Source organism: Gambusia affinis, linkage group LG15, assembly GCF_019740435.1.
Source record: "Gambusia affinis linkage group LG15, SWU_Gaff_1.0, whole genome shotgun sequence".
In the NCBI taxonomy this organism is placed as follows: Eukaryota; Metazoa; Chordata; class Actinopteri; order Cyprinodontiformes; family Poeciliidae; genus Gambusia; species Gambusia affinis.
In genome coordinates, this window is record NC_057882.1 from 24,815,390 (window position 1) to 24,954,038 (window position 138,649).

Here is a 138,649-nt window from a genome sequence, read left to right on the forward strand (position 1 = left end):
GGTCTTTAATCAGTCAGCACTGATACAGGGTGAGGGTTGGGAACGGAGCCTGGGGGGTTTGGAACAACACACAGAACCAGATCCACACAGAACCAGATCCACACAGAACCAGATCCACACAGAACCAGATCCACACAGAACCAGATCCACACAGAACCAGATCCACACACCACAGTTAGCCAATACCAAGAAAATAAACACTGAAACAAAATAAATACGGAAACAAAATAACAAAACACTAAAAAAACAACAAACACTAAAAAAATAAACACTGAAACAAAATAAATATTGAAACAAAATAAATGCTGACACATTTCCACTGATAAAAGTAAAAACGGGAATTAATGGCGAAAAACTATTTATAATAAGAACGACATTGTGCCTTTAAAAAGCTAACGAAAACAAACTGAAAATATAGATTACAACTTTCTTTATTTTAACTGACAGCCATCTTGGAAGACAGTTGCTATGACAACAATAAACAAGCCACAACAATACTAGTACAACTATTGCTCAGTCTTAAGCCTGATAATAAAAACAAGGCTTAATCAATCTGACCCAACTTTCAACAAGATTTAGAAATCAATAGTTATAGTTTTTATCTTTTACTTTTTGATATTGTTGTAAATAAATAACCCCAAAAATCAACAAATACCCACATTTTTTCTGAGTTATCAACATTTTTTCTCAAAATTGGCCAAAAACATTTGGTGACCGCTGTCTCAGCCTTACTTGATGTCAAGTTACAGTGCATGACCGATAGAGCAATTAATGAAAGATCACATTTAACATCATTTATTAACTCAAATATCATAAAAATTCCTTACAAATATTTCTAAATCAGCACCACAAAATCTGTGATGATTGCAGAAAACCACAAAAACAATCCTGGACGGACTGATTAGTGTGAAAAGATGTTCAATATTATGTTATTTTAAGAATTTTGAATGCTGAAACACCTATATATTGATATTTTAACAACTGGATTGTTTTTTATCAGTACGATCTGGAGCAACAGGCCATTTATGAACATTCAGATTTTTGATCTGGCCCAAAATGGAAATGAGTTTGATGCCCTGATATCTGGGATAAAAACAAGAGAATCATGGACTATTTTGAATGTAAACAAAAATAAAGAGTGAGATATTTGGTGGTGGAATCATGTCACACCACCAGCAAAGGAAGACTCTAATGTCACTGTCACAGGCTGTGATGTCATCAACTGCAGAATTGTATGTAACACAATTCTGCATATTTTTCATTGCTTGCAATAACACTGACCAGTTCAGAGCTCTTTCAAGAAGCCTACCAATCGACGATTTTAGTGATAGTAGTTAGGAGAAAATGTCTCATCATTCACCGAGATTCCACAGTGGGACGATGGGATTCCACGGGAGAAGGGGAGGCCAGCAAAGCCCCCACGAAAGGTTCCCTCCTGCACACCCGAATGTCTTCCACGGGGAAATCCAGAGACTCAGCTACCTCCTGGAAATGGAGAGAGCTGGAAGGTTTGAAGAAAACCAAAAACTGTCCCACCTGGAGGCCGAGCTGGAAGAGACAAAACTCCAGTTAAAGAAGCAGAAAGCTCTCAAAGAAACGTTTATCAACCAGGCCAAAGATGCAAAGAGGGAACTTGAGAGAGTAGAGAAGTTCAGTGACCCAGCAGTCCTTAACGCTGCGGTCATTGCTTCCAAGGTTCACAGCGATGTGAAGTATATGAAGAAGAAGTCCTTGCAACAAGACTTTGAGGACTTAAAGGTGGCCCACCTCCTCAGCCGGGAAGCTTTTGTAGCTGAAATACAGGCTGAGAGAAAGAAAAGTCTGGCCCTCCGAGAAGAACTGAACGACCGTCTCCTCTGGTCCCGTCCCTCTGGCGGCAACCAAGCTCTTCCAACGTCGCCCTAATTTCCTCCTCCGTACTTTTGTCCAGTTTTTAACTCCTTTGAGTGTTTCCTTCACTTCCTGTCCGCTCGTCTCACTCTCGGTTCTCTACCGTCACGGTTGGTCTGTCCTTCTTCCTCCCTCCTCCTCCTCTCTCAACCAATCACGAGTCACGCACCAGACGGACTGTCTGAGCTGTTGCTGGCTCCGTTGCTATGGTAATTAATTGTCCGCCATCAACTGGCAGCTGTGATGACTCATCCAGTCTGTCCCCATACACAACAATGGAGCAGCTGGTGAGGTCCTGAGTGCAAAAAGCGTTTTTTGCTTTTTTTGTCACCATATTAAGTCGGAATCCCACGAGAAATAATAGCTCCAATGCCGGGATCAAGCCGCACGTTTTGATACCACTTTTGTAGGTTCGAGCCACATTAAGGGTAATAGGTGCATAACAACAGGTTCCTGCCATTGCTTTGCATGGCAGGCCCCAACAAGTTTATGCAAAAACTATTTTGAAGCTTAAAATCATCACATTTACATTGGACTGTTAAACTGAAAAGATAATCACTTATTTTTATGTTCTATAAAAATACATTGACATTTGCACATTGCTCCTACTTTAATCTTCTGTCTTAATTATTGGCTTCACTTTAAATAACGGTCCAATGCAAACATGACATTAGTTTAAAGGTTCAATAATTTGTGATTTGAGATTGGCATTGTGCCAGGGGAACATTTTTTGAAAAAGTTTAGGTTATTGGATGCACACTGTGATCTACTTTAGGAAGAATCCTGACTCAAACCCTCAGAACCCTGCATAAAAAAAATGTGTCTCCCTTTTGCGTTTTATTCACATCTGATCCCCTCTGATACTTTGGTCTATAAGAAAGTACAAGTACTTAAAAATATAAACAAGATTTAAAAACTTCTATTGAATGAAACTATAATATTGAATAACTGTAGGGAATTGATTTCCTTCCAGAAGCATTGAATAAAAAGAACAAATCAGCACTTACATTTTTTTTTTCTTTTTTTAAAAAAGGATTTTATTGAGTTATTTACACCAGTGGTTCCATCTCATAATTTCCATATATACTCACAACCCCTTTCATACAAATAACATTATGTAAACCAAGAAATACATAGATGAAGCAACAGAAATCATCAATTTTAATTAAAGAGAGAGCAGTTAAGCTGTACCTGATTCAGTGCAACTCTGCAGACCAAATTCTGTTTTTGCACTCATTTGTCTTTTTTTTGCAAAAGACTGGAAAATCTAATTTAGGAATTTACATTTTTATATTATTCCTCCTCTTAGTGCAAAGAAGAAAAAAAAAATACTCTAAACTTAGCGACATCCATACAGTATTGCACATTGGTTAGACGCAGTTCATTAACTGCACTAGATATAATTGCACACCTAACATTTAAATCACCCATGCAAAATAATAATAAAAAACATATTTTACTTTGGTTTTGTCAGTTCCCATCCAGTGTAGCTAGTTATACAGTAAAAAAAAAGAAGATAAGCATCACTATCTGATAGATATTATGTCTTCCCTTGTTTGATAAAACTGAGCTAAATAATAATCTGTTCTTTATTAAAAGAAAAAAATGGTTCAATTCAAAAGACTTTGAATTTCCCCTCATATCCCACTTAAGAATTTAAATCCCTCTTTCAAATCATAGTTGTTAAACAGAAATAATACAAAAAGCTTTCAACTTACAGTATTAATTAAGATCATGACCTTTATCAGTAGAAAAATAAATAAGGCGTTGGCAGCTATGTGACAAAAACGAGAGGTTAATGTTAGAACAGTCAAAACAGCTGGGAAGAATTATATATGTAAAAAAACATAGTTAGACTGAAAATAATTTTGATTAGTTACTGATTTGCCAGGACTGAATGCATTCTTTCCACTCATGCAAACTTCCCTGGCTGGGGAACATTAAACATGAAGGGTGCTTTTTATTCTGCTCTGTTTTTTAGATGCAGTTAAAAACTGAAAATTTGGCATCATACCATTCAATTATATGTATATATATAAAAAAAACTAAAGATAAAATAAAAATGTAGCTACAACATAAATATTTACTAAAGCAACATAGAAATCCAAGGAAAGTTTTGGGTTTTGTCATTCCTAATAAAGCAAATGAAACCAGAAGCAGCAGGCATCTGGAACACACACCTGTGCAGTGTGTTCCACACTCCTGGAACACACTGCACAGGTGCATCTACCTGTTGAACTCAGGTAGATGCAACGTCACCGCAACACTGTTCATATGGTGGACGAGTCCAAGTAAGGCACAAACTTGGAGAGTTTGTGGGGAGAGCTGGGGTTTGAATTATCTGTGCTCTCTTTCATCATGAAGAAAGCTTCCTGGTCCCTCTTCTTTGCACTCAGCTCATCCTCAATTTCCTACAAAGTCCAGAGAATATTTTGTCAGAATGTCTCCAAAAACTGAAAACATTTTAACAACTCAAACATTCTGCTTTTTAGAGCTACAAAGATGACTTTATGATGAAATAAAATGGGAAACACTTGCCTTCTTCCTGAGTCTCAGCTGCTCTCTCCACTCCTTCATCTGCAGTGCATGTTGCTCATCCAGATGCTTCAACCTCTGAGTCTCATTCTCTATCAGCATGTGGCACTTTTCATTCTGAAAGACAGAAAAGATTGTTAGTTTGTAATAGGCACACAATTGAAACTGGAATAAAAATACCCTTGACAGATCCCAAAAGATCTGCATGAAAAAAAAAGAAACAATGAGAGGAGAGGGAGCCCTTATCCACCTGCAGCTGCTGCAGCTCCCTGATGTTGCTTTCGCACTGGCCCATCATCTCCTTCAGCTGGTTCTCGTGTTTTTGCTGCTGATGCTGCCTCTCTGCCTTCTGCCGCTTCTGCTCCTGCTGAGAAAACTGAACAGCCACGCGAGTGGGAAGGGAGTGAGTCACTAACAATCCAACTCGTGAATGTTCTGTTGGGCAGAAAGGCCGGCAGAGGCAGACCAACCTGCTTGATCTTTTCTCTTTCCTCTGAGGCGCTGCCCGTCGAATTGATTCGCAGACTCTTCTTGAACATTGTCATGCGAGTCTTTGCCTCGTTACGCTGGATTTTTGGCAGCCGGGTTTTCTCCTGCTGCTGCCTGTTCTTCAGCAGCTCAATCATGCGTTGGTTGTAGGACTGCATATGTTCTTGCTCCTGTAGACAGAAAACATTTACCCAGACTTGAAAAATGTATCAAAAATTGAGCCCCCCTGACTTAATTTGGTTCATTAACAGTAGATGGGATGGTAGGTGGAAATACATCCAGTCCACTAACCTTTTCGTGTTTCTTTAGGAGTAGATGCCTCTGAAGGAAGTACTGGTCTTTCATTTGCTGCTTCAATAGCTGGTGTTTGTCTAAGAGGTTTTTCTCCTCCATGTCCCATAATGTAGCCTCTCGCTCTAATCATGAAATAATCATCATGCTAATTTGTCTAAAATGCACAGGACTTTGGCTTCACTAGTGTTAGCAGCTTACTGTACCTCTGATGAGTTCTTGCTTCTTGTTGAGACATTCTCTCTCAGTTTCTGCGATCTCCCTCTTGTTGTTGGAGAGAATCATTTTCAGTGTTGTATCTAGGAAGTTCTTCTGATCTGCCACAAATTTCTCCTCCTAAAAAAAACAAACATCAAAAAGGTAAGTTTGACAGTTATGAAGTCCTTAAAAAGATTGAGCAAACATGTTGGGATCCTTCAGCTTACCTGTTTCATCTTCGTTTCCTGGAAGAAGCTCATGCGCTGCTTTAAGGTGTCTTTACGCTCACTCCGAGGCATCTTGTCAACTGAATGTTTAACCTAAGCAATACATATTTCAGTTCAGAAATCATCCGGCTGCTCAGTGCTCCAGGTTTTATGTATTTCACTGCTCCATGTTAAATCCTGAATTTTATACAGTGAAATAACTAAAAACAGGGATGTGCAGTTGAATCATACCTCCTTCCTCTTCTGTTTTAGCTGATCCATGAATTTGTGGTATTCTCGGTCTTGCTCTGTTTTGATGCGTTTGGTTTCTTCCTTGAGTTTAACGACGTGTTGTGTCTCTATCTTCTCAATAGTTTGCTTCTGATGTTTCTCCAGATTCTCCAGCTCTGTATCAAAATGCTTCTTCTTGGCCTGAGATGTACCAGAAGGAGACAAACACTTAAAAAATACTGACAGAGCTACAGCACCCAGGAAGAATTCATTCTGTCTGAGCTTTTCAACTTTTTTTTACATTAAAAAGTCATAATCCATGGATTTTTTTCTGTCATAGACCCACAAGCAGATATAAACTATAACAAGTATTTCCACTCAGTGCCTGAGAGTTACCATGATGCTCTATAGAATCACCTATTTGTGTGACTTCATCCATCTAGACATCAAAATCTTGCTTTATGAAAATAGTTTAAAGTCCAACAGATGAAGAGGGAAGTACCTGGGAACTTTAGTTTTATTTTTTTTCTTTACTTTCATTTTTAAGTCTCACAATAGATTAGTATCTGACATGTTTTCCACAACTCTGAAGGTTTCTTATAAGGTGGTCCAGTATTTTACTCCATTTATGTACAACTCTAACCAGCCTGTCCCTCCTCAGGAAGAGTGTTTCCTAAGCATGATGCTGCCACCACCACGCTCTGTTCAAGGGGTCAGTGGTTTGTCTGTCAGCCTAAAGCCAGGTTTGCACCCTCAACTCTTTCCATTTTCAGAAGATGGACTGCACAGTGATCTATGAGATTCCCAAAACTGGGAATATTTTAAAATGGAATGCTTCTCTAAACTTCGGTTTTCACTTTTCAGATTTTTATTTGTAAAATCATTAGAAAACCATGTATCATTTTCCATCTATGTTACATTTATGCTAAATGGTGTTACTTTCTGACATAGATGTTCAATAAAACACCAAATTTTGTTGCTATAGCAACAAAATGCTTTTATAAGGCCCTGTATGCCAAGTCAAACCTTTTACAGTTGATTTCTGTTAATAAACTAATTTAATATGAGGGTTTCAAAATGATTTCCAGAGAAGATTCTGTGTCAGGTTGTAGTTTAGCTCACATGTATTTCCTGGTCAAAGCGTTTCTGAATTTGTTCCTTCTGGGAGTCCAGCTTTCCGTTGAGAACAGCCAGAGCGCGTTGCTCTTCCTTCTGCAGAAAACGGAGCTCACGCAGCTCCTGACGCCTAAACACACACACACACACACACACACGCAAACAGGATATGTATTTTTACAGGTCAAAATGAAAATACAAAAATTTAAATAAACCTTTGAGACCAAGTTGAAAAAATTAAGACAAACAAAACATGACAATGCATTGTCTTTATGTGATTTGTTTCTCCTTTTTTAAAAGTCCTAAACCGATCATAGACTACACTCAGATGCACTTTTGTGTAATGAACACTAGATGGCACTACTGCGTCAAAGATTCATTAACCAGAACATCCACAAAGCTTTATCCAGAGGTGAATACATGCTCAAATTTCAGACTAAAAATGTCTTCAAACTGAAAACAAAGTAAGAAGCAACATTTAAAGTCACTTATCAAAGAGCGATGTGCTTGCTCAAAAATGAATGTACTCAAAATATATTTACAGAAGACCACAGAGCAGCAGGACCTGGATCATCTCATTCATATGATAAGACCTGAACATGGACACATAAAAATGTGTTTACCTCAGAAATCTCATCTCTTCATCTTTCTTCTCATCGTCCCGGATGATCTTTGAGGTGGTCACCTCCAGCTCCACGCCATCCACAACAAACTTTCTGGTTCGCTTCAGGGTCTTGCTGGAAAAGTCCTGATGGTGGATAGACATGGAGGATTTATAGACCCGAGTATGCTAGATGATTTTTAATTTCTACATGCTGTTTCTTAGTGATGACAATAATTCTGGCAGATCCAGAAAATATTTTTGCAACTTTCTTTTTAAATCTAGCACCCACGTAACTCATGAGCTGTGATTTTGTATCATTCATGACCAGATTTGCTTTGGTATGAAACTCAGTTTGAGGTCACATTTACAATGATCTGGCTGCGTTTGTGTGAATTGTGTGAATTTTTTTTAAAGAACCAATAGTGAATCAAATACCAACAGATTTTGAATAAAACTATGGAGAACCACCAGTAAACAGAAAATGGAGTCATCACTGAGTTTTTTTTTTTAAACAGAACTTGACAATTCCATAATTTCCTGAAAAACCAGCCTCTTTTGTTATTTAAATTTTTTACCTGAAACATTTCTGAAATACTGACAGGTCTTAACTTAAACTGTTTTCTCAACTTAAGACACTAAAACACACATTTTATTTAAAATAACGTGTGTGTGTGTGTAATCTTAACATTATCTTTAAAAACAATGCATTGTGTGTCTTAATGGTGAAAAAGGCCTGTGAAAAAAGTCAAAGTGAGGAGGATTCCTATGAGTGATGCTTAAACCAATAAATCTGATATAATTTTCTTCAAGCTAATTAAAAACAACAAACACAAACTTCTTTCAGATCAATGTAATCTTCTGAATGAGTCTAAAGTGTTTACTGTGTGTGTGTTCGGTGTGTGTGCGACAACAAAAGCGTTGTTAAAGTTCCTGTTGGTCGGGTTCTTCTACAACAAGCAGCCAGACTCAATCTGTCAACAATGCAGGAAGAAAGTAAAGCTAAAAAGGTCTCATCTACTGAATGCAATTTGTTTTCTTAGTTTGTGTTTAAATGGAAATGTGGAGCCTCTTGTTAAAAACTAAATACCCTTAATAAAAGACATAAGAGAACAACAATATTAATCAAATGATGTTGTTTAACATTTTTGAAAAACAATCTGAGTTTCGGTTCAACCACACCTCAACACTTGATAGAAAAGTTGTTATGGCAAAACTAAGAATGTGTTGCTTATGATGAATCTCACTGAGACTCTACAGACATATATTAAATGATTAAAATAGATTAATATTTCAGGGTGCAATAAAATCTTGTACACTGTTACAGAACTTTTTGTGAAAGTCACTTCTGTCTGAAGTGACTTTGAGACAGACGTGACTGTCTGAAGTGAAGTCGCTGGACAGTTTTCCAGTCTTCACGGTGACTGTCCAGTCAGATGACCATTGGTTATTTTTATAGGCAATTGATATAAATGAAAGTGTTTAAAGCTCGATATCCTGCTGTATCTGTTAAGGACTCTTATTTTCAATCAGTGAAGGAAGTAGAATTGTTTTGCTTTGTTAACAGAGTCAGATCACAAATTGTTTGGCTCACTGTTAAAATGCAGTACTAATTGCTTTTTGTAATAAAGGTTAATATTTTAGGTTTGTTTTGTGTAAAAAAGTCAAATACATGAGGAAAAAACAAGCAAGAACAACAGTATGTCAGAGGCTCTGTGGTGCCGTTGGAACCTCATTAGATGAGGTATAATCACAAACTCTTTGGAAAACAATGAGGTGAATAAACATACTTAATGCTACTGAAATATAACATCAAGTTATTTTAAGGGTTTTTACACGTTACAATCCAGCAGAGCAAATCCACGTCCAACTGTTCTTCTTATTTTGGTTAATTTGACTTTCGATTTGGACTCCGCCATCACTGTATGACATCAAGTCTCAGCATTCAAAAAACTAAAGGCCTTAAGAAATGAGCAACAACTTAAGTTTTTCTTGCACAATACTTTCAGGGGAACAGTTTAAAACTCTAACCAGAGTCACACAGTCCAGAAGGAAAGCTTTGTTACATCTACAGTGCACTGGCAGCTGAGCCTCCATCAACAAATGACAGCTACTAAACCTCACTTTGTATCCATCTCTTGAGTTTATTCCTTTTCTATTGAGAATTAATTCCATATTATAAAAAGCAAAAGATAAAAGAATAATAATCAGCTAATGTGCAGAGCATATTTTCTCTACATTTCAATCACTGTTGATTTTTTCCATTTCCAAAATATGAACGCCTCCAGATGTCACTACCTCTATAGCATCAATATTCTGTTCTGGAAAATAAATTATGCAGACAGTAGACTTTGAATCTGTGTCTGTCAGTTAGCCTCCAGAAACAACTATGTGACAATGAGCTCCATAGAAACTTCCATTCACAATAGTGAATGTGGGACTGTGCCTACACAAAGGGCACCATTGGTTCCTGATGACTGTGAATGAATGTGTTATATAGATACTTGGCTTCACCAGCTTCTAGTTTAGTAGCTTCCATCTCTTTGGACTGTCAGTGGCTCATTGTTGAGATGAAATCACTTCACTTTTGACAGACTGTAAATGAAGCTTTAATCTGGACCCATGTTGGTGAGGTGTAACATGTGATGTAAACCCGATGGGAGACAGACTATCTTCTGTGTCAGACAGTTAACACCCTCGCCCCAAAACACAACGCAGCACTGTTTCAGTTCCTGGTGAGATGCAGAGAAGAAGTTTTTCCAAGGTGGAGTTTTCCTACAGAGGCACTGAGATCCTTCTGTAAGCCTTTGACTCCTAAATACAGGTCAGAGTAAACACACAGCTCTAAAGCAGGTTGTGTTTTATTGCATCTATTACTATTATGTCTACAGTTTAACGTAAAAGGTTCTCTGGGAAATCAGCTGGTTTGGAATTGATTTTAGTGATGCAGACAATCAGTCTTGCTAATAAAAGTTGCTTCCCAGATAAGATATATGTTAAACATGTTATTGTTTATGTTTTAATTTTTACTCACCCTTACAGGTATGGTGAAGTTCTCCTGTTTACTCAACTTGTTGTCCAGTCCCATGCTGCCCATTAACGAGTTCCGTTGGTGATTCCTTCCGTTGGCTTGTGGCGAGGCCGGCTCCGCGTTCCTTCCTATCGGCAGACGATCTGACATTCCTTTGCTTATTGTGTCGTTGAGGGCATCGTGAGGCTGTGGTACCGGGGAAGAAGCAAAGGATGGGGTGGGAGTGGACCCAGGAGTCATGTTGGGACTCGAGCTTGGAGTGGGTGAGTCTGTGCTGCCAGTCATCCCTTCCTCAGATATATGGAGCCTCGGTAAGTGCTGGTTGATCATAACATCAACTTTTTCTGTAGTCGTCTCAGATGGAGGTGGCTGTTCATTCTCTGGTGTCTCTAAAGCCGCCTGGGGAATTAACAGATGTTATTAATACAAACTTCATCTTAAAATGCTTGAACAAACTACAGGAAATGAAACGGATTTTGCTGAGCACCTTCTCCTCCTCCATTGTGGGGGTAATCTTTCCATCCTCAATGCCAGAGTCTGAGCTGGAGGTCTTTGTTGAGGCCTCGCTCTCAGCTTTGTCAGACTCCAGTGCCTCATCAGCCAGCCGGCGCCCCACCTCCTCTGGATCTTTGTGAGAAATGGCAAATCGTGGCAAGGGGACAGGCACTGAGGTTTGGTGCTCCTCTGCTGGCATGCCAGGCCGAGTCAGTCTCCTGGGTAAAGGTACAGGTGAGGGTGTGGTGGGGCTTGGAGTGTCCGCCGACTGATCTTCATCCAAACTGGTCTGACTCGTCTGGCATGGCTCCTTTTCTGGTGGCTGAAGGAAACAGAGAGGCATTGTTATACATCCGTGAGACGAATCATTCGTGTTTTTTAGGATTTAAGTTCCTAAATGTTAATGTTTTTAACCTTTGCTTCTAGTCCAAATGCTAATGGATGAAGTTATTCATACTTCCTACATCTAGTCAATTCAACTGAACCTTTGACTAAAAGGAATGCTGGCTTTCCTCCTTCATGCTCACTTTCCCTGCGATGGAGATGGCCATCTAATCTCTCCTGAATGCACTAACTGGAAAAAGAGTTCTTACAGTAATTGTTACTCAAGAAGTGATCCTAGATAATCACCTTCTTTGTTTTGGATGAAGCAGAATATAAATTAAAATGAACGGTATTTGAAATTTAGGGTAATTATAAGATCATTGAATATTTTGACTAAGCATTTTATTAATGCCTATTACTGTTTATTAAATTATTTAATCTAGATTTATGAAATATCTTCATATTTCTAGGATCAAGTTATGGCTCTTCTGTGTTTTTGTAATTGGGCAAAAAAAAATGTTCTTGCTTAAAGAGGAGATCAGCAGTACAATAAATATTTATTATATTATTTGTAGAGATACATTGAGAAATCAGCAAATCGTCAGAATCAGATGGTTTTCTTCTCAAAATGTCCTGATTAAAATTCCAACTTTTTTCCCCAGTCAGTCAATTCTCCACAAGAAACCAAAAACAGTTCAGTTAACCAAAACCCATCTTCAGGGTGGAAGTTGTTACAGAAGGAAGTGTAAGTTTCACAGAGATGACTAAACATTCAGAGGAAGGTGTGAGGCACCATTTCAAACTCTTTTCTGTCTGCGTTTATCTAAGCAGCTACTTTTAAAACAGGAGGTGGGGAATGAGCAGAAATCCAGAAGAATACAGCCAAGAGGCCATGTTTTTCCTCTTGAGCTTTCACCTCATCCGTCATGGAACATGCTGGAATTGGAAATGTTGGCACCATTTTTGGAAATCTAAAATAGGCAAAGGTTATCCATTTTCTAAAGGAGGTACATGCAGACATTGATTTTTTTCTGGAACAAATATTTTCAATGCTTGAAACGTTTGAAGATAAAGGAGAATCAAGTAATACTGATATCAGTAGACTTCAGTCATGTGTCTGTAATTGTTAGTTTTTCTACGCTTCAACACATTAACATTGATATAATCCTGTTTGACACAAAGATGATCAGCTGTGTGAAGTCAGAAGTGATCATAATGCAAAACAACTTTTGTAAGCATTTAACTTTAGTAGTGCAAAAAACATCTAAAAAAGGAAAACATTTGTTCCCTGGAGACAAACTGGCCAATGGACTCTTTAGAGGCCTGGGAACTGGTTGATTTAAAGGTCAGTATGGCATCAAAACAATGAGAACCCTTACATAAGTTCACTTCATCTGGAGTGGTGAGACAACAGTCTTTTCCACACAGAAGCAAGGTTAAAAGCAGGCGCCTATATTTAAACACATCTGGGTGTGAGGGAATGCCAGTATTCCGGCTTCTGTTCCTTTGTTTGTGCTGACTGCCCTCTCGTACTCTAACTTTCTAATCTTATGTCCTCTGTGGATCTGTGAACGGTCTCAGAAAAACTAAACAAAACCCATCAGCGTCGGGAATGTTTACCAGGAGAAAAAAATGCAGCTTGACTGGAATAACCAGTAAAATAAAACAACAAGCAGGTCTGAAGCACAACTTCTGGGCTTTCGGGGGGAGGTAAGCATGTTCACTTTGTGTCAACATAAGCCTAAACGTCAGCATGAAGACAAAACAATAGCTGTGTTGTTGCAGAAAATTTTACCAAATCTCATTTATACACTATTGGATAAATGCTTTTTACCTTCGAGGAAACACTCCTCACTTCTTGTTTTGGAAATAAAACACTGGCAAAGACTAAACTGACAGAACAGAAGTATGGTACCTCAATAAGATCCATTGTGTCGTCGTCCTCTCCTTCCTCTCTATTGTCTTCGATTTCCTCCATGACCTCAGCTTTGGCCTCGGCCACCAGCTCCATCAGTGGACGGTTGGAGGTCACCGTCTTCACAAAAGGGTGCTGTGGACAGAGAGCAATGATGAGCTCTTTAAAGTGATAATTCATTGAAGACATTTCTGACAAACAAGCACACTTATGCTGTAAATGCCAGTTCAAAGTGACAGAACTCACAAGGCTCACAGTCACCACAACAAAGAACAGGACAGTTCTCCTCGCAGAAGCTGGATGAGTTATCCAAGGAAATGCTCTCAAAAAGGTCCACTGGGACAATTTTTAAATTCAATAGCCTTTCCTTTTAGGTCCTAAGTCTTTTAAGTAAACATTTATTGAGTTGAACTACAGTTTTATAATAAAGAGTGTCAGAGTACTGCCTCATGCTGTATGCACAAAAATATTTTACATTAAAAGTAATTTAAGTTATTTGAAGTTTTCCACATAATTTCTTCATGTTGAGAAAACAGATTGGTTAATTCAGATGAGTTTAATATATTAGAATTTTCCTTTATCCGTTTCCTAACTTTTGAAGATCAATATACATCAATCCATCTGACACCACATGGTTTGTGCTCTGGTCTCAGTCACTTTGAAGAGTGGTCAACAGAAATGTGTTTCATCATAATCACAACCAGGGTCAAAAGAAAATGCATGAATTACTAAGTAAAGATTCTTATGCAGTTTGATGAATCTAAAAAACATGTAAAGTGGAAATAATTAAATACTGTGATACTCTCAGAAGAATTAGTGATTTAGATTTCCACCCTGTGACTTCAGGCAAATTATTTTTCAGTTATTCAGCCTGAGATCATGCATGTTGATTTTTAAGGCATGTTTTGGAGGGCAATGCATGATACTCATACATATCGTACTCATAGGTTTATGTTACAGCTGAATTATGCATAATCAAAAAACTAAAATCAAAAAAGGTAAAACTTTAATTGTCTTTACTTGATAGTGATTCTGGTGCATCCTGGCAGACTTTAAAATGTGTTCTGTAAATTAGATTAAATCATTTCTTTTTCACTCTTTCAAAGATTTAGAACCTGTTTTGAAAAATAAGTTCAGTCTTTGAGTTTATCATGTGATCATTAAAAATCAACACTTATTTAACTGAAAACATAACGAAAAATGTGAATCATTCTGGAAAAAGAATAGAATGAATAGAAAAATACTTTTACTAGGACGCCACTGCTAAAGGAAGGCTGCACAACCAACAGCCAGCACACACCAGGCAAAGCAACAGAAAACTCTTTCTGTAGTTGAAAAGCTTTACTCCCTGAAAGTTTTATTGTGATGCTGCTGCTGATGCAGCATCACAATAAAACTCTCTCTGATGCTATTGTTCAGAACAGAATACAGCTTAATTGCAGTGCAAAGAAGATAAAAAGTTAAATTAGAAAGGTAAATGCTGCAGTCATTCATTATTCAGTGACTTTGTACTTGAGGGTAATTTAATTGGAACAGCTGACAAAGGGGGAAAAGGCTGCAGGCGGTGCTGGACCATGCAGTGTGTAGACGCTTGGTTTTCACGCGCTGTTGTGCACCATCACACTTGTTTATGTGCAGGCTTTGTCCTCAAGAAGTGCATTGGGCTCCGGCTCAAATGACAAACAGCAGTCAGCTCCTGTCTAATGGCCAGCACACACACTGAGTGTCGTTCTGTTCTAAAGCTGCCACTGCACATTTGAACTGGCTGCCTCAAGTTGAAAAGTTTTATTTAAGAACAAAATGTAAGAAAATCATATGCAATCATTCTTACTTTATACATCTTGGTTATGCAATATATATGCTTTTGACACACTCACAGGAAGATTATCTTTATGAGCAATAAACTGTTGCATTACCTAAAGCAGGTTTATGCATTCAAGAGGCATTTCATGACTGGCAGGTTCCACATGTCAGGACAAAAAGACCTCCACGTTTGGAGAGCCTTGTCCAAACTTTAAAACAGACCAAGTTTAAAGTATTCTACACCTAATAATCTACAGAACTAAATATTAGCAATATTTGAGTCTAATAGTTCGACATGCATGGCTTGAGAAATGATAAGTATCAGGTGTTTCTAACAAATACCTGCTGTCTATCTGTGATTCTGTCACTGTATGCTAGAAAATTTTTATCCAAAACAACGAGTTTATGTTCCTCACTGCTCTCTTCAGCTTCTGTGAACAACATGCAATCTGTCAGTGTACACCTTCCACCATGCTGTTCCCAAGTTTATAACTACTGTCAAAGTGTAAATTGTATTTTTCTCTCCAACTTACAGTTCTGCACCTACCAGTTGTCTGCCAATACATGATGACCAAAAACTCTTCAGAAAAAAATAAATTTCTTCAACTTTTAATAATAAAGTAATGCAGAACTGATAGGCCAAGACTAGCCTTTCTTTTTTTAAAATACTGCACTATAATTTACTTTCCATCTACTCCTTTTCACTGTGCCTGACTCAAAGCGGATGGAGCTTGACATGCATGGAGTGAGAAGGTCCAACATGAACAATATGGCCCATTGGGTTATATGCATGCAGTTACCTTTGAATTATTCAGGGAAAAAAAACGAGTTTCTAGTAGCAGTAGGTCACTCCTCTGGTTTTTGCAGGGTGGCTCAGCTATTTTCTGGTCTGAGGTTATAATCAGGTTTAGATTGGGGTCAGGGAAATTTTTTATTTTAGCCTAAGTAACCTAAAGTAAAAAGAAAAAGGTCTGGAATTTCTGTCAGAGTAGACTGCTTCATTTCTTACTACTCTACATAATCAACATTGACTACTTTTCTTTAGGGATTGTTGTATCTACAATAAAAACACATTATAAAATTTAAAAAGATTATGCACACTATATAAAATGAGAAACTCTGAGGGAGGAGGAGCTGCTTGCATCGTAGGGAACACCAGTCATCCAGATGGTCTGCAGCCAGCCACAGAGTCAAAGTGACGGATAATGTTTCATGATGTTTTACATACATTCTTTACAAGAAAACATGTGGGATAGTTAAAACAAGACCAGAGTTAAACTGATGATTTATTCCCATTTCCCATGAAAAGCTTCATGACGCTGACTTGTAACCTTTCATTTATTTCATAATCAAGTATCTTTATAGTTCAATCTGCACTCCAGACGCCGTTATCTATGATTCATCCCAATTTCCATGAAATCACTCCAAATCTCTTCTGTTTATCAAAGATGTGGGTATCTGAATTGGAGAACGTAACCTAAAACTTGTCTTAAACTACCATAATTCCCAATGGAGTGACATCACCGGACAATACCACCTTCACCATGTAAGCATCCTAAAGCGTTGGGAGCAGAAGGCCCGATAAACATCTAAGACGTCCAGCAGTGGACCAAAAAGCTGCACCACACCCGTCTCTTTCCCCTTGCAGGAGAACAGACAGAATTCCCGTCGGGCCTGGGTCTTGGATTTTTCATCTCTTCCTCCCACTAATTGACATACAGAAGGTGGTCCTGCCCTACTGCTGGCTCACAGTGGGCCTGTAAATAGCTGGCATTCCCCTCCTCAGCTGTGGGGTGCAGCTGAGGAGGGGAATGAATCTCAACTGATGCTACCCTCCTTTAATCCACACCCATCTTTATGTTTCTCTGATTTTCTCTACTTATGATTTTGAAAACAGGAACTTTGACTAACAGAGAGAATCTGAGTTTGTTTCATAGGAAAAGTATTTCCAACCCGTTCTAATTATTAATACAGGCACATTTATTTGAGTTGCCATTCACTACAAGTAATTGGTTTTGTAAAGATTTAATCTTAAAATTAGTACAACCATTTTTAGCACATAAATAGTATTAATCCGGGACGCGCTCCAGTGGCGTAGCGGGTAGCGCGCCCCACGCCTGGAGGCCCTCAGTCCTCGACGCGGCCGTCGCGGGCTCGATTCCCGGACCCGACGACATTTGCCGCATGTCTTCCCTCCTCTCCTTCCCCCTTTCCTGTCAGCCCACTGCTGTATAAGGGACACTAGAGCCCACAAAAAGACCCCCTGGTGGGGAAAAAATTAAAAATAAAAATAAAAAAAATAAATAGTATTAATCCTCTCTTTTAAGCAGTCATATTTGTTGGCACCGCTGATAAACACATGCCCTAAAAAGGGATTTTTCTTTATAAATGCAACATTTAATTATCTTTGTTCAGTTAGAAAAATAGAAACAATCATCAGTTTATTGGATATTTTTATCATTGCATTTATATTACTGAACTTGACTCTGTTCAGTCAGGATAAGAAAAGAACAAGGGCAAAATTATGGCATATGCTTAAGTGCAACCTTGCATAATCTTTACTAGATTGTAACTTTGCACACTTTTATTGCTCCTTACCTCTAACAGCTGTGCTGCACTGGGGCGACTCTCTGGGTTCTTATCCAAAGCTTTCCTCAAAAAGTCATTAAAATCCCTCGACCTAGAGCAAAAACATAGAAACAGCTTCGGTTAGTAAGAAGAGGGGAGATAAACGGCAGAAGAAAGGTGGTTGCAACACAACAAAAATCTGAAGAAGATGCATGATGTTGACCCAAGCAAATCATTCCTTCACAGATATCCACTAAGTGTGATGACTCAGCAACTTGTCACTGATAACTGCAATAAACTTAGATACAACAGAACATTAAGACTCATAAAACTGACAGGAATAGATACGGCTTGGCATCTGTGTAAGCCCCGCCTCTTCGGGACGTTGTTGTTGTACTTTCCACTGTAGGTGGAGATTTCAGAGATTTCGAAACAAAAACAAGCAGGAAGCTTTTTACTGTTAAAAAATACAATCACATATATTTCTGGTTCCTCCTCCAGGCTGTTTACTTCCTTAACACTGGAAGATTAAAACAATTTTGAGGTTTTATATTCAGACTTTCCAGATTTGCTATCATTACCATTTACTAGGCTGATCCAGGGTTGGGGGTTCTGACTTGGCGACCTTCAGCAGGACCCTCATTGGGTTGAGCTCATGGTGAGGGGGTTCGATTTGTGCAAGCTCGATCAACGTGATTCCCAGAGACCAGATGTCTGCCTTGTAGTCATAAGGAGCGTCCTTCATCGTCTCGCACATCACCACCTCTGGAGCCATCCTGGAGCAAGCAAATCAAACATTCATCACTGGTTTCCTTTCATAGCGCAGCAACGTCTAAAAACATAATTCCACCTGGCAAAAAAAGAAGCAATTCTGCAACCAAGCAGCAGATTTGATTAAACTTAATTTAGAAATGAAATAAAACTGAAGAGTGAAACGTTTCTCTTCTTAGACAAAGTAAGAACCAAAATTCATTTTAAACAGCACCAATGTACAACATGGATTTCCAACTACGTCTTAATATGAACTGCGCTGGTTCTCTTATCAGCCATCATCAATGGATCATAACCTGCACTAGTCATTGATTAACAGCTGCAACAAATATTCACTTAGAGGATCACACCGTAGAACAAGGTTCATGCAGAAACTGTTCCTGGTTCTCAAACAGAGAACTGCAGCAGCTCAAAGAGAACTACTGAGATGATTCATTTTCCAATCAATATTAAAGAAGTGCTAAAATTTAAGCATTTTTTATTTCATCTATCTTGACTGATTTAAAGTTTACCTCAAAAAGGAAGAAAAAAAAGATATTTCAAAAGTTATTTGAGTTGAAAAGTTGGTCATTTTTAAAAATGATCCACCTAGGCTTTTTTTTTTTTTTTTGGTCATTTGCTGTCAACCAAAAATGATTCTTGACATAAGAAGATTATTGACAAACTATTAATTCATACTTTATTTCCTTTAAAGCTCAAACATTTGCATGCACTGTGTAAGTACAATGCAATGCACTTTTCAATACATACATCTCATGGTGAAGAGAGCAGCAAAATGATCACAGTAACAGGTTTTAAAGAGGATAATAAACCCTAAAATATAAAACTATGAGATCTACTAATATTTTTTTCTGTTTTGTTGTTGCTGGTTAGACGTTGAACCCTGAATTTTATGAGCTAGTCGTTTAAAATTTGGATTCATTACTCTGACTGTGGACATGAGTATGGTTAGGAGAGAAGCTACTCTGGTGTCAAAACTTCCTGACTCAAAAGCATCAACACACATCTGGTCTATAAACACAAATGTCTAAGTCACTTCCATGAAATTAAAAGATAACATCATCAGTTACATTTCAAAGGAATTTTTTGAGGTGTTATAATTTTAGTGCCTATAACTCTTCTCAAATATTTGTTTCTCTTTTTTTAAGAAATGGTGAAATATATACTGTACTTCTAGGATTAAAGAATTTCTCTTGTACATCTTTCCTAGGGATTTGTGGAACTTTGTTAGAAGAGGCTGTTTTAAAGAACTAAGTTTTAACATGTTTGCAAAGCATTTAACATAATGTATGAAACAAGAGCACACAAGCTTCTCAAATGATATTTGATATTCAGAGTTCCTCTGCTCTGTTAAGATGCTGAGTGTCTTACCAGTATGGCGTCCCAATGAAAGAATCTCTCCTCTGCAAGGTTTTTGTATTTTTAGCAGAGACGCCAAAATCCGCTGCAAAAAGAGAAGAATGAAGGAACAAATGAACATAGCTATAGACAAATAGTAAATCTAAAGTTGTCATGAATTCCTTGGAGGAGAGAGAAAATCATATGATTGAATTTATAGTCTGTTTTCCATACAAAACCACCCCAATTCCCTGAAAAACCCTAAGATTACAGGGCTACTATGTTCCCTGATTATTACTGCTTTTCTTCTATTTTTTTGAGTTTATTCACAAGAATGTGGCACAGTCAGAGAACAGAAATGTTTGGCAGAGGCCTTCAGAGTCTGCACAACAGGGTTTCTCCTTTAATTACTCACATGTTCTATTATAGGGCCTGAAAAGGCTCACAGCATTTTACACATTGCAGTTTAAAGAGCCATGGACCTTCCTGTCCTGCCAAACAAATACTCTGAAGTGCTGTATTTTCACACTCTTTCATGTTTCACAATACTACTGATATAATTGTTGGGTATGTTCTTTTTGTTTTTAAAATATCTTTTTGTGATAGACATGCATATCATGGTGATTGATTGATGTAAATATGTATAGTTTTACTAATTCTGACATACAAGCCTTCATAATGATCTAGCAAATAAAATCTCAATCAAATCCAACAAAGATGGTGATTGTTACAAAACATGAATAGTTTCAACAGGTATAAATATTTTTGAAAGCGACTATAGATGCAGATTAATTACTGAGATCTGCTGCATAAGTTTAATGTTGTGTTCCACTGGTACATTTTGATGCACTCAGTTGACCTCAGAAACTCTTAATTGCTGGCTTGTTTGAATTAACATGTAGCTAGATAAGTATGGAGACTGTAAATGTGTCTATGTCATGACATAATGAGCCTGAAGAGGCAACTCCCAGTGATTAAATCTAACTGTGGCTGCACTGGGGAGGAATGTTGGGCACTGAGTTTGGCTCAGTGAGACCAGCATGACTGACAAAATGATTCACTGGTAAGATTTTTTTTTTTTAAATCAAAACAAAACCAATACTAAAGCTGGTTCCAGGAGGAAATGACACACATTATGAGTTCTCACAGCTCCACTTCTTCACTCAGTCCTGCAAAAATAAATCCTGGTATTTAAAACAACAAGTAAATCTGTTGTGAAGTTGGATGCAAATGCTGACCTCCTGAACTCTTACAGCTTTTTGATGCAGCATTTTGTTCTTTTCTGAAAAATCATGTTTTAATCCAAAACACACTAGCCTTTGGGTTGGGTCAACAACCTCTGCTGTGCGATGTGGAGAATGTGAAGAACTCTTCAAAGAGTCAATATAGGAAACATTCTCAGAATGCAGTTTTCCCACACAATGCTCTCTTATGATTTTCTGGCAGTGCTGCAGGAGGGGTTGCAGCTCTGTATGTGTGTGTGTATGGGCGTGTGCATGTGTGTGTGGGGAGGGCGGGAATCTGAAGATAATAGTCCATGTGTAGCAAGAATTTGGGGTTTCTGTAGGAATTCCTCTCACACTTGTGTAACTTTGCAAGAGTTCAGCATAAAATGTAGCAAAGAAAAGAATCTTTTTCTAAATAAACTATTAATATCAAAATACATTTTTGACATCTTTGCCATGTTACAAAAACAAACTTCAATGTATTTAATTCGGATTTTATCTGATGGAATAACACACATAATATGAGAAAGAAGCAGCCGAGAGGCCCGGATAACTCTGAAGGAGCTGCAGGGATCCACAGCTCAGGTGGGAGAATCGTAACAGTGCAGCACTCCACAAATCTGAGCTTTATTTATGTTATGTGCCATTTGCCAGAAGACATGCAGAGAACAAGACAAATGTGTAGACAAATGCGATACAAGCAAATCTGAACTTCCTGCCCTGTATGGTGGGAAACTGACATTGCACATAATCCCTGATTACACCATCCCCACCATAGAAGTGTTGGTGGCAGCATGGTGCTATGGGAATTGCCATCTTCTGCAGGGAAAGACATATTTCTTAGAATTGGTGGGAAGGAAAGGAGGAGCTAAATACATAATCTAACACCAGGCTAAGGATCCATGCAGAAAAACAGCCTGAAATATGTAACTGTTGCTTGAAACACAAAACCAAAACCCAGATCTAAATCTACTCAGCAAAACTTGAAAACTGACATTCACAGACATCCTCCATTTAATCTGATGGAACTAGAGCTTTTTTCTCAAAAAAGAATGGGCAACACTTTTTAGTTTCTTTAAAATTACACCTTAGCCTAATTTGTGTTGGTGTGTTTTAAAAATGTCTGATAAGTTTGAGGTTGTAATGTGACAAAAAGTAGAAAATATACCAACATTTTGCTTGCAATGGGCATCAAAACGTTGCCACTTGGCAAAACAGTGAAAAACATATTGATTTCTAGTATTACGCAAATGACCAAACTAACATTGAAAGGAGCAACAATGGAACCCTTACCCAGTTTGATGTCCCCTTCCAGGGTGAGGAGGACGTTGCCAGCCTTCAGGTCTCTGTGGATGATCTTCATATGGTGGAGGTAGTTTAGAGCCTCTAACATCTGCCGACAGACGACTCTGATCTGTGGCTCAGTTAGTCCACGATCCAACTCTAACAAACGGCAAAGGAGAAGAGATACACAGCTTCACTATAGAGCAAAGACCAGAAGTAAAAATAAAATGAAGCAGCTTTCAGACCTGCAGGGAGACCTTCAAAGTGTATATGTAACCTGTGAACTATCATGATTAAATTAAATCGTGAGGACTGAGCTACTGTGCTACCATGGGAGAAAACATCACAAGGTAAACCTGTGATTTCAGATCAGATGGTGTTGCTGGATAAGTAATGCTAGATTAGAAAAAAAAAATAAAGATGTCACACATTGAAGTCAGTGGAGGCCCACAGACTTTATTCTGCTTTGTCTGTGTTTGGTTAGCCTCACAGAGCTGCACACTGGGTTATTAGGAGGGGAATTATCCAATGAAAACAGGCAGAGGGGGTTTCCCACACTCAATGACCCCCAATAAGTCTGACTGTGTTGAGCTATGCAGTGCCAGAGATTAATTTAAATATTATTATTAATACAAGAATAAACATGAAGAGTAGCTACAATAAAACGTTTCTACTGAGAGATCAGCACAGGTGAGAAAGGTGGAGCCTTAAAAAGAACACAGAGGGTTTACCTAGCATGTTAGCATCCACAGCACCTCCAGCGCAGAATTCAATCATAATCTGTGAGAGGAGAGATAAAGTTTGACTAGATGCACACAAACAGATTTCATACAGCAAAACTAAGAGGAACATTTTAGTCAAGCATTTCCATTGGCCTGTGACTGAGTGACAGAGGAAACTGGACCAGGAGGGACATCCAGACACCCCTGAGACATGACCCATGACCCATTTAAACATAAATTTGTTTAAATGTTGAGAATATGTCAGGACACGGTGCTCAAACAGGGAATTAAAATTTTATACAAAAAACATGACATGAATAAGTCCAGGCTTCTGTTTGTCTGACCTCCTCCAGTGTAGAGGCTTTTGCTTCAGTGTAGTTTGAATTTTTTGCTGCTTTAATTCCAGTTTCTTTTTTGTTTCATTTCAATTCTTTAATAACTACATTGATTTCATTTGTGTTTTAAATTATTTTTTTATTTTTTCATTTTACACTAGCACATTTAAAGCACATTTGAAAAAATGTGCTTTAAATGTGCTAGTTTTTTCAAATGTGCTTTAGAAATTTTATCTTATCATCTAGGGACAAAATATAAATTATGAAACACTTTGGATTAATTTTACAGCCGTATTGTTGCATTTAGACTCAAGTGTGTGATGAAGGTTTTTATAAGAAGCTCATGTTTTAACCAAAAAGCAAATAAACTAATATTGTTTTGCAAAGTATATCTATCATATATGTACCTATGTACATATATGTTGGTGTGTAAGTATAGAATATAACTTTGATTTCCAGTGCCCAGAGATCAAACCTAGGTAAATATGGTACATACCTGTGAAGTGATCTACATGCTATGGAAACACTGTCAAAGCATCAGTGTGGCACAAGGAGTGGCGTTTCAGCCAAGCCTAATAAAAGCAACAAAAGTATGTGTGATTCGCTGAGATACACCAAAACCAGAAACGGGATCCAGAATCATCACTGCTCACACTTGTCACGTGCAAAAACAAATTTGAAGGTAGTCAATGTAAGTCAAACACAACAACTGGTAGAAACTACACTAAGATATAGCCTATATGTTTTAAAAGGAAGCTCCTATGTATTACAAAAAAGGTAAATTACTAAAACTAATAATAATAATAATGTACATGTGAAAGTTCCAGTCTATTGGGTCTTTTTGGATTCCCATCGTTTCATCTTGAACCACCTTCAGTGGAACTTCAAAGGAAGTTTTGATATTTATTCACAAGGTGAAATGTATGAACTGTAAGGAGATGAATGATGGTGAACTAGGAGAGATGGACTTTTTCTGGATTCCAGTTACCTCTAAAGTTTTACTTCAAGGGATGTTTTTTCTCTCAACCTCAAATTTTGAAGTGTCAACTTCTAAATAAAATGAAATTAATATTTACATTGTGTCATTAAGATGCTGTACCACCGGATTTTTCCTTTAAACCTTTTGTGTTTGTGAGGAAGCGTGACACAATCAAAGTTATAAAAAGCATGAGAACAACTGTGGTAGAAAATTTTTTAAATTCTTAGCTTGCCATACCACCCAAGCTTTAAATCTTCTGTTTCTTCAATGCAAGGAGCAGGAAGAAAGATTGCTACACATATAATTTTTATTTTGGTCGTCCCCACCCAGAGGAATTCAGGGTGACGTGCTGCTCTCTGGACAAGAATGTGTCCCAACTGGTCAAGCTGCTTGCAAAGCATACCCACTGTGGGTGGAACAGCAACTAAACCTTTCTCTGAGATTTACAGGAAAACCTAAAGTTGAGCAAATGGGAGATTGTATGTAAATTGTTAACCGCTAGTAGGATCCATTTAATGTGCAGGATCCATTTTTTATTTGATATCTGCTACATGCAACAAGTCACAGTTACACTAAAAGGTCGGTAGAATTTAATGTTTCGCTAAATTTCTATTTCTTCTTTTTATTTGTAAATGTCTCTTTTTATGGTTTATGTTTTAAGGCATCTCTGCAGGGTTACAGACATTTAGAGCAGTAAAATAAAAAGGGCAGACTTTGCTAACTCTGCATTGTCCACAATTTCACCACTTAACAGCTTCACAGTGATTTCCCACCTAATTTCTTCTGAGGTGAAAGAAACAAAGAAAGGCCATTGACCAACAAAGACCTTCTTTAAAACTTGCAATCAAGAATAAAAAAATATGACAACACAGCACAAAGTAAATCCAGAGACTCACAGTAACAAAGTAATCCTTTGCTGCAATGCTGACACTGTTCAGTGAACTGTGTTTTCTCAAAAGGTCTGAAGCTAAATGTTTCTAAAAGTGCAGAAATTGGAGCCAACTATCCACCAATTTGTACTGAGACCTTCTAAGATCACACAAATTAAAGAGAAAGTGCCAAATTGCAATACTGATACTCAATAACTCTGTTCCATCTGTACATGACAGCTAACTAAACCAACTTTAAGGATTTGGTAAAAAGCTAATGATTTTGTTCTGTGTTCTGACCCCAACCTCTGGTTGTGATATACCAAGGGTTTTTCTCTTTGACTCAAGCTTTTCTCTATCATGCCAGACCAGAGCATCATCCACATGAGTGCAAGCAGAGCCCCAATCTCTCCAGCTAAACATTACTAATACACAAAGTTAATTAACTCCTTCAGTCAGGGCAGAGACTGACCCTTGACCTACAGGGTGCAAATCACCTTTTTAATCTTGAGAATTGGTGTTTGGTACAACAACTCTTTCTGTAGTAACAGATTATATAGAAGCAACTTTTAACAATACTTTAAGTATTGACAACTTTTTGCATTGTAAACATATATATTAAAACATTTCTCAAAAGGCTTGAATTCAACAGTGAAGGCAACAAGAGTTAGGCTGTGAGGCTGGACTTCATCTTACAGCAGACAAGAATAGTCTGCAGTAAAAGTGACTCCAATTTACAAAGATGATCACTAGTGGGAGATAAACGTAACTGTTTTCATCCTAGAGTTTGTTGAAATGTCAAAGGAGGGACAGATCTTTAGTTTCGAAATCAAAGCAAAACTCTGGAGACAATTTTAACAATGAGGACTGATGGAGACTTAATAAAACTTTTATTTGGTTTTGATTGCCTTCAGACTGCATCTTGTAATTTTGACCATTATTGTATAAAATGTGGGTTATACTGAACAATCTCTCTCAGGCAGCAAAAGACTGAATTTGTTTTGGTGTCATCAGTGCGTTAACTGATGTGCTCTTGTTTGTGGTTCTGCCGTTGTTCTCTACCTTTTCCACTGTCCTGCTCTTCTCCTCCATCTTCCTCCTCTCTCTGTTTTTTCTTCTATGCTTGCTGATGTCAGCACCATGTTAAAGTCCTTATTTTTCTCACACTGTTGGGGAACGCCACTTCGCTTGCTTCAAGATCAGATTGTTTCCTGAGGCAGAACAAACAGCTTTTTCTCCTCTTCCTTTCTCTCGACATTCTCACATGAGGTGGAAAGCAGAACGGGTGGGTCCATATTAAAGTCCAGAAGTATACCCTGCCCAGCACACCCAGCTGCAGGGTAACTGAGGCCTCAACTTAAAATTAACATTTTCACAGATCATAATAAGTTGTCAGACTTTTGCTAAATCAACAATGTCAAGTCGTGTTGGTATCTGAAAACAACTTAGAAACAAGGCAGTGAAGTAAAAGCTGCAACTCTAATTCAGACACACAAACCCACAGGAAGTGTGTGGTTTAAATGCAACAAAGAGGTGATGTTTGTATATCTGACATACCAGTATAAACTGTTTGATGGGGAAGGTTTACGTTCAATACTCTGGAATTTCAGCTATGACCAAAACTCAATGCAGCTGTATGTGGAGGTACAGCTCAGGTCGTGTCTAACATCCAGATCAGCATTGAAAGGTGTTTCATTAGTGTGGTTTTGAAAGTTGCCATAAAGGTTTTGATGGTTTTTTTTCAGTATTCAGAAATGATTCCAGAGTATGCTTGCAACAACTTTGTCATTACTGTGAATCCGCTGTGAAAAGGAAAGGTTTTTTTCTCGCAAAACTTCCTTTAAAAATGACTGTCATTTATTATACAGTAAATGTGTCTTTGAAAGGAAACTACTGTAAATTTCACCACTTCTCTTCTAGTTATCAACTACAATAAATTATGAAAATCAGGTCAGCCAAACTCAGAACATATTTACGTGTGGGAATTTTAATCTTAAGATGTAATTATGGTTCATCTGCTGACAGCTCAAATGATCGACATCGGGTTGGATGTAGGTCTGTATGACCCACATGCCGATGTTCTCCATCAGAATGTGCAGAACACCTGAATTACAAACAGAGTAGCAGCCATCTATGACTCAGTTTTTCTATGTGAGATAATGCAACAGCAAAATAATTAAGTTGCAAAATAGGGTGCTGCATTGCTGCAGATCTAAAGTCGGGTTGAAATGAGCCTCCATGGATTCTCAGGCACAGTGACTGCAGGGCAGTATCCACCATGCAGCTTTATTAAATGAGATAAGCTGAAGGTTTAATATCAATTATGTGGACACAAAGACCTGGATACTCTGTCATCCACATGGGAATGCATCTCAACATTTATTTTACTTAAAACGTCAAATGATAAAATCATTGAATATAAAATCACACACACAACCTCTTTTGTGTTGCGTCTATGAAAACCCATCAATGAGCATCGCACCATTACTGCATTTAGGGAAATGTTTAATGCTTTAGTGGAAAATTTTTTATTTGTTTATTTGGTTCCTCCAAAAAAGGAAATTCTGCTCATTGCTATCTTTAGACTTGACCCTGTAAAGCAGTTCTTCAGATAATGCAAGGTTGTGTCCCAACATGAGGTCACCATTATTTGTTTTGGCCAGTGGGAGGATTACAAGAACGGTTTCATCTGGACTCAAAGTGAGTGTGGAGATGAGGAAAGACTGAAGAGCAGAAAATACTTGAGGGAAATTGATCTTTCTTGCAGTAACATCAGGGTGAGGATGGGGTCATCTCTGAAACATTACGTTACCCTGGGGATGGACTGCAACTCCAAAACATAATTTGAACTTTTCATATGGTCTTTAGACAGAAATTGACTCAAGGTGAGGTGAAGCAGCAAAAGAAACAAAGCTTTCTCTGAGATTGTGATTTTATGTGAAAGAGCAACAGTTACAAGTATGGTGCAGTATCTATTCATCTGACACCCCTAGTTAAAATCCAGCACAACCAGTTGCCTTCAGAAGTTACCTAATAAGTCAACAAAGTCTACCTGAGTTTAATCTCAGTATGAATCTGCGTGTCCTGTGAAGGCCTCAGAGATTTGTTAGAGAACATTGAAATCATCATGACCATGGGACCCATCAAACAAGACAGAACTCTAAACGTCTGTTACAGAAAAACAGCCAAGGCTTGGAAAATCTCCTGAAGCAGTTTTCAATCAATCATCTAAAAATGAAAAGATGGTATTTCTGCAAACCTAACAAATGATGGCTGCCCACCAAAATTTAAAAGTCAATTTATCAGAGAAGAGGTCTAGGGTTACTCTGGAGGAGCTGCAGGGATCCACAGGTAAAGTGGGAGAATATTTTGACAGGACAACTATTACACATCTGCTGAAAAATATGGCTATTATGAAAGACAATTATTGTAAAACTAAAGGCGTAAGAACACACAGCACATCACCCTGAACTTACTAACTCCACCATTAGGTCACACACTTTTCAGATTTCCTTAAGTAAAAAAAAAAAAAGTTGAGTGACAGGAATAGTTTTGCAATCAGCTGCATCGAGGGCTTTTTCAAGAATTATTTAAAGCCTCCAACATTTTTTCAAAATAGTTATTGCAAATAAGGGAACATGAGTAAGAAAAGTTCTCGTGATCAACTTCATGAATAATCCTCCTGTTTTCCAGAGTATTTTATTATAGACGCACTTCTCAGATAAACGATTGGAGCGTTTGCAAACAATAGATTCCAGAGAAGCAGCATTACAAACCAGATGAAATGTCGACATACCCAGAGTTTGTTCTCATAGTAAAACGCATCGAGGAGCTTGACGATGTAGCGGTGGTCACATTTAGCCAGGATGTCGATCTCCACCATGTAGTCTTCCAGCTCCTCCTCACATTTTGTCTCAATCACTTTGGCTGCAGCCAGAACCCCAGTCTCCTTGTTACAGGCCTGAAAAAACAGACAAAACATTCACTTCAATGAGCACAAGTCACTTCAGACCTTTTAAGCAGAATTATTGCACTTCAGTCAATTAATTTACAGCTACAGTTCTTATTGAAAATCAGTTATATGTTTTCTTCCACTTAGTTAATCATGTAAGATCAAGAATTTCAGACTTTTCTTACATTTCCACAGAAAACATAACATTATGGAGGTTTCAGGGTGTGGCTGTGACTAAAAGTGAACATGTGTTTATGATGTAAATTAAAGGAATGAAATATCAAAAATGAAATGAATAGTATCATTATCAACATATCAGAAAAAAAAACCCAAACAGAAAGATGATCTTTTTACAGAATAACAAACTCCTTGACCTGCTTCTAATTCCTCTGGCACCCAAAGGAAAGAATAAATCACCAAACAGCAATTAAAATGTGGATTAACTTTTAGAGACACACCACATTTCTCAAGGAAACACAGAGACAGGAACCATAAAAGACAAAAATAATAAAAGGCATACCAGTACTTCTTGGTAAACATAAGCAGATAAATCAGTGACTCACACATGCAGAATGAACTGAGATGAACATCATGTGAAGGACAGTATGTTGTGAATGCAGGCTGGGATGTTATGGACAGACGGGCTATTGTGATTCTGCTCTATGTTTAGAACTGCAACTTTGTTGTTGGCGTCTACAACCATTACAAAGCCAAAGAAGAAATGTATGTGGAACAGAAAAATAGGAATGGGATCATTTTTATTACCAGCAGATAACAGGAAGTCTAAACTAAGTAAAATGAAGGCGTTTTCCCTTTTGGGCTTCCAGCTTCTCGTTTGTTAAACACAATGGATTTAGAATGTCAGTCATTTAGAAATCTCAGGGTTACGCTAAGGATCTATATTCTCTATTAATTACAGATAATTTGTACGTTAGTTTAAGCGGTATAAATAGTCAGCTCTTCAATGATGTATTTGTTTAAAACTGGAGCTGCTCTTTTACAAAAATTACGTCACTTCTGCTCATAATTTAAATAACAATCCCCACTTCTCCCAAAAAGGCTGGAAGAAGATATTTTAAACACAATTCTCATCTCGTCTTGTTATAGTTTTCAAAAGAGAAATATGAATGAACTGAATTGTTAAAACTTTGATAAATTCCAAACAAAAATGAGCCAATAAATTCTTATCAATGGAGGTTTATAAAAAAAATATATGTTCATTATACTTTTCACTGCCAAAATAATAATTCAACTATTTGGCAGCAAGTTTATTGGTGTTGACAGAAACTATAAGAATTTAATAATGCAGGTTTCTGGATACACATGTCCAACCACAGAGCTGTAGGAATTCCACAGACTAAACAGTCTGGTGTGCTTTAATGCCTCCATGCTTTGCAGGGTCTGTGGGAAAACATCTGAACAAACAGACTCTCAGCGACACACACTCTTCATGTTGTGCCATGACTTCATGTGCACGCGAGTTGTGCACAAAAGTCTAGTAAACAAGGGTTCTAGAGAAGCCATTCAGCACCTCCTCATCAGAGAGAAACCCGCAGTGAGTCAACAGGATGGCAGTCCAACCTAAACCATCAGTCAGTTGGTCAGGCCTCAACAGCAAACAAAGAGACGGTGACACTTTCACTGCACTGCTAATATAGCAGCTCTGCTTCTACACAGTGAGCCTAAGCAAACTGCAGGGCTATATCAGCAGGACCAGACAGTGCTGATGTCCATCCGGTGAAAAAGAAGGTCCAGAACTCAGCTGCTACCAGACTCCATGGACATTTTCAGAATTAACAAAGCAAAGATCCTTTAACTTATGGACGTTTACAACTTTTTATTCCCAATTCAGAGAAGACTGTTGCTTAACTCCTTGACAGATGTTCAAATGAATCTCAGGACACACATGTTAACATCTCGGTGGTAACAAGGCTGAGGAATGTGCCTCTGGCCTTCTGGTGACTGAAGGGGAGTTGGAGCGAAGAGGTTGAGAAGCAGATTCACGACCTCTTGTGTAAAGGTAGCTCAGGGGAATGTGTGACGTCAAACGGGCCCCTAAAGTAAAAAACATAAAGATGCATGTTTGTATGTGAACCTTAACACTCAGAGAGAGGGAGGAATGCTTAAACACCTCCTGACTTTCTGACGTCAATACACAAGTGACTTGATGCTTGTTCATTAAGGGCAGAGTGGTAAAAATGAAATGCACTGTAGATTCCAAACTGCTGAAGAAGGATGAAGGCAAGTTATTTAAGATGAACAGCCCTGAGGAAGCAGAACTCCAGCTGACTGTATAGTGTAGCTGCCTGCAGGCATCCTAACAGAAAACAACAGTCCCATTTCAAACCCACAGACTCTTCACTCCTACAACAACAATCTCTGACTTTGTTAGAAACCAGTTTCCAGGGTTTCTCAATGGACCTTCTTCTTACTCTTCTTTCTCATCTAACTGACTTACTGTAAGTTGTTCTTTGCAAATTGCCATAAGAAAAGATTTGTGTGGGTATTAGATCATTTGTGGTCTTACTAAATTTCGATCAACAATTGTAGTTGTTGATTTAAAATTACTCTTAAAGCCACCACATGTTTTAGAGATTGAAACGTCTGGCCTGCAGGCAGACCAGTTTAACACCAATGGTCTTGCAGCAGAGAGCTGTTGTTTTAATATGTGCAGAATGCAGCTCGTTTTGCAGAAGGACGCGATAATGACAAAAAATGCTGCTTTAACCCGATGAAACTCCACATGCCAATCATTCAGGATCTGATCTGCCACTTGTGTTCGTCTTTTGGTTGAGAAACAACATTCTAGATGCTGGCTTTGGGCCAAAAATATATTTTCTTTTCTCTTCTGCAGTGAAGCAACAGTAGATCAGGGAAAATAAGGTCATTTAATCCTTGAGCCAATTCTACAAAGGCAGATCTCATCTCTTTCTTTCTGAAAGGTTAAATATTATTTATGAAAGCGATTAACCATGATCATAGACAATTCCATTCAGAAGCGTTTCTTAAACATGTATGCTTTTAGGTGTCATCTTGTGTTAAACTGTGCTGGATCATGTCAATCTTTAACAACATAGAAATTTTAAATCAGTTTTTGAGAGTTATATTACTCAAAGACAAAAAAGGGATAATTAGGATTTCTGATCAGTCGTTTAGTGCATCAAGGACTGAAACCTTCTGCGTCATAAATTAAAAGATTAGTCGTCTGTTTTCTGATTATCTCTGTGTCTGGAGATTACTCCAGACATGGGAAAGAACTCCATTTAAAATTCCAATCTCTTATTGTATGCGACAGACTGGCGACCTGTCCAGACCCCGCCTCTCGCCCGGAACGTAGCTGGAGAGGCACCAAATGAATGAATGAATGAATGGATGGATGGATGGATGGATGGATGGATGGATGGATGGATGGATGGATGGATGGATGGATGGATGGATGGATGGATGGATGGATGGATGGATGGATGGATGGATGGATGGATGGATGGATGGATGGATGGATGGATGGATGGATGGATGGATGGATGGATGGATGGATGGATGGATGGATGGATGGATGGATGGATGGATGGATGGATGGATGGATGGATCTCTTATTTTATGCCTTTGCAGCATTTCTATGTCAGCCCACGGCAAAGTTTTGTTCATCCCCGCTGATAATGTTATTATCATATAAATGCAACTGTCTCCTTTCACTACCTGCCCACTGAAATGAAATGGTGGGCTGTAAAAGCAGGTGATGCTTGTCAGCAGACAAATGTACTGCATTTAATGACCAACTCGGACTCATACACTCCATGTCTGCCATCTGTTGACACTCTTTGTATTCAGAGTCAGGCATGCTCCTTTTAGATGAATCAAGCTAAGAAACAACATCAACACTTGAGCCTCCCAGCAGAGTCATTGATAAAAACTGTGGAGGTGTTGAAAGCAGATGGATGGATGAGCCTCCAGTTGAGGCATCAAACATTCCTGACCCAAAATGTACAAAAGTGACATAGTTGAACCACCAGCTCCTCATATTAACCTTCTAATGAAATCTTTGTCCATATAAACGTCTAAAGCAGGGGTGTCAAACTGCAGTCCTCGAGGGCCGCTGTCCTGCAACTTTTAGATGTGCCTCCGCTGCACCACACCTGAATAGAATAATTAGGTCATTAGCAAGGCTTTGGAGAACTGATCTACACAAGGAGGAGGTAATTAAGCCATTTCATTCCAGTGTTTTGTACCTGTGGCACATCTAAAAACTGCAGGACAGCGGCCCTTGAGGACTGGAGCTTGACACCCCTGGTCTAAAGAGACAAATCAAAGTGTCCACTGACCCCAACACAGCCTAACACCAACAAAGAGAACACACAAAGTTCAATCCCTTCCAGGTTGTTTCACATGCTGATGTGTATTTTCAGCCTGTTTACTAAGTTATGCTTTGAACAAAACACAGCTTCCTTCAGGGAGTTTAACATGAGCAAAGTTAGACCTTTGCCCCACTATAAACCTGCTAACTGCCCCTCCTCTGGAGGCTCTCACCACATTTTTGAAAGAAGGAATGCAGCATAGTTCCTCTATCACCTCTGATATCCATAGAGGTAAAGCCCTCGCTTTCAAAAGAGTAACAATGTTAAATGACTAACCTGGATACAGAGTACCTGTTTACTTAAAGAGCTAGCTACTTTTCTCAGTCTGTTACAACTGTGTCAAATGCCATATTTGTACAAGAATACAAAGTCCAGGATGAGTTTTTTCTACACATCTCGAGGTTTGTAATGAAGGTGATCAGTTAATGTTCATAGTAATGCTTCAGTATCCCTTCAGCAGGGAGGTTGTAGAGTTAATAAAATAAAATAAAAAAAACTTTAATTTTCAGCTTTCTCCAAGTTGGACAATCACCTGCTTATTTTAACCCCTTATGACGTCTGGAAAGAAGAAAACACAATACTTTACAATAAGTGTGAACAAAAGTTACATTTTGGCTGTAAGCATCATGCAAGCTTTCCCACCACCGCATCCCAGCAGGAGCAGGAAACTCTCCTGCTGATGAAGTTTCCAAAACTGTCATCCTTCAATTCTTCAAATATGAGTTAGCTGCTTTAATTTAACAGACTCTGTGGAGCAGGACAGCAGTAAAACAAAAACACTCTGCGCCTCTTGAATAACACAAATATAATTTGCTCTGGTTAGTAGAAAAACAATTTTATCTCTAAAACTCACTTCATGGCATCCTAAAAAACTGTAACACAAGAAATTGTATTGTTTTGGTCAATGTGAGATTTTGGTCTGATATACACAAGAGTTCTACCAGTTTAGTGGCTTAATATATCCTATATACCAAATATCCACACATGCAAACGACACTTCTCAGCAGAAACCATTCAAATAGTTCAGGACTTACTAACTGAGTAAACATATAAATTAAAACAGATTTGTCAAAATTTTAAAAATGAATATTTGTTCGAAAACTCAGACAGCAAATGTAATTGTGATCTTAAAAGATTCCCAAACAACTGAACACTTAGCTTCTTCCAAAGCTTAGTGTTTGTTCATGAACCCAGCAATGTGTTGGTGTTTTCATTGCTTACATTCACTTCTCAGATTACTTTAGAGTTTCACACTTTACTTCGTTATGAACGCTGGTTTTGCCAAGCAAGGGGAGACTGAGCAGACACGTCAGGCTACGATACTATTACTCTGACTGCAGCTATGGGCAAGTAGAGGCAAGTAAGGAGCCATTTCCTGACTTAACGTGGTTTATTCTCATCTATCTAAAAAAAATTAGTCTTTGATAAGTTATATTAGTAGAGCTCCTAGCAACACAAAGCAACTTTAAAAAGTTAAGATCACATTACAAACATGTTTAAATAATATTTATTTATAGAAAAAGCTTCACAATTTTAAAGGCACCAGTGGTTTTAAATTAAATACAATCTTCCCTATAAACACAATCAAATTAATAGGTGATTTTTTTCTGATGGTTCCTTTGTAAATGTTGTACTGCTGTCCTAAAATATAACATTTGTTTGCTTTTTTATTTATTTGTCAAAAGGGTATTGTGTATCTAAACTTGAATTAATACAGGTTGTTTTACTCAAGAAGTACTTTACAGAAAACAAACATTGCTGCAAGACATTCAAACCGCTACTTAACTTTCACCTTGACATGTAAGAGGAAACACAATCTTAATGCCTGATCTCGCAGCTAACCTCAACCTTAAAAAACACACTCAGCCCTGTTGCTACGGCTCTTTGAGAAAATGTCACTCTTACTGCTTAAAGTGTACAAAAACAGTTTCACATATTTCTTCTTCCTCTCTTACTCAAGCTGCTGACTATATCTGAACACATATTTTTTGCTTTCACAGGCATCCTGGGCGTGAAGCATGTCACATTGTTAGGCTCAGGCCTAGACCAAAAAACACACCCAGAAATGAAGCAATCTGTCTTTAGGATGTGAAAGTTTTGATCAGTGTAGAGAAATGCCCCACAGTGAACCTTGATGCAGCAAGTAACAAAAACAAACAAACAAACAAAAAATCAGGTCAACAACACATGGAAACGATGATACTTTGTTCACTAGCTTAAAGGAAACTGCAGAAATATTTGAATCTGTCATCACACCGTGGGGTTCTAAAACCATAAATCTCATGACAGATGAGCAACACTTCCTGCTCACAGCCCACGTAAAGAGCGAAACTCTGGACTAATTACAAGCTCTTACTTAGAGCGTATAACAAAACCTCAAGCTCAGACAGGTAAAGCAAGATTATTCAGTCAAACCATTTGACAGGAAACTGGCGTGACGACAACGTGGGGTGAGAAGAATCCAAAATATGTTGGAACCAGAACAAGTAGTGCTGAAGCTGATATAAAGATACAGGTTCTTAGTAATATGATTAAAGTACCAGATGTAGATGGAAAGTTGCTTTCCAAGCACCTTAATAATGTGATCACATGGCCGATGGGGGGCTTCCATCATGTTGACACCCCACCCACACAGCTTGGTTCTTATCAGTCTGTAGAAGTTCAGCTGCTCCACTGAGATTAGACCAAGGGAAGCCCAAACTTTCAAACAGAAATGAAGACCCTCACAACCATTTAAAAGGTACTGCCATGTTCTGAAGCATCACAAGCTTCACACAAAGAGGATGTCAAAATCTGACTCCCCTCCCCCACTCACTCACTCACTCAGTTTGGTTTCTCTTTCATTCTACAGGAGATCTATCAGAAAATATCCATCTGTTTTAAGTTGTTTATGTAGTACCGTCTGTAACAGAAAGGTTACCAAAGTTAACAACCCCATAATGTCTTGAGGACATCCAGGTTCCCTTCAATATACACATGACAAAAATGAAACATTTGAAGAGTAGCCAACAATCATAGTGATGATAATTTCATTCCTCTTCTTAAACAAAACTGTAATATAAAAGTGATGTATATAATGATTCAAGAGATGCATTCATGGATTTTGTAGTCGATTGGATGTGTTTGGAATATTATTGGTCTACCAACAGAGATTCCTTTTTAAAAAGCAGGAACATCCAAAAAGACAAAAACAGCAAACTTGGTTTTTTTAGCCTTCCTGTCAAAAGAGGTTTTGACATAATGATATTTGCATGGCTGAGAGAGCAAAAACAGAATTACTTTATTATTACTTTATTATTCCAAAGAAAAGAAAATGGTGATGCAGCTGACAGAATCTGTTTGTTCTTGCTCATAATTTAACATTTGTGATTAGTGTGGTTAGCACTGAGAACACAGTATCTGAGGTAGGTGGATCTTCTCCCTTTTTCTTCAGGAACAAATACAACAAACTGAAGTGGAATGTGTATTTTACCACTTTTTCATAAAAAACAGTTTCACCTTCTGTAACAATCTTTAAAAGTGGTTTCTTTTTTACAAAGGGGCAATATGATAATCATATGCACCATATAAAACAATGACCATATGATGTCTTATCACTATCAACCACCGATACTTTAACATGACATATACAAGTTTTATCTAAATTATTAGAGTCTAACTTTTTAGTGCCAGTTTGTAGACACCAGGAACACTTAAAGCTCAAATTTGGCACGCTCTGTGTTTTTCTTACTCTTCCAAACAAGAGGATCAGTGGGAATTTGACAAGAATATCCTGACATCCTGCAGGCGTGTCTATGGATACGTTTCACCAGCAGCAGCAGCAGCAGGGTAGTGTGCTCAGCGGCATGTGGCTCATTAATTAGTAAGAAGAAGAGTACAACTCCTCTGTTTCATGCCTGACTTATGACCGTCGTATTTGCTGGGTATGCAAATAATATTTCCAATGTGTCAAATATATCAGACAGGATGTTTAGTATCCAATTCTGGCAACCATAAGGTGTTACTTATGTGAACAGATTGAACCTGATTTTAGCTGCAAAATGTTACGAAAAAGCACCAGGAAGTTGGTGGGTGGGGGGAGGAGGGTTGTTGCTTCACAGATTAAGATACACTTAAAATAAACATATTCTTGTAGTAACAGGAATTATGAGGAAGAAAAAGTGATCATTGCATCAAAGAATTGAAAAAAAATAGATCATTTTTGACAAATGTACACAAAATAACTCAAGAAAACAAGAAAACGTTGTGATTAATGTGGTTAGGTGTGAGAACGATGTGTTCCAAAAAGCACAGGGATACATCCCAAGTAAGTTAGACATCAACCTACAGTGGGGATAGTGGTTGATTTTTCATCACAGTTCAACAAATAAAGGCAAACTTCAGTAATGTTTCTCTGGTGGAAACAAAGTAGTATCATTATGCTAATGACTGATGATACTGTGGTTAGAAGTGTTTGTCTTCTATTATTTTCACAACTCTATTTAAGATATTTAAGTTGGTAAAGGTCATTTAGCAGTTTCCACTGGCATTAACCTACAGCTTTCCACATTGCTGGACAAAGAGAGCACACCATGCCTAAGAAATAACAAGTCAGTTGCTGCAGAGGAAAAATGACTCAGTTGGAAATTTTCCATTTCATTTGAGGGTTTAGAAATGAAGTCAGCAAAAGTGCTAAAGGTGTGAAGAAGTTTCTTGAACTGGAACAGTTTTTTTCTTTGATGAAATGTTAATTTTAACTTTAGTCTGTAACTTCTAAACAATGAATGAGACTTAAGCAAATACTAGAAACTTACTGCAGCAAAGTTCCTCATTTTTATCCTTTTGGGAACTCCCAGTTTTGTCTTGGGTCGTGTAGGAACAGGAAATATCAGCAATCCTTTGAGAGTCTCTCAGCTAAGTTGAGGGTCAGTTTGTGTTCTTATAAAGAACACAAACTGAGGTTTCCACTTAGCAATGCTAAGCATGCAAATCACACCTTTTGACACTAAATATTAACTTTCAGTGACAACACTAAACATCTGGTCTTTGTATTTGAACTGATAGTAACATTTTATTGAGCTGCAGTGCAACACACAGAATGACATCATCTCTGGTCCCAATATAAATGATTAAGAATCAAAAATGGCATATAGTCTGCTTCAGGGTTCTTAGTTACAATGAATGAATGATTTGGGATTTTAAACTGTTTTCTCAAATATTAAGTTGGTCATATGTATTTTGAAATGATCTTAAACTACATGGCTGAAATAAGTAATGGTTTTGATGATTACCATGATAAGATTTGCTAGTAATTCCCTTTTAAATGAAATTACCAATAATCATTTGGGATAATTACAATATTAGGCAAAGTCTCAGATGCTCAGGAATATTTCTGAAACTGAAGAGCGCCGAGTGTTAAGTGTTGCAATTATTTGGTTAAACTGTGGAAAAGTTTTTAAAACCTATTTACATTTTTTTCTATTTAACTCAGTTCTGTTTCTGTGTCATCATCATTGTAATCACAAGCTTATGCTTGACAACACTGTCAACACAACATTTCTCACAAGTATTACTCATCATTGAGTGCTTGGTCTGCATAGAAATTTGTTTCATTATACTTAATAATAGGCAGTTTTCCAATTTGTTAATATTTAATACATACTCAGTTTTTGCTGCAAGGTTAACTAACAGTGAATGACCTCCAGCCTGTAGCAACACTTTCTGCATATTTCTTAAACACATTTAAATAAAACCATGATGCTATTTATAGCCATGATTAATTTTCATACAATAATCATGACACCATGTTTTATTTTATTATCTGACAAGCTGTATTTTTAATTTGAAACAAGTAAATGAGACGTATCATAGCTATTGTTTAGCAACCATTAGTTTCATTTGTACAGATATCCATCCATCCATCCATTATCTGAACACCCTTCTTCCCTAATGGGGTCGGGGGGGTTGCTGGTTCCTCTCCAGCTGCGTCCCGGGCGAGAGGCGGAGTTCACCCTGGACAGGTCGCCAGTCTGTCGCAGTTGTACAGATATTTCTGTCCCAAAACTGGGATGATTTTACACTCTTCACTATAACTATGAGCTCTTTCTGAGGATATGTGCTTTTTTATTATTATCTTTTGTTCTAAAGACATGGAAATGGTCAATTTTAGTAAAAAACCCATTTTGTTCTTACTGGAAAATAAGAATCAATTTACTGTTGGCAGAGCAGACCTTTGCACAATCAAAAACTTTTATTCATATTTAACCAAACACTGTGCTAAACTAAAAATGACTGCAGAAAAAAGGTCTTCAGATATGAAAAGATTTTTGTTGACCTCTGAACTCAGTTACACACATCATTGTGGTTCTAACAAAAGAAAACAGAAGTTGCGCTTACGTGTTAAACTTTAAGAAATACTTCTGTGATAACTGATAGTATTTTACATTATAAACAAGTTCCTACACAAACTACTTAATTTGTCCCTAACTCTCCTCTTTAGCAAGTTGGTTCTTGTTTTTCCAGGTGTGACAATAACCTTTAAAGAATCTGTGTCGGGGCGACTCTGTACTCTCAACCACATTATGTGGTCAAACATGTCTGCTTGGTTTCAGTGACAGAAAAGATCTCTGCCTTCAGCAGCACAGGTCATACATTCACAACTAACTTCCACCCCGACAATCTGAGAAAACCAGTCCTCAACTCTCTCACCCAGTCTTCCTCTATCACAGTGTTTAATGGAAAACATATGCAATTCACCAATTGAGGCCTTCCCCTCCCACACATAACCCGATTATTCTGAAATTTGGGAGCAGCAACAGGAAGTTATCAGTCCCTGAGATGACAAACTGTCCCACAACTTCCTTCTCTGGTCATCATCTGCTCGGTGACTCTTTCTCCTAACCCTCTGACAGCTGCAGGTGTGAAGATGTTGTCTTGGAAACCCACAGAAGGACAGCAAACAGAAGCCAAAGAATAGGATTGTGATTGTAATTTGAATGGAGAAAAATAAACATTTAAGAGAGAGATTGGATTTCAGTGTGGTACTTTACTCTTCCTTGAATGGGTTTGTAAAATTTTGTAAGTTTTAGCACTGAAAACTGAAGAATTGCACTTAGCTTGTACACAGAACTCTAAACTCTTAAAATGTCATCAGAGATTTCTCAAACAAATGTCACCCTAAAACCAGTTCTTTGGTCTAAAAGGTTCTATTAAAAATAGTAAACTTTAGAACAGTTAACTTCCTCACACCTTCTCCAATTCATATGGCCTACACAGCAAAAGCTGAATGTCCACGCAGTGTTTCCTTTCTTACAAAAAGTGCCTTTTCTAGTCATTGCAGAATTCCTCCAACGCAGCCTGTGCCGTGTCAAAGGCATTCACTGTGCTCCGCTGGGCTGTGCAGACACAGAGGGCCTGTGCCCTGTTTCACAGAGGCGAACTGACATGCCAGCAGGTCAAGATTAAATAAGTTTTCCAAGCCAAAACTCTGCCCGTTGCTGAGGTCTGGAAGGCGGCACAGAACTAATGAAAAGGGCTTTCACTGTCCGGTTAGGCTGACTTGTACCGTGGAGCCACAGAAAAGACTGAGTGTAGAAAGGATGAATACAGGTGCCAATGCAAGTAATGTATTTCAGTGGGTAGATTAAAAAAGCCCCATGGTACACAGACTGATCAAAAACACAGTGATACACTTGAAGCACTTATTTGTTTGTTTTCATAATTAAAGATTGTAATTAATAAAAACCCAAAATCAGCCTGTGGTCCTGCTGAGTTGTTACAGGAAACCCAGGTTGATTTAATAAGCAGCCTTCAACTTATCTGCACTGCTAGCACTTGGCATGTTTGCTGGCCAGTCAAGCATAGTGATACCACAGTCATTAAAGGAGGTATTTACAATTTTTGCAGTGTGGGTTGGTGCCAAGTGCCTGCAGAAAAAAAGTTGAATCAATGAATCCATGGGTAAGTCAGCAGAAGGGGAATGATGAGCGTGGTGTGAGGCAGTGCAGAGTTTAAACTTGACAAAACACAGTGGACACACACCAGCAGCGAGGATGGCTCCCCAAATCATGAGATGAATTTCACACTACACCTCAAACAACTTGACTTTGGTGCTTCTCTACTTGTCATTCAAACTGAAACTAATTTTGAAATAAAATGTCAAATTTGCTAAGACTTTTGGCAACTGGGAATGATTTTGCTCATTTTCTTCCTTGCACACTAAGACACTGCTGACATTTCTTGTCTCTACATACAAATAATGCAACAGATGAAGACATGTCTTTCTGAATCCCCCCCCAAAACTCCCCTAAAACTTCCTTATTGTACCACACGTTTTCCTTCCACCCAACCTTCCATTACTATGCAGCACTCTGAACAAACCAGCTCTTCAACAGTTACCTTTTACTTTTGTGGCCCACATGCTTGTAAAAATATTAGATTGGCAGTCTCCCATGAATTCACACCTTTTTTGATCTTCTGCAATGTTCTACTTAAACTTTAATGAGTTGTTATCCAAAATAATCAAAATCAAAGAAAATAAATTAGTCAAAATAAACAGATATAAACATTTAAAATATATCACTCTGTATGTAATGAATCTGTATGTTATTTGTGTAATTAAAGTGCTTAAATAAATACAGTTTTTAAATGATATAGTGAAGTAGTGATGCACCACGTGTTCATGTGGATAGAGCTACTTAAAAGCTGAGGGTGACTACCTGACTAACAACATATTTTACATAGCTATCCATTTACAAAAAGAAAAAAAAAGTTTGAAGGGTGAAGCATCTCACATAAGACAGGGAGTAGTCCACCACACCCCAAAACCAACTTAAAAATAAATGTGATCAATACTGTTACATCTTACATAATTTTCCTCTGTTGAAATATAAGCTAAACTTAAAACGTGATTGATAGGATATAAAAAGAAAACACCACGAACAAAGGGAATAGCAGTCAGGTGTTTTAAAATGGGTCTTACCTTGTAAACCTTCCCAAACGCGCCGTCTCCCAGCTCTCCAACTATCTCCCATATGTCATTAGGGTTCACGTCTCGGCTGACGTGCTCATACTGTTTGAGTTTCTTCTTTAGGATAATTTTACTAAACTTTGCGAAAGCCATAATTAGCAGTGTGATGCTTTTTGAATGAAACAAAATGTAAATAATAAAAGAATGAATCAAAGAATACGTTAGCTGACAACGATCTCTACACAGAGAGTATTACGCACGCCAATACGCAAAAAAAGTGTTGTCTTCACTTTTCGCCTTCTTAAGAAGAGGTCAAAAGAACTGAGTGCTTTTTCAAGAAGTCATTCTGCTCCATCCATTTTACTCCCGAGAATCTGCGAGGTCTAAGGAGAGAACATGTCAATAACCCGCCTTACAAACTGCGATCAAAGAACGGGGCACGCAGTGACCACCTGCCGCTGCAGCGGTGTACACGCTGATGGGTTCTCTGTCTAACTGTGTCTAGCTGTCCGGGCAACTTGTTGATTCAAACTGAGAGACGAAGCCCCACCTTATTGCGCAACAACCCTCTCTTTCAGTGGCGTCATGGAAATGTAGTTCTTCAATCCGCCCTCTGTGTGGCATAGATGGTGCAAAAAAACTTCATATCCGGGTTGGCGCACGCAGCCGTCCCCGTTAATGCCTGTAACTCTGTATTTGACAGCTATCCACGTGTTTATCTATCTACTAATTACTGGACAACACGCTGCTGTTTCATAATACATATATATAGACTTATGTTATTTCTATATCACATCAATACTATAGCCCAAAAACTCACGTTTAGATTTTGTACCCAAAGAAAAGAATTAGTGAAATTGGCAGGATAGCTAATTATGCTTATGTTTGATTCAACACTTAGATTTCTTGATCTAGTTTCTCATCACTTCTCATTTCACAGTGCTGCAGGTCAGCAAACTTGCTTTTTCCTTCCACATGGTAAAACAGCTCCATCTGGTGGAGCTTTCCACGTAACGCGCGTCCAAATGTTCAGTTTAATAACACACTGTGGATTTTAATTTGACATCATTACTGGTGTACTTGGGTATTTGCTACATCGGTTGCTCAACCTACACTGTAAATATTTTCTTCCAAAGTGACTGAAAAAACAAACAAAAAAGAAGTCATTGAGCGTAGCCTAAATCAGAAGTAGGTAAAAGTACAAGTGTAGATGAAAATTAAACAATAAGCATGAACTAGAAAAAGACATATTTTTTAAGCTTTTGAAACATTACAGTATTTTTAAATTCATTACCTCAGTACACTAAGACTGACTTCCCTCAAGCACTGCCACTTTTTCCCAGTCTGTCTTGTTTTTGAATCATCCTTCGTTATATTTAGTGAGGCCTGCGGTGCTTTAGTTTGTTCAGAGTTCTCCTGTGACGTTCTGGTTGAGTTGAGTTGTCAAAATCCAAAACTTTTTGATAGAGCAGCCACACCTGGGAAGATTTAACACTATCCCAGTAATTCCAGTAATCCCAGTTAATTCCTGATTTAGCAATGGGGGAGATTACTTTTACAATTACAATTATTCAAACTAAAATCTATTAAAAGATAAAAAAAAATAATAATCATACCATGAAATTAAAGGACTATCAGTTTAATCTTTACTTGTTGGGTTCCTAAACATTAGATTCAGATAAAAGGCAGCAGGTTCAGATTTCAGTTTGTTGTAGGTATGAAGAGCTCAGGTTACTTGTGATTCTTTGGAAGCTTTTTTGGTATTAAGAGTTAAAGCATCTGTCATATTGATAGAGATGTTCCTAAAAAGGGGAAGATTTTATTCTCTGTCTTATGTTTTTCATTTGTGTTCTAAGCAGTTGGAATGGTTTGAAAAGCATAATTTCATTTGTTGAGTATAAACAGCAACTCTAGTGGTTTACTTTAATCAGATATGGTTTCATTTCATTCTTCTAGCTAATGCTTTGAGTTTGCATAAAGTTCACACAACACGGACATTTGTCCTCATCTCATCTGCACTGTTCTGGAGACAACAGCCTGGAGTAAAGAGACAAGCTCATGCAGGTTCAGTCGGTCCTCAGAGGTTTCCTCTAATCTGCCCACACTGATCTCTTGCCACTGATGCCCACATGTTTACTTTGTTCAACTCCTGTGACATCAGCTCAGCCTCCCAGGTGCCATCAAATAACCTGGAGATGTTTCACTTCCTAAAAGCATCTTCAAGGATTTTTTTTTTACCTTAATAGCTCTGATTAATTCAGAGCCAAAAAAAGTCATGAAATATTCATAAATGCCGCATAGCATTTTCAAATTCTGGCAGGTGTTGTGATGATTTAAAACTAAAAAAGGAAAGAAAAAGAAAGGACATAAAAAATGTAACTTTTCCCCGAAACTCTCATCTCCTTACATTGCTACAAATTATTATAGAAACTGTAATTATAATGCATTCTAGAAGTATTAGTACCACTTTTTCAAATTGTATCAAGTTATAGTCACAATCTGGCTGTATTTTTCAGGAGGTTTTATTTAATAGATCAACAGAAAAGGATGTAAGAATCTAAAAGTGTGACAAGTATTTTACTCATACCTGTTATTTGATATTGCCAAATAAAAGAAAGTGCAACCATTTTTTTTTCATCTGAATTACTAAGACATCTCATTAGCAAATCCGGTCCACCCACAGCTGTGCTGTTAAAGAACACCTGAAGACCATCGAATATATATAAATTTTGATAAAATGTTGTCACATGGACGTTGTCATGTTATTTACGCTGCAACACATTCTTGTTAGCTGGGTATAGGTGCTTTGTGGACAAAAACCTTTGGCACGTAATTTGGTTTTAGCTTGCTAGAGTAGAGATCACCTGTCAGAGCCATCATCAGATTTGCTCCTACAAATGATTCAAAGTCTCCTGGAGAGAAATGTTTAGGTAGGTCCTTCAGAAGTTGTGTTAAACAGGCTATTTCCCATTGTGCTCTTCTTTGTCTCATGTGGGGAGATCCAAACAACCCTGGACACAGTCCAACATGGTAATTGTTGCATCACAATGTGTAAATGTTGGAACTGAAGTTGTTGAGTCATTGAACAGAAGATCAGAGAAATGCTGGATGTAAATGCAATTTTTAGATTTTCATTGTGAAAAAAAACATATTGAAAACCATGCATTAAGATTAGATATTACAAGTGACAAAATGCAAAAAAAGTGTGAAAGAAAACTGATACTTTTGAAAGGCACTGCAAAAAGAACATTTAAATAAACTTTGTTAGCTTTATGTTATATTGCAACAGTAACAAACGTTGCACTTTTTATGTGAAATCAACAATTCACATAAATTTTATTACATTTCCTTAAAAGAAATCATGTGTTGTGTAACACAATGTAAAATGAAATACATAAAAACTTTGACTTTTCCACTTCTTTAAGCTCTCTTTGGACAGACAAGAACGGTGGAATTTCAGTATTGATTGTTTGGACGCTCCAGCGCAGCACAGTCATAGACAGTAAACACCAGGTCCTGTTAAAACACATAAGAGGTATGACATATAAATATTAATTAATGACAACTGTGGGGTCATAATAAGCTTTTAGCAGTGTTTTTCTATGTATTAAAACAATGATCTTCCATATAATAATACATAGCAGTTGATATAAGGTTTTAGTGAACCTCCCAGGAGACACTTTGACTCTTACACTCCATTTACTGTATTTCTGTCATTTACCTCAATTACTGCAAACCCTTTTCCGCATCATGGCCTAGTCTGCTCAGACTAGGACACTGTCTGCAGACCTAGATGTGTGTGACTCTCCTCATCACGTGAGTGGGATCAAACGTCCCCACAGGACAGCACAGTTCTCATAATCTGCATCATAAATCGTGCCTAATCCTGTCAGAGCACCCACTGAGTGACCCACTAAACTGCAGACTTTTTTCCAAGTTACGCTGCAGTCACTGGGGGTGTTGGTAAACAGATATTCAAAAATGTGTTATTTTTGGCCAACAAAATAAACCAGAATGTCTTATTTTGATTTGCGCAGTTGGAATATTACTTTATTCCTGCTAATATTTGAGTCATCATTCCTGCAGGAATGCCCTGTTACTGTGTTTGGTGTCCTTCAAATTTTACTCAATTGTATTAAGCTGTAGCTTAGATTGATAAGGGTCATTTTTCTTGTGTCTCATTTTACTTTGCAAAATTAAGTAAGCAGTTCAGCTCCAATATTATGCAGTTATATTACTTATGGAGACAGACTCATTTCTCAAGTAGTTAAATGGCAATCATGCAAAAATGGGGTGAGCTATGGCTTAGAATGATTAGAAGAGACTGAACTTTCAAAATAAAATAAAAAGCTTCCTGACTACTTGGTTTTGAAGGTTGGGGAGGGGTGCTGGTGCCTATCTCCAGCAAACATTTCAGGTGAGAGGCGGGAAACACCCTGGACAGGACGGCGGTCTGACGCAGGGGATCTATCATAGTATATACTTTAGTTAAATAAGATGCGTCTGTGGATAGAATCTGTAATATCTAAATTCAACATTATGGTTGTTACAGTTTATGACCACTGAAGGACTGTAGCCTTTCTTACCCCATGGCATTTCTCTCCCATGACAATGAAGAGTTGCCGCAGAGTGACTTCCAGTTTCCTCACTTCTCTGGTGTAACCACAGCGCCGCCGTCTCAGGTCTTCCACCAGAGAGATGTAGTCCCTCATTTTGTACATCACACAGGCATTCTGTCATGAGTAACAATTAAGATTTCCCATATGTGATTTGAAAGACCTGAGGTTTGCAGTGAAAATGCAACAGAAGTGTAGAAACAACCAGGGAACGTAGAATAAAGTTTGGGTGATAATCCCAAACTTTATACTAAGTTTACAATAAACAATTTGAACCTTTATTCTAAATTTACAATAAACTTAGAATAAAGGTTCTAAAGACCTTGATTTAGGAATTTGAGCACATTTTGAAAATGTTCAATTTTAAATGACATTTTACAGAATTTGTCAATCATACTTACATGTATATCAAGGTAGAGTTCTGGCATGTGTGCCATACAGTGACCCTGGTAGAAAATAAATCCAGTTATGAAGTTAATAAATAAATTACCAAATGAAAAATCTGCCTCTATCGGATTAAAAATCAAAGACTGATAAAAATCACAGCATCTAACTTACGGTTTCATAGCCAATCTTCAAGTCAGCTGCCATCTGGGTGAGCTCCCGTGCCATGTTGAGAGCCTTGGAGTAGCAAGTTGGTGGGAAGAAAGGGTAGCTCAGTGCCATCGGTACCACAGATAAAAGAAGCAACACCTTCTTCAAGATCGACATGATGCACAGAAACCTGCTGAGATGACTGAGTTCCTTTCTGATTCTGTCTGCATATATTTAGCCACGTTTGCTGGCACACACATTTTAACACGCCCTCTTTGTTTTCTCCAAAACATATTATGCAATAGTATGGCATTTGAAGATCCTTTGTGGAAGATGAGAAAGCGCTTATTTTGGCTTGGAGAATCTCAGTGAGATATTTTCAAACCAGCTTTTTGGCAATGGAAGAGACTTTAACTATAGATAAACTGTAAACTGTAATTGTCACAATTAGGGGAAACCCACTTCTAAACGCTGCTACAGTCAAAACAAAGTAAGCATTCTTTTGTTAAAAATTCTTCTCATCACAATTTGATATACTGTTTATACATTATTTTAGATATGATTTTTGTGAGCATTTTATAAAGGAAACTAGTTTAAAAATAACTGATGTCATGCACACTGCTTTGTTTTTTGACATAAACAGATAAAGCCATGAAAAGTCTTGTTGATCCATTTCTGCTGGGGTTTGTTCTGCCTCCTCTCTTACACTGCAGACGGTTTAGTCACACTGAGCCAGGTTTTGCAGCGGTTTAAGGAAGTGGTTCCTCCCCAGGATCACCACATGCTTGAGTCAAGATCAAGTCAACAACTTGATGCAGTCAGACCATCTTACGTGACTTTTACCAATAAGGATTATATAATAAACTTCATTTGATTGTACAATGTATAATAAATATGATTTGATTTTACTGGAATTCAAACAATTTAAGCTAAATTTGGACAGAGTCTTAGTTGGATAATAATTAGATCAGTTTTGTAAAATTGCTTGTGGATTACATCTGTTGTAATTTGGCACTAAAACCAAACTGTTTTGTATTCGTTTTGTGAAATATTGTATTATGAATCATAATGTCTATTATATTTACTACATCAAATGCTTCAGTGAAGAATTTTATCTTATGTCTCCAAACATACAACCAGCTAACACCAACAGTCTCAAGACCTATGTGCAAAGTGATATTAAAAAATGTGAATGATAGTTTTTAAAATATTTTACATTTGTTTATTGCAATATGCTACATGAATAAAACTCACTGAGCAGAGTTTAGAAAGTTCATATCGTTATGCCTGTTGTGCATTGGAGGTGAAGCTAAAAAGAATTTTAGAGGTACATATTTCCATTTGTAAAATTTTGGATTAATCTTTAATAATAAAATATCAAAATATTTTTTTTTCTAATTTATTTTAGAGGGATGCAAAAAACAAATTGCTTTCAATATATGTTCTGGTAAATTTGTTAAAATATACTTTGTGTTTATCATGACTGCATTTGCATTATCTAAAGTTAAAAAGAATAACAACACCAGTCCTTTCTAACAATACAGGCTGATATTCTCAAGGCTCTATGCCAAATAAAGCCCAGACTGTACTATCTTTGACACTTTTCGTTCTGTCTTTCGACCACTAGGTGGGGCTAATTGTCAAGAAACTTTCCTGCAGAGCTTCCTTTTGTAGTTAAAAATTGTTGCCCAAAATAAAACAATTAAATTTGATAAACCAATAGTTCACTTTGCAGGTCATAATAATTTCATGTACTTACAAAACAGGACAGCAGTGGGACAGGCTGAGGCCTCCCGCATGGTAAGTATCTTTCTTTCTTCTCTGTGCAGGTGTAACATGACACAGTCATCGCTCATCCCATCCAAAAGACAAGCACACCTACTGATGCTGCCAAAAGCCCAAAAGGGGGTTGGCATGGTTTTGACTGATGCTTGTCACTTTTCATAGCATGCTGAGATGTTCATTGTATGAAGATGGATGATACACACTCTCACGCACGCCTACACACACAGTGTGCTTTGGCTTAACTGAACAGCAAGAAGGGGAAAAAATGAGCAGTGTGCACCGTCAGCATAATTCATCCCCCAGTCCCACCACTCAGCCATTCTCCTTCTGACCTTGGCCCACAGAATTAACAGGGGACCGAGGTGAGTGTGCAGTCCTTTTAATGGATGAATGTGTTTTACAGTTTGTAGTTAATGGCAGCACAAATTAATGGATGATGGTGGGCTAAACAACTGGCCCAAAACTTGGCAAATTATGATGCGGCAAAGAAAAGTTCTGGCTTCAAAGGTATACAGTAGAAACATGGCAATGCAGAAATGTTCATGCCGTTTGAAATTTCACACATTATGTCAAAACATCAAACTTGCATTTCATTGGGATACCATATTACTGATTCAGCAGAAGATCAGATGAGACTAAAACCGAACCTATTTGACTCATGAGCAATACTTTATGTGCGACAGAAAACTAAAGCTACTTCCAAACATTTTTCCATGGATGCTTATCTATAAAAAATTTAATGAAAAATTAGAATTTTCAAATTTTCTCTTCTGTCAGGATGAGACATTTTGCTTTTCCTGAGATGCTTCTGTCCCGTTTTATTTTATTTTTTCACAAACCATTTGGCAATGAAATTTGATCTATGACCACCTTCTTAGTGGTTTGAAAATTATTAGTCAAAGTGATGGAAAGGTTTATCATGGTACCAATTTTATTTTCAAATTCAAGCATCCAGAATGCTGAAGTGACAGGAGCATCTGCAATGTTTTGTGTGATATTAAATTATTTTATTTCTGGGTCATTGCACAAATTTTTGCAGTCCTTGTAGACATGTGGGATGCATGTAAAAGCCGAGAGATTCATGCAGGATTCCCATATGTATCAAACATCATCGACAACCTTGCACGAGTTGTAATCAGATTGTATTGCTTCCCTACTCCACACAAATGAGAGGCAAATATGGAACAGAACAATGAGTCTCAACCTAATGAGCTACAGAGAAAGGGTTCATTGACACATGTCCATCTGTTACATCACACTAGTCAAAGTCCAGATGTAAATCTTCAGCTTGTGTTATAGGAGGTGAACGGAGAAAGAAACATCCCCCAAAAGACTTCAAGCTGCAGCAAAAGATGGTTCCACAAAGTATTGAGTCAGGGGTCTGACTTCACCGTTCAAGCTAAAAAAAATAACCTGTCTTTTGGAATAAAGACAGAATAGAAATATCCTTTATTGTCCCACAAAGGGGAAATTCAGCTGAAACAACAGCATCAGATCAATCAATCAATCAATCAATCAATCAATCAATCAATCAATCAATCAATCAATCAATCAATCAATCAATCAATCAATCAATCAATCAATCAATCAATCAATCAATCAATCAATCAAATTTTATTTGTATAGCACATTTTAGCAGCAAGGCATTTCAAAGTGCTTTACATCATACAAAAAACAGATGTAGGTTCACACAGGAAACTCTATATTCTATATTATATATGGAAAATGATTTTGAAACATAGAATAACTGTATAGAGTTGCATTGGATTGTTGTTTTTTCTCCATAAATAGTTTTACTGCCGAGTTTAAATTTACGGGATTTTACAATAAAAAAAATTTTCATCACATTACAAAAAATTTGACTTTCAGCAGAGTACATGTGCGTGGTGGCAACCCGGTATTTGCTGTAGGGGGCGCTGTTCTAAAGGACTCATCAACATGCGTTGCTCCACATAAACTGGAAGAATGTTTCAATTTTAGGGTTTCTGTCTTTATAAACAATATAAATGAGTGATTTACATTCTTAAAACCAGATCTAAATACAACCTGGAACTTATTTATTGATGTAAACAATTTCTCATGTCACAATTATTTTAAGTGATGAATTGTGTCATTTTCAGAATGATATGTTACATCATCATCACTAGGTGAAATTTACATAACATTTGTGAAGAAGCACATTGGGGGTTCCTCTCATGTTGATGTGTTTGGAGCCCCCACGGGGGAACCTGAGCCCCGTGGCCACAGCGGGATCCAGCGGGGAGCCTAATGAAACGTGCCTCCCTGTGGACGCACGGCTGTGGTGGTGGCCAACCTATTCACTCAGGCTGCGATGTGGAGGTCAGTCGCGCATCAGAGCAACGAGCGGCGCACTCCTCCTACCGAAAAATCCCAGTTTTTGCAGCCTTTGTCCTTCAGAGACGCTGCACGGGATTTCGCATTGCACTCCTGCGCCGCATCCCGAGAGTCACGTCCCGCTGCGCGGACCCATTTTTCGGGTGACAGGTGTCCCGGTGCAGCAACGTCCGGAATACAACTACTGCTTTCAGCTGGACTGTTGCTTTACGGTTTCTCTGCAGCAAGCTCGGCTGGGAGCGATGTCATGCTCAACTAACTGTCAGTATTGAGGAGGTAGGTGCACCCCAGTGCTGCCACGGGGTACTTTCTATTCAGCGCATGTTCTCAGATCAGATAAGGGGCTCCGAGCACAGTGTCCTCTGCGGGGATCTCGGCACTGCGGCGTCCCGCACTAGTTTTTGAATATTTCATTTAACTCAGAGAGGATGCTCGGACGTGGGGTGGTGACGCATTCTGGATGTCAGCTAATAAAGGGTGAATGTAAATAGGCTACATTATTGTAACCCCATTCCATTTAATCCAGTTTTCTTTATTCAACTTTGTCCCATTGAGATCCCACATCTTGTTGCAAGACAAACCCGACCGAGGCAACTGCAGCACAGTTCAAATAATCAAAAATCCCACAGAAGTGAATTATAACAATATGCAACCTGTTCGATATGTCATTTACTGAGAACCGAAGTTGGAACCTTCATTTTTAAACATTAACATTATAATAATAGAAATGATTGTTTTTCTTGACTTACCAGTCTAATTTAGTGAAAAATAGAAAATGATGAGTGTTGATAACAATTGTGGTGGTTATAACTAATCCGAGTGAGTAATCCACGTCAGTGCCCCATCGTACAGGCTGCACTGTCCAACCTGGAAAAACTCTAAACCTATTCATTCAACGTTTATCTCGGAAAACAACAAGGAAAGGTTTGATATTTCCAATTTACTTAAAATAAAAGCCAGATCTATTTATGTCATAAAATCTAAAGAACTTAATATTTGCTCAAGATAGATAAAAATTCTAATGTTACAAGTTATAACTTGGTTAAATATAAAATAGTTAAAAGTAAATATACTTCTCTTGACCATTATACAGTTACCTTATGGAACCCCTGATGAACTTTCAATAAGTCTTCATCAAAACTACCTACCATGTAATGTCAATGTTCATTCACTCCTTTTTGTGATAATGTTACTAAATAGGCTGCTATTTACCTTAAAGTGAAGCAACAAAAAACTTTTTCAGGGAAAATGTACAAAGGAGTTTATGGATAAGATACACTCAGTTATCTAAGCTAAAGCATTAATAGATCAACACCAGGTGCCAGTGGTCTGTCTGGCCATGAAGCCAAAATCTCATCATAACTCCTACAGTTTTGTGGGGGCAGCATGAATTATTTCCGTTCATAGTGCACTAAGTTATAAATCAAAAGCCTCCAATTGTACGCTGTTAATGGGAAAGCTGGTTCTGCTGTTATTCACACATGCTCTGCAGACAGCGCTCCTTTGGGATGGGCTTTTGATTAAAATATGGAAGTTAAATAATTGATAGATGACAAAGGAAAGATGAAGAGTAAAGAGAGCGAAACAGAAAGTCCTGTTTCTTGTATAAGTCTGAGCTTGTTTAACATTGATGTCTTAGTGTCTATAGAAAATCCGTATTGTACCATTTTCTTATTGTTCCTTCTTTGTGTCCCATCTCCCTCCAATCAGCTGTTGGTTTCATGTTCTCCCTCTTTCCCCTCACAGGTTAGACTCAGTCAACGGCGATTCATAGCCACAGGCACATCACCCACCCTCCTCCTCTCTGCTGGAAAGAGTTGTCCGTCTGCACCATTGAAGACAGACAGCATACGTAGGGGGCTCTCCCTGTGAGAGAGTGTGTGTGTGTTGGTGGCTTTATAGTTCGACACCCCCAGCCCTTCTCTTTTTGTGTGTGTTTGTGTTCGTGTGGTGATGTGTGGACTAAGAGAAGCACTTTAAGTCAGCAAAACGGGTCCAGCCCATGAGTCTCTCAGAGCGCTGAGCCGTTGACCAGGGTATGAAGGAGAGCTGCTCCAAACTAGGCTGAGTTGAGCAAGAGCAGGACGATCTGTGCGAGGAGCAGTCAGCCATGGGACTCGGACAGTCCAGCAAGACCCCGGTCACTGACGACACGGATGAGGGTGAGTGTAAAAATCCAGATGATCCTTTTCAGTGTATTTTTCTTCCTGTTTACTGCCCACAAATGAACTGACACAGGTTGTGCATGCAGCATTCAGCATCTTTTCTGCTGCCTCATCAAAGTGTTACTGCTACCTGACAAAATTTATAACACTTAACAGTCAACGGCTGTTTAGCTTAAAGAACAGCACATTGGTACTAGTGCCTTTTGTGCAATTGATAAGTTTGTAAAAAATACTATTTCAATTTAGCACAGTTTAATTGCTTTTATTTTAAACAGAAATGAAACAATTATGTCTGCCAAAAACAATTTTACTTTTTAAATAGTAAAGCTGTAATACGGTTATCTACCATATATTCAAAAATATAAAAGTATAGAATTCAGACCTGCTATTATTTGTAGATTTAAATAAATTGTGCCTTTTTGTATTACTTTATCTCTTCTGGTCAGTACACTTAGAGTACCACTAGGCAAAGTTGAGGAGAGGTTTGTTCTTGGGTACAGACTGTAGTCGGCTGTTTTACAGATTTATTGCTTTATTTCAGCAAATTTATTTTGAATGCAATTCAATGCAGCAAATTTATATAAATGCATTTTTAGTATTTATGGATGGGATTTCAATAAATCCCATTGATTTAAAGTCACTTGCACATGGGTCAAAGGCTGGTCACATTTTGTCTGGGGTCACATTTTGAGCTACCATTCAAAATCCAATTTATTCCTATTGATAGAAAGATTTTCTTATCTAAGAAGACCCAGCAAATTATGTAGATTCAGAATTCTTATATACATCAATCCATCCATCAATCAGTCAATCAATCAATCATCTTTGACATATCTAAGATTGGGTCACAGTGACTAGACAGAGCGACCCAGCCTTTCCTTTCTGAAGCCACTCAGGCCGGCTCCTCTGGGGGAATCTCAAGATGTTTTTATAGCACCATTTTAAAATCCCTTTAAACTGTAATAAAGGGAAAGGACGTCACATTTTTGTGGTATAGATTTTAGAATCTTGGAATAGCTGCCTGTGTGCATACAGACTTCCTCTTCTTCATGATGTCTGTTATTTACTAGCCGAATCTTTCCATGTTTCCATTTTTCTAGACTGCTGGCAGCCTGGTATCAAAAGGACTTTCAATACTTTTTTCTATTGTGTGTCCGGTGTAGATAATACATAGAGATTTTATTGATCTAAGTCAAAGTCTGCAACCCAAGTACTTCAAACTAGTCCGTGTCAACGGCTTTGAGTTTCACAGTTTTAGTATTTTGATGTGAAAGTAGTCGTAGAAATCTTGACTTGTCTATTTCCTATTTCAATTTTTTGGTGAAATGTGCTGCACAAATGAACTTGACTTGATTTAGGTAACTTTCAGAAATGCTCGGAAGTGCTTGAATCCTCAGCAAAATCCTAGCTAAAGCTTGACTCAAGTATCCACTTTTATAGTCGTTTTTTAAAATTGACCAGGAACAATCTTCCTTTCATCTCTTGATATGTCAATTTCCAATTCTAATAGTTTTGATAAGTGTCAGTACTCTGCATGTTAAGTATACATATTAACACTCATCATGCAATCACTGCTTTGAGTAGCAACAAAAATGCAAATCGGCTTTTCACTGTCACTCCAAGGTGATACTGGCAACAGTTTCTTGATGGTTGTTCTGTGAAGCTGTGAATCCATTTGCTGTGGAAAAATGTACATAGTAAAAATGCACAGGACAGAAACACATAAAGCATTTTAATAAAGTCGACAAGAAAAATTGACTATCAATAAATTTTACTCTGTTTTAGTTATGGATACTCATGACACTTTTTTTAATTAACAAAGCAATTAAATTCTATAAGAAACATAAGAATGTTTGTGTCTGAGACACAATACAGCTGGGACAAATTGTATATCACATAAATAGGATAGAAATGTGAATTAAATGTTAACATTTCTGTAGAAATTTTAACATGGCTGACCTTTTCAGAGGTGTTTGTATGAAGGTAGACTCTGTCAGGACTTGTTTATCTCCCCAGAGTTTGATGTTTCCACATCAGACGTCACCAGATGTGTGTGTTTCCTTCCTCCCCACACTGTGCAGCCACGTGAGGTCTTACTTAATTGATTGGCCACATTTAGCAGCCACTAGAATTTATTCAAGGCTGGACATAGACCTTAAATTTCAATTACCAAAGACAACCGATGTTCTGATACAAAGGTGGACACTCAGACAATTTGCTGGAGTAATAAGACAAAGATAGAGAGACAGACATAAAATGACTTTTGATGCTTTGATGCTTTCTCTAAGACTAAATGTGAAAGAGTAGGAAGAGATATAATGTGTTTTAATGTATTGGATGTGCTGATTAAACCACCTCTAGACTCCTGCTCAATCTGTTCGATCACATTAGAAACCTTCTGTTACATCAGATCAGGTTATTCAAGTGAGTGAGAAAGAAGAAAACGGACATTAATGTTTACCTGGAAGCCAAATCCAGTATTTCCACAGTTAATGTGTTCTTTCAAGAGGATTCAGAGAGGATTTCATTTTGTTCAGACGTGGGCCACCACTGAAATAGAAGGCACATGTTTTGTCCGTGTACATAAAGCATAAAGGTGGAAGTGGCATGATTTGGGGTTGCTTTACTGCTGAAGGACCTGGTCAGCTCATCATCATATGAACTCTATCAGAAGGTGTTTATAAAAATGTAAAAAATAACTGTGAAAATAACTCTAAAGCAAAACTGGAGCCTTGGATATAAAAATATTCAACAGGAACTGTTTGAGGATTAGGAAATGCTCACTTTTGTAACTTAAGTGCAAGCAAATCATCTTTTTGTAGTTATGAGAAAAAAAGACTACAGATTGATATAAGAATGATTCCTGATAAAGATTCAATATTTAATGAATATCCTGAATTCTACATAATTGTAGTTAACAAAATTTATCTGAAAACAAAACAAACTTGTAAAACAATAATTAAAATGGAGATCAATTCTGGTTGTTCTGAGAATTTCTTTCATCCCATTTATTGAGTTGAAGGAGCTACAGATCTCCAGATTAGTCAGAGATCTCTGATATTCTGGCATGAACCGAAATAATCTTCAGCACAAACGATGTCCACCAAGATTGCTGCATGGTTTCCCTTAAGAGCCATTTCAAAGATTTGAAGGGACATTTCCAGCACCTTCCTTTTAGCAGCTTTCCAGTGTTTGGTTCATTTTGTTATCAAGTCACTGTCTAACAAACACACACATGGGAACACAGCCAGAGCATTTCCCTCTGTCTCACTCCTCTCTATCAGCCACTTTATCGGCTATTGGAAGTGGATGGGGGCTGTTTGTTTCTTGCTGTCATGACAACGAGGACAGACGGTTTTCCCCCTCTGCTGCTGTCCCAGAGGATGGAACAGCTGCTGCCCGTTATTTGCTCTCATCGGATGACACACTCAAATGATGCTGCACATACATTCACAATTACCAAAAACACACTCATGCACAGGACATTTAAAACACTACGCTGTGCACTCACAGGGACACACACTCAAACATTTAGCCTGCAGCCACTAGATCAATTGGATGTGACAGCTGATGTTATGCTCTGTTAGTCACGTATCAGTGGCACTTCCCCGTTTCACACTATCTGTGCCGGGGTGTTTACCAAACCTGTCCAGATGTACTCCACATGGGACCAGCTATATAACACACACATATCATAAACATGGAGATTTAGAGTTGCCACTGACTAAAGTCAACACAGACCCATAGAGGCTTCTGGTAATTACAGCCATTTCACTGCTTAGCTACTGGGAGATCCTGTCCTGACAATTTCAGAGACACAGCTGCGTTCGTGGATTAGATGTGAGATAACATGATTACAGGAAGACACACAAGGAAGCAAAGGAAAAGAGGGGGAGGAGGTTTATATTTTACTTACAGTGGCTTGATGTGCTGAAGTAAATGATGGACACTCGAGAAACAGCATGAAATAATCAACATCTGCACAAGAGTGTAATTGGCACTTTGACATCCTTTCTCTCGTTTAAATCAGCTGAGGAAACCAGGAGACCCTGGAACTCATCTGGGAGTCATTTTAAATTTAAGTGACACCTACTAATCAGTTTAGACTGAACTAATCATATTAGCTGGGCCTGATCCTCACACTGATGTACAGCTAATTTGACTATGAAGTCACTGCATAGCCTCATTCTGGCTATATTTATGTCTGTCCATCCGTCCATCCACCTGGTCATAATCTTTTATCCTTTCTATTGAAATTATTTCCTAGTTTTTGTATACTTGTTCCATATTCAAACCACTTAAAACTATGTATCAACCTTAGATCTACTGTACATGTTTATGTTTCTTCTTATCAATTAAAATAAAATGTACTGGGAAATCTCTGAAAATTTGAGTCTGGAAGCTTCGACTTGAAAAATGTGTAGGAACCCTGACCTTGTTATACTTGTAGAACTGAACCGGATTTAATGACGGTGGATTTCAGATGATCTGCTAGGACTATGCAGTAATTTACCATTTATCAGAATCATCAGTTATAATTTCTAAATGTATTTTTGAGTCTTAAACAATATACAATAATTTTATTCCTTTCCTTTCTTTTTTTTGCTGCAGTCAATTTTGACCATTTCCAAATATTGAGGGCTATCGGAAAAGGGAGTTTCGGAAAGGTAAGTTAAAGTTATTTAGCTTTTTTCCACCTAATCTTTTGTATTACATTTTGATTTCTTTTTCAAGGAGTGAGCTTTATAATTGAACTTGAGACACACAAACTGTCAAATTGACCTGCTGATTAAAATCAAGACAAATGAGTCATGCAGAGAGTATTTATGTTTCCACTTCTGCTGAGTGTCACTCAGTGTGGGTAGAGTTTGTCCACAGGAACAGAAAAGATTCCCTTCAAAAGTTGTATGAACACCTGCTTTCTTGCAGTTTCCTAGTAAAGTAAAGAGAATAGTGAGAAAGTGGGTACATGTACATGTATGTGTGTGATGGTGCATGTATGTGTGTAGTAAAATGTAGTTTATAGCTGCAAGGAAACATATAGAATTTGACTTTTTTAATATTTTAATCTAAACGGTACACTTTGCTTTCCATCATTCTGTTTGTCTAGGTGGGTGCAACACAATAATATTTTAGCACTTTTCTCATCTGATTTTCATTTTCTTCTAAATAATCTGATATGTAGTTTGAGATTTCTATGCAAATGGTTCATTAAGTGGTTATCTGAATCCATTCATGGATAAAAGTTTGAATAGAAATCAGACATTGTGATAGCTAACATGATGAAGATAACAAAAATTGCATCTGTGTGTAGAGTTGTAAATCCACAGACTGTATTGTGTATGTATTTGGTTCCCAGTGAACGATGATAAATGTTATAAAACTGTCACTTAATCTCAATGTCAGTTTTATTTATAAAGCACCTTAAAAACAGCTATTATTATGTAGTAAAAATACATAGGAGTAAAACACAACAAATTAAACAAACAGGACAGGTAGATTATAACATTGGGGATTCTGTAAATGCCAAAGAACAAAAATGAGTTTTGAGGAGTGAGATGAAGTTTTCCAGGCTATCAGCAGATCTGAAGGATAAGTTGTTCCACAAATTAGGAGCAGTGACAGCAAATGCCCCGTCTCCTCTGCATCTGCTTCTGGGAACACGTTAGAGTGGTTTATTATTTGATCGAAGTGTTCTGGAAGTGAAATGGTTTTGAAGAAGGTCCTGGATATAGGCCGGGACTAAAAACCAATAAGAGAATTTTAAAATCAATCCGATAAGAAACTGGCAGCCAATCCTGAGAATCCAATACTGGGGTTATATGCTGTCGATTCTGGGTTCCAGTTAAGACACAGTAATAAATCCAGTTATACAACATTATTATATACATTCCAGTTACGTTTACCTTGTAATTTGTTTAAAAAGAACCAGGGACACAAGTGAAACAAATCTACGTTTACAGCAGCTGGACTACAACATTTGAAACCACATAGTTCAAAGTGATGCCCCTTCCTGTCCAGTATGTTGTGAAGAGTAAAGCGATCAGGCCTTGGGAGATTAATTGTGCCAGCTGGTGCAGAGATCACTCGCTTAGATAGCAGCAATTATTGGCTTATTGATGCTCCCAGCATGAACAAGAATCTTAAATTTATGATCACCAGGAAGACAAATGTTCTGAGGATTTCTGCAGGTATGATTTCTGGAGGGTTTGTTGTGCCACATTCAATGAAGATTCATGAATCTCATTAGTTTGTTGGCATTTATAAGCCAATTAGGTAATAAAGAGGTGAGAGTCTGTTATTGCTGGTTTTGTATCACTCTCTCTCTTGCTTTCTCTTTCACTGCCAGTGCAGTACCTTTCTAGTTTTTTTGGATAATTGTTAACCTCTTACACCCTAAGCGAGCCGAGGTCACATGGCAGCTGGACCCACCGGTTGTCCATCGGGTTCTAGAGGTTAATTGGCAGCTGTTTGAAGATGTTTTAATGTTGTGTCAAACTGGCATCCATTATCTTTCAGAATGAGTTCCACATTATACATTAAATTAATGACATTTTCCAATCATTTACCAGGGCAATAAAGCATTGATAAGAATATCCATTACCCTCATGTGATCTCAACAGGTTTGCATAGTGCAGAAGAAGGACACAAAGAAGATGTACGCCATGAAGTACATGAACAAGCTGAAATGTGTGGAACGCAATGAAGTGAGAAATGTCCTGAAAGAGCTGCAGATCATGCAGAACCTCGAGCATCCCTTCCTGGTTAACTTCTGGTAAGCACAGATCCATCTTTAAGACATAAATTATGGTAAAGATTAAGGCAGAAATCCTAATTGATACAACTTTTTTTCAGTTTTGAAATAAGAAGTAAAGAGTACAAAATAATCACGAGAAAGGGGGGACCTCAACATAAGAGAGTAGCGCAGTGCACAGACTCACCAGACAAGCAATACCAGTGCTTCCTTGATTGCATGCTGTGCTTGCCAAAAAAAAGACTGGAAGTTAATTTTGTTGGCAGTGTAAGCCCCCATGGGTGGGGTGATTTCCTCTAGAGATGTGCTTGGGTCAGCGCTGTGCCCACTTACCCACCCTCTCCTCTTTCTTTCTTTCTTTCTTTCCTTCTTTCTTTCTGCCTCTCTCACTGTGTTGAGTTGGCATAAGGTACGATAGTCCTGTGGTAAGCACTCAAGGTCAAAGACAGGAGGAGACCACCTGCAATGCACTGCATTGAGCCAATTATATGCAGAAAACTGTCCTCTGGACTGTCCCTATTTTCTCTCATCTGCGTCCTCCCTCATTAGCCTTGTCTTCACACACTTTCCTTTTTCCTCTTGTCTCTGTTACCATCTGTTCTAGTTCCTATCCACTTCTCTTGTTGTTACTGATCCTCCTATTGGTTTCCACTAAGTGTGACCTAATATTTTGGGCAAAGTTTTCAAAGCAACAATACACTTAGTAAAACAAAAATTAAAAGTAACCAGACCACTCTATGTAGTGTTACAAAGAATTTCAACACTTGGAACAACGGTTTAGAGCCCTGTTATGGTAAAAAATCCTCTTGTTTATTTAGAATCATTGCTTCTTTGACACTAAAGGAAGGAAAACAATTATTTCAATGGTTCACAAGAAGGTATGTAAAAATGTGGACTTTGTAGACTTAATCTATTTGAGGATGACTGCTACCTCTGTGCTTGTTGTATTTCTTGCAGTTGATCATGTTTAGATCATAAAGTGAAAATGTTGCGACCTGAAAATTGATCTCAGCAGCTGAACTTGAAGAGTTTTTTTGTGGCAGCATATTTATTAGAGTTGGAACAGACAGCAGGTGCAATAGATGTGCTGAGAATATTTCTCATGTATATTAAAGCCCAACATTATCAAATATATTTAGAGAAATCCACAGGATGCTGTCCCAACAGTGTAAGCAAGCAGTAATGACATTTTTCCTCTATATAAACAAAGTTCTTAGGACTTTTTATTGCAAAACATTTTTTATGTTTATGCTGGAGAATGAATGGCACTTTGACTGTAAAGAAATTAGCTAAAAGGAAAGCCTTGAAAGCATCACAAAAAAGTTGCACAGTAAAAACTTTACTTGCTTCAGGGAGTTTTTTTTATTATTATTTTGCTCAGTCTTTATATAATCATGCCAGTGCGTCATATGTGGAGAAAAAGACATCTTTCTGAGTTGTACCTTGTTCAGTCATGTTGTATGAAACCACGCAGCTGTATCGCCAGATAAAGATAAGAAACATTTATTTATAAAGACATACAAGTCCAGTAAAGCAGACAGGTATTGTGAAGTCAGTACAGATTTTGACTGTATAGAATAAGTAAAGATAAGTTTAACTCCAGACTCTAGTGTTACTGCCAGCAAACATTATGCCTCCTTTTACTTTTAGTGCTGCAGAATTTGGCGAAAGCTTGAAAATAGTTTGCCAGCTTGCTGCGTTTTGGCCTGATGTGAAGGTGACCTGGTGAAATGCAAGATCTCCGAATCCAGTCTAGCCAAAGAAAATATCATAATCAAGTACTCTCACTGCCAAATTGTGACTGAACTTGGAGTAAAATCAGGCCTTACTTTCTGAAATGAAGCATAAAAATGTATTGATTTAGAATACAGAATAAACTTGCTAGTTTTTCAATACTTGGCCCAATTTGGCTGTTTGTAACAGATATAGGTGGAAGTGATTTTGCATACAGCTGCACCTCCGTCCCCGTGCTCAGGAAACATTGGACACAGACTGATGGGAGCTGTCAGTCAGGGGGAGGCGTGAGGAGAAATGGTGGGAGAAAGGTTGAAGGGCTGTCGCTATTGATCCAACATATCACAGTATGCAGGGTTGGCTGCCTGAATCCATCTCACCGAGGCGCTGTGGTCACTGTGTGCTTTGGGGGTAGTATTAATGTCTAATGACTATATTTAATTATTCTCATTTCTAGCTAAACATTTTTATACTGCTAAAGGTTATGTATAAAAATAAAAGTAAATTAGATCATTTACAGTATTTAACGTACAGTGCTGTAAAAAGTATTTTTTACATTCAGGTTTCTTCTGTCTGCTTTTTTTTGTCCGATGTACTTGCTTCAGATCATCAAAATGGCCGTTATAGACAGCTTTTCTAATTAAATGAAACTCTAAATTAAAACCCTATTACGTATTTTCTGCTGATTTCCTAGTTGTCTGGTAAAAACGATGTTCTGAAACATTTAAGAGCAACAAAAAATGCACAAACTGAAGAACATTTTAAGGGAGCCAATTATTCATAGCAGTGTAAGTCAAATTCAGCCTGAAGTTATTATTTCTGTCATCTCTGTAATATTACAAGACAGAAGTGTTACCTCTGACAGAGGGGACAGTGACGCCTTTTGTAAGGACATGTTCCCATTAACTCTTGAGCCCCTGTGGTTTCTTCAGATGTCCATTACTGGAGTTACCGAGGGGCACTGCTGTCTCTAAAAGCTCCATGCAGGATTTGCTCCCATAAGACTGAGTGCCTGAGGGCCACCAAGAGGTCACATTGAAATGCATGTGTGGCAGAGCAGAGACAGCAACAAAATATTAGCTGAAGAGTGTATTGGCACACAGGGGACCAGGAAGAGGCTGTGAAAGGATGCAAGCGAACCCGTACAGTATAAAGCGACCAGGCTCAGTGCCAGGAAGGCTAATGAAATGTCTGCAGCACTTCAATATAATGTACAGGCTCTAATCTGAAGCATAGCTGCTGCTCTCTGTTCTCTGCTTGAAAAGTTGTCTCAAGAATCAAGCAACAGCTGCTCTTGGCTGTCAAATGAGATATTTATAGTTTTATTTGGCTGCAAAATACAATCTTGACATATGACATATTATAAAATAAGATGAAAGGACCAAGATTCCACCATAAAGTGGGTCACTAAGTGGTGAAACGAAACAAAACAAAATTACCTAGCTGAATCACTTATGTTTATGTTTATATTTTTATTGTTGCATAAAAAAAGGTTAAACAAGAGGTTCACTAATCAGAGACTTATGGCCCATTTCACATTTCAGTTTTTTTAAAGCTCTAATGTGTTGATACTGATTTAGCTGATATTTCTAACAATTCCAGTGGATCTGTATTCAAAATATATTATTTTAGCCTTTCTGTCACCAGTGGTCATAAATTATGAGGAACAAAGGTGACATCACACCATGTGTCTGTGAAAGAGAAATCACTGTAATGGAAAAGAAAACTGAATAATTGAAAATTGAAAATTAATAACAGTCATTATCCTAGAAATTAGCAAATGCATCATTTCTAGTTGTCAACAAAAGTGTCTGTCTCCATTTTCTTAGAAAAATGATTTAATTTGTCTTGATTTTAATATTTCCATCAGACTGTTTACAGATGTCAGCATGTTCCATAACACAGATTGAAAAAAGTTCTTAAATAGATTAAACTCAATCAGTTTTCAATCTAACCTGATCAATTGATCTCAGCTGATGTCATTGTGCACAATTTCTCACAAGCCACTTCTTCACCTGGCCAATAAACTAAGTAAAGAACAACACAAGAGCCAGAAAAATAGATTTAAATTATCCTTCTGTTGGATGCTGGTTACGTTTTATATGAATAAAATAATTTCCTGCATTTTCCTGCATTGTAGATTTTGTAGTTTGAAAATTAAAATCCTTCATAATTCGTTTTGACTTCAGATGTTTTGTAAATGATGATACACACACAGAAACATGCTGGTTGAGACATTTTAGGGGAGAATGTGTTATTTCAAAATTAAATACTGGAGAGTCTGAAAAACTACAAACTTTGTGACATAAAGAAAGATTAGTGGTGTCAGTTTAATTTTATGCTGATACAAGTCAATTTAAAAGATCCAGTTTCAAACTGATTGGAATTTTTATCATCAGCATTTTGCACAACATAAATAGTTACATAATCAGACAGGATATTCTTACAATAAACAATCATCCATCTATCCATCCATCCATCCATTCTCTATAATTTTCTATAATTTACAGTTAATGACAATTTGGCTATTTGAACTTTAAATATTGTTATAGATACACTCAGATAGTGGTGAAAAGGTGGCAGAACTATTAAAAATAGTTGTTTTAAACTAATAATTTACATAATTTACAGTTCTGTACAGTAAGGTCATATTATTATGGCCATCAAAACCTGTGATCTTGGCTATTCAAGGGTTCAATAATGTTATAAATACAGGTGGCTGAAATCTGAAAAATAGTTGTGTTACACTCTGACATAATTGTGGCGATGGTGGAAAGGAAAGTTTCCTTTTAACGGAAGGAAACCTCCAGTCTGTCCAACACATTTTCACTCCCTACTCGATATATTGACGAGTCCTGACCATGAGTCACATCTGGACGCCTCGGGTACCCCGTCAATACTTGATTTGGGACGGCTCCCTCAGCGTCACATGTTGACGATTTGGGAAGGTCACATGTTTTACGTGGATTATTGGATTATTGGGTTCTCACAAACACTGCCGAACCTTCAAAACCTGACGATTTGGTTTGGTTTTAGACAAGAATTATGGTAAGGCACAGGGTAAAACCCCTCACACCAGTTAATGACGTGAAGGGGGTACCCCACGCGTCAACATGTGACGATGACGGACTTTGCCATGCATCAATATATGACGAGTAGAGAGTGAGAATGGATTGATCTGTCACAACCACCTGGGGATTTATTGGCAGTAATAACCGGCGGCTCCCTGCAGGAAGGAGATGTGATGGTTTTAGTCATTCAGCAGGATGTGTTGTAGTGATTTTATTAATTCATACATGCCTCAGAAAGTCAATTGATCCAAACACAGATATTAACCACAGTTAAGGAAAACCAACTTTAATATAAAATGCATCAAAAATAATAATAATACACAATTTAACAGATCTATACCTGAGATATTGGGCAATTCACCCTTCCATCCATCCGTCCATCCGTCCATCCATCCATCCATCCATCCGTCCATCCATCCATCCATCCATCCATCCGTCCATCCATCCATCCATCCATCCATCCATCCATCCGTCCATCCATCCATCCATCCATCCGTCCATCCATCCGTCCATCCATCCATCCATCCGTCCATCCATCCATCCGTCCATCCATCCATCCATCCGTCCGTCCTTCCATCCATCCGTCCATCCATCCGTCCATCCATTCATCCATCCATCCATCCGTCCATCCATCCGTCCATCCATCCATCCGTCCATCCATCCGTCCGTCCATCTATCCGTCCATCCATCCGTCTGTCCATCCATCCGTCCATCCATCCATCCATCCGTCCATCCATCCATCCATTTTCTGTACACTCTAGTGGGATTGGGAGGGTTGCTGGTGCCAATCTACAGCGAACGTTTTGGGCGAGAGGCGGGGTCACCCTGGGCAGGTCGCTAGCCTGTCACATCGCAAATAAAGAATTACTTAGTTGCAAATGCTAAGATTAAGCTACTATCTCTTTATTAAAAAAAACAAAACTTGCATCACAATTTGAATCACATTTTAACCTGTGTAGTTAACTGTAGTTAACAACACAGCTGTTTTCCTGAAAGAAGCCAAGAAAAAGAACAACTAAAGTCCAGTTTGTCTCCTAAACACTTGTGACAGCAGCCTCTTGGGTTGTTTCTCAGCCGTAGCCACCTCTGCTGGGTTTGAGGTATTTACTCTTAGTGTGTGCGTGTAGGATGCAGAGGTAGGATGAAGGAAATAAGGGACTCACTAAAAACAGAGGAGAAAGAGGGAGGATCAAAGGCAGTTAATCAAAAGATTAATTGACAGAGTAAAACAGCTCTTGTCGAAAAATTACAAACTGTAGTGTAGCTCATGCTTTAGTGTACCAAAAGGCTTTTTTGTTATCCTGGTCTACAGTTTGAAACTTTTTCTTTCACACTGTTGCACTCAATGAAAAATTATGCAGTGCAGGTAGCCTCACAGATCAATTACAGTGTTGCTGAGAAGCAGTGAATATTTGCCCTGATATTTGTTGATGCTGTTTAAGAGAATTAACTTGTTTTATAATCTGTAATTGAGTGCAAAGTTTAAATTTATTGTGAATTTTTCCAAAATTCTACATGCAGATATTATGTATGTTGCAAGTCCTGTATCAAGTTGTGCAGGCTTTTTCTCTCCAGACATTAAAAAGCTTTTTGGATGATTCAGCTTGAAAAGATTCATTTAATAAATTTGAATATTTGTGAAAAGGTCGGTTCATGTCAATAACTTAATCCAGTTAAAGAGATTTTGTCACTTTGATCAGTGAAGGCTCATCATTTAAAAGGAGGAATGACAACAAAATGCAGTTCAGGTGGATTTATTAAAGAACTGCAGATCACATTTGCACCAACAACATTACACAAAGAAACTGGCTTTTATACCCTGAGCAATTTCACCAGACATGCCAAAAAGAGGGGTAATCAATATAACAAGGAATAAACATTATTTACACAAACCTAACACCAAAACAGTAAATGGTAACAATAAATAATTACATATATACAAATGATTTTAACTAAACTAATCTAAGGTCAATCAAAAATAAATTTAACTTAATATAAACCCTCAGAGCATTGCCCCTCCTAACTGACATGGGACATTCCTGGAGCTTTTCAGCAGCACCTGCTCCACCCCGCTGAGGAGACACACCAAGCACTTATTCAAATGATTTCTAAACTCAAATTGAATCAAAATAATTTCTAAGAAACAGATAAGAGGAAGGATGTCCAGTCCGCCCGGCTGCAAAAATGTTCAACTAAATGTCAAAATATAACTGAAATAAAGAACTGAAACAAACATTTGGTCTGTAAATCAGTGCCTCACACCTGCTGCCCGTCAGCTCATCAGGCCAAGTCGGCATTCAACCTCCCAGTACTTAAGCACCTCTTTCTCAGTTACTCCTTGCTGATTCCTCCTGTTAAATCCTCTTATCCCGTTTCCTCCCTGTTGTTGTTATACTTTTGTTCTGCTCTGGCTCTCTGTGTACACTACGTTTTTGGGGTTTTTTTTATTTATGTTTATTTTTTATTTTTTAGTAATTAATAAATTTTTTATCTTCAATTTCAACTTAAAGTCTGCATTTGGGTCCGTCACCAACACACAACATGATGGTTAATTATGACAGTCTTAAAATGTAACATTTATGAATAGGAAATTGCATCAAATCAGTAAAAGTGTAAAAAGTTATGTCTGATTTAATGTTGACTCTGGAAAAAAGTGATTTTTTTTTCCCAAAAAGTGTATTTAAATGGTGTCTGTTGTAAATACAGCTGCAGGAACAATAGTTAAAAATCTCATGATGCATTAATGCACCATGATGAACACATGATGCATTGTGTCACACATGAGGCATGTGTGTGTATTCGGAAGGTTCTTTGTTAAATGCATGTGCTTCCTCTCAGAAGGCATCTCTCAGATAGTCTTTCCACATTCGGAGGCCAACGGCAATCAAATGTTACGTGGTCTCAGCATTATCTGAGCCTTAGCAGACAGTTTGGAGTCAGCTCAATCAATTCCCATCCATCCATCCAGTGCAGAAAAAGCACAACATACACTTTATTTGCAAATCTCCCAGAGGGGGTGGTGTTTACCAACGTGGCAAAAAACTCATCCTTGGTTACCGAGTCATGACTTTGAGCCAAGATGATGGTTCTTTGCCAACCTTAACCTCTGTGGACTCAATACAGTGGATATATTGATGGATCTGAAAGGGGATGCAGTACATTTAATATGTTTTTTTTTTTTTTTTTGTCAAAACACAATTGGTTTTTGAAACTCTCAATTTCTATTATTCTTTTTTGCCATCATGGTAACTAGTTCCTGAAGTCTTGTTGACTGACGTTTAGAGGAAAGGTGATGTAACACTGTCGTTAACACGGTCCTGTCAACTGTTTTGGAATGTCAATATTTGTAAAACTGAAGTTTAGCCACTTGTACATTGAATATCTTGTCTTTGCAGTTTTTCCAATTTAATATATAATAATGATTTGCAAATCCTTGTATTCTTTTTTTTATTTAAGTTGTTCATAATGTCCAAACTTCATTGGAATTGGGGTTGTAAAAAATGTGGTTGATTTGAATAGAAATGTTGCTATTCACAAAATCCTTCTAACCTATTACATTTCACACACTGGCATTAAAAAACTCAGACGTTGTGCAATTCAACAGAATAAAAGATAATCTTTTGATCACAGATGTGATCACAAAAGAGATTGTTTTTGTTTTTTTCACCCTCTTTCCTCATTTGACCTTTAAAACTCGTGAAACACAAAGATGACTGTGCTTTCAATTTAGAAAGAAAGTGGTGAATTACCATAAAATTGGAACATTTTAATCCTGACATAAAACGGCAGATTTTTAAGGATAAACAATGGCCTTCAAATAAGGTTAAACCATTAGGATTAGTGAAGAGAAAGAGAGCTCCTGTGTCTCCCATTAGGTTGTCAGAGATATACTTAATATATATGGATGTATATGGTACTTACAAAAGCTCTTAGACCTATTCCCATGGTCAACACTGAAATGAGGTTTGTGGTTTTACAGGTTATAGGGTAGGTAAAGTCAACTGTTTATGTCAAACCATCCATATCCGGCTGATTTGATTCAGTTGCTCAGGGACGACATAAAACTAGTTTTTCTCTGGAAGATAACCTTGCATAATTCTTGAACTAAAGACTTTCTGCAAAGTGGAAGGATGTATTCAGTTATGAAATGTGGAATACAGACTCATCTGAAAAATGTGAATATTCCTGAACAGGTCAAAATACCAACAGCGATGTGCCTGTTTGTGGATTTTGAAGCAATGATTTCAGCCTCAGTCCACTCCGTTTGTTGTGCACCTTTTTCTATCGCACTTTTTCCTTCCACAAAACTTTCTATACAGCACTCTGTGAAAAGCCCATTTCACCAGCAAAGAGCTGCCGTGTCTTATCCTTCTGGTTGGGTTGGGAGTGTCGTGACTGTGTGCTGGTGTCAGCAGTCTTCCTCATGATAATGTGGGAGATAACACAAGATTTCTGTGTTAAAATGTATTTATTTATTTCCATCTTATGAAATATTTATATTTTCTGAATTTTTGTTTTCCTTTATGTATATAAGTAATACGTCTAGATAACACACATGTTTCAGTTTTTGGATTAAGTCACTGGAAAAAGTGAAATCTTTCAGGATATTCTAATTTACTTAGATGTATTCATGTTGCTTCTGTACATTAATCTACTGTGTTTTCCCCCATTTCCTCCTTTAGCATCTGTTTTACATCTTATTTGCTCATGACCTTGTCACTATGTGATCTTGTCATGCTTGACCCATGCTTTTGTTCCAACGCAGGTATTCGTTTCAGGACGAGGAGGACATGTTTATGGTGGTGGACCTGCTCCTGGGGGGAGACTTGCGCTATCACCTCCAGCAGAACGTCCACTTTTCAGAAACCACAGTGAAGCTGTACCTCTGTGAGCTGGCCTTGGCTTTGGGTTACCTTCGCAGCAAGCACATCATACACAGGTAAGATGGATTTAGGATATTTTTCATTGGATGTCTGATCCCATCAGATTTTTAAATAAATCTTGTCTGCCGCTGTGCAGATGGTTTAGCATCAACCTCAAAAACTTACTTTGTCGTGATCCAAAAACCATTATTATTGTGAAATCTACTAGTTCAGCAGATGCTGATAGGTTTATCCTCCTTTTAATTTGTAAGATGCATGTTAAGTGCTCTTTAGGCAAAAATATTTGCTACCATGGCAAAGTAACAGACTTGCAAAGCCAAGTAAAGCTAAGTAAAGCATGTTCCTGCCAAATGTCTATCTTAGGTTGTAAAAGTGTTTTAAAAAAATTATGCCACTGTAGATCAAAAAAATGAAAGTGGCATCATTACAATATGATGTCACTGCAGAGGTGTATAAAATACAATAATGGTGCGATGTTGAAAACCTTTCAACACAACCAGTCTTTTTTTCTATCTTATGAACACTTTTCTACCACAGCCAGTGATTCTCCTACTGCTTTAGCTCCAGTTTTAAGTAAAAATTGTCAGCAAGATAAATTGGTAAATGGATGATGTTAGTGCGGAAGACAAATACTTTAATTGAAATGACCATTACCATTATCGAAACCAGTTCCAGAAAGGTGACCTTCATGTCATATTTGTAAAATATTTTTATAAGAAAAACAAACTTTACAAGAAAAATCCTAATTATGCAAAACTAATTTGGACAAAGTGCTTAAACAGGAATAATCTGAGGAAGTATTTATGGCTCATCAGGACACTTGTGCAGCATTTCTGAAATGATATTTACTACTTTGGCTGTAGTGGAGAAAGTGAAGTTCTTTGGTCAAAAAGACGTTTTGATTCCAGAAACATCCTTAGTATGAAAATACATTAGGATTGTTAAGTCCGTCTTTTAGAGTAACTGTCAAAACACAGCAGCCAACATGAAACCTTTAATCTGAAAAATCTAAATGTTCTGACTAACTGTGGCCCATTTATGTTTTGTGGATTTTTATTTTCACATTCAGTCAGTATATTTAGTTCAGGTCTTTTTAAATAAATACAGGCTGTTACCTTCTAGCATCTTCATTATTCAAGTGACATCCTGAGTTAAAAGCTTTTCTGAATACTTTAAATGTTTTTTTTTTCTTTATGAAATGTTTGTCACAAAGGTGTTGGGAAATTCAGCTATACTTGTTTTATACATTAGATCTTAATTGACTTCTTTTTAATGAGAATGTTTACTGGAATGATCCATTAAGACAGAACAAATGTTCTGTGCACAGTGTTCAGTATTCTCCACAAGTTAATAGAGTGGTCTACTCCATTTAAACAGAGGATTAACTGGAAATGAAAGTTTCCACAGCAGAATCGATTCAGTATAATTTAATTCCATGACCAAGAAGCAGGAATGATTCGCTAATTGTTTCTTTTCTTGAATTTAAATTACTTTAGATTAAACTGAAATCTGTTGTCCTTGAATAATGTGCAGTAAAAAGTGTCTATAAAAAATGTCTGATTTGTGAATTAGTCTTGAAGACTCATCCTCCCCTCCAGTGACTGAGCAAAGAGGTAATCATAGAAATAAAGGCTTTCTGAGATCATGAGTAATAGGAAGCATCACTGCAACAGGGAACACTAATTTATCAACACCCACAGATAACAAATTGCACCACTTAACGTTAAGCGGGCTGCTTGCTCCTGTCTGTGCTCTTAACCCTCCACAGTAGAATGGAGAAAGGGAAATAAATAGGACAGATTAATAATTTGGTTATTCATGCACTCCTCTGAGAAATCTGAATATTTAAATCCTGTTTTCTATTTCAGTCCAGGAGAGGACAGACTTTCAGTTTGATGTGCAGGTGCTGGATGTTGTTTGTTTAGATGACATCAACATCTTTTCCATCTGCATTCATTAGCTTCAGATTGGAAGAGCGGTGGAAAGTAATTCACAGCTCATTTCTATGGAAATTGAATGAATAAGTTCCAGATTGGAGGAGTTTGGTGTGGCAAGTGAAAGATGGATGTTTTCAGGATCTGGTTCTTTATATGCAACTCCTGGATGTACACGTTCCCTGTTTGATTCAGTTTGGTGGGTGGACTTGATTTTCATAATTATGAGTGCGATAATGATTGTGATGATGATGATGATGATGATGATGATGATGATGATGATGATGATGATGATGATGATGATGATGATGATGATGATGATGATGATGATGATGATGATGATGACCTGCCAGTAAGTTGCATGGGGTTTGACAACATAGTAATGTTGTTACTAAGTTCTGATTGGGACAGATTGGGACATTGCTGTTCAATGTGATGAACACATATCCACATTATTATCTAATTTCTTTATTCTGTTTCACATATGCTGTACAAATTCCATGACAGGGAATATAACCATATGAAATTAAATAATCCTCCACATGGCCTCTATTTGCGTTCTTCCACCTAAAAACATGATGAGCCCAAAGTTTTCAGGTACTGGACTGGAAAGATTCATATTTTGGTTCTACTGTTGTGACTCTAGCGAAAATAAACTCTTAACTATTTAACTTATTTTGTCCTTTCTTTTCATTTTAACTTTTAAAAAATGTTTCTTTAAAAATACATCAAACTCTGTGTGCGAACTTTTTAAATTCTTGTCATGAGTAAAACTATGCGATTCTTCTCTCTTTATATCAATAAAATATTTTTAAGGTTTTCAGTTAAAACTATTTTTCCATACATAATAATGTCATTTTGCTAAGCATTGACAGAAAATATGCCTAGATTTTTTGTGGGGAGCATATCTAGTATATTGAAAACAAATGCAAAAATACTCTTTTGCTTTTGGATAAACTTCAAATTTCTGGTTTGCTTCCAATGTTTTAACACAAGACTCTGTGGGGGGTTTGAATTATTAACAATGCACTGAGCCTCAATTAGACAACATCTTCAGAGACATAAAACGTCTTTCCAAACAAGGGGAAGAACAAATGGAAAGAGTGTGTGCAAGGAGAAATGTGTGTGTGCTTCGTGTTTCATTGGTTGAGTGCCTCTTTTACATCAACAATGATTATCTATGGGTAAATTCTCAGGAGCTTGTTGGTGCCTCCTAGAATGCTTGTAATGGAAAAACTTGGATATTGTCAGTTTGCAGATTCGTTTTACAAGTCAGTATGGAGTTCCAGATCATTTAGGAAGCACTGTAGACTTTAGGGATGTTAGTTTCTGCATGTGGGGATGGTGGAAAGGAAAGTTTCCCTTTTAACGGAAGGAAACCTCCAGAAGCGGGATCGGTGTGAGAAGCTGTCTGTCACAACCACCTGGGGATTTATTGGCAGTAATAACCGGCGGCTCCCTGCAGGAAGGAGATGTGATGGTTTTAGTCATTCAGCAGGATGTGTTGTAGTAATTTTATTAATTCATACATGCCTCAGAAAGTCAATTGATCCAAACACAGATATTAACCACAGTTAAGGAAACTTTAATATAAAATGCATCAAAAATAATAATAATACACAATTTAACAGATCTGTACCTGAGATATTTGGTATATATATATATATATATAAATATATATGTTTTTTATTTGTCTCCTGAATTTACTACTAGCAACAGAAACAAACCAATACACTTTGTTATGGGTACAAAATGGAAGTGGTGATGAAATGTGTGTGTCCCCTACTAGGATCACTTGAATGTATTTTAAATTAATTGAACTTTACTGTTGATGCATCATGTCTACTTCAGCCACTTAAACTGCACTCTTCATGCCTCTCTACCTCTCACAAACACACACACGCAAACACACAGTTATAATATTCACATTCATTGTCTATTTAATTGTAATGATTGCTGTTGCTTTTCCTTGTTCTGTTCCCCCTATTTTAGTGTTGCATGTGCAGTTAACTGTTCCTCAGATTATTTTTTTCAATCATTTATTTACTCTTTTGTTTTCCAAGGCCGTTTCTGTAGCTGCCAGAAAGTATATAATTTTCTATTTGATTAGGTGAGGACAACTGGATCTGGCTCTTCTCACTAATTGTTCATTTGGTGAACAGATCACATTTGCAGATTGAATGGTGGAAAGTCATCGCTCTTATTTTCCATCAGCTGTCCTGACTGAGGAGAATTTGTCACGTATTCAGCAGAGATTTCTTTATTCATGGAGTACGTAAATGTTTTATTTCACAGCAGAAGCAGAAAAGAAAACCCGGATAGAATAGAGAGAGAGAGGCACTGGGCTAAAATGTGAGGGAGAAATTCTATTCACCTCTTTCATAAATGCAGATTAAGATGCCAGCTGGTGCAAGCTCTCCAATTTCCACCTCGGAAATGATGAATTGAGCATCATAGTTGTCAAAAATCTCCTCTGGCTCAGCCCATCCCACAACAACAGATTAAATAATGGGAGGAGTACAGTGTCCCAAACATGATGGACTGTTGGAAGGGCGAGCCTGCTGCAGAAAGATCACTAGCTGCGTGCTTCTGTATTTTTCCTGCCTGCCTACTCATACGAGAAAAGAAGGGAGAATTTTTGAAGACAGCAGTGTATTCAGAATATCACACAGAGGTACATGAGAGAGAGAGAGAGGAAAAGGTAGAGACCCAGAGAGCAGGAAGAGATGACAGCCAGAACACTGAATGTTTCTGACTATCTGAATTATTCATCGCTTATAATTGTGATGTGAGTTTTTGCCTGAACTTTTTAGTTTGCTCTGGCTGCGTTCGCTGTCTGCCTGGCAAGCTTCACCTCGTGCGCTGTATTAAACCGTCAACCTGTCAAGCTCAACTTCGCTTAGAAGCTGTAGTCTGCAGCTACACTCTGTGTTTGTTAATGAATAAAGGATAAGCAAAAAGAGTTTCATATGCATAAATGTGTACTCGGTGATGTGCAAAACAGCATGTTCATGCACATCAGTTCCAGTCTCCAACTTCTCACAGCTACTTTCCCTCAGCAGATGAAGAGAGGCAGAGTTAAAAATGCAGCAGTTTATTGGATTGGGCTGGTTAGTCCCGTCTGTGGAGTGGAGCTTTCAGTTCAAAGAAAGCTGCTGCCTGACTGGCCCCTAAGTGGCTGGTGGGCGTCAGCTCTCAGAGCAGAATGATTCAGACAGCATGCACATCTCTGAGTGCACGACATATTTCTCTGTATGTTACACAGATAGTTGTGGTTTCCTGCCTTAGTGGCACCGGATGGCGAAGATGTGTAAAACTCTTCCATTGATCTGCCATGTAATCTTCAGCTTTTGGAGAGAAAAATGACACAATTGAACAAATTTAATAAAATATAACATGAACCTTAAACACATCCATTCCTTCTTTCAGTAATAGGTTCTTTCTCTTGTCCTCTTCCCTTTTCTCCCCGTGAAAACAGGTAACAGGTAATAGATTAATAATTAGAATAACTAGAAATAGTAATTTCTAGTTACTATTATAGTAATAGTAGAGAACAGAGTCGTCAAGTGTAAATGAGAAACATATTTAATTACACTTAAGATGTGAGATGATGCTGCTACAGTAAAAGCTGGGCTTCTAGTCAGCTGTGAGAGCGTGATGTTGTCCAGTTGCTGGTCAGTTAGACCATTTAACTCTTTTCTCTCCTCTCTGATAAATTAACTAAGTCAACAAGTAATAAAAACATTGAAACATCATTTTGTAAAAATGTTATATTAAAATCTAACAGGGAAATAGATTTAATAAGTTTTACAGCATGTAATGAATCCATATATGTTGGTTTGATGGCCTGAATTACTGACTGTCTTAGTTCTGCACCAAATGCTGAGATCAGTATTTGATTTGAGAAAACGGCTTTGCTGTTCCAGGACTTGTGTATGTGAGCGTATAAAAGCCTCAACTCTCAGGTGTGTCGGTCAGCTCCAGTGACAGTTCCGCATCATATGGCCAGGTAGCGGATTAGTTTACCCTTCGTCCTCTCATAGCAGGCTGTAATGAGGTCATTAGATCCTGCTAATAGCTTGTAAAGCCAGTCAACCAAAAGAAAAGCCAAAGGGATCAGCTTGCACTGAGTAAACCTGGGCTTTTGTCATAGACTTCTAAAAGGAACACCAACGTTTTAGCATTTATGGTATATCAGAAATGTTCTACGCCACACTCCATGAAGAACGTCAGGACCCAGAAATATTTGATTTTTGCTCTTATCTACGGTCCTTCTTTGTTGATAGAAAATGCCAATTGTCCATATCTAGGTGCCACACAAAGTTACATTTAGCTCTTCCTTTGGCTTCTTTAATTCATCTAAATGATAATGTGGATTCTTGGAGCTGTTTTTGTCATAATGCTGTTGTTCACCCCTGAAATATTCTTAGTCACAGTTTTAATTGCTGCAGATGGTGGAGGTTTCACCTCATCTAGCAAACTATTCCTCACATAACCCTGATGTGACTGGAGCTGCTGCAGTCCCATCTGTTCCTCAGAACCAATAGATGCTGCACTTCAGTTTCCCAGGATATCAACACATGTCAAGCTGCTGGGGGAAACTGGCAGCTGCTAGTTTCTTACTTCAATCTTTTTTCCTTTCTTATATCATTGAGATGAAGAATGAAGAGTAATTCTTTGTTGCAAAATTTCACTTGCATGCAGTTTTTAGTTTTTTAGATCTATATTTAAATTGATTGCAACAGAGGAACCAGGATAATTGATTATGATTGTTTCCAGAGGCTTAAGAATCTCCAAGGCTTATAAAATATTTATTAGTTTTATGGAAATGCTATAAAGAGTTGCCCTGCTGCAGACTGCTGACCTGTCCTCTCACCTGAAGCGTTCGCTAGAGCTAGGCACCAGCAGCCCTCCTGACCCCATTAGGGACAAGGGTGTTAGAAAATGGACGGATTGTTTCTACTCTCCCCCCACAACACTAATTCATGTTAAAAGTGGATCCATCTCCTTTGTTCTACAAAATTGTTTGAATGTACACCATAGAACGGTTCTCCAAATGTGTAAATTCTAGTTGACTTTCCTCCCAGTTGACTTTGGATCCAACATTTATTTTCCATTTTTATCTTGTTTTAATCCCAGATGAAGTCTGGAGAAAGGTTCATAAAATTCTGAGTATGACCAGTGAGATTTTTGCTTACAGTGTAATGTGATTAAAAATGAGGAAGAACAATAAGAGGAATCAAACGGAGCAATATAAATATACACATTAACTCCAACTTAACTAGGATGATTTCTCAGCTTTGCTATATTTTCATCCATCCCTACTAAAAAAACTCATTGTTGTATGTTTCCCTAATGTTGCTATGAGGATATTTTATGTCTGTCTTTCCACTTTCAATTATGTACTAATTATGTAGCATCCAAGAGTCTGGCTTCGTGCTACAGGTTGTCCTTCTCTGTAGGAGTGTACCACAGAAACACAAAGAAGCATACACAGGTGTTTGTTTTTGTTTTGTATTTTTCTGTTGCCTTTGATATGCTAAATGCTGCTACATTCCTCTGGAGCAGAGGATCAAAATAGAGGGAATGCTTCTTTAGAGATTGCAAGTGTTAAAATTTTGGTTTTATTGGAATTGTAAAGGGCTGCACAGTGGCACAGTTGGTAGAGCTGTTGCCTTGCAGCAAGAAGGTCCTGGGTTCGATTCCCGGCCCGGGGTCTTTCTGCATGGAGTTTGCATGTTCTCCCTGTGCATGGTGGGTTCTCTCTGGGTTCTCCGGCTTCCTCCCACAGTCCAAAAACATAACTGTCAGGTTAATTGGTCTCTCTAAATTCTCCCTAGGTGTGAATGGTTGTGTGTCCTGTCTGTCTCTGTGTTGCCCTGCGACAGACTGGCGACCTGTCCAGAGTGAACCCGCCTCTCGCCTGGAACGTAGCTGGAGAGGAACCAGCAACCCTCCCGACCCCATTAGGGACGAAGGGTGAACAGAAAATGGATGGATGGATGGATGGAATTGTAAAACCAAGAATGTAGTTCCAATTGCAATAAAATACAAACAGTTTCAGAACATCTCTGGATTTTTTCTTTTTTAATGCTTTGAGGAAAAGCAGAGTACACACTGTACCCTTCCACTCGTTTAGTTTTTGCCTTTAGTCAAATAAATGCATCACTAAACACCACACTGAAGAGAATCATTTTATCAGAACGCATCAGTCTGCAGATTTTAGGTGCACGTAAAAACTCTATCTCTGCGCTTTCAACTTTCACTCTTGTTGCAGGTAAAAAAGTAAAAAAAAAAATATTGAAATTATTTTCTCCTGTTCCACTCATTGTGTGCTCTCTGAAGTTTTTGTGAGATGATCCAGCAGATGTGACTTCTTGTTCTTCTTCGGTGTTTCAGGCCTGCAGCTCTCTTCTCTCTCCCTAATGTCATTAATCACATTTTCATTTGTTTTCAACACACACCTGGAGAACATTGTTATAATAAATCTTCAGTTTGATTTATTATGTGTCCATTTTCTACTTTAATGCAATAATGACTCAAATAACTCCAAATATTCAACTCCTGGAGAGGAAGTGAACATTTCAAATTCTGCACATCTAGGGTCTTTTTTTTCTCATTATTTGTTTGTGATGCTTGTAAATATGGAATTTATTTAAATTATGAAATAAAAATGAGGGAGTTATTTCTCCATAAAGTCATCTTTCTCACTGTCTAGTAAACATTTTAGTGCTTTTCCAGGTTTGTTTGAGAGACATTTATTGATTCAATTAAATTCAAAAATACTTCATAAATGGCAAAAAGGGAAGTAAAAGTTTTAGAAATCCAATCTATTCAAATTATATAAAAATAAAATATACAAATGTATAATTAGTCTCATATCATCATCCAATAATGATGATATGAGATAATGTATCATCATTATGTTATCTCATAACATAATGATGATAATAGATAGTTATCTACTATCATATCTACTATATGATAGTAGATAACATTTCTGTTATCTACTATCATAACAGCAACTTTGTAAACGTATTAATAGAAATTATAAATGATCTTGGTGGATTAATGTAACTTAAAAAGGTTTTTGATAATAATCAAACGATACTTTGCATCCAGAATAATTAATGACATTTTAAAACGAGACATGAATCATAAAAAATTGCTTTTTTTTCAATTCAGAAGAAAATAATTTAGTCTGATGTGATAATCTTAAACTAAAGTGACAATAAACAACTGCAAAAGAATATTCTTTGAAATTAATTTTTAAATTAACTGAACATGAAAACAAATAATGAGGGTTAAGTTGTAGTTGGATCTAAATCCCATTTTGATGCTAACACATTCTAATCTCACGGCACTTTGTGTTTTTCATTTCAGAGACATCAAACCTGACAACATTCTTCTGGATGAGCACGGTAAGATGCTTTACTAAATCATCTCTTACCCCAAAGTGATTGTAGTTTTTCAAATTATGCTTTATAGCTGTCTCATGTTAGAATGTATCTTTGGAAAAATTACATAGAGAATGTCAGTCTGAGCCATTTCTGTTCCAAACTATGACTTTACATGAGATGGATGGTTGGTGTGTGAGGAACATGGATGAAACGGGGAACGTCACGTCTCGTGTCAGTTCAACGGGAAAATTCTGCTCAAAATCTCTCAGGTTTTAGTCAGACTGGGAGAAAAGAGGCACAAACAGAAGTGAAAGCGTGTGTGTGTGTGTGCGCGTGTGTAAAAGATGTTGAATGGAACAATAGTAAATCAAAGGAGTGTTAATATAGGCTATAAAATCTTTCATCAATATGCTAATGAAGAAGAATATAAAGCAGTTCCAGTTGGCTCGCTGTATGCAGGTCCAACACAAACTTTTTTAGATGTGGTGCACTATGTAGATTTATTTATGGACTCTGGAAAGAAGCACTGAAGATGAGCTGAGATCCCTTCATCAAGTGAATACAATGAAACTACAGATGTGTGTCATAGCAGTATAAATGGAGAATTAGTTTTTCTGTTTAGTTTTCAAATGGAAACATGTTTTTACTTGTACATCAACTGCAGCACTAAAACAATTGATGGATGTTTTAAAGAGCCAAATGTGGTGTTGACTTCACTTCTTTGGCTTCAATTTGATTGAATATCTGAGACATCTGATCTGTGTATAGAAAAAAAGACCCCAAAAGAGTAGAGAGGCTCCCAAAAGTATGTACACCCCTGTTGAAATATCTGGATTTTCATTGTTTAAAAAAGAATAAACCAAGTTTTTTGGAGGAGAAAAAATCTAAAGAATTTAAAAATGCAAACACGTAGTTGCATTGACATCCTTTAACTAATATGTTACGACACATTCTCACACCGACTCGTCATATATTGATGAGTTGGGATGCCGTCTGACCATGAGAACAGGTTGTATGTTATTGAACCTTGTTTAATTAAATTTTAGCATTCAATTACCTTCAATTCACTCCTGATGGACAATCAGATTGAACTAAAATAAATTTACAATCCTCTGTGTGATTTTTCTTCCCTTATTGCTTCATTTTAGCTTAACAGTAGTTTACAGAGAAGTTAAATATATTTCTAAGCATCTAGTTCCACCACATCATGTTAGACTCATGGTACAGTTAAGACATGTAATGTAGCTTATATAAGGCAATAATTGTAAAATATTTGAAACAGCAAAGAAGCACAAAAAGTGGATATTCCTTAAAATACAATGAAAAGATGAAATCTAAGCTGGTCAGGCAGCTTTTGCCTGTTATGGAAATTCTATAAGCAATTATTGTTTATCTTCTAATTGTGACAACAATCTGCTGTATCCTCCATATGTTGGAACTAAGGGGTAGGTTTGCACGATGGAATTATTTGCTTTAAAGAAAACATCTGCACCTGGTTTAAAACAACCAAACTTTGTGAGAGAATTCCAGATGGATAACTTTCAAAAGAGCTTTCTTGGACAAAACTCTTTTGTCCAACAAATTGGGACAAAAAGCTTTGATTTGATGACCGTTTGCAAGCTGCAGTGGGTAAATATTGTCAGGTTACGAGATGCTCACACACTCCTACCAAAGGAGAACGACTGCTGAATTTTAATCATAAGGCTAAACACAAACGTGTTACATTACTGCTGTAAACGTTTAATGCAATTTTCTTAACTTTTACATTTTTCTATAAACATGTTTTTACAGCTGAATTGCACAGCATTATTACACTGTAATGGGAGGAAATTTAGACATTGTTTATAAGCGTCTTGTGTGATAAAGTGACTTTTAAGATTGATTTTATCTCAAGTCTCAAAGAAAAATTAAACAAGTTTTGTATTTATTTAAATTTTTAAAGCAGTCCATAAGGAATAAAAATGTAAAAACTAACAGCCTGAACACTGGCCAGGAAATGTAGCAGTGACATATGAGCACTTGGACAGAGAGTCCTGAGATCTCAGGGGGCAGTGGACATCTGCTCAGGGAGCTTAGGGGACATGTAGGATCAAGGTCCTGCTGTCAAAATGGAAAGGAGGCAAACTAGAGAGAAACAAAGAAAGACAGGGAGCTGAGAGGGAGAGAGGCAGAGAAGATGAGCCACTCAACAAGAAGAGGAAAAGTGATGAGCAAACATTTCTGAAAGGATTTGTCAAAGGAAGGACAAACATACGGAGATAGGAGAAGATTAAGAGGGAAAAGAGACAGTTTTAACAGATTTTGTCGGATTGATTCAGCAGAATAACAAATGCTCACCTGTAATCTCTCTCTTTGTCTGTGTATGCTCTTACAAACTCACTGCACTTTTATCTATTTATGCAATCAAGCATCAATGTTTTTTAATACTCTTACAAACAACATGAGCCATCAGAGGGGGAAGAGAGCTGTTTTCTTCTCCACATGGGGAAATTTTAAAGCACAAATTGACCTGTGATCCTTTTATTCCACAGGGAGCTGCTTCATATAGGGGAAAAACAATTTACTCATGCCCAAGTGATGGCGCTTTGTTAAGCAACATAGCCCGGGGATGCAGGGACGAGGACCTGGGGTGCTGTTGTCTAGGTTATCCACTGTGAGCTGCTGTTCATGTTTCCTACAAAAACAGACGCAGTTCATGACGAGAATGTGGTGACGTAAGCTGCAGATCAGTTCTCCACCCCAACCAAACAGCGGGAGACATGAAGAACTGTTATATCAATTCCCAACTGAGTCCTTAAAGTTACAAGTTTTAATTGCTGCGAAGCAGAGCAGCTTTGACTAGAATCAGTCCATAGATCACCAACCATATTCATATTCATACTAGAGTAGGGAGGGAAATACCACAGACATCATTACAAAACTTCTGGATATATTTTTATATTGTGTCATCTTTATATTTTGTCATTTTCTTGTCATTTTTGATATATTTTTTTATATAAAAAAGTATAATGTGCACATTATACTTTTCAAAAATTTATATCATAAATTCATCTCATATTTTTTGTAGTTTTTGCTACTTACAGAGCCTGCAATAAGTACTCACCCCCTTTAATGTTTTACACATTTTATTGCTTTTATAAACTGGTTATGATCAACAATATTTGACTTTTTTTTAAATAAAATAAAACCTAATGTCATAGTGAAGACTGATTTTTACAGAATGACAGTATTACACAGTATTTCTCTACTTAAATTCTCATGTCTGCTTCATTTGCCTATTTCTTTTCAACTAAAGACAGTTTTTATGTATAAAGGGTCAGGAGGGACACCCATTCATCCGAGTAATCACTGCTCTGCACACACGGCTGCACTTTAACTGCCCAAGGTATAGAAAAATGTAGCGTATGCAGACACATATCCCACATTCAGCTCATTAGTGTGTGATCAGTGAGCATGGCAAAGACCAGGCCTTCTGTCTCTCACCATGTTGAGGCTCAGGTCAATGCTGTGACTTTGAAAACCACTGATGTTGCTACTACCTCCCTCACAGAATCAGGGAATAATCAATAAGGAGTCATTTAATTTTCTTTGACCAGGTTGTACAGTGGATGTCTTCTTCTTTGGTCATAAAAAACTAAGATTTAGGATAAACCTGCCTGAAAGCTCCACTGATTTTAATAACTGTAGTAGTAATAATGTGATTCATCTCATCTGCAGGCCATGTCCATCTGACGGACTTCAACATCGCAGCCATCGTAAAAGAAGACCTGAAGGCAACATCAATTGCTGGAACCAAACCATACATGGGTAAGATCAGAACATTTTTCTCAAGTCTTCAAAGTCCAGTTGGATCTGGGATGAATCAAACTCACTAAACAAACTGGTGAGAATTTCTCCCCTTTTTGTTTGAAACTCCATTTGACTTGTTTATTGTTGGTGAGTAAAAGGAAAAAACTTCTGACATCATAGAAAGATTTATAAATGTACTTATAAATCATCTGTGATATTGAGTGTATTTTTTACATGAAAGCTTCAAACACTGACCAGAGTATTTTCTTTAGTTATTTCAAGAGGAGCAGTCTTTTGTCAAAGGTGAAATCTGGAGATTCTCTCTTTTCTGTTTTAGAGAAAGAAAAAAAAAATCTTTGTCCAGAGCTGAAAAATATTTGCTCCCTTCATAATTTCACCTTTTTATCTTTATTTATACTTTATACTACTTAAATATTTCAGATTATTACATTTTAATATAAGGCAATAGAAACAAGTAAACAAAAGAAAATTTTATTTATTTTATAACTTTTAACAGAATATTTTAATTCCAGGTCATGTTACAGCAGCTCATTAAATTCCACCAGCACTAATTTGCTTTAGATTTGTAATGATACTGTTTTAGGTGAAATTAACATATCATTAATGTATTGTATTAGTACTTGATATTTCTGTATTTTAATTTTTATTGACTCTAGAAGAAAACTAATAAAAGGTTTTACAGTTATTAGACATTTTTGTACATTTATAAAGAAAATCTGTTTAATTTGAAGCAGTCCTGTCTCTAAAAAAAGAAAAAGTTTATCCCTTTAGGCACAGATGTGCTTCGCCTCACTGTGACTCCTAAATGCATCAGACATCACTTTGATGTGGATTCAGCCTCTGTGAGATTAGATGGGAGATAATAGGATTTCAGGGGGATATAAATGATGAGGTAGAACATTTATTTTTTCTGTTTTTGAAGGTTTGAATTTGTTTGCTCCAAGCAGACTTTTTTTTTTTTCCATAAATGTGAAAAGTTGGACTCCTGTAAAGTGAGTGATTGTTCCTCAGATGGATATTAGAATCCTGTGTGACAAGCTGAAAGTGGAACATCATGGCATGATGGCAACTCTGGTCAAAATATACACAGAAATCTTAAAATCAATTAACCTTCATCTCACAACAAAGCAAGACAAAAATCCACATTTTAATTTGAGTTCAACAAACATCCCCAAAAGTATGATCAGTGTGAGTTGATCAATGTTTTAGTAATATGTGATATCATGTTTCTGTGTAGCAAAAACAGGACAGGACAAAGAAACCTATTTCTCTATGTGCTGCCATCTGCATGGTGAAATGTGGTGGCAGCATCATGCTGCTGGGAATCTTTCATTAGCAGGAAGGGAAACTGGTAAGAGTTGATGGAGAAATGGGAGGGGCTAAATACTGGAAGAATAAAAAGCATTTGTGGTTTCAAAACACTTTTGTGTGAGCATAATCCTTTAGCTTTAACACAATACAATGTATTAGTCAGTGCCTGTTACTCCCCCAAGGTCTAGGGGTTCAGTAACATAAAAAAGTGTCCAGAGAAAAAGTGGAATGTAAAATGATTTATTACAAAAAAGATGGTTTCAGGGGCCGTTAGAGTGCCTCTGTCACATCCTAAAAAGCATGGGGGTTCGTTAGATGAAGTGTGGGAAAACAAGCAGAACACAATTTACTCCAGAATAGATTATTCTCTTCTATTAGAGGAAAAGAATAACCAATCATTAGTCACCGCCTGACTGCACGTCTACTATGTGAAATATTCAAAACATGAGCTCAGATTTGAAGTCTGTTTGATTATCACTCCTGTCAAAAAGGATGAAATTCATCATTTTATGTCCAGAACAAACAGGCCAGCTATGACCCTGAAGTCTTCACATGTATTTTTAAGTCTGATGCGTCACCATGTGTGATCTAGTACAGAATGAAACAAATTAGAACATGTACAAAGAAATTCGTTGTGAAAGGGGGAACAAAATGTCTCATGCATATTCAACAGTCACAACTATAACATTCAACATCTCTCTGTAATATTTCTGGTTTTAGAAATATTCAGCTCAGCTAAATACAAGCTAAATAAGAAAAAATAGTCTCAAAATACTTTTTTTCTTATACTAAGTAACCTGGAATGTTGAGATGTTTTAATGATATTGTGTGTTATTTTCTGTTCAGCTCCTGAGCTGTTCCAGAGCTTCGAAGGATCCCACCCTGGCTACTCCTTCTCTGTTGACTGGTGGTCTCTGGGGATTGCAGCCTATGAACTACTGAGAGGACAGGTAACAAACACAATCTGCTCTCAAATGGCTCACCTCTGTGTGACCTTAGACCTGTCTGTAGTCAGTAATGTATGGGATTCTTGTAAGAAGGTGTTTAACAGATCAGTAATCAGCATTTCACAAAGTTAAGGGAGGTCAATCATTTAAAATAAAATCACTTTTTGCATAAAGATGTCACTGTTCTGTCATGGATGAGAAATGAGTTTTCACTTATTTTCCATTCTGTTCTATTTTAGCACATAATTTAAAAAAGCTGGAACTTTCAACACTTTAATGGCAATCAAAGCTGACCTGAAGATGTAAAGAAGTTTGGGTTTTTTTTCTCATTTTTTTCCTCCTACTCTAACCAAACTATTTGTCAAATTATTTCCATTACAGATGATGCATTATTTTCCTTTCTTTGATCTGAAGTTTCTTAGCCCTGTACAGACTGCAAGAACTAGAGCAGGGCAAAGTGCTTCCAGTGACAAACTGAGATGTTTACTGGACCTTCTCGACCTCTAAATGGGTCGACAACCTCATCAGATTATATTAACATTAATTTATTAATTAACATAAGATTACATAACTATTCATTTATTAATTAACATAAGATTAAATTTCTTGTACAAACAAGAAGTTTTGCTTTAAAGTAAAGTTTAAGTTTCTTTCTCTGCATTTTTGGTTGAAACGTTTTTGTTCTTGACGCGGTGATGTTACACACTGTAATTTTATTTAAGGAAGAGTATCAGTACTTTATCATTATTACACAAATAAAAGTATAATGTGATAAATCTTCTCCTAAAAGTGCTTTTTTTTCCAAAAAGTTATTGAAGTAAATGTAATCTGTTACTCTCTAACAAGCTACTTTTAGTCTTCAGGTCCTGGTATCTAAGAGGAAATGCCACAGACTATGAGAAACGTTTGTTTTGCGCTGCAAAAACATAAGTGGTGTGTATTAGTAACACAGTAGGGTCATCTTGAAAAAGATCCTTCAGAGAACAGGGCAGTCTTAATCAAAATGAACAGGCCTTGAGGGTAGTTATTTTCACAAGACTTTAAATCTTATCACAACTTCTACTAAACTCTCTTTCTTAAGCTGCTCTGCCACATTGCACCACATTAATGCCTCGCTTTATTTCACCTTTGCCTGACCATTTGCTGGCATGTGCTGAGCTTTGCAGAGGAGCAAATCAATTCTTGTCAATTTGTTTTATTTCTTCCAACCTCCTAAACGGCTTTAACTGCACAGTGAGTTAGAATAATAGGAACTGTAAAGTTTGGACTGTCATGCATTCAGTTACAGGTAAATGAAAGTGGGGACGTATCGTGACACCTGGGGCATTAAATTATGACACAGAAAAATACAAAATGCATCCATTTAGTCTTGCACTGTCTTTTCACCTCTCCATCTTGAATCACTTTGTTTCATCCAAAGACAAAACTTCATCCCTTATTCCCCTTGTCCTCAATGCTGTCATTTGTCTTTACCAGAGCAGAAAATGAGACCATAAAAGGTGTGAGCAAGGGGAATATCTCTTCTCTTCTCCTCCCATCTCCACTCTTTGTTGCTATTTCAGAGACCATATGTGATGAGATCCAACACACCATCTAATGAGATTCTACAAATGTTCCACAAAGTCCATCCGACTTACCCAGCAGCCTGGTCTCTGGAAATGAAGTCTCTTCTGAGAAAGGTACATTTCTATTAATGTGTCTACAAGGTTATTAGGATCAGAATGGAGTAATATCAGCATGAGTTGTTTAAAATAGGAGGAGTCCTGTTGTTTGACTCAATCAGCCAGTTAGTTTGGTCAGTTGAGGGCAGTATTGGATTGTTCATAGAGCATTTCAACCTAACTTCCATCCAAAGATGCCCAGTTGATTACAAAGCACAGTTAACAGTTACTAATCCTGCCCTGAAGTAGAAGTAGATTGTACAATTTGCAGCTTTACTTTCAATACATTTACATATCTATGCATACAGCTCTGGAAAAAATTAAGAGACCGCTTAAAGTAATCAGTTTCTCAGATTTTACTTTTTGTTTGAGTAAAATGAATATTGTTCTTTTATTCAATGAACTACTGACAACATGTCTCCGAAATTCCAAGGAAAATTGTAGCATTTATTTGCAGAATATAAGTGCGGTTCAGTGCATTGAACCCCTCTGAGTATACAAAGCAATTTCCAGAGCTATGTATATTTCAATACATATAAACTGTTCAAAAAGTAGTTTGCTATGAGCAACAGACATCCTTCATAAAGCAGGCAGGAAGTGATTCACAGAGTGAAACATCAGAACTTGTACCCCCTGGGAGATGGGTAGATGTTCTGCACACATTAGACAAGCTATGCTGAACAATAATAACTTTTAATGTTCATAATCTCTAAAATGTTCTCGACATTGAGATTTATTTGTAAAACTGAAGGACTTCCTCTTGTTTGATCATCTTCTCTTACCAGCAATTCACTGCAGTCTAATTGTTGCATTGCTTCGTGCTCAGACTCCTCTGAGCTCATTAGCATTCCTGTTGCATGTGAAAGTGTGTGAGTTGGCGCGCGTGTGTGCGTGTGTGTGTGTGTGTGCAAGGGGAAGGAAAAGAGTGGAGAGAAGAGAAAGTGAGAATGAAAAGAAAATTCAATGCTCCATACATTTGTCCTCCGTCTTCCAGGCCTCTCAGGCCACTGTTTTCTCTGCACTATCATTTGCTACCTGAATGCATTTCATTTCATTTCCTTTCTCTCTGTTCCTCCTTGTTTTAGAATCTATCTCCCTCTCCTTCCAGCCTGCCTGACTTCGAAGGGTGTCTTCTTCCTGTCAGTTTTCTGTCTCTGCCTTATCCTTCAGGCGAAGCACATCCTCCTGTCAGCGTCTCAGTGAGACTCTGAGCCCAACTTGTAAACAATCATTCAGACTAAAATCTTTTTCTCTGCTTCAGTTGCTGTGCATAGATGTCCAGAAGCGCATCTCCTGTCTCGCAGAGCTCCAAGATCTGGATTACATGTCTGATGTCAACTGGGATGCAGTTCTCAACAAACAGCTTCCTCCAGGCTTTATTCCTAATGTGAGGATAAAGAACATGTGAACTCTGAAAGACTGACTGACTCTTTGTGTTACGCAGCAAAATATTCATTCAAATGCTGTTGAATTTTTATCCTACCATTCTAATACCAAGATAATTGTTCTGACTAAATCAATCTTCTTCTCATACAGTAATACAGTTTTTAAATTCCTATGGTAGAATTTTGACCCACTGGTCTTTGCAGATTTTTAAAAAAATTCTCTCATATTGAAGAGTTTTTAGGAATCAATTTCTTGTTTCAAATCATACTGCAGTGTATCATTTGGATTCATGTCCAGACCTTTACCAATTCCTATCCAGACTTTCATTTTTATTTTTTTATTTTTTTTATTTTTTTTTACCCTTGACTCACTGATGTGTTTGGATTCTTGTCCTGCTGCATAATCCTTGTATGATGAGGTTTAATGTTCTCCTTATGGGATTTTCTGCTAAAGATCAGAATTGATGGTTTCAGTAATTGTGTCAAGTCGTTCTGGTCCTGAATTAGCAAAGAAAGCCACCAACCTCTATGTTCGACTGCCATGATGACATTCTTCTTTGAATGCTGTGCTGCTTTTACAGCAGATATAGTAGGATACGTACCTTCTGGAAAAAGATCTTCTTAGAAGTCTTAAGGATCATCAAAAACTTTTTCTGAAGAATATGAGATGGATGTTGGTGTTCTGTTAGATCGTTAGTTGTTGCTGCCTTAGCATTAAACCTTGGATGCATTTTTCTCCAATTTCTTTTCTTTTAGTAATTGTACATTGTGAATGCTGGCATTATCTGAGCCAAGTAAGACCTCCAAGACTTTAGATGTTGTTCTTAGTTATTTTTTGACCCCCTGGATGAGTAATCAAAACACTGTTGGAGTAATTTTCTTCAGTCAGTCACTCCTTTAAAGGTTAATCTGTTCCACGTTCACCCCATTTGTGAAAAATGTTTCTCACAGCAGTTCACTAGAAGCCCATTAAAAATGGCTTGTAACATTTTCCTGACAGATAAATGTCAAACATGTGGCCAGTCAATTAATATCTAATTACCAAAACAAGCAATGCTACTATAGTTACACATGTTGGTTTTTCCCTTAATAAATATTAATTCTAAAACTATTCTATGTTTTTTATCCTGAATTAAAAAAAATATATATATATAATAATTTATTAGGTATAGACAATTTAAAGCACAATCCAATCTGCAGCACATCGTTGTCTGGCAGCTGTAAACGCCACATCCTGGAGGGACGCGTCGAATCTCCCCCTGAGCGTAAATATTGTCTTCATTTGAATCTGTCTACCCTACTTTCCATGAATTTGATTTGACAAAATTGCAACTTATATTTTCAGCATCTATACAGAAACATCATATGTTCGCAGGGGGGAATGTGAACATTGTCCAGAACAGCACCAAGCAGGATGCTGGGAGGCCCCTTAAGTTGAAACTGAAATAAGAGAAAGCATCATGATATCTACTTGTAGCTCTAAAATGATTTCTGGATCATTTTGCCAGACTCTACTCAGATTGTGCTTTTGTGTAGTCATACTATAGGAGAAAAAATCTGGCAGCTTGATGCACCATGGCTGGTTTCAATGGCAGCTGCATTTATTTATGCAGATTACAGCTACAGGTTTGTAATGAAGTCCTACAATAAATACAATTTAAATACAAAAGTCTTTAATAGGGAGTAAGTCCTTTGAATAATTTTATACATTGTGACAAAGTAGCACAACTCTGTGTAGTCGACGTCTGTAGGTCCAGAGAATTTAAAACCACTGACTGATCAAAGGATCAATTGCAAATTACGAATTTCTGATTATGTTGCTATTCTTTATTCTGAGTTTTTCAGCCATCATTAATATTTGATAATAGATGGGAAGCATAAAAAAGGAAAAGTCCAATGGAAAATTAAATCAGTGCACATTCATTTAACTTGTCAAACAACCAAAGGTTTGGAAAAATCTGACAGATCTTCTTTTCTTCCACTAGTTTTATGTGAACCTGTAACATCTAAAATGGAAACAACTTATTTCAATCTCCTTAACAGTTTTTTTTTGTTTTTTTTTTAAAGAGACGGAGACTAAACTGTGACCCCACCTTTGAGCTGGAGGAAATGATCCTGGAGTCCAAACCTCTTCACAAGAAGAAGAAAAGGCTAGCTAGAAAGACCAGGGAACAGGGATCCGACGGATCCCCGCAGGTAAATGTGTTCTGATGGAACACAAAGATGATACTGTCTATAAATATCTGCTGTGTTTGTGCAACACTTTAACATATCCATTTACAAAGGCCTTTGGGGCCACTTATGAAGGATGGAACTTAAGTCAGAAACAGAAGAAAGAGAGTGTGTGTGTGTGTGGGTGTGTGTGCGTGTGTGCGTGTGTGTGTGTGTGTGCGTGTGTGTGCGTGTGTGTGTGTGTGTGGTCTGTGTGTGAAGAGCGAGTGAGATGCCGGCTGGTCAATCAATAAGGAATAAAAACGTTGCCCTTATGCCTGTCCCAGCATGCTTTCTGTGCATTACCCTGCAGCTGCTCTACATTCTGTCTAGATCTTCCTGTTTCTTCTCATCTTCATCCTCTTCCTTTCATCCTCTGTTCTTTCACTGTCTTTAGACTCTTTCAACACTTCTATCAACTATTGGCTCCTTGTGCTTTCACTTCCAGTCAGTGTTCATTCCTCGTGTTGTTTTCATTTCCAAAACTATTGCGCTGCGTGAAACTTTAACCTTTTTGTTATGCTACATCTGCATCGCTTATGTTGCCTCAACTAATTGACAAAGATGACAGAGAATTCAGCAGTTTTGCTGTATTTTCACAAAATGACACATTTCTACCTTTCTAAAAATGTACTTTCCACATTTAATTCAGACATGTACATTAGTTGAAATAAATGTCAAGTTTTTTATTGTATTATTTGTTTTCAGTGGATTTCTCTGTTCTTTTCTCTGTCCACCTTAAATTTTCCAGCTTGTTTTGCTAATTTATGTGAAATTCATTTATGACACAAAATAGTAGAAATAATACTAATATCTGTGAAATAATTCCAGCAGTGAGAATTATTCTTTATCAGCTGCAACTTAAAGTCAAATTCAGACAAAACACTGTTAGCCCAAACGCTAAATCTCAGAAGAATGTCCCTCTTGGGCTTTCATCCAGCAGACCACTTCTCAGTAAGGTTGTCACACTAAGTGGACAGTTTAATCCAGTATTTGGAGCTTTTAGCCTCTAAATTGTCTGTTTAAAAGCATCCACTAAAGCAGTGTCAAAAGAGTGAAAACAATCATAGGAATCATCAGCACGTAGGCTTATATTTGGGTTTTAAACAGGGCCAGTGTTTTTTTGTTTGTTTGTTTGTTTTTAACCAAAAGCACGGTTCAGTCAACTACAGAATAAGTCTTGGTTAACATAGCACAAAAAGACACTTGTTTTAGAGAAATGATGCACATATAAAAACAATTTGTCACAGTAAAAACTGTTTAAGTTCTCTGGAAAATGTCTTTTCTTTTGAATGGATAGCTGGTCAACCCAACAAATATGAACATGTTAGGCTTTACACATGCTTACGGAGTATTTTAGTCAGAAGTCCTGTGTCCCAATGCTGTTTGCAGACATGCATGCAGGATGTTTGTTGTCACTGAAGGCTTTGCTACAGTTTCACATCTGCAATTTCTGAATACTTGTGTATCACAAACCTGACCCAAAGCAGGTTTCAAGCTAACAAACGGCTGTGCAGATGTTGAACATTAAGTCTAGCCATGTTTGTAAAGTATGTGAGCCTGTCATGTTCTCTTTCTATCACATCTATTTCTTTTGGTTTGCCACATGTGCCGTTATTCCTCTTTGTTGATTTTCTTTTGCTGCTTTTGTTTGTTTCTTTGTCCTTTCTGCCTTTCACATCACAAGTTCACCCTGTCCTCAATGCCAGCACCAGGTTTCTTTTCACATTTTGTGTCCCATGAAATTATTTTCTTTCTGATAGCAGGTGTAGCTTTCTGAAAAACACATTTGTCTGTCTGCTATAAAATTGTGTGGCCAGTGATTCTTCTTTGTAAGTTTTTTCTCTTTGCTGCTCTGCTATGTAACATTATTATAAAATTCCCTCACTAGTCATTTTGGCTCTTTTCTTCTGTTTTAACCTCCTTCTCCTCTTCCTGTCCTCATCATAATTTTATTTGCCAAAAGCTTTTCCCATACCTGTCCTCTTTTCATTGTTGGACGTAAACCCTTGGAGCCGACATTAATAGTTTCCTAGATTTAAGACCTAGTTAAAATAAGCTTAAACAGAAAGCTGCTCATTGCACAAATGGGACTCCATGTTTGATCATTTAAATGAGGATAAGAGCAGACTTCCTTAGATACACTAATAATCTACACGCTTAGTAAATCCAATAAAATTTAGACCTTTTCCAAATCCTCAGATGGTGGCTTTGGCCTTTCTTAAAGGTTAGTTATCTAAATAACATTTAATGGCATTCCAGATTATATTAGGAAAACATTTCTTTTTCCTTTCATGTTTCTGTCTGGGATCGTTTCTCTTTCACATCCACTTGGAGTAAAGTGAGTCAGCGATTATATATATTTATGATCTCTTTCCTCACTGCCTCTTTGAAAGCATGAGAAAGCACCTGTCTGCTTGTCTTGGCACTACATTAGTGTCGGCCTGGTGCTGCCTGATCTCACATGATGGAGTGGAACACATTACAGAAAAAAGCAGGTGGAAAAATCCGAGCAGACGTGTCCTTCAAAGATACAAGACCTACCTATAAAACCTATAAAACATCTTGAACTTTTTCACCTTTTGTCAAGTTAAATCACTCGGTTAATAATTTATGCCCACTGAAGGCAATTTGTTGTCCTGGTTTGAATTTATTCCATAAAATCTAAAACAAAAATGCTTAGATTGGTTGGTATAAAGTGACAAAATGTGAATTAGTTTAAGAGATATGAATGGTGGGGGGCCGTGGTGGCACAGGGGCAAAGCATGACCCACATATTGAGGCCTTAGTCCTCATGGCGGAGGTCGCAGGTTCGATTCCTGGCCTGCCTATATTTGCCGCATGTCTTTCCCCTCTCTCATTACCCTGTTTCCTGTCAAACTACTTTCAAATAAAGGCCACTAGAGCCAACAAAATCTTAAAAAAAAGAGAGAGAGATGAATGTTTTTGTAAAGCATTGTGGGTTCTTCCCTCAACTGTCATCGTCACAAAGACGGCGAGGAATGTTATATGTGACATAAACTCTACAGTAAAATATTATAAAAACAAAATCAAAGGAAGAATTGATCAACCAGTTATTACAAAACCTAATTCTCATAACTAATGGTTTTTTTTTCTTGTACACTGTTGCCATTATTGACTTGCTAAGTTATCCTGTTTTTATCTGTTTTTCCCAGAATGGACAGCTGCAGCAGCGTTTGGACAACGTCCAGAGGGACTTCATTGTCTTCAACAGAGAAAAGTAAGGAAACTTCCAGACCTTCACTACAACCTCCACTGGTCAAAGAATCACACAACAGCATTTACTCTGAAAATATATTACTGGTAAATAAATACATTTGGGACCAAGGGTAAAGATTCAAATTCTAAAATTTTTAGACTTGGGAGAATCATATTAAATTAAATCAAAAGTGTTCCTTGGTTGCTGATTAAATCATATGGGATTCTGTGAAAGAAAAGTAAAGCTGATTTTTTTTTTATGGAATGTTTGTGGGTGTATGATCAAGGCAAAAACACACCAACTGGTATCAACAGGAGCCTTCCTGTTGGCTGTGAGGTGGAGGAACAAAGTTTTAAGATTTATGTGATCTAACATTTTTACTGGTTCTTTCTAAATATATAAATGTTTATAATCATTCTTTCTGCTTTTATGAATTTCACCCTCCAAAACAAACCTTGGATGGAGATATTCTTGAAGTGATTGAAACGAGAAAGATTAAACAATGCTCAAACATTTCCAAGGTTACATTAACCAACACAATGTTTTCCAGTAACTGTAGCTTTTGGGGAAAAAAATCAAATGAAAAAAAAATTCAAGATCAGCATAAAAATTGTTAAAAACATCAGGGTTATGCAACTTACTCACTGAAAATCAAATGTTAGAAACAATTTAGTGATGAATTCTCAAATTACCAACTAAAAATCATATCATGGACACATTTTGCATTTTAGAAATATAGAGCTTTATGGTGGAACTATGATGAATAAACAGGCTTATTAAAATGTGACATGAGTGAAAAATGATCTGCTCAACATAAGATTTTTGTTCTTATCTCAACAGGTCAAGGAAAGTCGTAGTGGATTCTTCTGAACTATCCACAAGCGAGAAGAACAAGGCAATAGAGGATGGACAGAACAACAATGTTGAACCAGCTGCCTATTTATCAGGATAGGCTTCCTGCTCCCACTTTCCCAGCTCATCACTTGCACTTGCCTCCAGCTTGCAGTTCAGCAACTTACAAGCAAAACCTGTCGTTCTGGCAGCACACAATCTCACCTGCTCCTCTATGTTCCTGCACTCCTTCATAGTCTGTAAAACCTCAAGAACAACACTGTGCGCACCATTAGAGCTAAAAAGCAGCAAGGCGTCAAAAGATGGTGTCCCTGAGAGGCAGCCATGCCAGAGCCTGACTGACAGACTGCTTTGCTGTCACCAAATGGATGAACTCCCAGCAGAGTCACTGGTATAATTTTCCCCTCCGTCACCCTGGTGCTCTTACGTCTGCTCAGCCTCGGTTCTGAGCAGAATGCTGTAGCAAGAAGCCAGATCATTTCCAAAACCAAGACAACAGAGCACCTCCACCTGAATGTACTGACATTGGTTTTACTATGAGAGGTTTTCTAGCTAACTATGGTCATTTAATTATAATATTGCAGTTGGTAGTGCTACATAACAGCGCTGTAATTTCACAGAATGTAAAGGTTATTTTTATGGAAGGAAAACGTTTCTTTCTGAAAATGTACCTAAACTTACCAGGTACTTTTCATAATGAACTGGGTTCTTTTTCTGTAGCTTTTTTTGGTATCTTCCCTGAAGATTTTACAGAATTGATCAGACACTTTCTGGGACATACCAGTGAATTTCCTGAAACTCAAAGCTAGCTATTTGGAACCTTATGGGTATTCTAGTGAGTTCTGAATGGTAACCTCTAAGTTTTAGAAAAGTGTCCTCTGAATTAAAGTAGCTGGTAAGTTTAGGAGAAAAACTTGTAATTTCCAGATGCTATCTGATAGAGTACATTGAGAAAGTATTCACCCCTCTTGGCATTTCTTGCGTTTTCCAGCTTACAAGCTGAAAAAGTGGATTATTTTAGGATTTGCATCATTTCTTTAAAGAACATGCAACTTTCAACATTTAATTTTCTTTTTATTGTGAAATAATCAACACCAATTACATCTGCAAGTCTCTAAGAGCTCACCTCATCCTTCCTCTGGGATTGTTTCCCAACTCCTCCAGATAAAACTTCTCCAGCACTAGATGGTTTCCGGTGGTGAACAGGAATCTTTAAGTCTGACCACAGATTGTCAATTGAATTGAGCTTTGGCCTTTGATTAGACCTTGCCAATACATTTAAAATTTTCCATTAAACCACTTGAGTGGTGAAGTGGAAAAATTGCTTCAGCAGTATGCTTTGGGTCATTGTATTGCTGAAAGGTGAACCTTTCTCTCAGTTTCACATCGCTGACAGACTGAAACAGGTTTTACTTAAAAATATTCCTGTTTATCTCCTTTCATCTTCCCCTCAGCTCCAAACAGTTCTCCAGACCCTGCTGGTCTGTTCTTGGGGTGCTGAGATGTGTTAATTTTGAGCCAGACATAATGACTGAAAAGTCAAGTGTTTATTTTTTTTTCTTCCATAAAGCCCAACTCTAAGTACACGACTTACGTTGGTCACATGAACAGACACTCCAGTCTTTGCTTCACACAAAAAATAACAAGATTGGTGAATAGTCTTGCATGGTACTGCAGGTTCAGGAAAGAACATGGTATGTCTTGCAATGTGACCTAGAAGTTCTGGAAAAACTTACCAGGTATTTATTTATCAGATACCTATGAGTAATCTGGGTACTTATCACACAGTTTTCCAGAAAGTGCCAGATATGTTCTGGAAAGAGTCTGGTAGGTTTTGGAAGGTGACATCCAAGTCCCAGGATAGTAACATGTTAGTTCTAGGAAAGTACTTGATCAGTTCAACGAAATAATCTCTGCATTTCAGAGAGTAACCTGAAGTAACCTGTGTAACCACAGCATGAGCTGCGTTATGTAGCGCCACCAACTTAAAGTGATTCTTCAGTCATCCTGTGTATGAAAACCTAAGGACCTGAGCCTGAAATATTTAATAACAATCAACCACTGCGTAGAAACACTTTTCCTCTATGATCCATATAACTTTGGATACAAGCATGACAGAAGTAGCACTATTAAACTGCTAATCTTATTAGACAAAACCAAACTTTGTTTTTAGCGATGTAAGAATGATTCGAATTGAATTAGAGGCTTGAAAATGAATGGCTTGCTTTTTCAGGGCAATATTTAAATGGATTAGTGATCCTGATGCTTAGCTTGGCTAATTAAGCTAGCAGTGTTGATAGGTTTTTAACATTTAGTGTCATGCTGCAATTCAGACTGTAAGATAAAATAGACAAATTTTTGTGATTTGCTCACAGTTGAGGTTTTTAGTTCTAGAAAATTTTATTTGTGGAATCAAACAATAAGATAAATATGGTTTAATCTTGAGGGAAACTAGGAAACTAAATGTTACCATAATTGACCAAAAAAACTGAAAAAAAACTTAAAAAAAAAAAACTTAGCCTTGGTCTGCAAATGACCTACTAGGGAAGTTTTCTCTCTTTGCACATATTGTTTTCATTATTGGTAGCATTTATGCAACAAATGCTGTGAATGAATAAATCTTAGGGATGGACAGATGAATTTTATCAGTTAGTGTTTGCGCTCTCTGCCAAATGTGTGTTGATGTATTTCCTCTTTTGAGTTGATTTTAATCAGTTATTTCTCATTTGAAATGCTCATTATCAGTTTGTACAATATTCAAATCCTGGATTCTGCACCTGGCACACATGAGAGGCAACAAAACAACGTCTAGTTATGTTATCAGAATAAACATTTCTCATCAGCTCATCCCCTCAAAATATTTGCCTGCTTGCACAAAGAGGGATGCCTTATAGATCTCACACTAAGCTGACTCCTGTATGTAAAAGTAACAAAATCCTCACCTTCTTTAAAGCTACTAAATAAAAATATAAATTTTAGCAATGACTCATTGCACCACTGACTCTGCTGTTATCTAGCTGCAAAGTGAATCAGTCCTTTCAAGCTTCTTTATTTTTCTTTATTAACTTTAAAATAAATTCAGTTATTTAAATTCATTAGTAATGACACTTTTCTATTTAAGATTGGTACAATGTTTTGACTTACCTCTGTGTTCTTTCTGTTCTTGTTGTTGAGGTAACTTTACAGATCTAAAGATGGCACCTTGTGTAAGTTGTAGGAATAACTTGGGATGACTAAAGGATTAGTCTGAGCTTGTTTTACTGTGTAAATAATATTTGGGGAATAACTATTCAAACTTGTAGATTTAAAGTCCTAAAAAAGGGGGGAGTGTATTGAACAAAATGAGTGATATTCAACCAAAATGATTTCTGACACTGACATTTGAACAACATTTACAGATAGTATTTATGCCAGGTAAATCAAGGTAAAAGGGAGGAATCTTTATCCTAAGTACAATTCTAGTCTATTATTTGATAAGAGAATTATACAACTGTGAATTTTACCCACGTTCTGTTGTCCTTCAGTTGTCCTTCAGTTATCACTGTGTATTTACTGTGAGCAATTGTGATGTAGTTTAAACTTTTAATGTGTGCCTTAAATAATATATTTCTTTTTTGGAAACAATACACCTCTGTTGTTTGCTTTGTTCTAGTGTATTGAATTATTTTATTATTTTTTTCATCAAAGTGCAGGCTGCCCTCCAGTGTTGTTTGACTGGTGTTACAACAAATGGATAAATGCAGGGAGTATGACTGCTGAGAATATTTTACAAAAAGATGACATTTTGAATAAATAGTTGAGTAAAAAGCACATTTACTTACATGAGGCAACAAAAGACTTTCTCTTTTGCTGCAGTTGACAAGCTTTATGAGCTATTCTCTCCTCTTACACACACTCATCCACTGTTTACGATTTGAGTTAACTGCTCCCTGAGGTCATCTGGAGGGTACCGCCCATTCCTTCCTCCACAGCAGACTTAGCTGATGCAGCGCTTTCCACAATATTGGCTCAACGAGAGAGGGGATTTTCAGTTGATAAATGCTTCCACTTCTGCCTGGCAGTGCTGCAGATAAGCAGGCCACCTCAGCATATAAATTTGGCATTAAAATGTTTAAAGTAAAATATGAGACAAAGATTTTGGAAAGAAATGTATTCAGAGAGGACAAGAATTGCTGCCATATTAGTAAAAAAAAGGATTGCTACATTGTGTTAGACACAAAGTTTGTTCTTTTATCCATTTTCCATTCATGATCTTATCATGAAACCAGAAGTTTACATACATCAATTTAAAAAAAAAACACGTACACCTTTTTCCTCACTGCCTGAAGTTAAATTAAACCAAATTTCTTTAGTTTTAGTTAGATTTACATAAATTAATTTGTGTTTGTTAAAGTGCAGAGGTGGCTAATAAAATGTTAATTTTGAAGACAAATACATTTCTGACATATTCTCTCATTATTGTGGCATTTTGCAAATGGAAATAATTGCATTAATTCTTACCTAAAACAAGAAAAGTTTGGTCTGATTTAAGTTCAGAGGGTGAGGAAAATAAATGTACGATTCATTTCACTGAGTGTATGTAAACTTCTGGTTGACTTTATGTGAAACGCTACATTGATTCTATTGTTTGACCCGGGCATGAATGGGATGTTTGTGAACTGCTTAAACTTTCAGAGAAAATAAATGCAGAAGTAAAATGTAGAAGTGTGGAGTGCAATTACTGTTCAAGTTTAATTAATAGTAATGTGAAAACTGGATTTTTTTCCAAATAAATTCATCCCATTTCATCTCGAAGCCACATTTTATCCAAATCCATTCTAGATTGTTTCTCTTTGTGACAAACTGATGGATTATGTAGATAAACCAAACTAAATCAAATCTATTATGTCATTTAGTTTGAGTGTATTTTATTTTCTTAATATTTTATTGATAGTGGTTCTGATGACTACAACTACAAGGAACGTCCAGGGAAGACATGAAATAAAGAGATGACACCAGCTGCAACTCATGTTTATTCAGGAAAAATTTCTTACCAGCACACCTTTAAATGACCTGCCATCTCAGAGTTTTGACACAATAGTAAAAGAAAAAAAAGAAACATAACAGTAAAACAAAGGTTGTCATCTTAACATAAATACAAAAAGACCCACATCTTATCTCAGTCTTACTGTGCGGAATAAAAAGAGCATCTTGTTTCAATTGTCGCCAAATAAAGAGCAACTTAAAGAGAATGGATTCCCTGACGGCACTGCCATCCTCTGCCTTATCAGAAAATAGGCTGGCTTATTTTCAGGCTGCTGTTGAATGCATTGAGAATTTCATTAAAGGGTTAAGGTGGGATCACAAGTGAATGATGATCTTCCACTTGTCCTTCAAATGAGAGCCACGCTAGTTAAAAATAAAAGAAAGAAACATCAGTAAAGAGCAGTAATAAGAGAGCTATTTTTTAACCCAGCAAGTTTAGAGTTGGTATTTATTTGTTAGCACCTTTCTGTTCCATCGTTCTGTTTTGTTGAAATGGTCACAGCATCACAGAGGCAGCCAGTTTACAGGAAGCAAATGCAAAGGACTGTTTCTTGCCATGTTCTTAACGCAAGAATATAAAATCTGACAAACCTTTAGGGAATGAATAATAATAAAAGCACTTCTAATATTTCCTCTTTCTGTGTGTGTTCTCAAACACTGATCTTATTGTCTTTTTTAACATCAATACAGTACATAATGAGGACGGTAAGTATGGCCTTACAGGAGGAGGTGGAAAAGGATCATGGATCACGTCGCCCATATTAATGTGGCCCATGCAGCTCCATGTCCAGCAGCCCTCCTGTGTTTAGAGGTGATAAAAGTATTTTAATTGGTCCGATAAACCCAAACAGGCTGCAACCACATCATTCACAAAGCTACATTACATCTACCATATGTACATTGCCAACTAGAGCTAATCAATGGTACTGCATGACAAAACATGGCTATTGTGGGATCTATTGTTCAGTCTTGCTGACTATGGAGAAAGCGAGCTACTGAAAGAGGGTGATATTAAAAGCCAAGCAGGGTAAAAGGAGAATCCCTAGAAAATCAGTATCCATTTTCCTTTGAAAAACTTTATTTCCTTCTCAGGATTAAATGTGATGATGTAAAGTTTTACTGCTATCAAAGCAGCATTAAAACATGGCTGTGTGGTTAGTACGAAGTATTTTGCACTGACATGAACTGAAGCTGACATTGTTCATGTGAAATGTGCTTTGTTGGCAACTTCTAACCGTTTCTGTTCTGTCCAGGAAAACGGATACAATTCTCATCTGAGCATAGTAGCAGTGTGACAGGTAAGGCATGAGGATTCAGTGTTTTGCTCTTCAATTTTTTACTAACTCTGGTCCTCTGTCCCTCTTTCCCTTCCCTCCCTCATCCCCTCCCTCATCCCCTCCCTCTAACGTCCACTCGGTTCTTCTAGAAGTGTTGTCCTGCTGTTTAACTGAGAGATGTGATGTTGGATCGACCACCAGGGGGCACTACAACACGGCGACCAGGTGGCCTGATGGGAACGTCCTCTGGGGCGGGAGGACCTGCACGGAAAGAGAGTTAAAAAGTTACATGACAAAGAAGAGGCAGTGATTGATGGTATGTTAAATTATATATTTTTACTTTAATTACCACAAGCTTTAGTAACTGGTTAGTCCCTTGCATTCAAATCACTAAAAAATAATATTAAAGATCCTGGGAGCCTAAACGGTTAGGAGAAAAAATATTCTTCACACCCAATATTCTGATGTTACAGTTTGTGCTAAATGTGTGATTGTAACGTGACAAAATGTGAAAAAGTATATGAAATAATTAAATGTTTATTGCCAGTTCTGACAATGTTATTCTTTACATTCTCCACAAATCTGTAAATTAAAACTCTGGGCTGAACTTTCTACACCGATTTAAGCCTCTTGAATAATATTTGATTAAAAGAGATCTGAGATGATTACCGCAGTTTTATTCCCACTAGATTTAGTCAGTTTTTCCAGTAGAATTTATTTCCTAAGCAAAATTTTACCAACACTACACACATAATAGTCTGTAAAGTCAAGAGCTGACAAAGAGGGCATATACTTTTATGACTTAATTATGTATTTTGCGGTTGTACTGTACATGTGGATAGGGAATGATATCACCCAATCTTGACATTGTGTTTTGGAAAAATTCTAGTTAATGAACGAGAAAATGCTTTGCAAAACTTTAACACACAAACATCAGTGATTAAATGGGTGAAACCAACTTAATTCACCCCCCTCTCTGTGAAAGTTACACTCACTTACATAATCAGATCAGTTTGTCAATTTGATTTATTTGCTTAACTAATCAAATCTGATTTAAAACAATCAAGTCTGTGAATGATAAATAAAGCACTTTTACCAACATTTTGAAGCAGTGTGAATGGAGTGCTGCTGATTTATAGACTGACGTAGGCCTGCAGAACCATTACAGTGTCATGAAACTGCAGCCAAAATCAGAATCTGGCACCTCCTCTGTAAACCAGCGACATCATTTGTCAAACTGTTTAGATTTATGTGCTATTTAAAAGCTCTTTCGAAGTTGGCACAAAAATAATTATTACTCAAATTATTTATTTCTTAGATTGTTCCCCTGGATATTTAAGCTGTTACATTTTGCAGCATCGGTTCTATAGAAGCTACAAGATTTAAAGTCTGACATTATAGTATATTTTCCAAAGGTCGAGCCAGAGGCCGAATCGAATAATCTGCAAACACAATAATGGAAAGCGGAATGATGTCAGACCATGAGACACTGTGACTAATCAAACAATCCTCTGCATCTCCTTCCAAACAAGTAAATCAGCTCTGCAGGTGGTAGCTTCACAAAAGCTAAAATAGAAGAGGAGTGGAGAGGAACTCATTCTCAAAATATGCATACACACACACACACACACACACACATACATGCACATACACTCTTAAACAAGATCATGTAAACTGTTGCAAAACCTGGGAAACCAGGAGCAGCCTCAGATAAATGTAATCAAAGTTGTAATTCTTTCCAACAAAGGTCACATTTCTTCAGCGAGGTCTCACTCATTAGCATGGCTTGTAAAGACAAGCTAAACATCAGCTAGACATCTTTCACAGTGAGTTATTACTTATAAAAAAATATCTAAGATTTACTTTCAAAAGCTGAAATGATTTTTCATCTAATTAAAGACCTTTCTGTCTTTATTTTACCAACTATTTTTAAAAGTCTAGAGATTGTCACAATTTGGCTGAAACAATTACTAACATTTCTTGTCTCAATCTAAGTTTGTTCTGTGCTAACTTGACATATGGGCCCAATCATGCTGTCACGCTGGAGCTCTGTATGATGGAACAGATGCCAAACAGTGATATTACTGTGACCTCCCACATCAGAGCGGCCTTTCTAACACACCAGGTCAAGATGTTTGGACTGGAAAACCAATGTTTTAGCCTTGAAGGAAAATGTATCCAGATCTGATCTTACTAGATGTAATAAGCAAGTACCAGGAAATAAAACATATTTTGCAACAAAAGATCCTGATTAGGAAATTCTTGTTTTAGTTTTAAGGATAGACTAAGACACGCCATGTCAATAATTAATGTAATGCATAAAATGGAAAAATAAAACCACAATTTCAGTTTAGAAATTAATTTAGCGAATAATTTATGAGCACAAGATAATAAAAGTAAGCCTGAATGCCACTAATGCTTCAAATTTCAGCTGACGTCAATATCAGGAGAAACTGAAGGACATGTATTCTCTCTTCATGTGAGTACCTAAAGGGCAAAGCAAAGAAGAAAGAGCACAGGGATGGTTTTTCTTTTAGGATGCGTTGGTATGGCGTTACCTGCTAGACTGAATCCAGACTGGTGCAGGTTTCTGACCGGCTGCTTGGTGGGCGAGGTGCGTGCCGAGGCAGAGGGCGTTCCGCCGCGGGACATGGAGAATTCAGACACAGGCCCGTCGTACATTCCTCTGGGCACTGCCTTCAGCACAGCCAGCTGCAGGACAAACACGTGTTAGACATGGAGGAGTAAACACCTAAGAAACATAAAGATTGGACTAGGACGTTTTCAACGGCTGTAATGTTGGTGTACGTCTCTGACAAAATACAAATATAGACTCACAGAGTCTCCTGGAAAACAGACACTCACACTGTTGAGCAGAAAAAAAAACTAAATACACTCACAGCATGTATGTGTTCAAATGAAGTGAATGTAAATGAGAAAGCTATCATTTTGTATGTCTACCGGCTGGAGTGGTGACTCAGTGGAATCTTGGAAGTCTGTTAAAAGTTAAAATGAGACATCTGTGATCCATAAAGGCAAAACAGTAACTGCTACCAAGATAAACAGCACACTGTTACTGCAGCTCCATTTTCTCATCAACAGTCAGCTGCAAATTAGGAAACGTCTGAAAATGTGAATCCCCTGGCACAGTATGGGAGCGGAAAACAGGCACAGCTTGGTATTATTCAAATGAAGTTGTTTCAATGTTGCTAAGCTTTATTTATTGTCATTGCTTTTCTTCCTTTATCCTTCCGTTAGTTTCCAGCTATTCAACAAAATTATATATAAATTTTACTTCACTTCTGAATCTGACAACAGAAGACTACTGCACACAATAAACATAAGCTGCCATAATGGGTTTCTGGATTATTCAAGTGATTTACTAGTCAGCAAAACATTGTTCAATAAACTCCTTTTAAAGCACTCAACGTCCTCCTGGCCTTTCCTGTGAGATTGCTAAAATGTTTTTGGAAAACGGTCAGGAGAAAAGTCCAGACGTTACAACGAGAGCTCAGCTGGTGACCAGAGTCGGTTGGTTTCCAGCTCGACTGGCCCGACAGGCAGAGAGGTCTGGCTTCAAACTCAGAAGTCACATCTTTTTTCAATCAGTGAACACAAACATAAGCACTACCAGCTTGAGCTGAAATCAACAATCTTCAGTGTGCATGTTGTAAATGCAGGAAGAAGACTCAGCTACTATCATGGAGGTAAAGTTAAAAGAACAAAAGCTTTAAGATAATATTTTAGAGATAAAAAGATCTTTCAGCAGAGGCGTGTCAGCTGTTCATTCAGGCTTCACGGCTCGTTTTGCTCATTTTAATTCATATTTTGGCAGATTTGATAAGTTGTTTGGTAGAAAAACCTGTCAGGATATCTACAGGAACTGTTTTTTATTGTCCTAATGTAATCCACAATTTTCTGAATTTTGTCGCCACAGAATTTTAGCTTTTATTATTTGTAAATCATAAAAAATTTATCAAGGCCTGAAATGTAAATATAGTAAATCCATATAATATATGAGATTTCCTTTCTGAAACTTGTACCTGTATTTGTTCCTGATTTTAGGACATTTGATTGAGTTGAGAAAAAAGAAAATTGACCAGGAGTCAACATCACAGAAAACAGAAGTTATGTCAACTATAAATCATATTTTCTTTGTTTCTTTGCTCTGAGATACTCTTTCAGACACACATGTTATGACTTTTCCTCACCTGCTCTCCAGAAATAAATAAATGAAGGTTTAAATAATACTGTCTAACACTAAACACTAAATGCAGTTCTCTAAGAGGAATGTGAATTGACTAGGACCAAAAATTGCAGAATACAGCTTTAAAGTTGATTGAGTAAATGTTAGTAAATGTTGAGTGATTTTAGAAAGAGAAAATTGTCTGTTTTAAGGAGTCACCAAAAGCTCATCATTCCTTTTGTAAAGTTTTACCAGACCTGGAGGTGAAACATCACTTAATTTAATTACTATCAGTAATTAACTAGTTTGTTGGGTTAAAGTGCAAATTGTTGTAGATTTGTAGCCTCAAAACCGTAGAATCAGCCAGCTGAAATGGTTACTAAGTTGTTCACCTGCTTCCTGGCTTTGATGCGCTTGTAGGCAAAGTCGGGGAATGGGGAGCAGGGAATGAAGCGGCCCACTCCAGAGGTGACATGAAGGTTTCCATCCTCCAGAACAATCTTTCCTTGGCATATCACCACCAGGGGCGCACCGCGCAGCTCCATGCCCTCAAACACATTGTACTCAGCAGCCTAAACCACAGAGAAAAGGATTTTAGTGAGAAATTAGCTGTGAATTTATGGACACCTTTAAAAATGTTGAGACATTCTGGAGGAACAAACTCTTCCTTTAAACCTTTACTGGTCCTTCCTTCCAAAATATCACCTTGTTCCTATAGCTTGCACTCTTCTTTAGTTAAGTTTGATGTTTATTATTGTCATTAATATTATTCACCTTTTCCTCCCTTTTTTTCAGTCTTGTGTATTTTCTATCTCCTCCAGACTCTCTTTTCTCAGTGTGTCTGTGATCTCTGACGGCCCCCTCCTCCTGTTCCATTGTTCCATATTTCCTCTGCACACGAACCAGTTTTTTTCCCCCCTTTTATTTGCTGCTGTCCATATTCGGGCCAGAACAGGACATAACTAAGTCTCACTGCATGCCAAATATGATGTCATGACTAAGCCAAATGTTTGTATTGATGCCTGTTCTTGTGTACGTTTCCAAAAATCCCCTTTTTACATTGACAACAGCAATCAATTCAAACCAGATGCAGGCTAACCGATAAACAAACAGCTTGATAAAAGTACTTTCCTGATACAATGGGTTGCTAACTAAGGACATTCATATTTTGACAAGTTATAAAGGTCATTTTTAGCAGTGAGAACTGCAGTGTTCTTGTTTTGTCTTTTAGATGCTTCTTTCACCGAAGGGACAAGAAGCGGGAAATGGAAAGGTGACATCACCCTGTAAGAACCCACAAATCCTCAGTGAATGGAAAATCTTTTAGTTTCACCATGTGGAGGAAAGTGTTCTTTCACACAAATAAAACCTCATTAAATAAGAACCTATTTGTTTAAGTTAAAGATCATCTAACTGAGAACTTTAATAAATGTGTTTAATCCCAGGATTTGTCCTTGGCTGCTAACACTTCAATTTCCTGTCCTGCTGAGCCACCTGTATTCAACCTTCAGATGTCTATGTGGGAATCAAAAACTGAAAAAAAGCTCTGCGATGCGAAAGGAAATAAAACGTTTCTGAGCTCACATGAATCAAATTAAGACTGCTCTGTTGCTTAGACATGTTCTGTTGTTGAGTTAAATTTAGGAACATCTCAGTCATTAATCAGCTGGTATTTTTAAACAACTGATGTCAGAGTCTCCAACCAAACTTAACTCATAATGCCTATTTTTGATGCACTGTGTAATTTCATATCAGAGCACACAAGTCACTGCAATTTATGAAGGTAATTTTAAGAAGGCAATGCTTTTTCATTTAAGCTACTTGCAAAACTGTATTTTAAGGGTGCGCACATTATTTTAATAATCTACAAAAATCCACTCCTCCAGATTCTGATTGGTTGTTTTTGACAGTATTTCTGCAGATGACCATAGTAGCTCATGGATGACTTTGATCTTTTAACAGATTATCTCATGCTGTCAGTACCTGATAACAGTTTTTACAAATATGTAAAAACAACAACATATTTTTGTAAAAGTTACATACTGCAGCTTTGAAGGTACGGAGTTTTCTTGCGTTTGCTTAGTATTTTTTGAATAACAAGAATCTCCATTTGAGTATATTGCAATAAATCTGAATGTATGACATTCTATTTTTTTATGTTAGCTTATTTTGATAATCCAGTGAGATTAGAAGATCTAGCTGAAGAAAAATCCCTGGGTGAAATATGCATATGCACCATATTACTGTTCAACCACAGAAGAGATTTTGCAACATGCATTTAAACAATCCATTTTTTCAGTCGTTAGTCTGTCACAGCTGAGCCGTTTTGGATTTACTGAGGCTCAACTTTACAGTAAAAGCTGATCACGTGACAAGTTCAGTGTGAGTGGAATTAGTCATGAACATCCACAGAGACTTCATTTCCGTTCAGGGGAACTGAGAGCTCCCTGGAAGCTGTTCAAAAATGTGCTTTTCTCTCCCGAACATTATCTCCTGCACACACAGATGTAGACAAATGTCACATAAAAAACTGGTCTATTATCCAAATTTTTCAGCCTCTAGAACCACAGATCTGATGTTTCTGTATTAGGTTATTTTCACATTTTCAACACTTTTTGAACATACTCACTTAAAAAACATGGTTAACTGAAAAGCAGAAGAAACAAAGAAACCCAGAATCTGGATGGATCCATTTGTTTAGAACCTGGAACAAGTGCAAACACAGGCTTTGACCTGTATACGTACAGAGTTGTGAGTCTTGGCAGTGATAGTGCGAACAGCGTCTGTGTCCCAGATGACGAGGTCGGCATCAGAACCCACTGCGATCCGACCCTTCCGAGGGTAAAGGTTCAGGATCTTAGCGGCGTTAGTGCTGGTCACGGCCACAAACATGTTCTCATCCATCTTCCCTGTAGTCTGAGAGCAAAACAACACAAGCATGCAGATCACTGGTGCTGTCACGGATGTATCCAGGTCAATGCAGACCTTTTGACTTTGGTCTCTAAAGATAAATGCATATATTTAGATCTCGTTGTTCTGCTTCTAGTGGTGTTGAAGAACAGAAAGTAGCACACAGATTCATGTGTTGCCTCTAATTAATAACTAGAACATAGTTTTATTCAAATTGATTATATTTGCATTAGCTCTCCTTATTTTGCCACTGTGATGTAATGTGTGTTTGTTCTTGATATTGTTATTGGTGGTAAACTAGTTTTAAAGTTCTCTAATGAGTTCAGAATATTTTTCATCATCTGTAGTTTAAAATATGAAATGATAAAATCTAAACAGGAAGTTTTTCATAGATTAAAGTTTTTGAAGCCAGTGGCTGTAAGTTTGACCGATGGGGCCAGTAAAATCCATACATGACTCCTGGAGGAGCCAGCAAGGCACCACAGTGTCAAACACAGCTTTTTATTAACTAACTATTTGTTCTATTTGTGACAACACAAAAAATTAACATATACCTGCTTTATATAATATGTGGACAAGTCAAACCAGGACAGAAATACACTGATTACTGATACAAAACAGAACAACAGAGCTGTTTAAAAGGAACCATATCAATGCGAAAGATAAAAAATATAAATGAATGACATGTTTTAGAGTTTTATTTGTACAAAAAAAGTATGCAGTGTGGGAACTCTATCTACAAAAACATAACACTGTGATCCTTAATGTTCTCAAGACATTGCTGTAATTTCATGAACATTGCCTTATTAATAACCTTATCTAGTGAACTGGATCTGTAGTTTTTCCAGTGGGAGTGACTGGTATTAATTTGCTATCAGCTTTAGGGAAGAGCCGCTGATACGAGGAAACAGATTCACAGATATAAAAGCTTTTGGGTTCAGACTCATTTTGAAGCTTTGATTCAGAGCAGATAACACAGACAAGTGTCTACTCAAATTTTACAGCCTGCTTTTAATCCCAGAACAAAGCTAAACGTGGCCAAAGTCCAGTCAAATCCTGATGCAGCGATAACCAGGACAAAAGGACACACAGAAAATGGAGAGCAGTTTGTTTGGAACAGACCAATGAAGGAATGCATTAAAGATGGATTGAGGATAGTACAGAACGGTTTCAGATGTAGGAAACATTTAAAGCCAGAAAAAAACATGTGAAAAAACATTTCCTTATAAGACAACAGTAAAAACGGAGAGAAATGTACATTTTAAAGGTTAGGAGTATTTCACACCAAATGACATATATGATATCTTGTCGGGCATAATTAGAAAAGTTATCATATATCATCATTTGCATGTGCTATATTACATTTAATCTTTATTTTTCAAAGTTTAAAACCCCAGAAAGTTGGCCTCACCACAGCCTTATCCCAGATCAGCACCATCCTTTCCTCCACTCCATTCACTCCTTCTGGGATCTGGGTGAAGTCGTCCTTGCCAATGGCCTTCTGCGCCACGCTGAAGGTACAGTGAGCGCTGCCAGTCACACTGAGGTCTCCACTGTGACAAAATGATAAATGATGGGGAAATATTACCAGCAGAGAGATGCCTGCACTCAAAAGCAGGGCTTTGCAAACACAAGGAAATGTCATTACTTAGTTTAGCAGATTTAGTAAGCAGAGAGCCAAAGTTCTGCTCATACAGAAAAAAATATAAGTAACATTTCCTGTTTCTGTAGAAATCTTTCCAAATCCACTTGATAGTTGGCAACAGTTATACACAAGTCAAGAGCAATTAAGTTTTATCTAAAGGTAAAATATTCAAATAAACTTCATACAATATGTGTAGCTGGAGTCAGTGCTACACCAAGCATACATATCCAGATCAACAAGGGAGAACATCAACAGATGGTCTAATAAAAGAAATAAAAAAGAGATTGGTCACTTACTCAGAGCTCAGTATTAACTGAAAGCCATGAACATGAACAGAAATAAACTCTTGAAATATTTTACTTTGCCTGTAGTTAATATTTATAACATTCAAGCTATACAGTAGGAAATACATTATTGAAATAAATGAACATGTGCTGATATTTGAATTTTTTAAATGCACTTGTAAAGCAGAGCTGAGCGCCTCACCTTGCCAGCAGTGTGTTCAGGTAGTCTGGAGTAGTGGGATCAGGGCTGAGAGGAGGGGATGTGACAAAAGAAGCAGCTTTGGCCCAGTTCTTGCTCCAGTAATATGTCCCATCCGTCCCCAGACTGGCTGTGATTGGCTCCCCAAACACCACGTTTCCTGAGAAGGAGATAATAAATACCAATGCCTTTACGATATGTCTACAATCATGAGCAGGATAATCATATTCATTTAGAGTATCTTAATGAAAAAGATGTTTTTATTTGTATAACTTTTTGGAAGTTGTGTGTGTTTGTAGTGAGATTTTGGTGCTGATGGAGTTTTAATTCCTGTCAGGAACTCATCTTTTCTCCTGCTTTTGTTTCTAGTCCAGGGGTGGGCACTCCTGGTCCTGGAGGGCCGGTGTCCTGCAGCTTTTAGATGTATTTCTACTTCAACACACCTGAGTCAAATAATGAGGTCATCAGCAGGACTCTGGAGAGCCTGACTGAACTTGGGAGGTGATTCAGCTGTTGGATTCAGGTGTGTTGGACCAGGGAGACTCTAAGAGTTGCAGGACACCGACCCTCCAGGACCAGGAGTGTCCACCCCTGTTCTAGTCCTTTGCTCTTACGTGTCAGTGATTCATGTTTTCCAGATTTGTTAGGAAAGAACTTGGGAACAGATCCAATCGAAAGGTTTCCAACTTATAAAGTCATTCAGGGTCTGATCTGAGGTTAGCAGAGTTTTGTCTAATGTAATTTTTTAACCAGACAACCAAACACATTTTCTGTGTGCTCACCTGTTTTTGCATCCACTTCTGATAATGTGTTATTTTACAGTTTACATTCACATCCCTCAGTTCAGGCCTTGAACACTTGAGACGAGTTAAATGCCTTTTTGTCAGTAACTTGGTGCTCACCTGGTGTAAAAGTCTCATTTTTTAAAAACTCTTCCTGATACCTTTTTTCCGGGCCTGTGAGATGATGTCCGCGGCACTCTTGCTCATGACTCGGGTTACGTAGAGCGGACAGTAGGTTTGGCTTGCGATGGTTACGGCCCGAAACACAGCCTCAGCCTCCAGCTGCAGAGGAGGTACAAGCACAGTGTTTAATGTGGTTAAACGGAAATGTTATCCCCATTAGAATTTCCCTAAAAATATCAAATTATGTGCTGTCAGGGCTAAATGAGGGCATGTGGTGGCTTTCAAATGCATTCTTAGCCCTCAACTTTTTCAGATTTTCTCACTAAATAACCTGAACGTTTAATTAGAATCAGATCTGAACATCTAATGCTATCAGCTTCAGATGTTCAGCTATGCTCCTTGTTATAAATGACAAACCTCTTAGAATTTAAAACTTGAGTTTTAAATAAATACATAATACTTTGTGCCCAACCCATATGATTCAAACAGCTGAACTGGCCCCTCAGTTCGGTTCTGCGGGAGCCTGCTGATGAACCATTAATTTGATTCAGGAGTGTTGAACCAGGGAGCATCCAGAGGGAACCGGCTCTGGAGGACTGGATCAACCTGGACCCTGAACTACACAATATTAACTGGAAACATTGAGGATTCTCTTTGTGGTATCAAATGAATCTGGTAATAAAGTAATTTAATAAAAGCAGCACAAAGATATTGAGATGAATCTTAGTAGGATCAGATGATGCAGCACATGATTTTCCTCTGTGCTGCATCAAAGACTTTAGGAGCAAACAGACTTGGCACCCTTTCAATGTTTTAGAAGAAATTTTTGATGAAGTATCTACAACTTGATGTTTGTATAAGTTAAAGACACAATAAGTAACCTTAAGTCCAGGATGGGACTCTATCCTGCAGTTATTTTAGACTTTAAAATGGGATGCAAACACTTCAGCTGCTTATTGTGTTCCTGTCAGCATGTCCAGTTTGGATGTCCAAAAAATTACAACAAAATATGAACAACATTGACAAATATAATGCATCTTGACCTCTGCTTGCCAACAATTATATTTACTAAGATTTGAACCAATTAAATTAAAAACATAGTCAAGATTAAAGACAAAACGTTGCCGAGTTGGAACTGTTATTTTTCTTTTTGCAGATTTGCAGAACTGCTGGAATAAGAAGATTTTTTTCCTCCTTTGCTTTTTCATGCAGTTAAGTAAAGTGTGAGAGTTGAACCTCCTCTGGCCTGCTCAGCACGTGCCCCTCCGGTCCAGTGATGCCCATCTGCAACATCCGGCCTTGCTCCTGTTAAACACACACACAAAAGCTGTTAGAGTCAAGGACATGCTCCATTGCATGCAGAAATGTCTCTTAGTTTTCTTTGGTGTGAATGCTTCAGCAGATGTAAAGATGTGGTCACACTCATGAATAAAAACCTGTTTCATATTGTTTTTCTCTGTCTGATGTTCATGAGTGCTGCTCTGTGCTTTCTCCCAGACAGGCCACACGCATAAGTAGGAGCCTGATTCAGAGGATCTGCACATGTGCAGCAGTTTTGTTGAGCAATGCATTCAAATGTTGGCTCTTCATGGAGGCAGACCAACTGGCTTAGATTAGCCCTGAGACTGGCTGCACCTGGAAATGAAAGTCCCATGTCTAAATACGTTTTAGCAACAGCTAAAACCAAAGCATGAACAAATTCATATTAGTTTCACTTCACTGCTGACTTAGCACGGCGTGCAGTCAGAATGGCTTTATAGGAATACAGGGGCAAAAGATGTTGGAAATACACATGTTTTTATTGGGGTGTTATTTTTAAAAAACATTTACCAAAGAGTGGCATATTTGTCAGGAAAAGTATTAAGTTTTAATATTTGTGAATGGCGAAAAATGCAAAAAAAATGTTTAAAACTATCGGAGGAACACTGACTGTAAGCATTTTGGTTCTAACACTTGAAGCATTTACAAGGTTAGTTTGACTTTTGTAGTTTAAAAGGTGATAGTATGAATCTGCCTGATCAGCAGACTGTGAGTGAACCAGAATTATTTTAAAGAAAAAGAAAAGACAGAGAACAGCAGAGGAACTATCCATCTTCAATGCAACTCACAGCCTGCTTTCACAATCCAAAGGTTTACCCCTGGCAGGCTCAGGGATCTTCACTGTACAATAAACTAATCATTTACATACATGACCTACCTATACGCCAAGTCATTAGTGCCAAAACTTAAATATTTCCACTAGGTTTAGTGAAGAAAAACAAACAAAAATGGAGTTATAGCCCATAAAGATTAGCATTATCACTTTAAGCTTTTTAAAATTTTAAAAAATCTTTAAAAATGAGGTAAGAGGGTCATCTGTTGGCCATCCACTACTTTGAAGATTTCCTCCTAAAGTTTCTTTTTGCTGCAAAAAAAAATATTAAACTGGCCACAAAAAATTGATCTGTCCCAAAAGGATTGGTGCTGTTTCTGCACCAGGTCGAGCTGTGTATGTTCTTATGGGTCAAAGCAAGGCTATGATATATTTTCTGAGTTCAAATAAATCTGCATCTTACAGCTGATGGAAATCAGACTCCATCCAAGTCCAAGTTTCAAACTGGAGCTGAGATTTATAAGGAATCAGATCCAAAATGCGCTCAGTGAAAGAATCCAGGCACATCTTGGAGTTCTGACTAACAGCAACTACTTAAATCCATCCAGTATTACATTTGATTCACTTTCATTTGACCTCATACAGGACAGCCTTGTATAAACTACACCCACATACTCCTATCCAGCAGGAAATACAGTCATTACAGATGGTGCGTTTAGTCTGACCATGCAGTATGATAATGTGAAAGACGTAACTGAACTGAACTAAAAAGGAATAAATCTCTTTAAACACAAACATATGAAGAACTCTCAAGTTAAAAAAAAAAAGGAAATGTTTTTTATGGTTACCTTAGCAATGATCTCGCCGTTTTCAGCATGGATCTGGGCAATGCCCCCCCTCTCTGCCAAAAAGGTAAAGACTTCATAGAGCTGCATGGAAAAGACAACGCATTTTTTTAAATATTGAGATCAGGCCAAGCCATTAAGACAAGAAAAAGACAATACTTTGTAGCTCACAGGTCCCTCATACGCCCTAATTTCAAAGAGGCCCACAATTTACTTGAAGTGTACCAGGACACACACTGCAATTACCATGTGTGGTCTCCAGAAATGGAGAAACTGGTGGGGGATGAGCTGCAGTTGTTTCTGCCCTGCTGTGCCTCAGTTCCTCAGAGGTTCATGACATCAGTTTTTCAAACGACACTATTCTGGTTCCCTCATGTGTTCTTCCCAAAACCAAATGATCTATGACTGCATGAGAAACAGTCCAACCTCACACCGTCTGAATGTGAACTATTTTACTGCACACATCACAGACCAGGGGATACACACATAAAAAAGATTTTTTTTAATGGAAAATATATTAATTATTGCAAGATTAGCATTCCTCATTTTACACTTATTCCACTTAAAGTACATCTCATGTGAATTAGTTGCTACTGTATGTTGCCACAATACTTTTAAAGTGTGGGTGGGTGGGTGTGTGTGTGTGTGTGTGGGTGTGTGTGTGTGTGTGCGTGTGTGTGCGTGTGTGCGTGTGCGTGCGTGCGCGTGTGTGTGTGTACATGTTAGGAACAGAAACATGTGCAGAAGACCATAATGAGTCAGTCTCAGATTATCCTTCATCTCATGCCAAAAACATTGCATAACAGTTATTATCCATTTCACGGTTCTGATGCAGATTTCATAAATCCTGAAAGTTTTGAATTGTTAAAAGTTTTATTTGTTTGTTTGTTTGTTGTTTTTTTACCTCACTGTTGCTCATCTGATAATAATCCTTGTAGGCCATGTAGACCTGGAACGAGTTCACACCTGCACAAAATAAGAACATCAGCATCCAGATAAGTTCTTTACTACTAAATTGATCAATTTGCTGTTATCCAGTATCAGTACCATGTGACTTTATTTAAAATGTCTAAGTTGGAAACTCACAAGGATGTTTCCACCACATGATCCATACCCCTTAATTTTTTGTTCTTTCATTTTGCTCACTAAGAACCACACATTTCTCTTTGGCATTAGATTTCTGCCAACTTTGGTCTACCAGACAGAGAGTTCAATTAGATTTGATAGGTAATGTCAATAAAAAATGTAATTAAGTGTTTCCACAGATTCACAATTAGATTTAGGTCCAGACTTTGACTGGACCATAAATAAACTTTTTCAAGAACATTTTATTGTAGGTTTAGTGTCGTTGTCCTGCTGGAAGCTGAACATCCACCCCAGTTTCCAGGTTTCTCCGTCTTTCGCTCAACTCCAACCACCTTGCCTTCCATGCTAGACAGTGCTTCCACACAATGATGCTGCCATGTGTTCAGGATGAGGTGCACTATTCATTTTCTATCATTTTCTATTATTATCCTTTTCTGGTATTATTGTGTTTTGAATGTCAATACAAAAAGTTTAATTTTAGTCCCATCACCTTGTCGTGTGATCCTTGGTTTTGCTAAAACTACTGGTGCCTTCAAAATGCCCCAACTGTTCACAAAACAGCTGGACTGACTCATGCACACAGGTGAACACTTGGAGGAGCATCAGAGTAAAGAGAACTGGATACATGTGCAAAGAAATCCCTTATAATTAGCCATTCTTTTACTTCCACTTCACAATCAACCATCACTTTGTGTTGTGTTCCTGATGAAGTACATTGAAGTTTGTGGTTGGAACAAAAAGGAATTGTAAGTTCCACTAGCATGTTGTGCTACCACGGCCTACCTTTCTCCTTGATGAGGGTATCCAGCTCCTGCTTGACGCTGTCGTCCCAGTGGGTGACGTCCACATGAAGAGAGTAGTCACAGCAGGCCTTCTCATCGGCCCATTGCCTCCACTGGTCGTAGGCCTCTAACAGGCTGCTGCCAGGCTCTGGGATCACATGATCCACTGTTGAATGAAGAGGGAAACAGAGGGGTTGAAAGCAGAGTTTTGGACACAGAATAAGGTGATGATGGTGACAGAGAGGACAGAGAAAAAGAACAGACAGACAGGGAGATGGGAGCAGGAAGTGAACATGGCTGCTGGCTGCAGTTTTGCTACTTTCTGTGTGAGTTGTTTATCTTGCATAATCAGCTGGTTCCTGCAGCACTCAGACAGGGTCAGCCAGGATAAACAGACGTCACGTTGAATTTTGCCTATCTGGGTGAACATGTCCTTGAAAAAGTTGAGGCCTGTTGTCACTTGTCTATGTCAACATGATCAATGTTTTTTGCAGAATTTTTGAATGCACATGTTCAGTTGTTAAATCTTTGGTTTTCATATTTTAGAGATCCTTCAGAAAGTTGGCAGTTGGCCAAAATCAGACAAATTTCAGTTTGACTCTCTGGTCAGATACTCAGAAGCATATCATTCTGATCAGTTAATGCACCAATTCTAGTTTTGGTACACTATTTGTCTCACATATTTCATGTTTGCATGACATAAACTCAGCTGTGTGGAAAGTAAAGGCCTGAAAACTTAAGGAACGGTGCTCACTGAGGTCATCAAGGTCATGTTTATGAAAGTTCAGTTGAAATGTTATCCTGCATGTCTGTCAAGCAGCCAACTGTAGGTTGGCTTCTGAAGCTGCTAACGTATCTGAAAACCCAGCTAGTTCAGCTGACAGTGGTTTTTTGTAAAGTAAAAACAGAAGCAATAAAACTGTGCGGTTAATTCAATGGCTGTGTATCCTTTCTTATGTTCCAGTAATCCACCTAGTAGATTCATGCATAAATTTACTATTGGTAAATTTATGACCGGACTTTAAAGTTATCTCACAACTTGTGACTCTAGTGGTCAATTCCTGACTTTTCATCTGTTTTATCACTGAATCAGGATGTTTGTAAGAGTTATGAGCATATAAAACAGCTGACTCTGATTTTAAACAGAAACGTAAAATTAATGCCTTGGGTGGGATTATCAAAATCCTAATATTAAATGTGTTATATAGTTTTAGAAGCAGGAAGGAATAATTGTTGTGTTTCTGTTTTAAATAAAAACAATGGCATTATATTTTTACACATTTGTGTTAATCATGTGATAACATGATACTTTAACATTTTGTTTTTGTGTTAAAATAGTAAAACCCACTTATACATATATCTTACATTACCTCTTCTCATAGTAATAATAATTATTATATGCAGGCAGAAAGACGAGCAAACAGATTTTGAGCCCTGAGGATTTCAGTTCTCTATACCTGGCTAAAATTATTAGCAGGACAAAGATTGACAAAAACAAGAAATTGAAATGTACCACAAAACAAACAGTGAAATATCTGAGAAATGCAGAACCGATTTTGGATGCGCGCATGCATAATTGTAAAATAAATAACTCTTTGCATGTATTTCAATGAGAAACATAACACAACTTTATACATTATTTTGTATGTGCTTTTACTAAAATAACATTTCTGTTTCATACTGTATCACTGATCACCAACTCATCTTATTCATCCATCGTTAAAGAAGCCCTCCTGCTGACTTCTTTTTTATCTCATCACAGATGCTCCAATCTGCTTATGTTAATAGGATGCAGCTAACACTGTCAGTCACCAATACACACACAACATATAAACAACAGATTAATAACACTGACAACAACATACTGCTCCTATTACCCAAAGAACACTTTTATAACTAATCATAACATCCTGTTTTGTAAATGAAGTTTATGAAGGAGGACACAAACACTGTGTCACACATCTCAGCATGGAATATAATCCCTCTGTGAATGAAGCTCATGAATAGAGCTTACTACTGTAGCACGCCTGTCGCCGCTTGAACCCACAGACTCATTGGCAAACAGGCAGCAAAGCAGAGTCCTGCAGAAAACCAAGGCACTGTTGTCATAGTAAAAAAAAAAAAAAAACATTTTTTACTATGATAGCTTTTCTAAGCATGCATTGAGAGACAGTTTCCATGAGAAGAGTTTTACTACATGCGACCCAACAGCCTTGCCCCCTGCTCAGTCTTTTGTATTTTTTTGGAGAGTTGCCCAGAGTTCCCCTATCCCTCCCTTTTCTCTTGTCTTCTGTTTGGGCTCTCTCACCCACACCATAACCTCTTCTCTGGCTTCACTCTCTGTGAATAATAATTAAGGCTTTGCCTGCCATCAGCGCCGCAGTGTGCTGATAGCTTTTCCTAAAACTCTCACCGATCATGGTTGTGCCACCAGCAAGAGCAGCCTTAGATCCTTGTGCAAAGTCGTCCACGGTTGTGGTTCCACGATACGGCATCTGGAAATGGGTGTGGATGTCGATGCCACCAGGGATCACCATCTTTCCGTTGGCCTCGATGGTTTTAACTCCTCCTGGGACAATCAGGTTGTCCCCAATCTGCCTGTGAAGAGGTCGAGTTAAAGGAACAGGAGTGATGCTTCTTCACTGGTCCTATTTAACATTCTTAACATTTACTATCAACTTCATAACTAAAACTCTCTGTCATTCAACAACAGAAATGACTGAAGAAAATAATAAAACTAAATTCTGTAAATTAACCCAAAGGAAAGTAGACCAATTTCAGAGTAGCACCTTTTTGCTATGTCAACATTTTATGAAACTTGCTTTTGAAAAGCTGCTGTAGTTCAGACTTTACAGACGAGATGAGATGAGACAGACAGACAGACAGACAGACAGACGTGCAGGCAGACGTGCAGGCAGACAGACGTGCAGGCAGAAGCCAGGGTGTCCTTGCCAGCAGCTAACTGATGCTAGAGGCAACCAGCTGTTTATTATGCAACACCAGGCTTTCTAAACTGCCTCACTCAGGGGCAAATGGGGCAAAAACTTTACAGAAACTTTTCAGAAAAACAGAAGACTAAAAGGTCTCTGTCCAACCATCTTCTTCTCTTGTCAAAACTGAAGGTTTCTAATCTTTATTGAGGCACACATAAATAAAAAGAGCTGCCATGTTTTGCTCTCTCTTACCACCTTTCTGTCTTTGCAGAATAAGAAAATAAGTTTGAGTATTTATCTCACCTCCTTTGTTAAATTTTCAGAAAGCATTTGAAGTATTTTAGACAACTACACCAACTTACCATCTACTTTACTTAGATGTTATGTATTCTTGTGTTTACCATTAGAACTGAAAATGTACATTTTTCTAAAATATTTTCAAATATCATGCTTTTTCACATCTATCTAGAAGAAATCTTCATAGTTAAACCTTTCCATTCTCAGACAAAGGAAGGAAAATGGAAAGGACAGGAAACATGTAATTTAAATGGAAAAAATTAAATGAAACCTGAATAGGAAGATCAAGGTAAATGGAAAATACAATGCATGGGACTTACTTAATAAGGCCATCTTCCATGTAGATATCAGCATGGAAGGACTGGTCATCATTCACAATCCTACCACCTTTGATCAAAAGCCGGTCGCTCTGCAAAGGGAAAGGATGAGAGAGAGAGACATAAGGAGGGAGGAGAGAGTATCTGAATTTAGTGTATTTCCTTTACAAGAAAGACATAGTTTATCTTACAACACTGTCAAGCAAACATCAACAAGAAAAATGGTCTCTGTGCGAGTTCATTCCAGAGCTATTTTTAGTTAAACAGAGCTTCTTTATTTCTCTGTTGCTGCATTTTGTCTCTTTTTTTCCACCCAGAGGAGATGAACAATGTTTCATTCACTCATTCATTCATTACCAGGAAGAGACTTACATGTTTGTGACGCTGTTTTCATGCAAACGCATCTTGTCTCGATAGAAACCACTCTGTATCACCAACCCACATCTCTGAAGACATTTCTGATAAACAGCAAGCAGCCTCATATAAACAAAAATATAAATGTATAACTACTTTCAATTGTTGCAACTTGGTTGCATCATTTTCTATTTTATTTAACTAAACTAAAATCAGCAAAGACCTTTGCAGAGCCCATATACTAAACAAGTTAATGCCAAGAAAAAGGACATTTTGATATTTGGACTGCATTGAAAGTGTTTTTCTTGCCGATTACAGATTAACATTTAAGCCAACAGAGTACGCTCTGGAACTTCTATTTTCACTATAATATAAAACCCCACAAACTGAATCCAATGCCAAGCAAAAAATACTGTAATGAACTGCATTACAATTCAAAAAATCTATAAAAATCCACCCAAATGTGTTCATGTGTCCTGCAGGGTAAAGTCAGTGCATTGGTACAGTATGAGAAATCAGCAGTCGATGCACCTTGTTATCTCCAGCAGGTTGTCATCATACAAGCAGATTGCTACAAAAGACAGACACTGGGCAGGAAGGAAGACTGAGTGCCAGCGTTTGGCTGATCTACTGAATGTCTGCTTTACTTTACAGCTGCCTGTGGAACCGGGCGGGGCGCTTCGGGGGCAGATCGGGATGTTAGCTGGCAGAGGGGCAACTGGACAGCTGGTTGGGAGGCCTCTGAGCAAACCGTCCAGTTAAGCTGATGCCTAATCCATTGACCACAGCAAGACGTGGAAATAAATATGTCACTGATGAAAGTGAAAAAGGTTCTTCAAAAAAGTCACTTTGATCATTTATAATCCATCTAAAAGCTACAGATGGAATCCACAGTCTTGGATTTATTGCTTACAATTCTGAAGTCAGAGGAAACAGAAGAAAATCTGACTAAAAACATTCCTTATAAACTTGTCCAACTCTTGAGCAAAATAACAGCTAAACCGTCCATTAGGTTGTGGATTTGGTTCATGATTTATTAATTTGTTAATTGCAAAGGATCATTCAGTGTCATTCTTCTTTGCTCATAAAGGCCTGATTAACCACCAGCTGTTGATGCCAGAGTTGGTATCAGCTTCAAATCTTCCTATTGAACCAAAATAAAAGGCCTTCTGTGTTTTTAAGCAATCTGGACTAGAACTGTGCACCACTACTTCAAATCTAAAACACAGAGTGACCAAACCAGAACTGGATAATTCTGCACTGAACACAAACTCCTTAAAATACACTTTGAGATTTAAATCAACTTATTCATTTCAAAAATATATTACAAAAATTAAACGGGTACAAGTAAACTACTAATATCTGTCAAAAGTATTGTCATTCAAAAAAAACATCTAATCATAAGATAATCATTTAATGTTGAATGACATTTAAGGCAGAAAAGTTTTGGAAACTAAGGGTTTCATTTGAATAAATAAATAAATAAATAAATTGTATTTTTTTAGTTTATTTAATGCAACATATTTTACAATACAAGAATGATTAATTAATTAATTATATGTCCCTACATATCAGGTAGCAAACACTGAAATTATGTAGCATGACTAAAATCTAACAATGAAAGACTGAGCTAATTTAACGCCCTCATGCCTACATATAAAATTACTTTAAAAGAGTAGAAATGTGCCATTTAGTTTCATCAGTAGAGTGGGTCTGCAGAGAAGGTGAAACTTCAATATTTATGTGCAAGCCAATTTACACCGTTGACAGAAAACCAACAGTTTCATCACAGTAATAAACTGCAGTCAAAGTAGCATGAATAAAACAATAAAATACAATTTTATTCAAAGGACATGCATAGTGTGCTGAGCTCACAAGGCGAATGGTCTCTTTTCTGTGTGTGTGTGTGTGTGTGTGTGTGTGTGTGTGTGTGTGTGTGTGTGTGTGTGTGTGTGTGTGTGTGTGTGTGCTGGACATGAATGGATGATGTATGTGGAGATCAAATAGTGTGAAGCTGAGCTCAGAGCCTGTCGGCAGCCACACCCTGAAGCAGCATTAACAGCACATAGAAATCATCAGCAGCATTCATCAGACTGCAGCTAAAACTGTTCTCCTTCCAACAACTAATGAACAACAACAGTGATGGAGGTTCAACAGCATCTAATTGTATTGTAGCTCTTTCTGTAGAACTATAAATGTTCAACATTCCCCTAAAAGCAATATATATTTCCCTATTTACTGCAAATATACATAAAGAACATTTAATGACGAACTCAGTATGGCGCAATAGTGGTTTCAGTTTCCTGGACTGGAAATGGAGGATGAAGGTGATCAGATAGATAACATGACATAGATGCTTTAGACAGCATTATCAGCACTTATCAGAGTTTCATAGAGTTAATAAAATGGGTTTGGAAGAGGCTGAGAAACAAGAGCAATAATATTGAGAGGACTCCCTCACAAATCCTGTCATCTGATGCAGTGTTGTAAAATGTCCTGTGTGTGGACTGAAAGCAAAGACAGGTTTGAAAAAAGTACATTAATAGACTAAAAACAAAGAGCCTCAGTGTTTGAAGAAGTTTCTGATGGTAGTTGTAAAAGTCTACTTTTCTAACTTCCTGCAGTGAATGTCTGTGTTAGAGGTTAACCTTTAGGTAAACTGGCACAAAAACTAGAGATTAAAATTAACCTGTTATATATTTTACACTTTATGTAATCTCAAGCATTTTACTCCATTTAGTGTGAAAGAGCTCCAGCTCAGTAAATGGGATTTTGAATGAATAATGGAGAAGCAGGAAGTCTCTCATTTCTCAAGCAAAAACAAAAAGAAATCTGAGACTTTGTGGGTTTTATGCTTTATTACTTTTCACTAAATTGTTTCTCAATTTTGTGTAGTTTATGTAATCAAAGAAAATTCTGCTTCCCATTTTTCTTTGCAGTTATATGATCTGCTTACTAATTTGAAACAAGTCAGCAATATGAACTATTCTCTACGGTGTGAGTTATGGGTTTCCATCTGATCATGGGCGTGCCCTTATGCTGAAGAACTCATTCAATCTCTCTACGTACATTCATTACATCACTTCTGCCCACTGGCTCAGAACAGCATAGAGGAATCCATAATCACTTTGAAATCAATAGTTTTCCATTAACCAACTACCTTTCTGGGCTGAAAGGTCCTGCATTTAATACTTGACATTTACCCAGTCAGTAGATCGGCTGGATGGGATGAATTCTTGATCCAAGAACCCAAAATCCAAATAATAGTGAAGCAGAACAACAGCAGTAAACAAGCATTAAGAAGATTACAAAGATCCAGTGGTACTGAAGCAAAATCTGTGAGCAGACTGTCAGAGCTTGTTAAGAACTCATCCCTGACACCACCTTCACTGACATTTCTAAATCTCAGCTTAGAAATCCTAAAAGCAGACTCTACGTTTACTGTGGCTTTTTCATAGAAGTTACTATAAAGAGTGTCAAGCTGCTGAACCAACTGAGGATCATGTTGTCCAACCACAAGCACCAACCAAGCTGCACAGATCATATTTTCACACAGATGATAAATGAGAGCTGTGAAGTTCTGCTGTTTCCATACATCACCACAGCTATGTTGAAATTTTGTTGCCAGAAAAATATGAAGAGTGATTCATAATTTTGCCAATTATTTCATGCACATGATTTCTGTATTATTTTTCATTTTATATGAGCAGAAAAATGGACTTTGGACAACTTTTCTGCCCCTATGTAATGTGAATACTGCGGGTTTGCAGCACACGTTGTTGGAGTTAAACCATCTGCGCTGTTATGTGGTCATGGGAATACCCCTAACCATTTGTTACAACATTAACGAGACAGCACTATCCTCATTATCAGCACATGTCTTGGTCTGAATTTTTACTACAGCCCCAGTTTTGACATTTAAAGTCTTTAACTCGCTGATGTTCTGCTCATTCTGCAAGTCTGAAGTTTGAGGTTGGAGCACAGCTGTCTGAGGGAGACGGGTTTCGCTATGCACTCTAGAACCCATGATAAACTTTGATCTAATAAAATATTGTAGCAAAACATGAGCTGAAGTATGTAAAGAGAGTTTGCAGCTGTTAATACATCTCTGCCACCTAATAATACCAACATTTACTTTGACAGAATAGATGGATGAACATGTACTGCAGCCGTTTCTGACTTCTGTGGTCCTTATAGAAACACTCTGTGGTTTGAGTTTTTGTACTGCTTGGCTACCATTTGTGATTCAGGCATTTCTCAAGATATCATTAGTTAATGGGGTGTGATGAGATTTCACAATGTTCTCAGTCAACTTGGACTCTGTCAAAACAAAAGCAGCATTTCTGCTTGCCAGTCAGAAGCTCAAAGATCTGACCTTTTCTCATGGTGAAAACATTATAGTACCTTCTACCAGACTGTGTTAACAATAACCTTCCTCAGTGCGGAAGGAATGTCTGAATGAAGACATTAGCTGGTTCAGCATTGAAGAAACACAAAGTTGTAACAAACTGCTTCAAAAGTAGCTATTTGGTTTACATGCCGTGTCTGTGGTTTATTCAGACTGAGAGTGAAAGAGAAAAATGTTGAGCAGATAATAGGAAGGCAGAATGAAGAGCTCCCGTGCATCTGGAAATGTTGGCAGCCTTTTCAAAATCTCAGTAAAGGAAAAGATTCATATCCTTCAGAATATATTTGTTGTTTTACTTACTGTTTTAATTCTGACACTTTTAGTCACTGGTATCATGTAACCTTTGTACAGAAATTAAGTTACCGCTTATTGAAAAATCATCACAGCCATCAAATTATCTTTGTAATTGTAAAACCATTAAGACTCTCCCAATTTGACTTTTTTAACATTTTTTGAGAGGTCAATGCTCTTATCACCTAAAACATTGCAAACATAAAATCACAGTTAAGTCAAAATTGCAAGATTTTAAGCAGAAAAACTGTAGACTACAACTACCTTTTATTAAATAAAGACAAGTATTTTTTTTCTTTTGTTGCCAATAGGTTTGCTCCCGTCTGTTGTTCTCTTTTCAAGTATGTTAATGCTTGAAGTCTATGTTCAAACTCTTCTTCTGCCACCTCACACAAGTGCTGACAAGCTTATTTGTTCAATTTCTGGCAACAAAGTGGAGCAAGATTTGGCTGGAAAAACTTCTTGTCATTCAACTCCTAAAACAAACAAAGTTTCTAAAATAAAGCACCTCTCATAGCACAGGAAATTGTCATTTTCTGTTACACAAGCCAGCTGCGATCAAAAATAGACGGCAGGATGTTGTTCTTGTATCACGACGCTGATGCCCACTGACAGCGTTTTTCCACTTTCACCAGACTGGAGAGGAAAACGTTCATAAAACCTGGATGCAAATTACTAAATGGTCACTCTGCTGTGGTTAATTAGTGGGAGCTGTTCTGGAAAACCCAGAGGCCACAAAACAGGTCAAGGAGGGGGAGGGAGTTTTCTGAGAGGATATGCAAGAGGAGACCTCTATTAGCTGTGACAGAGAAAGAGAGAGAGAGAGAGAGAGAGAGAGGGAGGGACAGAGAGAGAGACCCCTGAGTGGGTGGAGGGAGCTGTGCCGAGGCAGGCAGGCTGGGACCAGTGGAAGAGGGAAGTCATCTTGAATATGCACCATGCCTCTGCTCCAGGCCTGTTGCCTAGCAATCAAAAATATTTACTTCTTACCCAAAACTGCACACCATTTTTTTACATTCTGGAAAAGCGAAAACAAGACGTTATCCGTCCAAGTTCATTATGTAGCCCTCCATCAGCCACGGTCAGGGAAAGATCGTGCTTGTCTGGAATGCTGATAGGACGGTGAAATGTGACCTTGTAATGAGAAGGAAAAAAATGATCTAAACCATGAAACTGAACTCAACGGGTTGGAAATGTGAGAATGGTTCTCTGGGCAGCATAAAAAGGGCCGGCATGCTTCTGCTATCGCAAGTGTACGTCTGTTGCCATGGTAACTTGCGCTGCATTTTCTGGGTGGCCGTGGGGTATTGCGTCTGCTCCATCAGCAGCAGCCTGCGCAGTGACAGCATGAGGTGATCTGGGGTTCTTCAGCAGGAGGAGCGGGTTGCAGCGGCCGCTCCAGTCGGCTGGTGATATGTACCAGCTAGAACAACACTGAGACTGCTGTGATTGGCAGTGAGAGGGAAGGAAGAGAGGGAAGGAAGAGCCACACCTAGAAATCTGACGGAGCTGCAGCAGCAGAGTCCTGACACATGAAAACAGCTGGAACAGAACGGAAAGAAGAGGAAATGAAGAGAGAAGGTCCAGGTGGACAGTTTGGGTTTCAGGCAACCCAAACAGGGTCACCGATCGCAGAACTGACAAAGAAAAAAAGTCTACAGTGAGAAGTGACAAAATATTAGACAGATGCTAGTCCATCATCTCTTCTAAGAAAGTATTTGGCCATTATTTGGCATTGTGGTACATTAAGAAGTGTGTTTGCCTTTTATCTGTTTTCCTCTTTGTGTGACAAATTTTAGTTACATACAAAAAAGCCCCACTATGAAACGTATTTCACAACAGAGCTTTTCTAATCCAAAATATGCAAAATGTGGTTTGGCATTGTCTCGCTGGATTGAGCAAGATCTTTTCTCCAAGTTACAGTCACGTCAGCTGTGATTTACATCGGATTGTAAGCTGCAAAGAACAAACAGTTTGATAAAAAAATATAAACTTTTGCCATGAAATGTGATCATTGTCAGTGTGACCAACATAGAAATCAAGTAGATAGTTAGTCTAAACATTTTGTCTGTTGGTAGTTAGGCAGTACAAGGCTGTAAAAATGTTCTAGTATCACTAATGCTTTATTGGCTGTACATGTTGTTTAGGTTTCTGGTGTTTTTGGTTGTGACCTCCAGAGGAGGAGAAGGTCATGTCTTCCTCAAGCCTTTTCATGCATTGTTCATTTCTTTTTGTGTAATAAAAGAAGGGGATTGTCGCGGTACTTTCTGCACAGACCATGGTCGTGCTGACCTGACCTTTCATTCCAACTTGTGATTAAAATATTTTTTCTATAATCTACACATCAAGTTCTACAGTAAGGTTGTGTGGTTATTTGACTGCAATAAAAATCAGCCACAAGCTAAAGGCTGCTTAAGCTTGGTTTAGTTCAATCAGAGGTTATTATTTATCCCCGTTAAATTCAGAACATAATCAAAATTTACACAAATAAAGCAATAGAAAACGTCTCATAAAACAGTATAGAACTACTTTAACTCCATTCAACGTCTTTTTCTCTTTATCCTTGCAGGTTGCTGTGCCTATCTCCAGTGGCCAGTGGGTAAAAAGCAAGGTAAACCTGTTTAAATTATACATAAGTATGCTGTTTATCATTATCTCCATGCTTTATGAACATTTTTGGCTAACACTTTATGCCAAAAGTATTCATACAGAAGTTTGTAGATTCTCTCAAAGAACTCCAGCTTCATTCACAAAGCGTGTGGATCGTCTGTGCTGTGTGTCTCAGTGATGTCTGGAGAGAGACTGGAAAGCTGTCCAGGTGAACTTTGGACTGCTGCAGACAGGCAGCGAGCCAAGGCCAGCCTCAAACAAACTTCTTGGTTGAATTGTAGAATTTTGAACTCTGTAGAAATAAATGTGAGCATTACTTTAAGTCCAGTTCTTTTCTGTGTCTCAGACATGGCCGTGTTTTCATTGTGACTCTGTCTCTGATATGTTCTGTCAGCATCCCATCAGGTCTGACATGAGCAACTGTGCACTGAGGTGTTGCGTCTGTGAGACTGCAGCAGTAGGAAGGAGTCATTATTGCAACGCTGCTACTAGGGGCACCGGTGGAAGTTTTCTGGCTGATCACTGGTCTTTAAAAAGCCTGACCTGCTGATTCCAATTTTGGCTGCTACCGATTTTCTTTCTGAAATGTTGCTAAATAGAGCAAGAAAGTCGCTGAGTTGGTGACAGTGGAGTGAATATTGTTAACATGCAGACCTGACCTGGTGGGCCGGTCTATCAGTCAAACCTCCTTCACAGCAGAGCAGAAGAGGACAGAGGTTGACTTTTAGACCTTCCACAAGGTAGACTACATCAGTGGATTAGATCGGCAGATCACTGATCTCCAAAAATGTAAGAAATTGGGCCAATTTATCAGTTGATCAATTTATCGATTGGTCGATTTATCAGTGCAAATCTTCCTGTCACATTTCTTTGTCTCTGGTGATATCAATACATTATTTTTTTAAGTTCAGAGATATTGACAATATTTGAGATTAAATTGCACATTCTTTAAAAGCACTAATAAAAATTTACAAATATTTAAATAACTCATCAGATTATCAATTTACATCTTAATTATTTCCTGCTAGATAAACGGAAATACTGCCATTTTCCAAACATTCACGTTATTATCAAAATGTTACAAAAAAAATATGAAGTTATTCTACTGAGATCAAATCAAATTGAGAAAACTTTGTATTTCAGCATTTTCATCTTCTCTGGTTTAAAATCTAAACTAGTAAAATTGGCTACACCCTGAACAGAAGCTCTCTAAGACAGATAAAAAATAAAATGTTTACTGAACCTAATATTGTCTCATGTTGTGAGCAGGATGTATCGTCACACTCCAACTTTCCAATGTAACATTTTTTCTTCACTCCAAACTGAGAGAGTAAAAACATTTTGTCAGGATGAGTTATTCTGTTTCCTGCATTATTCTGCAGCATCTTTGTATGCCTGCATGTCTGCGTTTTGATACGATGAGTAGAGACCATTTTAAAGAAAGCCACTCGGATGCCAGCAGGAGGAACTATAAATCATACCAGTGCTTATTTTTGCACATAAAAGTGAAACACTCTACCTGAAGCATTAAAAGGTTTGTGACAGACCATGAATCTAGATCTGATTGATACGTTCTGCACACGGAGCACGCATGTGGTGTAAAATCAGCTGAGAAGCTCAGACAAAGGCAGAGCAAACACACCCCTGACTGCAGCCTGAGCTGCAACAATGAAAACTGGAAGGCAGACATTTCGGACACGCACACACATGCATACACGCACACACACATGAACATAAAGACGGGAGGCAGTGGGAGAGGCTGCTTTGCTGCTGCTACACCCCACCAGCACCCAGCTGCCTTGCTGAGCAACGCCAGCCTTCCCCTGAATTCAACCCCCACCCCATCCGCCGTGACAGGAGCCTGAATCCTTCTCCTCTTCGGGGACGCAGAAAAACAAGGGCCACACCACAAGGCCGGCTAATCACAGCTCATCACAAATGGGCGTGCATGCACCCCTCCTCCTCTTCTGCCCTCTCACTTTCTCTGCAGCACCAGCCTGCAGCACAAACCCTGTCTGTGTCAGCGTTCAGAAAGGGAGGTGGGCAGGCGGGTGGGGTTATTTCATCTTTAAGTAGGTCTTTCAAAATAAAGAGCACAGGACATACAAACTCACCTTTGTCCATGCATTTTTCATAAACATATGGTAAACTGGATTAAATTGGGAAATAAGCCCGGCATTCGGGATCAATATCCTCCCACACAGGAATCAATAAATGTAAACCAGAAAAATCTCCATCAGGGATGAGCACATTATGGTGAAAATGATTAAAATGGAATGAAGATCATTTCAATTTAATCTTTACAAAACAATTTATATAAAATTATAACATTTAAAATAACAATATCAACCACGTTAAAGGATTAGCATAATGCAGAGGTAAGAAAGTCTCTTTTTTTATTAACTATTGTCTAAAACCATAAACATCAAAAGAAGTCTCCCGCACAAAGAAAAGATAAATCAGTGCATTTCACTGGCCAGCCGCTTCAGCACAAGCCATGTTTCCCTTCAACAAAGAAGATGCAGGACACCTTTAAGAAAACGCCTTATCTCCCTCCGCCTGCCTGTCACTATGGCAGCCAGTCATTTAACTGTGCACATAACCTAATTCTTATTTTTCCTCCAGTTGCTTCCTGCACTCACATCAGGCCGAAGCTGTTCGAGTTTTAATAAAATTTAACGCAATGATTTGCAGCGGCGCGCATCAAAGTTCTTGCACCCATTGAAGCAGAAATAACTCTTGACTCATTTATTTATTTATTTATTTTTACTCACTGTGATCTTTGGGATGTTCTTTTTGCCTTGATAAGACATGTTCTGTCCGAGTCCACCTTTTTGTCAAACAAAAACGAGCCTAACTAAACGGTATTTCCCCTCTGTGCGGATGCTGCTGCAGCCCTTTCGCCCGGATGGGAGCTTGGAGGAATGGTCGCCCTTCTTGACAGTGCACTGTTCAGTCAGTGCCTTAGCAGAGCGCTATAGGAGCGTCTGTACCCCGGCTAACACCGGCCCCTCCCTCTGGAGACTCAGCTACAGAGACGGCAATGTCGCAATCTTTCCGCCTGAGGGCGCGCTACAGGCACTTATTTGACATGAAGTTCATAAAACGTCAAATTCTCAGGGTTGAAGAGCTTTTGCATGTTTTTCCTAACAAAGTACAACCAGTAATCTACCTAAGCTTATTATTGTCATCTTTATCTTAATAAAACTGCTTTTAAAAATCCTACAGATGAGTTTAGATAAAAGATCTACACTAAAGTGCATCAATCTCCACTTATTATTAAGTAATGTGACGTGGCAGCTGTCTCAGAGTCTGGTACACACCCTCACACATGCTCCCCTCCCTTTCTGCATGTTCCCACCCAGTCCTCTGTCTCTATTGTTTGAACATTCACTCACCATTCCTCTCCTCAGCACTAATGCAGCTATAATGAGGTTCTGATGTTCATATGAGAACAGGTACTTAAAAGGAAAGAAAGTTTCAGAACACTAAATATGTCGTCCAAAACCTCCCAGCTTTCACATGTGACACAAACATAAACTGGTTTGCAAAACAAGTTATTTTTTAATATTTTTCATATTTTATCAAATTAGATGTCTAATGAAAATAAGTGAACATCAGTTTTATGAACTAAACAGCAGGTTAGGAGTACCTCAGTAAATCCTAAATCAAGGCGATTTAGGATTTACCTAAATCAAGACGAATGCAACCAATTGACTTAAAAAGTTCCCTAACTACTAAATAGAGCAAATGGAGCATCATGAGGACAAAACACAGAAAACAGCTCAGGGATAACAATATGGAGAAACTTAAAGCAGCAATTGGATTAACAACCTGCATCCCAACCTTTGGAGATCTAAATAAGCCCCGTTTGAGCCGTCATCAAAAATATAAAGAGCGTGGCAGAACTGCAAGCCATAAAAAAAAGCAAAACACAAACACATTAAGCTGGTAAAGAGAGCATAATTCAGAAAAGTAGCTTAGAGGGTCACGGTAACTCTTGAGAATCTGTTGACACTACAAACACAAATCTGGCCTTTAAAGAACAAAAAGTTTTAGAAGAAAGTTTTAAAAATTCTGTTTGGCTTTTTTCCATAAGCCATGATGTTGATGCAGCAAACTGTGGAAAAATCTGCTCTGCTCAGACAAGACCGAAATTAAACACTTAATAAGGAAAGTGCTATATATGCATCACACTGCAGGTAAACTTTCAGCAGGAGGGACATGGGATCTCTGGAGGGAGCTAAACACAGGACAATCCTACAAAAATAAACCTGCTGTTCAATACTTTAGTCTAATATATAAATAATATTAGTCTCTAAAGTTGGCAGAGGCATAGAGAACCAGATTAGTGGTGTTTTACATAAGAGCTCAACAAAATACATTGCATTCTATGTTTCTAATGCAACAAAATCACAAAACATTAAAGATATGAACACTTTCTTTGAAGCACTTTAAAACTAAATTCACTAAGTATTTATTGTTACTCCTAAAAGCAAATAGTCACTGATTACCTTCCTCCTCATTTGGATCCAGGAAAACACTTCACCTGATGCTGACACTCTGATGGCAGCAAGGCCGGAAAGGCACTGCATCAGCATCCATACACCCTGGAGAATGCATTAGCCATGCGCTGTTCTGTTCGCAGGCCAGCTACCTCTGCAGACCACATGAAGCAGCTGACACCCACTGACAGACAGGAGGCAGGCAGGCAGATCGAGGATGCAGGAAAAAAGTCTGGGCTTGCTGAGTCTCCTCCAACAAAGTTCCAGTCATTTCTTTCTGTTTCATGATCCACATGAAACAACAAACATCCACTTTTAAACCAAACAACATACTAAACAGCTTTATTCATTTTTACAGTGAGACTTACAATGCCTCGTAAAAGTATTCATACAATGTTAATTTTCTAACATTTTGATTTTAAGTTGATTAATAAAACACATGATACAGCAAGAAAAAACCATTTGAGTCTGGATTACATATATTTTGACTGTCATAACTAATGTTAAGTAAATGTTTTAGGGTTATTTTCAATAACAGGTTAGGCATTAAGAAAATATATTTTTAAATACATTTTTAAATAAATGTATAACTATTGTTATTACTCGCCAACTGTTAGAAACAATGTAGCACCTGCAGAGTCGGATCCTGACCCAGTTTGAAAACTGCAGTCCTGTTTGGTTAAAATATCTCAAAATAAATCACTTTTACCAACATTTTAAGTGTTAACGTCTGCTGAATCATCTGGTCCTTTATGAACTGCAGTTCATCTTTAGGCCATCAGGTGTTAAACATTCTTCTTTATGATTATGTTCATGTATGCTGTGATTCAACACTAAAATGAACTGTGAAGATTGGCAAAGATTAGTTTTAATGTTATGGTTGATATATAGCATGAAAGAAAAAGGTGCAGATTTATGACGTAAAAAATTAATTTAATCTCATGGAAACAAGAATTAAAAACTGTCCGACCAAAATCCATGGTTACAAAAACTTTTCTCCTCAGACATTTTGTTTGTCATCAGTCACATTCTTAGGAATAACTTCATTTGAGGTCTTGCAGTTTTAATTATTGCAGCTAATGTTGTGATAAATTGTTGGAGACCAACAAGAGAGACAAAATGAATGTCACAACATAAAATCAACTAAAATGGTTTGTTCCTTATGCTTATAAAATATCAGGATGTAGTCAAACTATTAAATGCTCAAAGAAAAATTTCTACCTTCAGAAAATAAAGTTTTGTAGAAGAAAATACTCTTAACAGAGTTCAAATCTAATATATGCAAGTTTTTTAACCGAATCTGGACACAAGTAGATAGTATCAACTGACCACTGACCCAATACAAATGGAAGCAAGATACCAACAAACGATGAAAACTGGAGGGTGGAATACATCAGATACAAAAAAATGATTTTGAGAATTTTATTTTGTAAATGCAAAACATCATATCTATTGGAAATAATATAATTTAAGCCTTAGATTATTGACAAAAATGGCTACAAACAACCAAAAGACTGGACAACCAAATACATGAAACTAAAATAAATATTGAACGGCTTTGAAAACATAAAACATGTTTTAAAAAAAGATAAAACTAACTTTGCCAGTGGAATAAATAAATATGATTAAACTAATTTCTGACAATTATTAGCTGCTTACACTAGATTGTAAATGTACTTTTAAGCGTTCACCTTCATGACTCTCCATTAGAAATGAAAACCTTCAGTTGAACTGAAGTGGCTTGATTAGCCGTGTACTCTGTGATCCAACAGTGGGCACAGATCTAAATTCTTTCAATCATCAAACTAAAATCTGCTTTAACTAGAACAGTCATACAGTTCTATGAAGATGCCAACAGCCGTTGAAAACTAAAGGGATACAACCCCATGACTAAGGACGTTTACATGTGTGTGAAGTGTGAGTGTCATAAATGTCATGCATTAGACATGTGAGAGGACAGAAAAAAACGACAGTGTTCCCTTCAGTTAATAGCCTAACTTCTCAAGCCAAATTATGGGTTCTTTCACAGAGTGTGTGCGTGTGTGTGTGTGTGTTTGCATGAGCCAATAGGAAAAAGAGAGAGAAACATGAGTCATTAGTTTTTGTGCCAACAGTGATCTCATCCTGATATGAGAAGAACAAAGTAAGTAAGTGAATAGTGTAGACTGTAAATATGTGGAGTAACTGCTAGAACTGATAGAAAATTATTAGTTTTAACTTCCTCTCCTTTGAAATGTAATACAGTACGTTAAAAGTAACAGTGCTTTAACGTTTCTGATGCAAAGACAACGCAGTTGCAAATGACAAACTTTTATAAATTTAAAAATATTAAGTTATATCTCAAGGCCATTTATGCAAACTCATCTGTCTGTAAACATTTTTTAGCCATGATCCTTCATCTGTGAAGCTTCTTCCTCATTCTAAAGGCTCATTGCATGATATGGTCAGTCTGAATCCAGGAGGCCTGAAAAACACTGACCGGTTTTCACATCACAATTTCATTTTGTGAGAGAAATCTCTCTTTCTTATCATTTCATGACGGATCCGTCTCTGTGTCTCTGTCCGTGGTGCTGAAGAGTTACACCTTGACCTTAATTTTCTTTTATTTTAATTTTGTAATACTGCTGACATAAGTTAAACATCTTCACTGTAGTTCAGTACAAATATCAAAAGATTGCAAGAATTTTCTGATCATATAATTCAGTTCTCTGTATAACAACCAATACAAGAATATTTTTGAATATTCAAAGTGACAGAAATACAACTGTTAAACAGAATCATCTAGAACAACAAAAAACATCAATCACTCTGGCAGGTAAAAAAAAAAAAAAAAACTTGAAACAGTTTCAGGTTTTACTCACACCTAATTCAATCCCCATGTTTGAATCTATTGCAGTTCTACTGTAACAGTTAATTTTGTGTGTATTTACTGAAACAAATTATTCAACCAAATGAAAGCTCTTGTTTGAAACTTTTTCAAATTTTCTTTATAAAAGAATATTTTGAATTTAAAATTCTTCACACACTTAGGAAACAGCCCAAGCAAACACAAGTGTGTGTTATGACATTTTTGGACTCCAGTGTAACCACTGTGTGTTACAATAAGACATTTTAATGTTTGAGATTCAGTTGACAAGGCAAACTTTCTATGAATATGTGAAAAAATTTTCCTGCAACAACCAGAGTTGATTAAGAAGAAATTGGCTGATTCCGGTTTGTGATCCGACTGATTGGTGCATTTCTAGTTGCACAAACGTTGTAGCTTCATTAATAGAGGAATGAATGGCCTCTGTGGAAGTGGTGTCAGATAACCCGGACATGAGACAGAATACTACAGACTAGTACCAGATGAATGTTTAATGTACATCCTCCTGGCATGAACCCAAACTCTAAATGCATTTGATGTTTCACAATTTTAGTTGTTGAGAAATAAATACCTTTTGTGTAATTTAATGCCTTATTTTCCCATTCTTATAATATACTTGCCTGTCAGCAAAGATTATTATTTATTTTTTTATTTATTTATTGCATCTATTTCTAACTTTTCTATGTTCTGTTCAAAGTTCCATTGTTCTCACCTTTTCATCCTCCAGGTTCTGCAGCGTTTCCTTTCCTCCGCTGCTGCAGATCTGCACTTTCTGAGCGTCGTTTCCCGCGGGGTTTTCAGCACCTGCTGGGCTCCGTCTCTCCCCCTGACCGGCCTCTCGCTTAAGGGTCCTCGGGGTGCGAGAACCCCTCTGTCCGACGCTGAGCGCGTCAAAATCAATAGTTTTACTGTCAAACGCGTCCTCCACGCTGCAGAACAAGCCGCCGCGTTTCTGCCGGGGGACCTGATCGGCCGTTCCAGGACGGGCGAGATAAACCGGCAGCTCCTCCTCCGCTTTCACCCGCTGTGCCCTGCGCTCTGCCATCACTGGAGCTCCAGTCCGAGGAGGAGGAGGAGGAGGACGGGGACACTAGTGCCAAAGTGATGCGTGGATGCGCTTGTGTGAGGAAGCAGCGGAGGAGCAGACACGAGTTGAAGTGAGGTAAAGAGGTGGCGCTATGGGGGAGCTGCCGGGACTTTACACTTTAAGATGTGACCTTACTCGATTTTTGTAACATTTTGTTCAATTACAAGCAGCACAACTTCGGTAGAGGAAGCATTGTAGTTTTTTTTTTGTTGTGATAGTGGTGGGTGATATGGCATCCTGCCCAGAGCAGCATGGCCAAAGGGCGTCAGCAGGGGATTTAGCAGGTTTTAATGTTTCTTGTCTACTGTTTATGAATATATCCAGTCTTTCAGAATGGAGCAGGCCCAGCAGGAAAACGAAGAACAGCTGCTGATATAGTTAGCATCTGACTGACAGGGAAGCTACAGTTTGGGCTAAATTCAAGAGCTTTTCCAGATGGATTATTAGAATGGCAAAAACAGAGAACAAGATTCTTCAAAACATAATTTTAGATTTATTAGACAATCATTTTCTGTTATCAAAACACAAAAAGTCAATTTTCAGAGCTTTGTTAGCATTACAACTACTTTAGGCACTGAGTGTGAAACAACTATATCAACTAAATAGATTGTTTCTATTTGTACAACATAATAAAGTTGCAGTTAACACAGACATTAGAGTAGGCAGCATCTAAAAACCTCTTACAGACATTCATGTCAGATGTCAATAATAGTTCTGGAATGGCCCACTAAAATCCAAAATTTAGTTTTATTATTCTGCTTGGGTCTGTTGAAGTTGCTGAATTAGGGGGAAGTTGTCATAATATGTAACTGCAGCACATGCAGTTCTCACACATTTGTTCAAGTCATCGCTGTCCTTTCAGCACCTCTTTAGCTACTTTGAACAAAAGTCAAAGTATGATGAAGTTGATGATTTTCTTGATGCATGTCTGACCCTCCAGCAGAGCTGAATGCTGATGTCAACACAACTGTGACAAGACTGCCTCAGCAACATGGGTGACGAGCAGATTCTGGACTGAGAGGCTGCTGAGGCCAGGAGTCGGACCTGACGGCTGAGCAGGGCAGAAATGACCCAACAAATGCTTCAGAGAACAAATAAAGCTTGTTCTCGAAACTTTACCTGTTTCATTGTGTGATTTCTGATAAACAATGAATTAAAAAAAACAAATAGAAAGGCTTTTTTAAAAGATAGTTCTTTAAAATATGTTATTTAAAAAGATAGTAAACTCCTCCATCTGCTAAGCTACAAAAACAGCAGGAAAAACTTTCTTTGTTACGAAGCCCGTCTGGCAACATGGGAGAATAAAAATGTGGCCATGACTTAAAAACTTGTGGGAGCAACTTATTTATTTAGTGGGACTTATAACAAGTCATGGCTACCAGTTATTAAGTCATAGCCATAAACAATTAAGTTGTGGCCACAAGTTATTACGTCGTAGTCATTAAGTTCAGTTGTTAAGTTTTAAGCATGACTTCATAACTGGTTTTCTTTTTTCTCCCATGTCACCAGACAGACTCCATATTTTGCTGCCTTCACAAACAGGAAAATGTTCCATAAATGAACTGTGTTTGAAATGATCTTTCTTCACTGTGAAATACTAGAGGTAATCAACTGCAGCCCAGATTCTTAAAGAAACATTTAAAAACACTTATTTAGGTTTGGGTATGTCTGCATATGTGAAAGTTAATGAACCTAACATGTGAAAGTTAATGAACCTAACATGAGTTAAGGACTTCAACAGGTCATCTGGGGCTTTGAAAAGCATTTATGATGGTTTGATGTCATAATGAAAGTTGGGGTGAATAACAAATATGACCCAGAGTGTTGAGTAAGTGAAAAAATCTCAAAAACAAAACATCCTCAGGTCTCATCTGACAGGATTTTATATCTGTGCTGAAATGTCAAGATCCTCTTATTAAGTGTCCTCTTCTTAATGCTCCTAGCCTTTACACAGTAAACACACACTTACATGTTGACACTATCCAACTCAGCTCTCAGAAAGAATCAACATGATGTGAAAGAGCAATGACAGGACTGGAAGGTCGTACAGAGTGTGTGTATCCGACAGCACAGTTTGATTTTCTGCTGTTGGGGCAGAGCTGTTTGACTGCAGGCACACTAAACCAGACCACACTGACTTCCTAGTGTTTGGAGACATTATGACAGAGACAGTTGTTTATTTCATTTTTGTAGGACACTGTCAAAGTAAATCCCTTTTCATAAACAGACAGAAACTGTCCCAGCTGTGGACATTTTGACAAGCGCAGCCCTGCTGCACCAAGTTTTGCTCTCTGCATCAAAAAGTTCCTGAACCATATATTGCTCTGACCTAATGAGGCTTTTAAATCAGTAACAGAGCAGGAAACCATCGCCATCTTCATTTTACAATGGATGCAAAGCGGCCAGCTAGTAAAAGTGATGTCCCATAAACAAAAGTTCTCATGTTCCTCTGGCTGAAGTGCATGCTCATTCAGGCACGATGGATTGATGGCAGATAGGACAGAGTTTGGCAAATTCACAGTCACTGGTCTTCATGGATTTGGCACAAGAAGCCTCACGGCGGCTGAGACCTATAAAGAAGGAGGTATGTAGGCCACCGTTCGTCTGACAAGCTGATGGGATTAAATTCAAATGGAAGGCAGGAAT

At 37.7% G+C, this 138,649-nt stretch overlaps 4 protein-coding genes across 4 annotated transcripts; 1 reads left to right on the plus strand and 3 right to left on the minus strand.

Moving 5' to 3' along the window:
* Window positions 1-2,903: 2,903 nt before the first annotated feature.
* Window positions 2,904-42,969, minus strand: stk10 (serine/threonine kinase 10). Its single transcript, XM_044140340.1, has 20 exons — window positions 42,484-42,969; window positions 29,014-29,178; window positions 23,044-23,092; window positions 22,322-22,471; window positions 19,836-19,908; window positions 18,275-18,469; window positions 17,724-17,805; window positions 13,323-13,457; window positions 11,076-11,405; window positions 10,592-10,987; window positions 7,580-7,704; window positions 6,963-7,086; window positions 5,862-6,041; window positions 5,631-5,723; window positions 5,412-5,541; window positions 5,206-5,330; window positions 4,896-5,084; window positions 4,676-4,801; window positions 4,429-4,542; window positions 2,904-4,301 (listed from the first exon to the last, which is right to left on the minus strand). The coding sequence occupies exons 1-20, from the start codon at window positions 42,622-42,624 to the stop codon at window positions 4,161-4,163; spliced, it is 3,063 nt and encodes a 1,020-aa protein (XP_043996275.1). The 5' UTR covers window positions 42,625-42,969; the 3' UTR covers window positions 2,904-4,160.
* Window positions 42,970-44,971: 2,002 nt separating this feature from the next.
* Window positions 44,972-47,841, minus strand: zmp:0000001268 (CYTL1 domain-containing protein). Its single transcript, XM_044140341.1, has 4 exons — window positions 47,646-47,841; window positions 47,489-47,533; window positions 47,058-47,204; window positions 44,972-45,987 (listed from the first exon to the last, which is right to left on the minus strand). The coding sequence occupies exons 1-4, from the start codon at window positions 47,796-47,798 to the stop codon at window positions 45,928-45,930; spliced, it is 405 nt and encodes a 134-aa protein (XP_043996276.1). The 5' UTR covers window positions 47,799-47,841; the 3' UTR covers window positions 44,972-45,927.
* Window positions 47,842-51,575: 3,734 nt separating this feature from the next.
* On the plus strand, window positions 51,576-99,539 carry stk32a (serine/threonine kinase 32A). The gene is made up of 13 exons (XM_044140342.1): window positions 51,576-52,037; window positions 53,508-53,923; window positions 58,538-58,593; window positions 60,550-60,701; window positions 70,251-70,424; window positions 79,686-79,723; window positions 83,420-83,509; window positions 85,670-85,773; window positions 87,333-87,449; window positions 88,693-88,818; window positions 90,884-91,012; window positions 94,204-94,268; window positions 95,088-99,539. The coding sequence occupies exons 2-13, from the start codon at window positions 53,872-53,874 to the stop codon at window positions 95,197-95,199; spliced, it is 1,215 nt and encodes a 404-aa protein (XP_043996277.1). The 5' UTR covers window positions 51,576-52,037; window positions 53,508-53,871; the 3' UTR covers window positions 95,200-99,539.
* Window positions 99,540-100,093: 554 nt separating this feature from the next.
* On the minus strand, window positions 100,094-130,520 carry dpysl3 (dihydropyrimidinase like 3). Its single transcript, XM_044140343.1, has 14 exons — window positions 130,320-130,520; window positions 119,886-119,974; window positions 118,749-118,933; window positions 116,337-116,501; window positions 115,372-115,433; window positions 114,471-114,551; window positions 112,767-112,835; window positions 111,569-111,689; window positions 110,629-110,785; window positions 109,909-110,050; window positions 108,333-108,503; window positions 105,980-106,159; window positions 103,960-104,113; window positions 100,094-101,662 (listed from the first exon to the last, which is right to left on the minus strand). The coding sequence occupies exons 1-14, from the start codon at window positions 130,356-130,358 to the stop codon at window positions 101,568-101,570; spliced, it is 1,710 nt and encodes a 569-aa protein (XP_043996278.1). The 5' UTR covers window positions 130,359-130,520; the 3' UTR covers window positions 100,094-101,567.
* Between the last annotated feature and the right edge of the window lie 8,129 nt (window positions 130,521-138,649).

Excerpts from the sequence above, each read along its gene's own strand:
- stk10 (XM_044140340.1), bottom strand. The coding sequence starts at position 42,624 with ATGGCTTTCGCAAAGTTTAGTAAAATTATCCTAAAGAAGAAACTCAAA. Across the intron at positions 29,179-42,483 it reads CGTTTGGGAAGGTTTACAAG|GCCTGTAACAAGGAGACTGG; the intron begins GTAAGACCCATT and ends CTGTTTTTTCAG. Across the intron at positions 5,085-5,205 it reads TCCTAAAGAAACACGAAAAG|GAGCAAGAACATATGCAGTC; the intron begins GTTAGTGGACTG and ends TTCTGTCTACAG.
- zmp:0000001268 (XM_044140341.1), bottom strand. The coding sequence starts at position 47,798 with ATGTCGATCTTGAAGAAGGTGTTGCTTCTTTTATCTGTGGTACCGATG. Across the intron at positions 47,205-47,488 it reads AACTCTACCTTGATATACAT|AATGCCTGTGTGATGTACAA; the intron begins GTAAGTATGATT and ends TACTCATGACAG. Across the intron at positions 45,988-47,057 it reads TGGGAGAGAAATGCCATGGG|GACCTGGTGTTTACTGTCTA; the intron begins GTAAGAAAGGCT and ends GTGTTTTAACAG.
- stk32a (XM_044140342.1), top strand. The coding sequence starts at position 53,872 with ATGGGACTCGGACAGTCCAGCAAGACCCCGGTCACTGACGACACGGAT. Across the intron at positions 88,819-90,883 it reads CTCCAGGCTTTATTCCTAAT|AGACGGAGACTAAACTGTGA; the intron begins GTGAGGATAAAG and ends TTTTTTTTAAAG. Across the intron at positions 91,013-94,203 it reads GATCCGACGGATCCCCGCAG|AATGGACAGCTGCAGCAGCG; the intron begins GTAAATGTGTTC and ends TGTTTTTCCCAG.
- dpysl3 (XM_044140343.1), bottom strand. The coding sequence starts at position 130,358 with ATGTCTTATCAAGGCAAAAAGAACATCCCAAAGATCACA. Across the intron at positions 119,975-130,319 it reads AGAACATCCCAAAGATCACA|AGCGACCGGCTTTTGATCAA; the intron begins GTGAGTAAAAAT and ends TTCCCTTTGCAG. Across the intron at positions 110,051-110,628 it reads CTGAACACACTGCTGGCAAG|TGGAGACCTCAGTGTGACTG; the intron begins GTGAGGCGCTCA and ends ATTTTGTCACAG.